This window comes from Salvelinus namaycush, chromosome 30 (genome assembly GCF_016432855.1).
Source record: "Salvelinus namaycush isolate Seneca chromosome 30, SaNama_1.0, whole genome shotgun sequence".
Lineage (NCBI taxonomy): Eukaryota > Metazoa > Chordata > Actinopteri > Salmoniformes > Salmonidae > Salvelinus > Salvelinus namaycush.
Window position 1 is genome coordinate 23,066,070 of NC_052336.1, and position 144,179 is coordinate 23,210,248.

Consider the following 144,179-nt stretch of genomic DNA (forward strand, 5'->3'; position numbering starts at 1 on the left):
TATTGTTTTAATTACATTTCCAGGCTTTTATCATACACTGTTTATGGTGGTGATTTGTCCACTGTATGACATTGTTTGTAGAGCCAAAACTGTATTATTTGAGGGCTTCCTTGGTTTAGTGTGGTGGGGAGTTGCTACAGTATGTTTACTGTCGTCTAAACCTATGACTATGTCAAGATTTATCTCCAGCAAGTCAGACCTAACCAATACCCACCAAGATTTACTGACCACGCATGATGTTTACCTACATTTAGCTGGTTGGTTGTTAATTTGGTAGCATACACACAGAGCCGTCTGTGCTCCACCACCATAACAACCCCCCTCCATCCACACAACAATAGTGTGTGTGTGAGTTACACAGTCCATCTAACCCATTAGAGGTCAGGTTCCATCCGGTGCTGCAGTTGGATAGGCTAATGTACACCTCAGAGGAGGCTGGTGGGAGGAGCTATAGGAGGACGGGCTCAATATAATGGAATAAATGGAACGGATTCAAACATGTGTTTGATGTGTCTGATTTATTCCATGCCAGTCCTCCTACAGCTCCCCACACCAGCCTCCTCTGGTACGCCTTTTCCCGCCGCTGCTGTACTTGGTCAAGATGCATATACATCTTCTTCCACATGATTTTATTAACTCTAATATCTACACCGCCTATTACCACAGCTGCCTCTCATTCAAAGGCACACAGAGCCTGCTCTCTAATCTGAAGTGACAAACCATACACTTCGCTCACACATCACGCTGTAGCCTCGGGCAAGGGAGCCTGCTCCTTTGAAAATGTTGGAATCAAGTTATTTCTATGGAAGTATTAAAGTAATACCTCAGTTTAAGCTATTATTTCAGAGTTTTTTTTCCCTTCACCTGGAGGGCTCAGGGAGTGGTAGAAACGAGGAGAGGGAAAAACAGAGAAAGAGATGTACAGCATTGCGCTACGTTTTGACAACACCTTTGATGAGTTGATGAGTCAATATGTGTGAAGCTTATTGAGTGCAGACAAAGACAAAAAGCTCATATTTGATGGTTATGTGTGTGTTTTCTATGTAAATGCTTGTTTTTGTGCGGTTGCTTGTCTATGTTTTAACGTGTGTGTGTGTGTGCATGCGCGTGTCTGTCTGAGTGTGTGTGATCGTTGTCAGTGTTTATTTTTGAGAGTGAAGAGGAGAAGCCCCAGAGGACTGTGTGATCCAAACCCTGTCTGATGATGCCACGACGTGCTAGAGCAGCTCTCAGTCACACCACCACTGACATTAACATCATATCACTCAAACCACATTCCACATTACTTCTCAAATTCCTATTCCTATTACCAGGACTCCTGCATCATCACCATCACCATCACACCACACAAATCAGTACTGACATCACTTTTTAACTGAGAGCTGTTGTTCCTCTCTCCCCATCTGTCATTCCTCCATCAGTCAGCACATGCATTCGTCTTTGATGTATCCAAACTGCTGTTCCCACTCTGACCAGTGAGTGGTGCTAGAAGCCTTGCACCACTGGAACTCTGGCTAGCGTCAGGACATTGTGACCTTTGACATGCATTAATTTATCACCTCTGTCTACGGAGCACCATTTGAGTGCACGGCCATGGGCGGCCGTACATTATTTGGCTGTGTTCTCACTTCCCACATATCATATATGTGGGGCACGGGAGGACAACAAGGGGGGGAGGAGAGGCTATATTATTTTGTGGCAAATTGATGCGATCCATCTGACCATGTGACTCCTGCAACACACTCCCTAAGTGACCACCGAAGGGCTAGAATTGCATTGTGGGTCTTTAGGCAATAAGGGACGATCTATGTCCTCTATTTTGCTGGGGAGAACAAACAAAACGTCAGCCCGTGTTCATATATTTCACACTCCTTTTCCCTAAAATATATCCTCGCCGTAGAAACATTTCTATGGCTCGCACGCAGCTGCTTTTGGAATCATTTTCTAGAGAGCCTCTGGCTTATGTGTGGTCTCTGATCCGATTTCCCACCTCTCCACTGTGATTTCTCATTCCATGGTTGCCTTAACGAATCTCTCAGCACTGTTTTTACTTGGAGAAAATACCGGAACACTTTCACTGCAAAATGAATACGTACAAGAACATGAGCAGAAGCGTACAGCTTGCATGATTTTGTAATTGCTACATTTTACTTAATCACCGCACCATGATTGTATGCAAAAGAATGCCATAAAAAAACAGTTTCATACAGCGATGTTCAATTTGGACATTATATAACCCATCCATGACAACGGACACAATCTGGGTACAATTCTTAACCCTCTTGCTGGTATATTGGTTACCATTTCACATAGGGAGCCATGGAACCCCATGAATGCCAAAATAGCCGACGCTTCACTCTTATTGTGTTATGCTAATGGTTACATTACATTATAGAGGTCCTCATTGGAAATGGCTAGGATGGTTATAAGAGCTTTATCTCCGAGCGGTTAAAGGGTCCTCCTCATTCCCCAGTCTGCCACTATTTGTAATGGAGACACATTTAGAATGAGAGGAGAGGAGTGCCTGGCCATGAAGGAGACAGGGACAATAATGCTGGCATGAGGATCACTGTGTGTGTTGTTTGTTTGAATGAATAGGTATTGTGGTCTCATGTCTGTCTATGACTGGATATACACAGTGGTTTATCTCAAGATTAAAATGTTTGACCTTCCAAAGATAGTAGGAGTATTGAACTGCAGAAACTCACTCACAGTACATGCTCTCATATACACACATGCACACACAGAACCCACCAAAATGTGTATTATATCTACTATTTAAAACAATTTAATGTTTTGTGCATGTTTAGTAATATGTCAATATTCACATACCATGCATTTTATGTCCCTCCTATCTACCTCACCCTGATTCATATCTGAAGTTTTCAAACAAAAAGACATTACCCTTCGATTGCTCACCATAGAACAATTTTCCTTTAGCCAGTGAAATTAATTACTTATTGATTTATGACTAGTTGAATAAAATTAAGTGAATAAATGAATAAGTGAATAAATGGCAGTATTTGTGCCTCAGGTAGTTATCCACATTTGTGGACGTCATGCTTTGCAGCTTCCATTTGTCATATGTCATTGATTACTAGGGAAAGAGTCCGTGGCTATGGCTAATGTTTAACTTATCGGTTTAGTAGGTTTGAATTAAACTGATTAGTAGCAAATTACAGACAGTTGCCAACAGGTGAGAAATTTCCCTGGAATATGAGGGGAATTGATCAGAAACACTGATTGTGTTCATGTATTAAGCATTTTACTTTCAGAACTACTTTAGGAACTACCTACCTATCCGGTAAGAAAATACAGCGCCTCTGAAGCAACAGTAGGCTATTCTCTCTCTCTGCTGCTGTCTAGCAGTATATTTGGATGCTTACAGAAGAAGAGGAAAGAGAGGAAGCCAATGTAAAGATTATGGTGCAGCGAATAGATTAGATTTGTTTGACCAACTAAGTAGTGTGTGGCTGTGGAAAGTTGTGTGCTAATTGAAATCTTCCTAAGGATCTTCTTAAATAGATATCATTAGCACTCGGGAAAGGATTGGCCAGCTAATAAACATTTTATTTATAGCAAATTATTGCCTAATGTATCAAATTAACAACATGCAGCAACCAAGATTTATACATGACGTTAGAAACCTGTATTACATTTACTTAAGGTATTCAGCTGAGCACATGTTCATATAAAACACTTTTTTTTATAGATTGCGGTTTATGATAGAATATGTAAGATTAACCGCTCTCTGTGTGTTTTTGTTTCACTGATTTATGGTTGCTATAAAGTTTGTTTATTAGACTTGTGCAAATAATTAAATTGTGGAGTTTTAAGTGCCGTATTCACCTAATGTAAGAAAAGAATGTGTGGAAATACTAGCCCGTAAAGCTGGAATTATCTCTGAAGTCAAGAAGTCAAAATATTTACCTCTATAAATCTGCCTTTAACATCTCACTGATTATGGTCAGCAGACACCCCAACGATGCGCCTTTATTTTGTGCTCACAGCAGGAGATAAATGTTATTTTTCAATCACTGTTTTTCATCGCTGCTAATTTCCTTTGCCCTTTTAAAAGGAAGGGATTGGGACACAGAGGAAAACTTCAGAGGTTGAACTGCATCACCCAGCACCATTATCAACAGTCTGAATGTACTGGGCCTAACACTCAACTACCCAACTAGGTCAGGAAAAGGGATTGAACATCAGATTGATTTCTGGAACATTAGGAATCAATTTACATTCCTTTGTGTGAGATAATTGGACACTTCAGCATCTGTTTTGCCTACAAGGGCATTAGTTAGACCTGCCTCCTAAAACTATGTGCCAAAACTGTTGTGATCTCACATAAGCACTGTTTCATTGATTATTAGTGTGGGGTGTTTCCTGGTATGTATTGCAATGATAAGAACATGAACCAGCAGTGGATGGTAAGACCTCCCTATCTGGTAACATCCACACTATCTCAGTATGTCACTGTATTAGGAAAATATACATCTTTTGGTTGGTCATTTAAAATAAAACCGAGCAATTCCTGAGGAGTGTGTGTACATCCAAACATCCATACCGTGCACCTCTTTCCCCGCTCTTCACCACAGACAACAGCACCAGAAAAGGACAAATGTCTTCCCTCTGAGAAATCCAATAGAAATTCAGATGCATTTAAGAAGTAGGGAATCCAAACTTTCCCCCGTGTAGTTTGTGTTAGCTTTGGGGAAGTGTCTGAACAGGGGGACAGGCCTAGGGAGAGAGGGAGACACGTCGCTTTGTTCTGCGACAAACAGTCTGTTCTCTATGCACACACTCTGTGTTCTGGGAAGGTAGTGAAAAGTAGATGTAGATACTATATGAGAAACAACAATTGTGTTACTTCCTGGCTCATCCCAACATGTAATTTCATGGTGTTTAATCTCATGTACTGAAATAAACTCAGCAAAAAAAAGAAACGTCAGGACCCTGTCTTTCAAAGATAAATCGTAAAAATCCAAATAACTTCACGGCTATTCATTGTAAAGGGTTTGAACACTGTTTCCCATGCTTGGTCAATGAACAACTGCCAGAGTTACACCAGGAACGTACAATCCCTCCATCAGTGCTCAGACTGTCCGCAATAGGCTGTGAGAGGCTGGACTGAGGGCTTGTAGGCCTGTTGTAAGGCAGGTCCTCACCAGACATCATCGGCAACAATGTCGCTTATGGGCACAAACCCACCGTCGCTGGACCAAACAGGACTGGCTAAAAGTGCTCTTCACTGACGAGTTGTGGTTTTGTCTCACCAGGGTGATGGTCGGATTTGCGTTTATCGTCAAAGGAATGAGTGTTACACTGAGGCCTGTATTCTGGAGCGGGATCGATTTGGAGGTGGAGGGTCCGTCATGGTCTGGGGAAGTGTGTCACAGCATCATCGGACTGCGCTTGTTGTCATTGCAGGCAATCTCAACACTGTGCGTTACAGGGAAGACATCCTCCTCCCTCATGTGGTACCCTTCCTTCAGGCTCATCCTGACATGATCCTCCAGCATGACAATGCCACCAGCCATACTGCTCGTTCTGTGCATGATTTCCTGCAAGACAGGAATGTCAGTGTTCTGCCATGGCCATCGAAGAGCCCGGATCTCAATCCCATGGAGCACGTCTGGGACCTGTTGGATCAGAGGGTGAGGGCTAGGACCATTCCCCCCAGAAATGTCTGTGAACTTGCAGGTGCCTTGTTCAGTTTATGTCTCAGTTGTTGAATCTTGTTATGTTCATACAAATATTTACACGTTAAGTTTGCTGAAAATAAACTCAGTTGACAGTGAGAGGACATTTCTTTTTTTGCTGAGTTTGTAGTCTGTTGACTCATGCACATGTGTGTAGAGGTTAAAACACACTATTTAACCAGACAATGTTAACATGTAGTGTGACACACAACCACAGTTCAATAGAGCAGAGCGATCTACGACAGATTTTTTCACTTTTGGTGGTAATATCAAAAGCCACATGCAGTCGTGTGTGTATATGTGCTTTTAACGTTTTGTGTGTGTGTGTGTGTGCGTGCGTGCGTGTGTGCGTGCGTGCGTGCGTGCGTGCGTGCGTGCGTGCGTGCGTGTGTGTGTAAACCCAGCCAAACAACAAAACACCTGAGCTACGGCCTAATAGGATAATTAATTCAGTGCAGAAACTAGCCAACACATGGAGCGATGGGGGTGTTAGTGTGTATATGGGGGTGGGTGGGGGTTAATACAACATGATAAATATTTGATTTCTGTTGTGGCTTGTCCCATCATTCCAAATGGGAAATGGCTGTAATGGGATTGGGAAGAGATTTTCCTCTGGTAGGCCTGGACAGTATGCACTAGAGACAAGGCCCAGCGACCGACCGCGTTCGTGGCTTGGGGAAAAGAGAGTCAAAATACCCTTACAAATCACAGCAGGGCACCATGTTTCACCAATGGCTCCATCACCATCTGAAAGGACCCGGGAAAGCCATGATAAAGCTGACGGGGGCTTTGTTGTTTTAAAACACTGAACACTGTAGCCTACTGTCTGCTTTTCTTAGTGTTTGTATGAGTACCAATATATACTGTACATTTTATTTTGTATTACTTTAAGACTCCGAGACAGAAAGCATTTTGAATCTTGCATACACTATTTGAAACATTAGACCTATTCTTTGTATATGATTTTGATTTTATAGATGGGGTCATTGAAACTGACACATTGTCAATGTTCACTAGTAGTTCTACATGTGTCCCAGTCCAGAAGTAACACTTTGCTACAGGCACCACAGCTCTGCTCTCTCTTAACAGGCTTTGCTCTTTTCCGGTCAAGATGCACAGCAGTTTGTCTGTCTCAGGGCTTGCAGAAACAGATGTTTACCCTGAAAAAATTCTAACCTAATACTGCAGGGAGCTGCACTGAGATATATTTATAGACAAGTGTGCCACACAATCAAGAAGCATTTGTCCTCAAGTGGGGGGAAATATGGTTTCAGCTGTATTCGGTGGCACCGCGTGAAAGTAGTGATTGATTATATCCAGAGAGAACACTTTGTACTAATTTCATCATTGCTGAAAAATGACAGGGGCACTTCTGTAACAAACACACACTCAGTGTCGTTTCTTTTTTCCCCTCTCTGTCTTCACTTTTTTTGTGAAATTGTCAGAGAAAATTAATGCAATTAACTTGGCCCAGGGCAAAAAGCAGAGTTTCAAGTCTGTCATGCTGCAATGCTGTTATCTGCTGATGAAGAAAATACAATCCTGTTTCCCCTATGATTTTTTTTTCTCTTCACACAACATATTTCTCTGCTGTGGATGTCTCGAGGAGGCAGTAATGTCATTGTATCCGTTCCCATTTGAGCTGGAAAGGAGATGGCCGCGTACGTCAGCCTCCTGAAATCACTGTTAATGTGTCCTAATGACTAAGGAAAGACTGCTGCTCACGTTCCACGTTGATATTGACATACAGCGCATCATTCGCTTTGCGTCTCCTCTTTCAAATAAACAAACCGAGTGCACGCACCTCACCTAACGAGAACGCCTCATCTGCAAACACACACTTCACACACTGCCCTTCTCATTCACCGTGTAGCCTACACGCTGGTCTGCTCAATAACAACCAGCTGTGTGTCGGTATGCAACCAGTGCCACGCTCCTCCAACAACACCTTGTGCATAGAGTACACTTTCTATCTACTGTTTCTCTATTAGACTTCAGGTCAAGTATTCAGAGACAGAACAGCTACAATATGAAATCAGGTTGTGCATAACGGTCTTGAGCTAATGAAGAAAGGTCATTTGGAATTGTATAGTATGTAAAGCATTTAGACATTGGAGGGTCAACTTATTTACATTTCTTTGATATGTGTTCTTACTAAAACAACCATACGTCTTGTACTTTATGTTGTTGTACTTATAGTATTTTATATATGAGTGCTGTGACGCATGCTAAGTGGACAAGTGGACAGGGACAGACGTTGGTGTGGTTTTATGGGGACCTGAAAGAGAGATGTTGCTCTCAGTGTTCAGAATGCACTAAGACATGGCGGCGTGACCCCATTGCCTGTGTTTATGACTGGTAAACACAACCCTAAGAGTCCATTAGTCTGGATAAAGTCCCCTCCAGCCGCTCCGCTTTTAACTCATAGAATTAGGTAGAGGGACACGATGAAGGGGACCACAGCGGTGACCTGACCCTTATGTGAGCCCTGTATGAACTTGTGACCGACCTTGAGCTCTGGGAGTAAAGCCACTAGTACCTCTGATCGCTGCCTGGCCCAATGGGGATAGAGTTGGGTGTATTTGAGGGTTGAATGAAGGAAGCCCCTCATGGACTCTGAAGTAGCTGTATGTCGTTACACCGTAAGATGTACAAAATGTAGGCCACAGCCTAACCATGGGCCTTCATTTTGATTAGCGTTTAATTAAAGCCGGTGCGAAACTATTATCCTCTTAAGTTTTACTGCAGGACTAAAGGCCTGTGGTCATCACTGGGTAGAAATAGGCCGAAGAAGTAGAAGAAGAAGTCGTCGTCAGCGGTGGGAATACTGAAGTTGCCTCGTGTGACAGTAACTCAGGAGTACGGTGAGGGGATTGTGTGTTCCATCCAGACATGGCTACTGATGTCAGTGATTTAAGGAATCCAATAATGGTGTGAGAGAGCGTGTGCTTGTGTCCAGCGTTGGAGTGTAGAGAAATTCAATATATATTTCATATCTCATATCAACACGCAGCACACATATCAGAAACTATAGGTGGGGGTCAAGGTCACAGCTTTATGTTTCAAGGCGAGTGACAAGTTTGAAAGAATGATACAATTATATATTACAGCTGAGTATGATTGTGTGTCGCAGGCTCAGAACTCAGGAAACACTGAGAGCTGCGTATGGTGAGGAAGCTGTGTGGTGTGTGTGTGTGTGTGTGTGTGTGTGTGTGTGTGTGTGTGTGTGTGTGTGTGTGTGTGTGTGTGTGTGTGTGTGTGTGTGTGTGTGTGTGTGTGTGTGTGTGTGTGTGTGTGTGTGTGTGAAAGAAAGACAGAAGGGTGCAGCTCTGAATGTCATCCAGAAAATAATATAAATTAATTGGGTGTAGCAAATCAGTCTGGAATATCTGCACTGTCTGTAATTAGGTTTGGGATTATTATTGCTGATTTGAAATAAATAAAAAACGTTTTTATTTTTTATTTCAATCTTTATCTTTTCTAGTAATGTTTAATTTGTCATGAGAAAGGTGGTCTTTCTAAAGGGCGACTAAAGCTCACATTTAATTGTGGTGAACGGATAGGCGGCTGAGCATTATGGGAACTTCATTGAGAATACATTTGCTCTTGTTCATTTTAGGTCTGTCATGAAATAGGACAACATTCACCCGCACCATTTTTTTTACTCGCACAGAACAGAACAGCGTTTTAGTATGTCAGAGGTGTGTGTCTGTGTGTTTTATTTTGTGCATAATAAACATTTGTACATGTACATCTGAGGGTGTGTGTGGGTGATTGGATAAGAGAGGGGACCTTACCTGGGGCTACAGGTCTAAGGATGTGACACGAGGCTGTGCTCACCTGTAGCAGTGGAGCAGCAGAGTGGCATATGCTGATCTGACTGGCATGATCCCTGCAGTTAATGCTCCCCCTCCCCACCCCCATCGCTCTCCCTCATGGACCACTCGTCAACAGGATAATTAGAGCACAGGGCCAGAGAGGGAGATTGGGGAGGTGATGATGGGATGTGTGAAGAACCTCAATCAGGTGTCAGAGAACCGTGTGGCCTTATATTATGGCACAATAGTGTAACATCAGTATATTCACCCTTTGCTCTCCTATGCTGAGAGGTGTCAGTTTCTAAAATACTGTCACGCTTGAGCATTCTGTGACAAAACTTGAAAATAATTGACACCTATTTGTATGGATTAGGACCAAGCATAACTTCTTAATTTAAGCAGTAGATTTGCATGGTCCATGACTTTGAGAACAGGCAGACTAGTAATTTGATAGGCCGTTGAATTGCAGATTCGTAGTGGAACTTCCTCAATGTTCCCACAGATGGTGCTGTTAACCACAACTGAAGCAGCTCACCCTTGTCAGAACATGCTCCTCATACTTGACTTGAATCCATCCTCCATTTAGATTCGTTCTTAGTTTATGCCTGATTCTTGTACAAAAACGGCCTCACACCGATGTTTTCTTTACTCATTTAAAAAGCATAAATAAAAAACTGCTCCACAAAGCATGACAAATCGAATTTATGAATCTCCTCAGGCTTCGTTTGCTCATGACCCTTTGAACTGAGAATCCGGATTGACGTGTCGTCACTTGTGCAAGTGGTATAAATAAAGCAGGCACAATGCATGTTTTTGTTTCTTATTTGTCAAGCCCAATGCTCGTCTGCCCGCACGCACACACAGAAACAAAGCTACTACATTCTCCCCTCCTCCGTTCTACTGATCAAACCAGAAGCGGAAAAAAACATGTATTATTACTCTGTCTCAAATGAACGCACAGTAAAACACTTTATTACATTTGTTACTCTATTTGACGTGATATTTGTTGACGCCCAAGACGTTTCCGCATGATAGACTTTCAGATTGGATAAAAATCACCCGGGAAGCTTCTACCCAAAAGGAGTAGAACTCTGTTCTTCACTTGTGGAGCCTTGTGTGTTTCTCTCTCTCGCTCTCTTTGTCGCTCTCGCTCTCTCTCTACCCTGTGAAACCGTGTTAGTGGAGCCTAATTTGGCATCCTTGCTCCAATGTAAACAGTGGCGGAGTTGGCAGGCAGGTGACACTTTAGGGACTTTAATCAGTGATCACATGGTAAGAGAGGCCTTCAATGTGCAGCGCAGGAAAAAAATTGCCTTCTGGGAGAGGCAAAAAAGTAAATAAAAGAACCTTCAGATGTAGCACTTGAAAGCAATGGTAAACATTTGACATCCTGCATTTGGGCTGTCAATAATAAAAGGTTTCTCCTTGATGTTGAGGTGCAGATTATAAATGGTTAAAGTCGTGTCGCTTGCTCCATCCCAGTGCAGGCCTCTCCTTGTCAGTCATCCGTTACCCTTACCCCTGTAGCTTCCCATCTAATGGCACTTTGTTGTGGCAGCAGCTCATAAACTGACGAACTCCAACAAAAATAAAAGTCACTGTCTCCGAAATAGAGAAAAACATTTATATTTTTATAGAGTGAGAAACAGTACCATGCTCTTCGCAGACCCTATTTCCCACTAAAGGCATGGATCCTTTAGTAAGGCCATATGATCAGTGATGGGTCCTTGTTTATTTCCCTCGCCTGTATACCAGTGCAACTCCTCTTTAACAATGAGAGATGGGACATGGGAGTGACCATAATCACAAACAACAGGGAGTGAACAACCAGGACCAAATTCCATAATTACAAGGTCAGAAATAACCACAAAGGTTGATGGAACGTTAACAGTATTCATGCACAGCATCCCTTTCTATCTCGTCTGTAACTTTGCCGCCAAACAAGAAGTGCTTTTTAATGCACTGAGTTGAGCACTGTAACCATTACGTTAGGCTGGCGTGTGGATAAGAGGCGTTTGCATATTCATAAGAGCACAGAGAGAACCGATAAGCTGAGCCGATCCCCTCACATTGAGAGTGATGGAGAGGGAGGGAGTGAGGGATGGAGGGAGGGAAGGAGAGAGGAAATGATAACCCGAGCTTGCCTTTATGCATTAATTGGGAGAATTAGAGAGAGGGCTGGATAGAGGAAGGCCCCTAAGCAGCATGCCACAGAAATGTCACACATGCCAGTAAATAATTTGGACTGATTTGGCTGAACCGCAACCTGGGTAGCTCAAGAAGTTTGGAGAAGAACTCTGAACAACATTGAACTTTTCTCCACCACTGACAATCCGTTAGTTGTGTAGGGTAAAGAGGGCTAAGACACTGTCAGCTATTCATGTGTAAGCAGCGTCGGTAAACATTTGGGATGTGAGTTTTGATAGAAGAATTTTGACGGTCAGGATTACAATCTTGACATACTGTAAGACTTCTATTGATGGAGATTTGACAGATCAATGCAACTCAGATTTTTTGCAGGATAGTTAGCGATATTTCTTTAAAAAAATGTATCAGCAAACAAGAAAACAATGTCTTCATTCTTTTAAAGCGGGCAACTCGGAATGTCCCCTATAGATACAAACAAACTAAAAGACTCTCTATCACACACACACACACACACACACACACACACACACACACACACACACACACACACACACGGGGGGGGGGGGGGGGGGGGGGGGTTCAGTGCGTAACCTGATGGTGGACATTGCCCAGCCAAGGCCCTGGTCCTAGGCCTCTGTATTGACATCCAATTTGTTTCTCCATTTTTAGTCCTCTCTCTCTCTATCTGCTCCTGATCAGTGAAGATTGATGTCTCTGTTTGTGTCCCCGGCTCTGGCTTTATCACGGCCTCATGAGCTGGGTGCACAAGCGATAGTAGACGCCTTTTGGAGTTTTGTCCCCAGGCGCCTGACACGGGAGAGGTGATGGGATTTCACAAGCCCTTCGATTATATGCCATAATATATGGAGGAATTAACATGGGAACATAATTCAATTGGTTATATTATATGTTTTGGAGTAGGTTTTGGGTGGTAAGGACCTGATGGGGTTGGTAGCTTATAGAGAGAGGTATGTCTTTTTGACCTGCTTTACTGTAGGTAACCATGGTCTCCATTGGAGTGCCAGTATTTCATGTCTGCCTGGCCCAGAATACTCTCTGTTTGCCCTCTTTGAGAGAGAGAGAGAGAGAGAGAGAGAGAGAGAGAGAGAGAGAGAGAGAGAGAGAGAGAGAGAGAGAGAGAGAGAGAGAGAGAGAGAGAGAGAGAGAGAGAGAGAGAGAGAGAGAGAGAGAGAGAGAGAGAGAGAGAGAGAGAGAGAGAGAGAGAGAGAGAGAGAGAGAGAGAGAGAGAGAGAGAGAGAGAGAGAGAGAGAGAGAGAGAGAGAGAGAGAGAGAGAGAGAGAGATGTGCCTATGCACGAGAGTTTGTGGATGTGCAGAATGTCTGTTTCGTGTGTGTGTGTGTGTGTGTGTGTGCGTGCGTGCGTGTGTGTATATCTGCGAGATGCCATTGTTTAGCCCCTGGAGGTTTCATTAAGGCCTTGTGTCCAGAGGTAAGAAGTCATTCATCTCTCCTGTTGTGATGTGGCAGCCTCGCCTTCGCTTTGTCCCTGCACTCTCTTCCTCTTACTTTTTCCCCCTCTCTCCATCTCTCTCCTCCTCTCTCTCCCTCTCCCAGCCGCCACTCTGAGGGGGAATAAAAGCAGGGATCAGACAGGCCATTCTGGCCCGTTTGATGTCCTCCAGACTGGCTTGTCTAATGAAGCCAACGTCTTCCGTGAGATCAGCTTCCATGTTTCGCACGCTCATTAATTAGAGCTGTCAAAAGTTTCTCTTTTTTTTTGTTCCTTCAAGCGCTTGAATGGGGTACCGTTAATTAAAAATATATCAGATCAGGGCCCATGAGTGCTAATCGTGATACATTAACCCTTGGTTTCTGACAGCGGGGATGTATCCCCGTCCACAGCAATACGAGCCCTTTTGTCCAAAAGTTAACATCGTCTTGAAGTTCTAAGGCTGCGAAAAGCCTTTTGATTTAATTGCGTCTTAGTATTACACATTTTCTGAAAAGACTGTGGTTTTGACAAGAACTTCAAGTATTTCAGTGTTTTAAGTGCTGGATTTCCAGTGACAGACCAAAAGCGGTGAATGAAAGCAGAGTCAGCGTCTAGAGAATTCAGTTAATAAACCTCTCCACTTGCATGTCATGGAGTACAGTATGTGTGCATCTCATAGCAGGGGGAAAGTCCTGCACTGCAATACACTGTACATGAATCCATATATTGCACTTTGTGAAAGAAGGAGCAAGACGGGAGAAGCCAAAAAAAGATGAGATTATGTTTTTAGATGAATATCCCTGTGCATTGGATAGACTAAGTACAAACCGTGAAGCTGACAAGATGGATCGATTGTGTTGATGATATTGCTGTAAAATTATTTACAAGAGAAGAGGTGAGAACAGAACTTTGTATTGTGGAGGAAATGTGGAGTTAAAAGAGAATCCCATGGCCTCGTGTGTGTGTGTGTGTGTGTGTGTGTGTGTGTGTGTGTGTGTGTGTGTGTGTGTGTGTGTGTGTGTGTGTGTGTGTGTGTGTGTGTGTGTGTGTGTGTGTGTGTGTGTGTGTGTGTGTGTGTGTGTGTGTGCACGGCCCATCGACGCTCGTCACTGTTGATATTGATGAATGGTTATAAATCTACCCCTCCACCCCTCCCTCTGTCTCCCTCTCTTCCCCTCTCTCCTCCAGCTCCGCCGTGTGTCCTGTCGTGGCTGTTGTGAGATCATTTGAATAATTTGGAGTTAATCATTTGTGCGGCAGGGCTGATGATGGCGGGGTGAGGGGCTGGCGGGGTGAGGGCAGGGCCGGCTTGTTCCACAGCCTTCTCTGGCGTATCGCAGGAGGCAGGAGACAAATGGGGCCAACCGGACAGGATCCCCACACAGGCCTCCGATGCAGAACTCCAATTAATTTTGTGCAGTGTTTCAGAATTGATTGTGGTCATTTCTATTTGAAATGTTTCATCCGTTTCAAGGGCTACCCCTTCATCCTCCTCCCCCTCGGATGTGTGTGTGTGTGTGATGTGTAACACAGCCCAGTATGTTTTTGTCCATGTGTATTACCATGTTAGCGAACATGGTATGATGTTAAGGGACAACAATGCAATGCTTTCAGCAAGGACAGATTTGTTAACAGAGATCCACTCCATATATGATGTATGTGAAATGTAAACCACCAAGGATATTAGAACAAAGTAATTCCAACTAAAAACAACACAACCTGCTTTAGAGTGTGCACACTGAGCCCACTATGACTATGTGCCTGCTAAAGGCTTGTGTCACTTTAAGAAAACCTGTCAGCCTCCGAATGAATAAAATTAATGAATTTGATTATGGCTTTGTCTAATAGCTTGTGTATCACAATTTCCCTTTTTGAATCATTACTGTAAAGCCTCACAGCCCAGGGGCAGTGTTTTAATGTTTTTGTGTTACTAACAAAAGAGAAAAAATAATTGTTTTGCCAAGATTTAATAACAAGCAATAAAAACCAACCAACCAGACTTTACCTCCACATTCAGTTTTATCTCTGTGCTATTATTATATATATTTTTTTGTCTTTTCTTTTAGATTACCAGTGAAGATATTGAACATTTTATAGATAAATATTTCAGTTTGCTTATGAAAGGGGCTAATGTTGTCACATGAATAGGAAATTATATTTCCTTCATGCTTCGTTATGATTTCTCGCTTTTGTATGACAGCCAGGCGATAGAATATTTACAGGATTTTTCACAAGACGTTTAGCGGCTACATCTTTTCTGAAGGGCACCTGCTTTTTAAAATGCGTCGTCCCGTTTTAACTGGGATACCTGTCTCTGCTCCGCACAATCACAGCCCAGCCTAGTACCATGCTGCCCACGTTATAGGAAGTGACATCCGTACTGGAACACACTCCAGGCTCTCTCGCTCTCTCTTGCGCGCTCTCTCTGTCTGTCTGTCTGTCTGTCTGTCTGTCTGTCTGTCTGTCTGTCTGTCTGTCTGTCTGTCTGTCTGTCTGTCTGTCTGTCTGTCTGTCCGTCCGTCCGTCCGTCCGTCCGTCCGTCCGTCCGTCCGTCCGTCCGTCCGTCCGTCCGTCCGTCCGTCCGTCCGTCCGTCCGTCCGTCTCTCTGTCTGTCTGCTTTTTGTTGATATTGAAAGGTTTGCACGAAGGTGAGTGCTGAGGACTCCATGTTTTTCTGTATTGACTCGAGGACCAGACTGCAGGAATGGCATTGTTTGGCAGAGCCCGTACAACAATAATTACAGACAGAATACAGAGACTTGGATGGGATTAAGGGAAGGAGAAAAGGAGGGCAATTCTTCTGACTGTATGTACAGTATGCTACTCTGTGCCAGAGTCTTGGTGCTGCCCTGTGGTTGGAGGGCCAGTGTCAGCTCAGTGTAGAGTAAAGTACAGTATGTGTGTTCTCTCTTTGGAATGCCATGCAGACTCAGAGCGTCCTGGTGAAGGCAGGCCACGCACAGATGAATTCACTTCTCCTTGGACATCTCTCTACTTCAGCCCAGCTGGACGTGCTCAAATCATTTTGTTTCACGGCTGAAGCGCCTTCCCCCTTATTTCACTTTTTTCCTGTGGACAGGCACACTTCGAAGCGTTGTATTTCTCAGCAGGAGCATTTTTGAAACATCAGCATGCTTTATTTATTCTCTCTGCCTTCGACCTGGCTCTCTCCCTGTGATTGCTACGGGCCTCAAGATGGGACCTGGACGTGCCTCTACCACCCCCATCAATATGTCAGGGTCAGTGTGTGCCTGTGGTGTGTGTCCAGCTTTTGCCATTATTTTTTTGGTAATCTTGGACGTCAACACAGCCTTTTCATAAGTGGGATACAGATTGCAGACTTGCGAAACAGCTTGAAATCTACTGCTTAGTTGCCAGCAGATAGCCTAGTCATGTACCATGTTGGTAGGGAGGAGAGAGTTTGTTGTATTCCTGTCCTGATTATAAGAGGAAATCATTTGTACCGACAGTTTAATGGAAAACCCCAAAAAATGACCATTGGTGCATTACATTGGGACACTGGCCCATGCCCTGCACTTTACATTAGACTGAAGGATTTGGGCATGGCGAGTGTGTATATGTGTGTGTCTGCTTTTATCTGTTCTACCTCCGTATACGCATTTGCGTGGGTGACACACATCCACCCACACTACGCCATGTGACATCTCTCTGTCTGATTATGAAGTCACTTTACAGGCATAAATATTAATGGAACTCCATTTTATTCAGGATGTCTGCCTTTCAGGGTAATGAGACTGCACTTTACTGTTGAAATATGTGTGTGTGTGTGTGTGTGTGTGTGTGTGTGTGTGTGTGTGTGTGTGTGTGTGTGTGTGTGTGTGTGTGTGTGTGTGTGTGTGTGTGTGTGTGTGTGTGTGTGTGTGTGTGTGTGTGTGTGTTCTGTGTTTTCTGTTTCTACCGCATTAGCACAAAGGGCACTCTGGTTACCAATTTTATTTTCTTATCAAATTGATACACCACATTGATTGCATTCGAATGAGAAAACTATCACAAGTCTGAAAAGTCAAACAAATACTGCTTCAGACTCATCACTCTGAAGTGTAAATATTTATCAGAAGCTTGGAGAGTTTCGTTGACACGAGCTCCTAGATCCATTGACTTTTGTCCCAAGAGTGGTGAGAAGCGCTACAGACCAGTGGAGCACACACAGAGAGAGGAGGAGAAAGAGAGAGAGAAAGAGGAAGTGAGAGGGGTAGAGATCGCTTAGAGACAATTACAAACAAAGGTGGGGATCATTGACAACAGCCGACTCTGAGACGGGGAGGCCTCTCAATATCTGCAGGCCTGTGTGATGAATGAACAGAGCAGAGCAACGGAACAGAACAATGCTGAGAGAACAAACCACTCCACAGCAGCAGCTCAGTCTGGTCTGGGGGGACGGGGGTCTGGACTGTCTTGTCTGTCTGGGGAGGTGGGCTGCCCTGTGGCTCTGTCTCTGAGAAAATGGGATGTGGATTAGTAAAACTTCAAGCTTTATTTTTCCATCACAACTAATCCAACTGAACAGTACAAGAATGTGGTTTTAGTGTGCCTATCGCACATGTTAAATTACACTATCATTTGTTCTATGTCCTACACTCATAGACCTTTTTTCTATCTAGAACCTAAAATGGTTCTTGGGTGTCCCCATAGGAGAACGCTTTGAAGAACCCTTTTTGGTTCCAGGTAGAACCCATTTGGGTTCCATGTAGAACCCTTTTCACAGAGGGGTCTACCTGGAACCATAAATGGTTATCCTATGGGGACAGCCGAAGAACCCCTTTTGGAACCCTTTTTTTTTTCTCGAAGCGTATATCCATCACTACAATATAGTTTTGCATGGGCTTCACAAAGTCACAAAACCTTACCTACTTTCTGATCCAGTTAGACAGATACAGAAATCTCTGGCCCCACAACCTTTGTTTCCTGGCTCTAGGACTAGATGAGGTCAAAGCGAGCCTTTCACCTGACCCCAGTGGATAACACAATAATGCTTACTCTGAGGCTTCAGCCCCAAAGTGCAGGAGCGTGGTTTGGTTTGGGCAGACAGACAGACTGTTGAAAGAGTGGGAAATTATGTAAATGAGTTGGCAGTGCCACAGTGGGGGGTGCCGATCACAGAGACATTTTTAATACGAGAGGAGCGGATCGAGACCCATGCCTTGACAGATGGATGAGCCAGATATCGCTCTCTCATCACAGCTCATCTCACATGAGGACAACATGGCTGGGTCAGGGCCTGACTCTGCAGAATTAATGTATCTAGATACTGACTGATTATTTCACTCACAATCTCCTTTAAATGGGCAATTTGCTGTTGAAACAATAACAACACATCCCTCTGTTTCGGTAAAAAGGGATGGGGCAGGATAAATGTAACCACTCTGAAATTAACGGACAGAGCTCTAGATGCAAGGACTGACCATCCATGACATCAAAAGGTAGATAGCTGATGTTATGAAAGAGCTGCAAAATCTGGACCCCTACAAATCAGCCGGGCTAGACAATCTGGACCCTCTATTTCTAAAATGATCTGCCGAAATTGTTGCAACCCCTGGCCCTCGCTTCATACTCGTCGCAAAACCCACTGGCTCCAGGTCATCTACAAGTCTCTGCTAGGTAAAGCCCCGCCTTATCTCAGCTCACTGGTCACCATAGCAGCACCCACCTGTAGTACGCACTCCAGCAGGTATATCTCATTGGTCACCCCCAAAACCAATTCCTCCTTTGGCTGCCTTTCCTTCCAGTTCTCTGCTGCCAATGACTGGAACGAACTGCAAAAATCACTGAAGCTAGAGACTCATGTCTCCCTCACTAGCTTTGAGCATCAGTTGTCAGAGCAGCTCACAGATCACTGCACCTGTACATAGCCCATCTGTAAATAGCCCATCCAACTACCTCGTCCACATACTGTATTTATTTATTTATCTTGCTCCTTTGCACCCCAGTATCTCTACTTGCACATTCATCTTCTGCACATCTACCATTCCAGTGTTTAATTGCTATATTGTAATTACTTCGCCACCTTGGCCTATTTATTGCCTTACCTCCCTTATCCTACCTCATTTGCACACACTGTATATAGACTTTTTCTACTGTATGTTTGTTTATTTCATGTGTAACTCTGTGTTGTTGTATGTGTTGAACTGCTTTGCTTTATCTTGGCCAGGTCGCAGTTGTAAATGAGAACTTGTTCTCATCTAGCCTACCTGGTTAAATAAAGGTGAAATAAAAATAAATAAAAAAAGGATCGTTTTAACCATGTTTTGAGGCTCACTCTTTCAACTCTTACAAACGTTGGAGTCAAACAAGCTTCTGATTTTGGTTCTGATGGGGTACAACAGTTGAACTAAGCTCATGAGGCATTTAGAAGTTATATACTTCAAGAATCCATGGGTACACATAATTCATTCAAGTCCAAAAGTGGATGTTGAATTTGCAGATTGCCCCTTTAACGCTTACACTCATTCTTGATCTCAAATTCCGTAACCACACCATGACTGACTCTGGTGGCAGTTGTTGTTGTTGTTGCGATGAACCATTGTTTTCTAACCACTATATTCATCCACGACTATGTATAGTTCAGTCTTGTTGTTGTAATATTCTATTTAGCTATTTGTGACCCCAGCCACCCGCTATCCCCTGGATAAACCTGTCTCTTCCGTAGGTCGGCATCCCCTCTGAAGAACATCTGTGAAACATCTCCGTTCATTCATTATCACCGTCCAGGGATAACACACCAACACACACACATCCTGCTCCCAACAGTGCCCCCCCCCCCCCCCCCACACACACACAGACACACACAGAGAGACCAATGGGGAGTCTGTGAGAGAAGCCATTCGCAGAGCCGTAACGACCCTGACACCACCCTGCTGCTGATGACCGCTGCTAAACTCCAATCGATTTGTTTCTTTCTGTCGGCATACCAACACACTGGTTTTAGTGTGAGGGTGCAAGGAGCCGTTGGAGGGAGTGGCACAACAGAATGGGATCTAGTTATTTGGAAAGCCCTGGGTTATCAAACTCATTAATCTACATGTCATGGGCCCAGGATGAATAATTGTGTGTAGAATTTATCTGCCAATGTGATAGCTACTTCTCAGCTCCCTCATGCTTGTATCTCCGCATTGTGCCCAAAACCTTTAATGCTTTGTCTTTCCTTTTGCCCGTTTTGCAGGGGAATGGAACTGATATATGCTCTTCCTCTTTCAAAAAGACGGTTTATCCTTAATGTGACAGTGTGGTTGCTAGTGAAGAAAAAGACTAAGTCATCCCACTAGCCCCATGACACATGTAAACTGACAATTAACACGAAGCACTGTTAGGTATATTCTGTGTAACTGAATATTTGATATATCTGTAGTGTATCGTGTACAGTGTCCATCTTGTGGACTGATTTTCCTTTGTTGTGTTGTAGTATTTTTTTTACTTCTACAAAGGCTTTGTAGATTCGATGGAGAGCATTTGCAGTAATGGCTGCCTTTCAAGGCCAGGTGTGTCTGCCGTTCTAATGAATGACGAGTGAGGTACGATTCTACATGATTAGCATGGCGGAACGTGCAGCTGTCATCCACACGCCGACGTTTCCCAAACGAACCCACCCCGCGCTACACTCGAAGCCGTTTGTAAGCAACCGTGTCTCTTTGATACCGCAGCATTGTTATCCGACGGCAGATTTTAGAAGATAAAAAGGGGACGGGGAACATGAAAATACAAATAACAAAGTTGTTGACAATGCAAGAGAAACAAGGTAAGCATAACAAACACCGTTCAGGTCTTTGGTGTTCTGTACTCCAACATATACCTCTTAAGCTCCCTCTCTGTGTCTCTCTCTTCAGATGTGTGGGGAAAAAAGCTTGTCTTCTGTGAGACACTCCTCTGCCAATCATGTTGGACATGCTAGTATGTACTGGTCAATCATTGCCATTACAGTACCTGTAGCATAGTCCAGTGATGTGAGGTCGGTGGCTTGGTAAGCGCTGGCTATTATCAAAGCCAGATTTACAAAAATAAATCAAATAAACGTTTGTGAAGCCCAAGTTCACCATAGATGGCTCCACCAACCAGTGACATACACTCTGAACCGAAATGTACAAACTATTTTCATCAAATGTAAATACCAATGTAGACGAGATATACAAGCGATAGCCTCCGATGGAGACACATTTTAATTTTATTCTACAAAATGACACACTGATCAAAGTTCAGCAGTAGACCGATGTAGCATCCACAGTTACAACTGATAGGTGACACTAAAATATCAATATATTGACACATTTCATCTGAATAATTCGCAAGCAAACCTCATAGCCTTTCACAATGGATTAACAATTGTTCCAATGTGCAGTGCGCGCAAACAATATTATTACACACTCATACACTACCGTAATTTTGGGGTCACTTAGAAATGTCCTTGTTTTTGAAAGAAAGGCATATTTTTTGTCTAATAACATAGACATTGTTAATGTTGTAAATGACGATTGTAGCTGGAAACAGCTGATTTTTAATGGAATATCTACATATGTAACGGAAGTCGTCGTCCTCCTCTAACGAGGAGTAAGAAACGTCGGACCAAGATGCAGCGTGGTGAGTATTCATATTTAATAGAATACTTTCACAAACAAAATAACGAATAAACGAACGAAGATGAAACAGTCCCGTAAAGTGACAACACAAACACAGGAGCACAGTAACAGGAACAATCACCCACAACCCACAATACAAAAACAGGCTACCTAAATATGGTTCCCAATCAGAGACAACGACTAACACCTGCCTCTGATTGAGAACCATATCAGGCCAACACATAGAAATAGACAAACTAGACATTCAACATAGAATGCCCACTCAGATCACACCCTGACCAAACAAAACATAGAAACATACAAAGCAAACTATGGTCAGGGCGTGACAACATAGGCGTACAGAGGCTCATTATCAGCAACCATACCTCCTGTGTTCCAATGGCACGTTGTGTTAGCTAATCCAAGTTGATAATTTTAAAAGGCTAATTGATCATTAGAAAACCCTTTTGCAATTATGTTAGCACAGCTGAAAACAGTTGTTCTAATTAAAGAAGCAATAAAACTGGCCTTCTTTAGACTAGTTGAGTATCTGGAGCATCCGCATTTGTGGGTTTGATTACAGGCTCAAAATGGCCAGAAACAAAGACCTTTCATCTCAAACTCGTCAGTCTATTCTTGTTCTGAGAAAAGAAGGCTATTCCATGTGAGAAATTGCCAAGAAACTGAAGATGTCATACAACGCTGTGTGCTACTCCCTTCACAGAACAGCGCAAACTGGCTCTAACCAGAATAGAAAGAGAAGTGGGAGGCCCCGGTGCACAACTGAGCAAGAGGACAAGTACATTAGAATGTCTAGTTTGAGAAACAGACGCCTCACAAGTCCTCAACTGGCAGCTTCATTAAATGGTACCTGCAAAACACCAGTCTCAACGTCAACAGTGAGAGGTGACTCCGGGATGCTGGCCTTCTAGGCAGAGTTCAGACTGGCCAATAAAAATAAAATATTAAGATGGGCAAAAGAACACAGATACTGGACAGAGGAACTCTGCCTAGAAGATCAGCATCCCGGAGTCGCTTCTTCATTGTTGACGTTGAGACTGGTGTTTTGCGGGTAGCATTTAATGAAGCTCCCAGCTCCTGTCTTAGTCTCGAAAAGTGCCTCTTTTGGTTTTAGTGAAGGTAGTTGATGCAAACTAGCCACTAGTGAAATGCACTCATTAAAAATAACCTCTGTGATCACCATCTTGCTAGCTACTATTTTGTTCAAGCGGTTAAGTTAGTATCGTAGGCAGTGACATAGTTCCTCTATGCCAAAAGAGTCCATCATTGAAACCAGACCCTAGCTACCGTTGCCTAGGGTCAAGTTTACAAGACTAACCCTGCCAACCCTGACTGCTCATCACTGGCAGAGTCTATTGGTCCTGAAACTCAGTCTGTATGGGACAAGAACATTGCTTGAGACAGTGTCCCTGGACCAATCCCACAACTGGCCGTGAATACGCTGTTTCAAATCTAAGATGTGTAATTTATTTTATACTGACCAAGTTTTAGTACTACCGTATGATTAAAAAGTTCATCCTATTTTGCCCAATGTCACATTCATCATTTTTGAACACTTACCGGTAATATATCTAGAAATAGAAAATAAGCAAGAGCCAATGGGAGGAATCCAGGTCAACCTTCAGATGCTTCCATCCCCCTCTGTCCACCACCGACACCTAGAGAGAGAGAGAGTGAGTCAGTGGTGTATTTTTAAAAGCCTTCTCCCCTGACCTGCAGGTGCCCAGTCAAGTGTTTGCTTAAATGGACAAGCCATAGTTTTAGAATGTGCTTTGTGTAGCAGATTTTCAAACACACTATTACATTTTAAGGGACACACGCACAGTCCCACACACACTTCCAGAGGCAGCATAGGGCATTCATGTCAGCCCAAGGTTTCTGGCAAGGTGCTCTGGGTAATTCTCATTCACCTTGACTGGCCCCTGTGTGATCTGAGGAATTCATGAGACACAAGTACTGAAGTTTTGGAGGTCAAAAACCTAGTCACGACTGCTCCCTCCCTGTTTGTTAGGATTCCAATATAGTGGCAAATTGAGAACAGCACGCTATTGTGACTAAAGGTATTTGTGGAGACTGTCTATATGCAAATGATAAGAGGATATGAAAATAATGACCCGGCAGGGGAAAACGCTGGTTGTTTTGCTGTTTTGCATGAGGTAAAGTAGTAAACTTTCCCCACGATATGATCGCCGCATTGTGGATTTTGTGTGTGTGTGTGTGTGTATGTATGTATGTAAAGCCTAAGGCTTTGGGAGGGTGCAGAAGAGACTCATCAGTGTGAGAGGGGCATCAACGCGTGGGGGTGTGGGGATAGGCATGGGGAAATGGACGCTGTGTTAAGTGATACGGATGGAGCAGACAATGGGAACTGATGTGGGATTTAAATCAAGTCCTCTGGATTGCGAGTGGGACTGATGAGAGAAGAAATGGCTCCCCAGCATGGGCCCTGATACTCCGATGCCCCCCCCCCCCCCTCCATTGTCTGCAGACCGGGCTGGACATTCTGTGAGATGACCGCCGTGGTCAGCATGATTTTGTAATGACCACAGCAGTCCGCTTGACTTTGTAATGACTACAGCGAGTTGAAAGTCATTTTCTGTCTGCGTGATCAAAGTCTGTTAGCCTCAGAATCCTTTTGTTTTCTTGATGTTTTATTAAACAGAGTAGTAAACCTCACTGGTTTATAGAGCTCATTTGAGGCCTGAGTACATCTCTGCATGATTCACATACACACCGGACACATTTGTCAATTAAATGTCTATTCCACGTTGGTTCAGTGTAATTTCATTGAAATGACGTTGAAACAACGTCTACTCAACCAGTGGGTAGCCCCACATTTTGTTTGTTTTCATAGCTTGTAATGAAAGACTAACGGTTCATGAGAAGCATGATGGAATCCATCTGAGACTTCTCTGTGCATATCCCACTATCTCTCTGAGAGAACACACTGAGAACTATCCAGTTCATTAATGTATGTTCCTGAGGAGCCAGTCCTCCCCTGGTCTCGGTCTCCCCTCTGCAGTAAAAGAGGCAGATTGATGTCTGGTTCGGGCCCCCGCCGTCGAGGCACACCCGGGCCAGAGATAGTAGGGGCCTGTGGGGACCGTGGGAGCCAGTCCAACAAACAGGCCCCCCTGAGCTCCATGGTGTGTCAGTGCCGTTTATGATGTGTTCATAATGAAACGGGCAGTGTGGGGCGTGCTGGGCTGCCAGCGTGCTGACCACTGTGGGACCCTGTGCAGGAAGATAAATGAGGCGGCCAGATGTAATATCTCTGGACCAGGGGGACTCGTCTGATGCGGGAAGATTGTCAGGAATGATTATTAATGTATGATATATGTGCTGCAGTAATATCCAGGTACTTGTGAGCAACATATAGGCACATTGTACTGTTCCGCCTTAACAAACACAAACGCACAGCACATCAGACAACCCTCATATACAGAGAGATGCAAGCACTATTGTTTTTATCCCTTTGTTTGCTCTGTTCGGTAGTGAGGTTGTCTAAATATAGGCCTGTATGGTTGTAGGCTTGTTATTGTAGCTCCTGCTGAACTTGTGGATGATGACACGCACGCACGGCACGCACGCACACACCCACACACTGGAGGTAGGTGTGTTAGCTAGTGACTCGGTGGCTGTGTCAGCTCTGAGCTCTTTTTGTTAGTGACAGGGGGTCTCATGAGGGTTGGATGGATCTAGGCTTGCTAGAATCCACCTTGACTGTATTAAAGGGGAATTACATGACACTGACTCCACATGAGAGCTTTATCTACTGGCTGCTGCCTCTCAAGCAGGCAGCCTCTTTCCTGGATCCCTTGTCACCTCCGGGCACCCCAGGGGTCAGGCTCACTCTGCTGTCACTCTGAGAGGCCTGTCCAAGTCAGGCAGGGAGATAACACTGAGCCGATTACATGTGGTGGGGGACAGACAGGCAGACAGGCAGAAAGAGGAGAGGAGGCTGGCACAGGAAAGTGCCCTGGTAGAGCTATGAGCCTCATCCCACACGACATGCATGCATAGAACCATTTTGTATAATTTACTCGTAATCTCACACGTGCACGCACACACAAACACACACACACACAGCACTCACTCAACTCACCAGAGTGTTTACTGTTTCACCTCCCAGTAGCTAGCAGATGGTGATGCTATGGGCAATCACACTGTTTTATGAGAGAAGAGAGACAAAATGCCTCTCTTTCATCACTGGCCTTCAGTTAGTGTGACAACTACCTCAGTCTCACGACCAACTCAACGCCAGGGGAAAATCCAGAGAGGGCTCACTGTCGCTGAGTGAGAGCAGTGTAGACAAGTGACCGTGGCGTGAATCCTGGTTGACCACACTATAAAATACCACAGAGATTGTACTGTGAATGCCTGTCTAGCTGAAGTGTTTTGTTGTGCTGTGTCTCTATGGGACCTCTTTGCGAATGATTGTGAGACAGCAGAGTACAGACCTATTGTCCGCAGTGTGTGAATCCTGTACTGTCAAAACGGCAGTAGAGGTCACAATGCAAATATACATTGCTGATATTGTATGTGGTTATCAGTGAGAGAAGAGAGAAGTGGGGAGAGGATATGAGCGACAGATGATGAAAGAGGTCCTATGGGCCTGGTTTAGCATCTGGCACAGGTTTAATGCGGCAGACAGACAATGAGCCACAGAAAAAGTAGTTACCTGCTTGAAGCCTGCCCGGAAACACAAAGCTGGAAAACATCCCAGATCTTAGAGACATCCAAATAGGATCAGATGGTACAAGACTGTAATAGTGTTTTCCCCGTTACCACTCCCGTATTTGGATTACTGATTTATTATAGTTTTTAATGTTGTGTTGGTGAATATGGAGGTGAATTGGACGGTCATCCTGGTCATTAGTCTGACCAGCTTATACATCTGTAATATCTGAAGCAGTGGTCACCTACCTTTTCTGAGTCGAGATCACTTTCTGAGCCGAGATCTACCACTCAGATGTTTTTTTTTTACATGACATAATCCTATGCAGCATTAAGCTAATAAAAACAGTATTGTAGCAATGAAGTTTTTGCAGTAGGCTATAGGCCCGATACAGTATCGCCGCATATTGGCTTTGCTTGAATTGCCCTGCCAATGCTTTGTTTTTCAGACCATTTAAAAATGACCACACATTTTTTTTGAGGTAGGCTACATGATCACACCGGTAATAGACAAGTTGTTGCTGCATTACTTGTGAGGTACAGCTGAGTGAGCATACAATGAAATAATTATCATTTTATTTGAACTTTACTGGGCCGATGGTGCCTGCATCTGAAGGTCAGCCTCAGCGGAGAGAGGGAGCAGCAGACTGAGGGTCTTTCCTCCACTGACACCAAAAAGGGACACCGTCTTCCAGCTGATGGCGAAACTTGAGTCGCACCGCATTATTTCTGCCTCATGCACAAATTCATGGTGTTACTCCTATGAACAGAAAGAGTTGAATATTCCTCGATATTAGTCTGTTTTTTATCGCTTTGGTACTATTTTCACAAGTATGTGGAAAAATGTTGTACAAAAGTACACTCTTAGTACAAAACTCAAAACATATTATCAAAAAGGCAGTTTTTTCATAACTTTAAGCACATTTTCAATTGACTAACACACAATCACACAGTAACTTTTTCACCGAATATAATCACTGTTTCATCTAGAAATACCTTTCATTGCCTTTCACAATGCAATTCTCACAATACATTTCATGTGATTTTCTTCTCATTTGTTTAAATACATTTGACCATAACCATTTGGCTCCCGATTGGCACAGTGGTCTAAGGCACTGCATCTCAGTGCAAGAGGCGTCACTATAGTCCCGGTACGAATCCAGGCTGTATCACATCCAGCCGTGATTGGAAGTCCCATAGGGAGGCGCACAATTTGGCCCAGCGTCGTCCGGGTCTGGCCGGGGTAGGCCGTCAGAATTTGTTCTTAATTGACTTACCTAGTTAAATAAAGGTTACATTGAAAAAATTTGCGCTTAATGGTTAATCACTTAACCGTTTGGTAAACCTATAGATTATAAACTGGTGTCTCTACTATATATGGATTTTGAGAACCACAGAAAAAAAATGTGTGTTTGTAAAGTATAAACATAACCATACATAATGACTTCTCGTTATTGCTAATTAATTTCACATAGTGGTAACAACAATTGGTCACCATATAAAAGGGTGTATGTGAACACATCTTTCAACATGGAGCAGGATAGACAGCAAGGGAGAGGAAGAAATCAAAGAGCTTGTGGACAAGGGGCCTGTCAGACAGCTGGGTATGGGCCCCGTCAAAGAGGTGGGCATGGGCCCCTTCAACGAGGTCAAAGGGGTGGGCATGGGCCCCTTCAACGAGGTCAAAGAGCTGGGCATGGGCCCCGTCAAAGAGGTGGACATCAGAGAGAGAGAGGCAGACAGCAGAGAACTGTTGTGTCTAATGAAGTCCGGGCCATTGTCGTTGACCATGTGGTAAACATGTTTTACCATGGCAGAAGCTGCCAGATTAGTTTCCCCAATCTAAAAATATCAACTGTTAATTCGATCATGAGAACATTTCGCCAAGAAAACCGGCAAGTCTGCAGGATATGTATTACGCTTTACCATTACATTTACAGTAAATTACATATTGTAATGCATGTAAATTCACAAAACATATTACAGTATTCTTACAGTATGATCTATTATATCAGTATATCTGTTCTACCCTCAGAATGGACAGAAGACCCCATAGTGGTGGCCGTGGCCGTGTGCTGGCCGACCAACAGGAGTGGGCAGTGGTGGAAATGGGGAGGGCCAGGATGACATACAGCTGTCCGAAATAAAGCAGGCCATTGAGGAGAACGATGACACCTTTGCCAAGGTGGCTTCCATCAGCCTACCAACAATCACCTGCCTTTTGAAGAGGCACCAGGTATCTATGAAACACATCTATGAAACACAACTCAACCAATATCACATGCCCTATTCACAATCCACAGACCCCCAGCCGATCACCAACAGAGCTACAATATACACTATAAAGTGCCTTGCAAAAGTATTCATCCCCCTTGGCGTTTTTCCTATTTTGTTGCATTACAACCTGTAATTTTAAATGTTTTTTTTATTTGGATTTCATGTAATGGACATATACAAAATAGTCCAAATTGGTGAAGTGAAATGAAAACAATAATTTGTTTCAAAAAATTCTCTAAAATATAAAACGGAAAAGTGGTGCGTGCATATGTATTCACCTCCTTTGCTATGAAGCCCCTAAATAAGATCTGGTGCAATCAATTACCTTCAGAAGTCACATAATTAGTTAGATTGCACACAGGTGGACTTTATTTAAGTGTCACATGGTCTCAGTATATATACACCTGTTCTTAAAGTGTCCCAGAGTCTGCAACACCACTAAGCAAGGGGCACCACCAAGCAAGTGGCACCATGAAGACCAAGGAGCTTTCCAAACAGGTCAGGGACAAAGTTGTGGAGAAGTACAGATCAGGGTTGGTTAGAAAATAATATCCAAAACTTCCCACGGAGAACCAATTAAATCCATTATAAAAAAATGTAAAGAATATGGCACCACAACAAACCTGCCAAGAGAGGGCTGTCCTCCAAAACTCACGGCCCAGGCTAGGAGGGCATTAATCAGAGAGGCAACAAAGAGACCAAAGATAACCCTAAAGGAGCTGCAAAGCTCCACAGTGGAGATTGGAGTATCTGTCCATAGGACCACTTTTAGCTGTACAGTCCACAGAGATGGGCTTTACGGTAGAGTAGCCAGAGAAATGCCATTGCTTAAAGAAAAAAATAAGCAAACACATTTGGTGTTCGCCAAAAGGCATGTGGGAGAATCCCCAACATATGGAAGAAGATATTCTGGTCAGATGAGACTAAAATTGAGCTTTTTAACTATTAAGGAAAACGTAATGTCTGGCGCAAACCCAACATCTCTCATCACCACAAGATCATCATCCCCACAGTGAAGCATGATGGTGGCAGCATCATGCTGTGGGGATGTTTTTCATCTGCAGGGACTGGGAAACTGGTCAGAATTGAAGGAATGATGGATGGCACTAAATACAGGGAGATTCTTGAGGGAAACCTGTTTCAGTTTTCCAGAGATTTGAGATTGGGACGGAGGTTCACCTTCCATCAGGACAATGACTCTAAGCATACTGCTAAAGCAACACAATTTAAATGTCTTGAAATGAACTAGTCAAAGCACAGACCTCAATCCAATTGAGAATTTGTGGTATGACTTAAAGATTGCTGTACACCAGCGGAACCCATTCAACTTGAAGGAGCTGAAGCAGTTTTGCCTTGAAGAATGGGCAAAATTTCCAGTGGCGAGATGTGCCATGCTTATAGAGACATACCTCAAGATACTTGCAGCTGTAATTCTTGCAAAAGGTGGCTCTACAAAGTATTTACTTTGGGGGGGTGAATAGTTATGCACGCTCAGGTTTTCAGTTTTTTGTGTTATTTCTTGTTTGTTTCACAATAAAACATATTTTGCATCTTCAAAGCGTGTTGCATCTTCAAAGCATGTTGTGTAAATCAAATGATACAAACTCCCCGAAAATCTATTTTATTTCCAGATTGTAAGGCAACAAAATAAGAAAAATGCGAAGGGGGTTGAATACTTTCGCAAACCACTGTGCCTGTTGCCTTTTGAGAGAAACACCAACCTGGTGAAACAACTGCGGGCCGTGTATGTTCAGGTACAGCACTATATACTGTATTACTGTTACTATTTGATGCACATGCTGCTTCACAATATCATACTGGAAGTATAGTGTAAAAATAACTAATGGTGATGGTGAAAGGAAATACTTTTGAAGTTTGTGGAAATGTGAAATTCATGTAAGAGAATATAACACATTCGATCTTGTAAAATATATTACAAAAAAAAACAAACATGAGTTTTCTATTTTTTATTTCGTTCCATCATCTTTGAAATGCAAGAGAAAGGCCATACATTGATATAGGATTCTATGTGTAATTTAGATCTTGTCCACAAGATGGCAGCTGTGTGTGTGCAAAGTTTCAGACTGATCCAGTGAAGAATTAGATCTCTACACAATATTTTGTCTGCCCGGAGTTTGTACAAATGTGCCGAATTGGTCAATTTATACATTTTCAAGTACGTACTATAGAGAACATACAAAAATGCTATGGTAATAAAACATTTAAGTTTACACACTCCCAGGAAGGTCATACATGATGGATCATTAGCTTCCCTACAGAAAAGACACTGACCTTCACACATTTAGATGGCCGGGCGGGGTGGGTGTGGAGTCAGAGACAGCAGTGGTGTCAAACTGTAGAACCCAGTTCCTACAGCTTTAAGCACCAGCTGTCAGAGCAGCTCACAGATCACTGCACCTGTACATAGCCCATCTGTAAACAGCCCATCCAACTACCTCATACTGTATTTATTTATTTATCTTGCTCCTTTGCACCCCAGTATCTCTACTTGCACAATAATCTTCTGCACATCTACCATTTCAGTGTCTAATTGATTGCTATATTGTAATTACTTCGCCCTCGTGGCCTATTTATTGCCGTACCTCCCCTATCTTACCTCATTTGCACTCACTGTATATAGATTTTTCTTTTCTCTACTGTTTTATTGACCATGTTTGTTTATTCCATGTGTAAGTCTGTGCTGTTGTATGTGTCGAACTGCTGTGCTTTATCTTGACCAGGTCGCAGTTGTAAATGAGAACTAGCCTACCTGGTTAAATAAAGGTGAAATACATTTGAATATATAAAATAAAAAAATTCAAACAATACACCACATTTTATTTCTGGGACCCTCAGGTTGACAAATCAGAGCAATATTACTTGAAGCTGCTGTGAACCATCACAAGTATCTCTTTGTTGATGAAGCGGGCTTTAACCTGGTCAATACTCGGCGCAGTGGGCGGAACCTCATTGGACAACGGGTGGCCTTACAAGTGCCTAGACATCTCCGTGTGCATAGCTATCTCTGAAGATGGTGTAATAGGACATAGGCCATTACTTGGATCCTACGACGCGGCACACCTCATTGTGTTTCTCAATGAAATTGAGCAGGCCTGTCAAAGTGAAGGTGTCACCAATGTCAGGTGTCACCTAGGACCATACGTCAGGACTACCGGGCATGATGACTCCTTGCTGTCCCCAGTCCTCCTGGCCTTGCTGCTGTCCCAGTTTCAACTGTTCTGCCTGCGGTTATGGAACCCCTACCTGTCCCAGACCTGCTGTTTTCAACTCTTAATTATCGGCTATGAAAAGCCAACTGACATTTATTCCTGATTATTATTTGACCATGCTTGTCATTTATGAACATTTTGAACATCTTGGCCATGTTCTGTTATAATCTCCACCCGGCACAGCCAGAAGAGGACTGGCCACCCCTCATAGCCTGGTTCCTCTCTAGGTTTCTTCCTAGGTTTTGGCCTTTCTAGGGAGTTTTTCCTAGCCACCGTGCTTCTACACCTGCATTGCTTGCTGTTTGGGGTTTTAGGCTGGGTTTCTGTACAGCACTTCGAGATATTAGCTGATGTACGAAGGGCTATATAAAATAAACTTGATATAGTGATATGTCATGGTTTTCGTGCCCATCCCCAATTCGTGACCCTATACCTGCCCCCATACTCTCCTTTCCTCAACCCTTTAGAGGATTTTTTTTTCAGCATGGAGGTGGAAGGTGTACGATCGCCATCCCAATGAGTGTGCCACCCTCCTTCTGGCCATGGATGAGGCATGCGACAATGTCAATGCAGACCAATGTCAAGCTTGGATTCGCCATCCCAAAGGTTTTTCCCGCTGTGCATGAACAATGAGGACATTCACTGTGATGTTTGAGAATTTACGGCCAAATGCCCAAGACAGGCTCGATGCAAATGAATGCAGGCTAAACGTTGTTTTATTTTCATTGATTTAATTTGTTTAATTTAATTTCAGACAGTACACCTATGTTGAAATTATATCTGAAAAATAAAAAATGTAAGTGATTACACATTGGATAGATATTATTTAAATTATAGATTTTCTGTCAATTCTGTTGGGTAATGTAAGTGTATTGCCAAATGTGAAAACTGTGTAATCTACTGCAATTTACAGTACTATAACATATTACTTTCAGCACTTCTATGGGTGATTTTAAACACGTATCTTGCATTGTTTGCTATTGGATTCGCTGGGAGTTAAAACAACTACATTGAAAAGATATCATTATGTTGTGTTTGGTGATTAAACCAATGTTTTCATTATATTTCACAATAAGCTTATATTTTAAATCAATGGTTGTGTGGTGAAAGATGTTTTACAATCCAAATGAATGCACAAGGACAGGTTTTGAATGAAAAACTGGCTACGTTACAAGCGTGACCAGTTTGGAGTTTTGTACTAGGAGTTGTGAAAATGTACTGCATACTTGTGAAAATAGTACCAAAGCCATAAAAAAACCTGTGAAAAAGACACAAGCCGCTAATAATAACAATGCACGCCTATCAATACACTTTCCTACTCGTTCATTACAGCTGCAGTGGTGGTTATAGCGCGAGTGGAAGTATGAAGAATTCTCATTTTATGGTATACATTTTTTCTAAAAGGTGTTGACAGTGCTGAGTAAGAACAGACCATTTTTTTCAATTTTCTCCTAAAATGACATACCCATATCTAACTGCCTGTAACTTAGGACCTGAAGCAGGGATATGCATATTCTTAATACCATTTGAAAGGAAACACTTTGAAGTTTGTGGAAATGTGAAATTAATGTAAGAGAATATAACACATTAGATCTGGTAAAAGACAATACTATTATTTATTTTGTTCCATCATCTTTGAAATGCAAGAGAAAGGCCATACATTGAGAGGATTCTATGTGTAATTTAAATCTTGTCCACAAGATGACAGAAGTGTGTGTGTGTGTGCAAAGTTGCAGACTGATCCAGTGAAGAATTACACAATATTTTGTCTGCCAGGAGTTTGCACAAATGTGCCGAATTGGTCAATTTATACATTTTCAAGTACGTACTATAGAGAACATACAAAAATGCTATGGTAATAAAACATTTAAGTTTACACACTCCCAGGAAGGTCATACATGATGGATCATTAGCTTCCGTACAGAAAAGACACTAACCGTCACACATCTAGATGGCCGGGCGGGATGGGTGTGGAGTCAGAGACAGCAGTGGTGTCAAACTGTAGAACCCAGTTCCTACATTTGAATATAAAAAATATATATTTTTTCAAACAAAACTACACTAGATTATATTTCTGGGACCCTCAGGTTGACAAATCAGAGCAAGATTACTGAATGTAAGTACATGATTTACCTTCAGAGGTGAATGTATCAAACCAGTTACCGTGATAAAAGTGATTTGTTGTTGTGCACTATCCTCAAACAATAGCATGGATTTTTTTTGCTGTAATAACTACTGTAAATTGGACACTGCAGTTAGACTAACAAGAATTTAAGCTTTCTGCTCATATAAGATATGACTATGTCCCGGAAGGTTGGCTGTTGTTTACACCGTCATTCTATTCACATTATCGCATATTGAGCAACAACTGTCTCGGTTTAGGGACACCTATCCGGTAGAGGTTAATATGGAGTTGGTTCCCCCTTTGCTGCTATAACAGACTCCACTCTTCTGGGAAGGTTTTCCACTAGACGTTGGAACAGTGCTGGGGACTTAGTGAGGTCGGGCACTGATGTTTGGCGATTAGGCCTGGCTCGCAGTCTGCATTCAAATTCATCCCAAAGGCGTTCGATGGGGTTGAGATCAGAGCTCTGTGCAGGCCAGTCAAGTTCTTCCACACCGATCTTGACAAACCATTTCTGTATGGACCTCCTTTGTGCACAGGGGCATTGTGATGCTGAAACAGGAAGGGCCTTCCCCAAACTGTTGCCACAAAGTTGGAAGCACAGAATTGTTTAGAATGTCATTGTATGCTGTAGCATTAATATTTCCCTTCACTGGAACTAAGGGGCCTGGCCTGAACCATGAAAAACAGCCCCAGACCATTATTCCTCCTCCACCTAATTTTACAGTTGGCACTATGCATTGGGGCAGGTAGCGTTCTCCTGGCATCGGCCAAAAGTGTGATTCATCACTCCAGAGAATGCGTTTCCACTGCTCCAGAGTCCAATGGTGGTGAGCTTTACACCACTCTAGCCAACTCTTGGCATTGCGCATGGTGATCTTAGGCTTGTGTGTGGCTATTCAGTCATGGAAACTCATTTCATGAAGTTCCCGACGAACAGTTATTGTGCTGACGTTGCTTCCAGAGGCAGTTTGGAACTCAGCAGTGATTGTTGCAACCAAGGACAGATGATTTTTACGCACTACGCGCTTCTGCACTCGGCCGTCCCGTTCTGTGATCTTGTGTGGCCTACCACTTTGAGGCTGAGCCGTTGTTGCTCCTAGAGGTTTCCACTTCACAATAACAGCACTTACCGTTTGGTTGAAATTTGAGGAACTGACTTGTTGGAAAGGTGGCATCCTATGACGGTGCCACGTTAAAAGTCACTGAGCTCTTCAGTAAGGCCATTCTACTGCCAAAATGTGTCTGTGGAGATTGCATGGCTGGTTGCTCGATTTTATACACCTGTGGCTGAAATAGCCAAACCCAGTCACTGTAAAGAAGAATTTGTTCTTTACCGATTTGCCTAGTTAAATAAAGGTTAAATAAAATGTAAATAATAATTGTAAAAATCCGCTAATTTGAAGGGGTATCCATATACTTTTGTATATATAGTGTATGTCACATCCAGCATTGATATCAATTATTGATGCTGATTCTTAGTGTCTGAGTCGGCTATGAACAGTGGACGGCTATGAACAGTGGACGGCTATGAACAGTGGACGGCTATGAACAGTGGTCGGCTATGAACAGTGGACGGCTATGATCAGTGGACGGCTATTTACATTTACATTTAAGTCATTTAGCAGACGCTCTTATCCAGAGCGACTTACATGATCAGTGGACGGCTATGATCAGTGGACGGCTATGAACAGTGGACGGCTATGAACAGGTGAACAAAGATGTGTTTTCTGTAGACCTTCCCAAAGTAAATATAATAAAAAGTTTCTCCTGCTGTCTCAACTTTTTTATCATTTTTTCTTGTTTCCTCACCGCTCTTCCTTTTCTCCTCTTAGAAAGATGTGACTCTGATTGCTATGCATTGTTTAGTTTCTTTCTTTAATGCTGTGTGCCACTCCGGCTCCACAGATGAACAATAGCAGGGCCCCTGCCGGGATCAATACCAGATTGCTGATAGCGCCCCGTCCATTCGCTCTCCAGATTACATGATAAATGGGCCAATCCATACGTTGTGACACTCCTTGGGCTTGTAGGGCCTGGGCCCCAGGCAGTCTGCGGCAGGATCCTAGGCTCTGACAGTATCAGACGCTGGGACCAAGAGCAAAACAATGACTCCTGCACCATTACAGAAAAACAACAACAAAATATAGAAAGCCCAAATTGGCAATTTACTGTAGCCACTGTACTCTGGAGGGTTTCAATCTGATGGCTGGCCTCAACCTAATGGGTGTTTAACATGTTTTACTGTGTTAAATGTGCACATCTGAGTAACAGCTAGAAAGGTCTTTTTGATTCTATACTGTGCATGCTTCAATAGCAAGTACTGTTAATGGGTGTCATTTGTTTGCTATGCAATACAAAAACGAAATACCCATTTAGCACTAGATTCATTTTTTTTATAGCGTTGTAATTTATGATATGTCTGCGCTCCCTATATATATATATTATAAACAAAGTAAAGACTTCATAAAAGTCAAGGTCCTTTTACAAAGCAGGAAAAACACTAATTTGCTCATTGACACGTTGTCCTTTATAAGTGAAGGACAGTGGAGAGACTAATGACCCCACATATGGCGCGTCGCCCATTTTAAAGAGAAACACACAGCTCCTGGCCATTGTGTGTGTGTAAGGCAGACTCTTAACCCCCTCACTGCCACCTAACTACCTTACACACACTGTAGCCCAGATAAAGCCAGTGCTATGTTACTGTGATGTTACTATTGATTCTACTAGCGGGTCGAACAGGTGTCATTCAGTGTCTCCTCTGATCTCTCCATCTGATTTGGTCTGGACCAGACAGACAGAGACAGACCGACAGATAGGTGATTTATAGAGAAAGAGATTGAGGTTCCATAACAATCTGAATAATTCACTCATGTCATCTGCTCTGGAATGTTCTGTCCTGCCGATGCTTTTCCTGTAGTGTGTTTGGCTGTAACCAAACCAGGGCCTGCAGGCCTTTGACTTACCTGATTCCCATCACATGAGTGGAAGGCAGTTATTGCTCGCTAATGATCCTGTCGACTTCATTACACTTGTCTTCTACAATGCAGCCTTCTCCACTTAATGTCTGTTCTGTAATGCACACTGTATATGCTTGTCAGTATTAGTTGGTGTTAGTTGAATCTCTCTGTCCCGGATCAATAGAAGCACCCTTGACAGGCGTGACTAGTATTTGTGGAGATCATTTTTAATTTTAAGTGTTTCAAAGCATGTTTAAAACCTCTTAAGGATCTGACCTTTTTTTTCTATTTTTGCCTAAAATGACATACCCAAATCTAACTTCCTGTAGCTCAGGACCTGAAGCAAGGATTTGCATACCATTTGAAAAGCAACACTTTGAAGTTTGTGGAAATGTGAAATTAATGTAGGAGAATATAACACATTATATCTGGTAAAAAACCAAAAAAACATCATATTTGAAATGCAAGAGAAAGGCCATAATGTATTATTCCAGCCCAGGCGCAATTTAGATTTTGCCACTAGATGGCAGCAGTATATGTGCAAAGTTTTAGACTGATCCAATGAACCATTGCATATCTGTTCAAAATGTTGTATCATGACTGCCCAAACGTGCCTAGTTGGTTTATTAATAAATTTTCAAGTTCATAACTGTGCACTCTCCTCAAACAATAGCATGGTATTATTTCACTGTAATAGCTACTGTAAATTGGACAGTGCAGTTAGATTAACAATAATTTAACCTTTCAGCCCATATCAGCTATGTCTATGTTCTGGGATTTTTTTGGGTTAATTACAACCTCATGCTAATCACATTAGCCTACATTAGCTCAACCGTCCTGCGGGGCAGGAAGGGGGGGGCACCGATCCCGTAGAGATTTTGAAGGTATGTAGAGCACTTGCTCTCTGCTTTCATCCCAGTGACATAGATACATAGTACAGTCACCCTACTCTGCAGGGAGTGGACACGTAAGCAGACTAAATACTCTCAAATCTGTCTCCTCGATGCAAATGTGCGATTTAAAAACACTCATGCAGATAAATACAACACACACACACACAACTAATCCAATCACTCTCACAGCAGGCGTATGCTCCGTCATCTGTATCATAAATGTACGTAGTTCACATCCTGTCCAAACTTTTATCATACATTCCACAACATCCCCTCTCCAGACGAGGCAGCAACAGGAACATCCAGAGGGTCCATCTGCCTATCTTCTGTTCAAACCGGGGATGTGGTGTTTTAAATGTCATGTTGTTTTTCCCTCTTTTCTATTCCTCCCGCCTCCCTCTCTACCGCGCTGCTAGCCCGGAGACAGTGGAGGGGGAGAGAGGAGAGAGCCCGGGCCCTACCTGGTGGGTCCCTGGTGTGTCCCAGGTGCCTGTGCAAGCGGCTGAGAGCTCATGTCTCCTGTCAGGAGCGTCTATGGAAAGACAGGGACGGCGTGACCGATGGGGCCCCGGGACCATCCACAGAGGTCAGGACTGTGAGCAGAGAGACGGGCATCATGGCAGTGATGGGGCTATGACAGCCCTGTCAGCCACGTCAAACGCTGCCACACTGTCCTGTCAGACCCACACTCCTGCTGCCTCTAGGCAGCCTCCACACACAGACAGAGAGACAGAAAAAAGCACAGTTTCTCAATAGCCCGCAAACTTCAATTGGGTTTGCCTGTCTGTCTGCCACACCTTGTGATTCTATTGCACTCTTATTAGAAGCCTGCTTTTGGATGCTGGAATATAAACAGCAGGACAAGCTTTTAATTAAATAGAATTATAAGATGCCATCGGGGATGTACTCCGGAATGAGGTGCCAAGTGAAGTTTTTTCCTGATTTTGAAAGTTATCTGTTTGGTGACCACCATGTGTAGAATAGCAGACCCAGAGTGGAGGGAGGTGATAGGTGGGAATGAGGAGGACCCACGGTTGTAGAAAAATAGTACTTGATTTATTGTAGATGCAGGATTTCAGCAAACATGACGAGGCTTGAAAAACAGTTGTCCACAGCAGCAAGATTCAGGATACAAAAATATGTAAAAAGGAAGCTCATCCCCTCAATAGGGTTCCTACTGCAGCTAAGACTAGGGCCTAAATGCTAAACAGCATAACTAGAGATTACCGCTTTTCCAACTCTTCCCCCTTACTAGGACTAAGGATAGTCAACCAGGACAGCTGACATCAACTGCCTGTACATACAGGATGCAACGAACAAACTGGTAATGATAACTTGATTTGACGAGTCCAAACAAAAGATCACTCTAGTGGTCCTCCTTTTCTCACCTCCTGGTTGTACCCCAGGCAACACCGACATGACCTGTGTTCATTTCGTCAACAATAACTATGATAGAAAATACTTGCCCCTCCCCCAAAAAAATCCTGACTAAAACGAGGACATTAATGAGGCGAGATGCCCTTGAAAAATACAGAACTATGACAGATTACTTTTCATTTGAGTCAAAAAAAAAAAAGTGAGGATACGAGAATTCCACGTGAGATTAATGGACATTTAATTTGACATGAAGCTCCTTTTTATCTGTTTTGTCTAGAATATAATAATTCATGCAATCCTCTCTTTGGCAGAATTGACGTCTTCCAGTTGAACGATCTGATTGAGCTGGTCTGTGTGGCTCTCCTACACAGCTCCCAGACGGACTCTTCAGTCACTCGTCAATCTTTTGAACTGATGCGGAGCCAGGACTCTTCACTTGTAACTAACCTAAACTAGAAACAATAATGTTTACTTTCTCCCTTACTTTCATGTAGGGTATTTTTGCTTTTTTTTCATCAGAAGCTCTATTTTCCCATGTGCGCTGTTTTACATTCATCTGTGTTGCGGTCCGCAAATTCGAGTTGGGGTTGATTTTTTCCCAATGGGAAAACCTAATGCTATTTGTTGAATATTAGGAGGACAGTAAAACTTCAGGCATTTCTGGGAAAACTCAAATTCTCCTGGTTCCAAGGAAACCACTGTTATTTACCCGGTTAATGAAAAATTAGAGCTGTAAATTGTTTAACCCGTAGCCAAGGCTTTATAGCGTATCGTTATTTATCGCATTGGTTACAATCTGCCACAATGTCAATGCTGCCAGCCCAAGGTATGCGAGGGAATAGTAGGCCTAGTCGGACAAGGCTATCTGAAGGTGCACATGATGGAAGTTAGAGGTAGCATAAAAGTGATTTTTTGGGGGGGGGGGGGTGAAATAATGAATGAACTATTATGTGACTAAAATGGCTGTGACTAAAAGGCTCTGTAAGGGCATTCCGACATCTGCAGTGGCCATACAGCGTTGACTGCACTGCGGCCTCCACAGAAGTCAGAGCATTCATTCTTCTTGTGCTTCGGGGAGCTGTCATACGCAGCCGATAAATTGGTCTTTGCCACACCGCTCGTAGTGGTTCAAGGCTAATCTCTATAGCCGTCCAGCTAATTACAAGCAACTGGCTAAATGAAAAGACAAGACCTTTCCTCTTCTGTGTTGGAGTACGTTTACGGTGCTTGACATAGGAGCTCAGCCAAGATAGCAAGCAAAAAGGCTGCACCGTTTTCCCACCTTCACCTCCATCACGGAACTCCTCATTGCCGCCCGAGCCAACATTTAAGCTATTGTTTAAATGTGTATTTCACACTATGTTGAGGTTAAAATTCTGAGTATAATGATTGTATGGTTGTCATCCCCAATACATGTTCATGTTATCATCATCAATCAACTGCATTACAGTTAACTACCTTGACTACCACCACCGATTTCTGTAGGCTAGCTAAGCTACCAGCTTATACGAATGGGAGTTACCAGTCACACAAACAGACAGAATATATCCACATCGGATTTTAGTAACCACATTGTGGGCTTGTTACAATACATCAATCATGACGGATTTGACAAATATCCACTTCGTTAGTTCAGATTTGTTGAATCCAGCATCCTTCTGTACCCCACGGTCTGCATTTCATTAACCTCTTTACCGCATCTATCCCTGTTACCTTCCTGATCTCTCTCCAGGATTTCAAACTCATTTGCGTGTCTTTCAAATCCCTACACGAGGTATCATGAAGATGTTAATTTGTGAACTTGTTCTAATAGCCTTTCGTCAAAGTTCTTCATGTTTGTTGTCAAGGAAGTGAGTTTGTGTTAATACCGCATGTACTGCCCCCACCTACCGTTAACCAGTCATGTCATTGCGAAGCTATACGGAGTCCTCCACATTGTTAAAACAATTTTGAAGGCGCACGGCGATGCTTAGCTAGCCTACAGAAATCGGTGGTGGTAGTCAAGGTAGTTAACTGTAATGCAGTTGATTGATGATGATAACATGAACATGTATTGGGGATGACAACAACAAGAGCACGATTTGGCCTCGGCAAGCCTCCGGAGGCTCCGCAATTGCCTCACACCCTCCGTATGGAGCCTCCGGACCACATTTTCAGATCAAGCATAAATTGGCTTTAAGGGAGTGGAAGTTATGTGCAGAATGGAAGTTAAGTTCGACGTTTGTATGAACTATTTATTAAAACAAAAGAAAATACTTAAATGACTGTGACTAAAATTGTCCAGAGATTTTAGTCGACTGATAACTAAGACGGATGTAATTACTAAAATGGGACTAAGACTAGAAACGAAATCTTACATAGGTGACAAAATTAACACTGCCTGGGTGTGAAGGGTGTGTGAGTACGAGCCACTGGTCTCTTCCTCCCGTGTGAAGGGCTCGACCCTGTGGATGGGGAGAGGGAGAGGGAGCGTGCTTCTTTAGATCAGTGGCAACGGGGGTGTACGGCTTTTGATCTCACTGCTCTTCAATAAAAGCTTTAATGTAGCACTCGTCGAGGAATCCTCACCTGAGTCATACACGCACTCACACCCGCATGTACTTGCGTACACACACACACACACACACACACACACACACACACACACACACGCACACACTCGTACATACACACAGGCACACACACAGGAAACCCTTCATATCCTCGCCCCCCTACTTTTTACACAACCTGTAGAGAGAGAGAGAGGAAGAGAGCGAGGATGAGTGACTCAGGCCACTAACTGGACTAATCCTGCAGCTTTAATTAAAACTCTCTAATGATCTGAGAGAGAGAGAGAGAGGGAGAGAAAAAGAAAAGTCATTTTCCTTCTGCCCTTTCTTTTTACTCCATCTCTTCCCCCGCTCCCCCGCTCCACCTCTCCTCCCCTTTCCTCCTCCAGACACACTTTTTCAAAGACATTTGCTGAACGATTTACATTGCTCCGGAGGGCCCTGAATTTGCAATGCAATAACCAGAAGCATATGAAAGAGTAGCATGTACAGACACTTTTAAGATCCTTTTATAATCCTGATGAGAAGATGAAGAAAAAAGAAATGGAGAAAGAAGAAGTAGAAGAAAAAGCCCACATTCCCTGCTGCTGGTAAATTAAATACAGTATCTTGGGGGCGAGTGTGATGAGGTCGGGTTGAGGGTGGGGGTTGTAGTGGGGGTGTAGTAAGGGTGTAACAGCGGCAGTTTTTGGTTTAGCTGGTGTCAAGAACCGGGGCTAGGCAATCCAATCCCAGCAGCTATGTCTTATCTGTGGCTTTATGGGAGAGACAACAATCTGGCAGATTAGTCAGAGCACAAAGCCACATGCCGCCCGGAGGAGAAAGCAGAGGACGCTCCCCGTCCAGGAGTCTCCCGTCTCGCCACACATTCACTCCCACTACCTCCTAATCCCTCACCACACCACACAAATACCTGGGTGGGAATATTAGGCCTACCCATCACCATACCCATATATACAGTACATATTAATACCGACCCCACGAGACCCACAACTAAGACATTACACTCTGAATGTGAACTCTGCATTTGGATATGCTGTGTTCTTCGAGGAAGGGAATAAATATGATCCATCATTAATGATACCAGAACCGCTGAACGATGCAACTACAAAGTCAATTTGCAATTCCAAAAATGCAGGTAAAATCAGGAAGGAGAGAGCACCATGAGGATTCAGATTTGCCCAGGGTTATTTAAAGGGATGGGGCCTCTGGCTCATTTTGAGAGGGGCTTTAAGGTCGATCAGCACTGTCACCCAAAGTATAAGCACAGAGGAGCTCCTCTATGAACATTCTTAATATTCTGCCCAGAGATGAGGCCCGATTTGCTCCCTGATTAAAAGCATTGAGTCCCAGGACTGTTATAGATTACACCTGCTCAGCTATTCCTCACTGGGCCTCTTCCTCCTTCACACAGATTGGTTTGCTGTTCTGCATGGCTCTGCATGGCAGTAGAGAAGTGGATAGGCACAGAGTAATCTCTACTCATGATGCCACTTTCCAACACATCTGAGGACAAGTCAACATCCCCATCTCTCTGAAGCATACAACCCCATTATTTTCTATAACGTTACTTGAGAACGACAATTTTAGAAGTAATCAAGACGGAGTGTCTCTGGTGACTTTTAGTGTGGGAATTTGAGTCAAAACTTTGCCTTCAGTAAACTTGAGATCAGAAACTTCAGAATGGCTCTTTGTTTAATGACCCGCTCAGTAATTTGATGTATCTCTTCTTCTCTTCTCTCCTTGGTAATTACTTACAGTCTATAAACTTTGACACGTTCTTCGCTATTGCACGTTAACGTTTTTAGATAGACTCTCGTTTCAAGGTGTTTTTTTAATGTGCCTTGTTTCATCCTAATCTGTATTGTTCCACACTCCTGCGCTAATGATTTCTCTGCACCACATTTGTAATCAAATTCATTTGTTTCCTGGCTAACACACTCAGACCACACTCAGACCTCTCTGCACATAGTCTCAACCAGTATGAAGTCAATTCTGTTCACGTCACACACTGAAGGGGATAGTTGACCAGCCACTTGATGGCCATAGAGTGTGTGTGTGTGTGTGTGTGTGTGTGTGTGTGTGTGTGTGTGTGTGTGTGTGTGTGTGTGTGTGTGTGTGTGTGTGTGTGTGTGTGTGTGTGTGTGTGTGTACGTTAGAGCGTGTGCCTGTACGTGCACGAACACATGCTCCCTAAGCCCATAACAGCCTGTGGTCCAGACCTGGCTGACAGGTGACATTTTGTGTTGCAGTATTAGACAGATGTGGCATTAGTGTGGATTACAGGGTTACCCAGAGTGCAGCTTGTGGCCTGGAACAGGGAGAATGAGGTAGTATTAGAGGAAGATACAGGTAGAGAAGAGAGCCTATATAATCCTGCTGGCTAATCGATAGTGGAGACAGACGCTGATGATGGCTGTCGATCAATCGTACTGGGCTGTGTGTGTGGCGACGGGCCAAAGCAGCCCTGCTCCAGCCACAGCCGACAGCCCCAGCGCCTGTCTGTCTCTATTGGCGCCAGCCGCACTGATACTGACCCTGGGTCCTCACCACCATCTGAGACCCTCCTGTCCATCAGTCCCTCTCCCAGGGGGAGGGCCCTGTGGTGGGGGTGGGCTGCTGGACCATGGAACAGAAGGGAAAGGCACAATAGGTCTAGGACAAGGCTGTAAGAAAATGCTTCTTAGAGTGGACACACCGAAAACAACACAGATAAAAACATTTAGTATGCCACTTGTAACATTAGGGTTCATGGTGCGCTTGTTGGGGTAGGACACAACACAACCACCAGGGTAATACAGGTGAAAATCACCATGAGTGCCCTCCACTAATTTCTTCCCTTATATTAGAGTCACACAGTGTGGTTTAATAAATCGGGTATAGAATCCTTCTAGAGAGAGGAAGTATCTATTTCAGGAAGTAGAGACAAACACAGTAAAGTTGTGCCTGTCGTCATCTCCAGAGAAGCAGGCCTTATCATCCAGGCATGATGAGAAAACACAGCTCATATTCATCTTAGTAAAGTTGTAATAAATTATTTCAACGGCATTATCATCAATTGTATGCAGGTGGGCCGGCATCATACAGTGTATTGCAGGAATAGAGAGAGCGCGAGAGAGAGAGCGCGCGCGAGAGAGAGAGAGAGCGTATGAGAGAGAGACAGAAAGATATGGAGATGTTTGTTTAAGGGTCTGCCTCTAGGAGGAGTTGCTGAGCAGCCATGTGAACGTTACAATGTTAGCAGATGGAGGGATAGAGAGATGGGATGGAGAGGGGGATGTACGTGGAGAGAGAGAGGGGGTTAGTCTGAGTGAGCTGGTCCCTGAAGCGGAGGAGGGTGATGCTCGGGGGTCACACAGAGGCAAATTGACTGATCAATGCAGGAGGGCTGTCTGCCGTCCCCAGAGTCCATGCTATACCTCCAACTCTAATGAACACAGGACCTTTCTTCAAGGAAACACAGGCCTCTACAATAAGTGCTGGGCCAGTCTATCAGCCTAGGGTCCCAGCTACTATACCCCACAAAACTCTGGGCTATAGTGAATACAGCCTCTAAGAAGCTGAAAGTCACCCAGTGTAATGGCTCATATATGGTGTAATGGGAAACCGCTGGCCTAATGGTAGTATGAATTTGTGGTCAGTGTTTTATCAATCTAATGGTTAATAAACATTGGGCCGCCATTGCCTTTATATTACGACGGCTACAGTATCAGTATCCAATATGTTATACTTAGCTCTTCAGAAATCAGCGGCTAACGATATCGGTCGTTGTCACTAAAACATCACAATAAGGTGCAGAGCATTCAATTTGCCTGCTGGGAGGCAAGGGGATCATCCGAGTTATACAGCAAGTAACGGCATGCTTATCATGATCAGTAAACATCAACTGATCATGTCATTTCAGATATGTGAGGGTAGCCTTTGAGTGATATAAAATAAAAGTGAACTATACCTGACAGGTACGAGTGGTTTCAGTAAATCTCCCATCCTTTGTGGGCTCTGCATGTCAAGCAGCTGAAAGCCACGTTTACCGATGTCTTGTTAACGGATGACGTTACTTTGCAAGCTACCGGTAGAAACTTTGTAGAGTTGGCTAAACATAGTGGTAAGTAGACCTAATGTACTTTTCTCTCCAACCAATGTAAGCCTACCTAGCGAAGTAAGCTAGCATCATCCCCCTTTCAACATTGTTTGTGTTATATTACAATTTCTGCTGACAGACAGGCTACATTGATAGGCTACATTGACAGGCTACATTGATAAGCTACATTTAAAAAGCATTCTGACAGTACTGACAAACATGTTTTAAAATGAGACACCCATCCTCGCAATGAGAGAACACGTTGATGGCATTTTTGATATCAGATCATTGTGATACGATATAATGAAATGCATTTGAAAAGCGATATTATACAGGTGCATACGTTCTTTCAACCCACATACCTGATGGCTACCCCTCCTGCTAAAGTGTTTTAAAAGCCTAGATGAGTAGACATTGGGTTGGCTTTGGTTTGTAAAGCAGATCGTGTGAGAGAGGTTGGAGGAGTCCTTCATTGCACTGTATATATAATCTGCTAATGGGCTTTCCCTATCTTGCTCTCGTACCACTCACCAGGTACGGTGCATCTGCAGAACACCACCATAGAGACAGGTCAGAGACTACAGCTACACAGCCTCATGACACTACCTACCTACGTACAAATGCAAACACATGTACAGTACCTATTCCAAGATCACTCCTGTCCATGCTTTAGAGTATGAGAGAGAGAGAGAGAGAGAGAGAGAGAGAGAGAGAGAGAGAGAGAGAGAGAGAGAGAGAGAGAGAGAGAGAGAGAGAGAGAGAGAGAGAGAGAGAGAGAGAGAGAGAGAGAGAGAGAGAGAGAGAGAGAGAGAGAGGCTTGTTCCTACACTGTTCTGGACTGCTAGGCGAAAGTGAGGAAGGATTGGGCATGTCTTTTTTTTATCACATATCTTTTGAAAAGTGTGGGAAACGGGGATAGGCAGGGGGAAATCATCTTCATATCAGCCAAAGAATAATGCATTTCATAAATATTTATACCATCTTTTATTTCATATTCATCTGTTGGAGGGGAGGCAGTAGCGAGCTGCTCTCGATAGGGCCTCGTTGTACAGCTCGTAAGTTCACAGCCTCAATATCTGCAGGACATTACATTTATATGGGGGAGAACCACAGGCCAATACAGCCTCGCTATTCCTTTTAGACTAGAAATCAGCATCCTGCTTGTAACAGTACACTGTATCCAGTTTACAGAGGTTTTAGATTATGTTGTACATGTATTATATACTCCTATTTTAGGGATGCATTATTATTTCACACATCTTTGTACGATATCGAATGTATTTACATGGAGCTATAAGGATGCTACTTTCAATTAAACCGTTTTGTCAAGAAAACAATACCAACACTGCCAAGTGCGATTTGAACCATGTAGGGACACCGTGATCATACTCTCAATTCCCCTTTGGTCTTAAAAAGAAAACAGACACAAAAGTTCCACAGCCAATACAAGACCACAGTGAGTGTCAGAAAACACCCAATTGTAGTGTGTGCAATCAAACTGAGAAAGTGTAATTGCGTTTTAACACCAGAGAACAATAACGCTTCCCTCTCCATTTTTGACACGCCACCAAAAACACATTACGAGTGGAGGATACTGTACCTCCATATCATTTCGGCTTTTGCAATATAGCAGGAGAAGTGTTCTTTCTTTGGCAGAGAGGGGAGGCAAGAGGAAGTGGCTGCACGTAGCATGTCTTCATTAAAGTGTCATTCCCCATTATTTTGCTCCTATCTCAATTAGCACTAGCTTTAATAAAGGGCCTCTCTCTCTCTCTCTCTCTCTCTCTCTCTCTCTCTCTCTCTCTCTCTCTCTCTCTCTCTCTCTCTCTCTCTCTCTCTCTCTCCTGATGTCTGGCTGGTGGTAGAGAGGGGAGAGAGAGGGAAAGAGAGACAGAGGAAGCACATCTGTGCAGTTTTTACAGGAGCGGCTGGTCCTCTCTCCCCCTCTGAGAGCAATTAGGAGGAGCCGGCGGTGGCTAGAACAGAGCCGCTATGCGTCGTATCCAAGGCTCCATATCCCCCTATTATCACCCCTGAATCTGAGAGAGAGCTACACTCAGCTCCCCGCTGCAACGCAACACCACCACAGGTCACAGAAGATCCCTCTCCCCAGTCCGCACACGGCACAGTACGGTTGTCCCTCTCACCGAGAGAGACAGAGGGAGAGGGGAGGAGAGAGGGATGGCTTTATACGGAGCTGTAACCCGGATAAATATAATAGCAGGAGATCACAGAGTTATATTTCAACCCGGGGGTCTCTTGGTATTCCCATTCACCCATCCGCCTTTCCCTCGACCGCTTCCATGGGCTTCCAGGGTCTTCCAGGATCTCAGAGCTGCCATTTTATATTTAGGCCCCATGGCTGGGCCTGAGAACAGTAATTGAGCGCATACATTTGCACTGTGACACCCTGTGACAGGCCCTCTGTGGAGGTGGTGTCAGCCTGGCTAGTCATCGGCTGATCTCTCAAATCGTACTCTAATTGGGGGATATTAAACAAGCCATCCCACTTAGCCTTTGGGAGGGTGATCCATTTTCACTGCTCCTCATATTCACAACGTCAAGGCTTACTCAACCTCACACACCAGACACACATAGCACACACTCCCCCACACCCGCTGACACTGTGGACACACACACCATGCACACACACACGGACAAAAAAACACATATATGTGTTATTGATGTTATTGATGTTGGTTTTCATCCACAAAAGAGCCATAATGTCAAGTGTTTTGATTCATTCAACATTCCATTATTAATGCACAACCCTAAAGCAAATGTGCGAGATGTTTGTTGTTTAGAGGCAGTGTTACCGCATGACTGGATGCTCAGCATGTCTGTCTCATGGGAACCCTGTTGATATTGAAGAAATATCAACAGTGGACATGTGAAGGTCTCTCCTCACTTACAGTATGTACAGTCATGGCACAGTAGTATGACGGTTTTGACATGGTTAACCTTCTATCATTTGGGATTTTTTTGTTATTTTTTTTATTCTATACCTTTTAATAAACAATACGTTACTTTTCAGCTTCAGAAATTGTATTTATGATACTGTTATTGATAAATTGGAAGATATGTAGTAATGCTTATTATTACAGCGTATTAACTTTTATTTTTATTTTCTGACACAAATATAGTTCATCTTAGGAGTCTTTAAAACAAAGAGTTCTTAGGGAGGGAAATTGAATTATACTCTATTGTATTGCTGTATGTGAAACTGTGTGAGCTGGGTAAGGACAATCAGTCCAGTCAGTGTGTGTGGCTATGTGTTGTCGGTAAAATAGCATTCCAGAACAGTGTAGGAACAAGGTTCTCTCTCTCTCTCTCTCTCTCTCTCTCTCTCTCTCTCTCTCTCTCTCTCTCTCTCTCTCTCTCTCTCTCTCTCTCTCTCTCTCTCCACAGAGCCCTTGAGAGGTCGATTCAATTTTCCAGGGCAGCAGTACATTAGCATAGGCTAAAACCATGACCGTAGGGTACACATTTTAATGATGAAACTGTTGTTTTTCCAAATCAAGGGCATTAGTTATGTTTTTGACAAAAGACAGCTGTGATCAGTTGGCCTATTTTACTTTGAGTGCTGTGGGACAGTGTTTATAAAAAAAAGGGTGATTTATAGGCACGACCGCTCGCGCAAATTCTCCCCCTCTCCTCACGTATATTTATTAATATATTATACGCCAGGCATAGGAATGCATGTATTGAGGAGCATAATTGCTGTGAGGAAACATTCCTCGGAGGAGCTTGGCACATATTAAAAGCAAAAACTTGTGATAATATTCCTAATAAATCCTGCGCAGGCCTCAGACTCCTGACGTTAACAGCAACACAGCACTTCGTCTTCGTTGGGCTCCACGATTTAAGATTGGTCACAAACAATCTGAGCTGCGCCGGATTGCTAAGGCAGACACAGCGGCGTGCACCGCTCCACTCATAAATCTCCTCTTCCTCATATGCAAATGATGCTCCTTTTTAATTGATAATTTCTGGATTAGCCCGGCTCTGTTGTGGACCCAAGTGTTCTAATGAGAGCGAGGGGGAGACCTATAGCATTCGGCTCCGAATGAAGGATCACATTTGCAAGTGGGGTAATTATTTAAGAAAGACAGGGGCTTGTCTGTATGTTTCTGTAAGCATCCACGGGAGCATGCAGCTGTACTCAAGGTAAACGTGTGAACGTTTCTAACTGTTTATCAATATGTTTATATGTAAACGTGTGCAGCCAGCGCAGTATATATAAATACACAAAATAGGAACGTGTGTGAGAGGGGGGAGAGAGAGAGAGCAATTGCTCCTGATTGGCTTCATGTGATTTGTGTTTGTAGCCTAGCGGGTTATATTGTGTGTGTGTGTGTCTGTGTGCTTGAAAGTGCTTGCGTGCATGTGTATGTCTTTTTTTTTTGGTGCGTGGGTGTGTATGTGGGTGTGTGTAGTAGAGAGGAAGAGAGAGTGCGTCTGTTCCCTTGTCCTCCTCTCTCAATGTGGGTCACAGCTGAGGACCTCCAGGAGGACAATAGAACAGTGTCAGACACACACCGTGATGAATGGTGGAGGACTGAGCCCATCCTCTACACCATTACACCGCTCCAGCCCCAGCACCTGACGTCACCAAGGCGTTATTTAGAATTTTATTTTATTTCTTGCAAATAATGGACTGGGATGGAGAGGATATAAAAAATGAATGGAGAACTTTGGAAGCCCCATACATTATTAAGGCTCGTTAATTCTTAATAACCGATGTCAAAAAATCTCCATCTCGTGTACAGCTAATTCTCATCCAACCACTTCAGTGTTCACGTCTTCAGCCGTCACAATGGCCCTTTCTTTCGCAGCGCGTTTGAAGAGAAGGGATCGAGCTTGTTCGTTCTCGCTTGTTCAAGGTGAAATATGAGGGGTATCAGTACCTTTCTTTCAGACGAACTGACGTTCGTAGCGTTCAGTCACTGTTCTGAAGGATGTGGGGGTGTGTCGCGTCGGGTTTATGCCCGCCTGTGTGAATTGTGTGAAACCCAGCAATGGTGTTTATGTTCATACTGTATCTGTTAAGATAAGATTAGGTCTGATTTAGCCCTCTGAGAGCCTCTACAATGATTAATATCTACATACTACATATCTACATACATACAGCACCTCAATTGAATGTGTGGCATAGCATTGGTTTGAGGTTAAATCTGATCCAAAAACAATAGTATTCCTGATTTGTTATACAGTATTTCACAAATAATCAAGGAATGCGATTGTTCTCACATACATACCATGTGTTTAGCATGTGATAATAGGGGAAACATGAATATAGCAACATTCGAAAGAAGTATTTATGTTTTGTGAAAAACGCAATCTGGTCGAAGATACAGCCCAGCAAAATATGTTGTATCTTGGTGAGAATATTCATTTCAAATCACGTTTACACGAATTACAGATGAACACAGTGACGTATATAGTAGTGAACATATAGAACATCACGGTGCTGTGATGATTATGGTTCCACACCAGTAGGGGGAAGAGTGTCCAAAGAAACAACCGTCAGCACAATAACAAATTGAAAAGTGTTAGGCTTCTTCTCAAACAGACCAAATCTACATTACAGATAAGCATGTATCATTTTGATGAGCAAAGTCCGTTTTTTCGGTTGTTTCAAGTAAACTTGGATTGTGTCAATTAAGGCCAGGAAATCAGGAAGAAGAAAACATTGATCTCAGAATAAACCCTCCCGCTGTTCACCACGTCCTTTGGTCATTACAGCAGAGTATATAACCACACATACTGTACTGTGTGTTCAACTGCGTCTGTGTGGTTGCAGCAGTATTGTATTAATAATGTTCAGACAAACAATTCACGTCGTCAAATCATTACTTTGAGTAGTACCTGTGATCATCTCACACACCTGTGCTACACGCCACACAGAAACGTGTACATCACACGTGCTCATGCACACACAAATAGACACACACACACACACACATAGACACGCGCACACACGCACACACGCACGCACACGCACGCACACACACACACACACACACACACACACACACACACACACACACACACACACACACACACACACACACACACACACACACACACACACACACACTGCAATGCCACCGGTTTAATGGTCTCGTGAAATCGGACTGTTTTAATTTATCTTATTCAGGCCTCCAGTTTGAAACTCTTCCTTCCCCATTTAACAATCTGTACATGGAGCAAAGCGGCGTCACAGCCCAAACTGACATGATTTTGTTTTAAGGGTTCAACAACTCGCTTGTTGTACAGCGCAGTAATTAGCACAGCACGCTCGTGTTAATTAGCCCTGAGTGTTATCATTTTATTAATCGCTACTAGGGAGAGGGAGAAAAGACGATACAGTTTCTATAGGATCACTCGGTGGTCTCTAGTCTCTGACCGTCAACACAACCATCAGCACACACCACGAGCCTCATGGCAAATGGCTACACCATTCATTAAGACCTTTTATGCAAATTATGTTTGTTTTATAAACAAATTAACAGCCCAGATTTCCCGAAAACAGGTGCCGTGGTGTGACTGCGCACTAAATGATGTGATACTGAAGGAATTAATTAGAGCCCAAGCAGTAATTAGATGCAATAATTTGTGTGATTAGCGGGCTGTTTAAGATGGAACACACACACACCCACCCACACACACTCACACACTCACTCACCATGCACGCGATCCCTCGAAGACGATCGCACGCACGCACACGCACACACACACACTAACCCATACACCGTGAATGCACGGCTGTGGTGTGCTTGTTGTCCCTCTTCACTCACTGAAAAGATCTCCCATCAACATATTTAGAACATTTTTCATTAAAAAACGCTGACATGGCTGAAGCTAATTACAAAAATGAGCGGTGGGGGGGGGGCTTGTGCCTCTTTCCCCCTCCCCTCTCCTTCTCTCTTCCTAAGTTAAAGAGCCTCCTACCCTCAAAGCAAAGGGGATGTTTACACACACAGCACTTCTATATTTGGAAGAGGCTATGAAAAAAAGCTAGCAATTTTTAAGCGTGACATATTATCAAAATCATAAAGTGCCTAATACATTTCTGCAGATTCAGTATATTTGGTTCTCGTTCTCATTCTGTAAATGGGGCTGCTCTGTACTTCTGTGGTCAGGTAGAATCCATGCACCTTACAAATGGGAACATTTTTATGAAAGCCAGATAGAGAAAAGAGAGGCAAATATGTTAAAGCTGTGGCTAAAACTAATATTACAGGAATTAATTGCTATTTCTTGTGGTGACATAACATCATCAAACATTTGAACCAAAATGTATAGAAGCATATACTGTACATGTACACCCACAAGCACAAGCACTTGCACAGTTCTGTATTTGCATGTGTTGAATGTTGCCGTTGATAATTCCCATACTGTAACCTGAGATCGTACCTTCTCTCATGTAGCCTAAAGGGCCTGTACAATCATGATTGGTAGTACAGCATACGAATCCCTCAAATCAGAGGAAACTAGTCCCTAATACCACTTTAATCAGGGCCTTTGCATGATACTTGAGTTTACAGGGGGTAAGAGGGCAAATGATTTCATACCTCAGCATACCTGCATAGTAAAAGTCCAAAGTAGAGATGGACTTTTTATGGTCTGTCGATGGGATTTTCCCATCAGCACCCTCCTCCCTCTTCTCTTTCTCCCGACTTCCATATGTCTCCTGTGACAGAACGGATTACTGGGAACAGGTTGCATATCGCTGCTTATTTGAGAGGTCTTGGAGTTTCACATGGCACTCAATAAGTTAACATCACCCCGAACAGACCCCTTCTCCCCCTACGAGCCCTCGTCTCTTCTCCTCTCCGTTCCAGCGTATTGTTCAACACAGCTCTTCTGTCTGAGAGGTTGAAATTCATCTCTGTCTCATACGCAAATCCACAGAGACATCCATTGTCCAGGCCAGCGATTACAGAAACAGATTCTTCCATGCATAGCTTATTTTTGTTATTGGATTTATAGTAGCGACATGAGAAGGAGTTTTGAAAAGTTGTCCGTTTTGGTGTAACATATGATGACAGTGATGACAGCTGAGACAAGGGAGGGAGCAGGAGGCTTGGAGGTAGGTCTACGTGAGCGAGTCTAAAGGTGACATGCGTGGCCTTATCCATGTACAAACAAAGGGGATCTATTATATCGACAAGATAGCCGAGTTACTGCTCTAACAATGGAAATACATATCCTCGCTGATTGAAGGCAGGCGAGATCAGGTGGGACCATTCTAGCCAATGAGAAGGGAAGATATGCGTGTGAACAACAGGCACAACTAAATGTACCTATATCTGTACATTTGTAACAGCCTGAACATTACAAAATGTATATTTGATCAAATAAACCTCACGTAATTCAACACTCTCTCATAGACCTCCATACAAAAACGGACTTATCTCACACAGACAGATTTTGGGCGGAGTAAATCCTCTCGCTTCACCTGTTCCCCTCTGGTACAGCTCATTTGCAACACTGCAACTCTCCTCACTGTTCAAAACAATTGTTCCTCAAGGCATTTCGGAAATAAAAAGACATTTGAATAACTGACAACTCCAAGCAAGATGGAGATATGGATGTGTGATATCTGGACCCCTGACATCATTTCTAGGTCTAGGAGCCATAGGACCCTTTGTACCGCTCCATTAACCCTCATGTAAGTTAATGATAAGAACTAGCCACCATGTAGAGATGGTACAATGAAGAACAGATCGTTCTGAACCCTCTCCCTCCTCATGAAAAGTAGCGCAGAAATACCGGGACCATAATTGTAGAATAACAAGAGAAACCTCAGGGATGTAATTTGTCATCCGGCACATTAAAAAGGAGAGCAGAGTGGGGAACAACATGTATTGCTCTTCAATTTAATGACCGCCCATCCTCCCCTCCCCTGATTACTAAAACTTTGATATCTACCTCCTTTAATAATGAGAGAAAATGGTCTAGGCTGAGAACGTATGGCGTTTAAAAAAGCATTAGCAAAGGGATAAATATTGTTGTTGGAAACAAGCTGGTAGCAAATAAACAAGTGCGTGATGAAGTGTGTGATTTGTGGGCAGAAGCTCTGCACATCCCTTTCAAAACCAATTTGAGTGGGAACGTTGAAACTTTGAAACAGAGTTAGAATTTGGTTTTGGATAGTGAAACTATGAATTTGAAAATATTCCCTTCAGAAATGTTCAACAAGCAAGAAGCTGGTTTGAACATGAAGATGGTAGAATTATGATGGGATTCGTCCAGATGAATTAGACCAGAGCCTCTACAGAGAACTGAGGGAGACCACACCACATCAATTATTACCAAACATAATTCCAGCTGTTAGCTCTCATTCCTGAATACCTCAAATTAAAATTTGAAGTTGAAATGAATGCTGCTAAAAGAGAAATCACAGAGGGTAAAGACCAGTGAGCCATTTCTCTGACTGGGGGGGAGGGGGGGGGGGGGGGTTCTGTGTCTGAGGAGTTTTGACACATTTATGTGTGAAGTTGGTATGAAGCGAATCTATTACCATACAGCTTATCCATGGTGAGCATTACCGCACCGCAGAGAGAATTAGCATTCAATGAATAAAATGTAAAGGAAATGGAATAATAAAGGATTATGTGTATTATACTTCCCTCCTATTTTTACTAATCTTCACCGGGGTCAGTGTTTTATCGAAATTGATTTCCTTTCTCAGGGATCCTGTGGTATCATAACACCGTACAGTATTCGTTGGTTCGTGGCTTTGTCTCCATGCAGCTACTGTGTTTGGATGGTAATCTCTGTGCTGGTGAAAGGTGTGGGGATTACAATGTGATTCATTCATATTAGACCACAAAACACAACAGGGGTGAATAGGCGTATGTAGTCATACACACTGGAATGTGCAGAGCACCCAGGATGGTTCTATCCACAGATGGACACCGCAAATGATGGATAGATCCACAGTGGGTAGACAGTAAGGGTTGCTCATCAGCTGTTGCATCTTGGCGTAGTTTCACTGCTCGTAAACGTCTCAGCACAACAGATAGAGAGATGCTGCTGTCATATTGGCCATGTGTCTATGAGTATTGAATAAAGCATGTCATGACATTCTCCTCAGCGGCAGACAGAAAACTCCCCAATTAAAACCCCAGGGTAATCACACAGTGGTATGATATGTTATATTTAATCTTCAGCTGTTTGAATATATTATGTGAAACCTTAGCTTTTGTTTGACGGTTATTCTTAACTCTAAGGACTTAGCAACAAAAGTAAAGTTCAAAGCACATGCTGGAGGGTTCATAGCTAATGGCCGCCACTCGCTTGTTTGGCGGTTGGTTTGTATTTGTTTTCCATTTTGCACAGCGACCTCTCGCACAGAGCTGGCTTTTCCTCTGGTGAAGGGTTACTCTGCTGCCTTCATTTCCCCCTGATTATCTTGAGGCCTGTCATCTTTCTACAGCTACCCCCCCCCCCCCCCCCACACCACCCTCCCAGTTCTCTTCCTAATAGATGTGAAACACTCCAGTCAATAATATTGTACTTGTCTTCCCATACACCCGTCTCTCTCTGTGTGATCGGCTTGACTGTAAAAGAGTCAGGAGGGAGGTTCACATCTGAAAGTTCAGCCAAATGTTATCAACCACGGGGATGTTTCTCCTCCCCTCCTCCCCATCCCCCCTCTCACCCCTTCTAAAACCTGCAGCCAATAACAGCCAAGCGTCACTGATAACATCAACAGCTGTCAAAGGCCCAGGCAACTGTGGTTGTCTCATGAACCCAAACACTTGTATTCCCTCATTCCTTTGATTGTTATCCTTCACTCCCTCCACCACCCCTCCGAGCCTCCCTCTCCTCCCTCTCCTCCCTCTCCTCCCCATCACTCACTTCAGTTTGATTCGCCTGTCAGATGGCCTCTGCCAAGATCTCTGCAAGGGGGGTTGGGGTAATGGAGCAAGGAGGGAAGGGGGCGATTTATAAACTGAGAGAGCGCCTCTTCAAAAGTTTGGCATGCTTTCAAAGGGAGAGGCGAGGCCTGCAGAGAGCATGTCACCACGGCCTCTTCAGTGATTTCTTCTTCTCCTTTCATTTTGTTTTACAGACCACTAGGGGACGAGGTAGGGCTTTTAATTGTTATTATTTATGTTATTATTTTTTAAATGTATTATCTTACTGCCCTTATCTGCAGTGCTCCACCACCACCACTACCGTCACGGCCTGCCCAGGATGCTCTAGCGCCCCTGAGAGACAGTGGCACCCTGGGCATGAGGGCACCAGTATCCTGCCAGGGATAATCCACTTCCTGGGGCTTTGAATCGCATCACAGGCAGCTGTCACGCTGCTGCTCCCCATCCATCATTTAGTCAATGAGAAATACTGATTAGAAAACACAAACAAAACTCAGGCCTTTGTTCTCCATTTGATGGGAAACATGACAGCGTTGCTGGGAGACACCAGCTCAGCAGTCCGGCGCAACACAAATCTTTAAGACAAATGCTGAGGGGTGTTTAATCATATGCAATGTTGATATCTCTAGGTTGAAGATGAGAAGGAGGTGGTTCCAATGCTGTTCTCTTCTGATGAGCATGGAATGGTTGTGACTGCCAATCATTTGAAACATCAAATTACTATTCATGATCTGTGTGTGTGCTGAAGAGACAGGAAACTCTTAATCATAGACAGGAAGGAACACAGAGAGAACTGCAATGTCTCTCTCGTCAGAACGGAGAAAGAGAGAGAGAGAAAGGGAGGAAGGGAGGGGGAGAGAGAGAGAGAGTTAGTTTGCAGATTGCCCCTTGCTCGTTATTTGGATTTATGTGTGAGACACATTAACAGTAGAATGGCATGCAGAACTCGTACACTTCCCCAACATGTGGCCCTATGTGTGTGTGTGTGTGTGTGTGTGTGTGTGTGTGTGTGTGTGTGTGTGTGTGTGTGTGTGTGTGTGTGTGTGTGTGTGTGTGTGTGTGTGTGTGTGTGTGTGTGTGTGTGTGTGTGTGTGTGTGTGTGTGTGTGTGTGTGTGAAAGATACAACATATATAGGGGGCTGTCTTTGTCGATGGGCAAGGATGGCATACTGGCCCTCTCTCCTATAACTCCAATAACAGTGACAAAAAAGGGAACATTTACTTTTCACTAAATCATAAACATAAAATATTGAGGAATACAATTACAAGTTATTCTTGTCTCAAAATGAAATTACATCAGTAAACTTCACACGGAAAGGCATTTGGGTTTTGCGTGTCAAAAAAGACACACGTTAAATAGCACTATAAGCCTTTAATTTGACACGTCAAATAACAAAATCCTATTATAGAATATTGTGTGCGCTGAATTTGCATGCGCAAGCCAAGTGCCACCACTCCGGTCAGAAGCACTGTCAAAGCTGTAAAAAAGAATAATCTCCAAACAAGCACACAAACCAGCCACAATGTGTTTACAATACAACATCGATAATAAGGCATTATTTGTTCGACCAAATGGGAAAATGTCTGTGTGAGCATTTGAAATAAGATCAGGATCAAATGAGCAGGATAAAAAATGTCCCTGACATGCAACCATCCCAGAGGCAGGGGAGAAAGAATGGTGATCCTGCTGCTGCCTGCCTGCCTGCCTGCCAGACAGCCAGCCTGCCTGCCTGCCAGACAGCCACACCCCAAGCAGTTGCACCTGACTCATCCTAGCTAGTCAAAATACAGATTAATATTCAAGGATTTTGTCAACATTGATGACAGTTTGGAAACTGGAGGTAGGCTGTCTCCCTACTACGTTAACTTCGGTTTGCAGTATGACAAAGTCACTCACAAATATCTTTGATACAGATGTTATTTGCAACTTCTGGGGTAGCTAGCTAAACAATGACCAGAAACTGCAATCATTTTCAATATTCTTAGCAATGATTTAGGAAGCCATGTGACAAAGTATTAGCTAGGCAGCCACTTGCTTTTCTCCTATTGAAATTGAACTTTGGTTCATGAAAATAACTACCGGTAGATAGCTAGCTAGATAACAAAGTAATTAAGCTAGCCAGTTACCTAGCCCTGTTGCCCCGAGCTAATGTTATAAGCAGCTAGCTAGCTTAATCTGGCTTGTGTGTGTGGCTTGACCGGACCTGGTCCGACCATCAACAAACCAAATACAAAAACTTATAAATTAGGGGTATTTTAGATGTTGACAATTATCTAGGTACTTAGCTAGCTGACAATAGCTGAACAGATATCGTTTTGCTATGTTTTTTGGGGAGAACATTGCATCCATAAGCTAGTTTCCTTTTCGTCTAACCAGCACTGTTCCAGAGCTTGTGTGTCAGCCTCATGCGGCAGGTGTGCGAGACAACACTTTCCCATCATCATAACATACGTATCGGTGAATAGCTGTGACATATGAAATAACAGTGATAGTGTAATCAGTGTGGAATAACTACGTTAAAAAAGAATGAATGTTAAATAGTGTTATTTGACGTGTATCTTTTTTGACACACAAAGACTCAAACAGAGTTCCATAGAAAAGCAAAACATTTCATTTTATTCCATCTATACATAGAAATCTGAAATTCCCTCACACCCAGAGTGTTTTTCCCTCACACCCAGAGTGTTTTATTACAATCAGTACCCATGTCTGCTTGCACTGGGAAAAATGTGCAAGAAATAATTAAATAAAGAGGTTCGAGGGTCTGGATTGAAGTGTTCCTGTAAGAATTCCAGTGGTGTAAGCAATTTATTTCTTAACACATAGTTCATATTGTTTAAGGCACACTATATATCTGCCAGCGATGACAGGAAATATGGCTTTAATACAGCATCACACACAACGAGGGACAGAAGATATATTTCTAGCGATCTTTTCCCGAAAAGAGAGTTGGCCCTTTTATCATCTCTCAAAGAGGAAACGGCAAAAGCTAACCGGTAACCACACCATAATGCAATGATTCACCCATTCAGTGTTCACTTGTTTCCTTCTGATTATTCTGCTTGAAAAAAAAAGATTTACTGAGTGGTTCATTTTGCAGCTCAATGTGTAAAAAACATGCAACTGAAATGGGAACCATTAACGGTCCTAAATATCAAAACAACATGTTAAAGGTAGTATATTTGGCAAAGTCAAATGTTGACTAGAGTTGACTAGAGATTTAAATCTTCGTGCATACTGTACATGTTCTACCTATTTAATAGGTCTACCAAATGTGATTAATCTCCCAGACTAGATAACAATCTATCACGAGGGCAGAATTAGTGAAAACAATACACACTATCATTGTTATTTATTTAAAAGATGGGTGAGACATTCAAAGTATGCTGCCAGTGAAGGAAGTGAATCAGGGTTAACTGAAGACTAATTACAAAGCTAAATCCAGCCATATATGCTATTCACGGTAAAAACATTAAAATAATATTTAGCCTTTTTGCATAGGATGAAGGATAGTATACACATTGGGTAGTCAAATACAAAATTCAATGCAGAAGCCAAAATTCCAGCCAGAAGGAGCACTTACTGACAACACTAAAACTAACCAAGAGAACTGATTGGGAAAGGGTGACATGACAACAGATATGTAACCACTCTGGCCACGTGCCAACCTGTGATTACAACCTAATTCTATTGTAGAACACATCTTTAGAATGTTTTACGAAAGTGTGATTAGCTACTGGCTAATGTTATGCTCATGCCATTTTGTATTTGGGTTAGACATGTTAGACGTGTCGAGGCATGATCAAGTGGAGATGTGCAATGTAATGGAAGGGCTAGCTACAATATAGGGTAGCACACCCATTCAGATGGGAATCCCAGTAGGTGGATCTCTCTCTCTGTGGGACTACCAGCTAGGGTCAGTATTATCTCCATATTCCTCTGAATCATGCTGGAACATCTGAGCCAGCCAGGCCTCTCTTGAGGCAGTGGTTGGGGAGCTAGAGCCCAAAGCATTGATTTCATGTGCTGTGTGCTAATGAGCTAGCCATCTACCTATTCAACTGAACCGGTTAAGTGAGGTTTAAGGCTGGTCAGTTTCTCTCAGGAGAGCAATGGTGCCTATACATCCAATTACAAATATAATAGTATAGTTTGGATATTATAAGTAATCAAGAAGATAACAAATCACATTAACATTTGATGCAATTGAGGTGGGCTAGCATGCTAAGAAATTATGCTAACCCATACTTTGTATTTGTCAGTTTTGTTTGTTTATTTGTTTTATTTTATTTGCATGGCGAGGCAAGATCTCCCAAATGGCCGATGCTAACGTTAGCGGGCTACAGGTCAAAGTAAACTGAAATCGTAGACTGCTCCCAGTCCACCATACATTTTCCAGACACAAAAACGATTAAGCAACACAGATGTAGTAGAAATGAACTGTCCCTCTAAAGCATCAGAGAAAGAGACTAAACCATGTCTGCTGTGCTGTTTGGTCCATCTGTGTTTTTAAATAAAGTTCAACTTGGACAGTTTTTTCTTCTCTCCTTTTTAAAAGTCTCTGGTTCAGTGGTATGAAAGCCTACAGGGTGAGAGGGGGATGGCAGAATAAACACTCAGTAATTAAGAGCACAAAATATCCGCTATCATTGCATTTTTTTCCCCGCCAAGGACTTCAGAGGAGGCAAGGCTTTTTGCCTTCAATTTTCCCACACGTCAGCCACTCTGCCATGGCACTGTGCTGTGCAGCTGAGAGTCACTCATCTGCACAGCCCTGAATGTACCTACTGCAGCCCTGGGCCTCTTTAATGTCAATTAACAAGGCCACAGATACCCAGCCACAAAGCAGCTAGCTCTGAGCTGACAGAGAGGAACTGAACTGCAGCTCCTGCACTGCCCAGAGGGAGGAGGGACACATCCGGAATCTCCCCTGTCCCCTCTCCCCCTGTACCTCCGTTTCCCCCGCCACACGCCTCCCCCTGCAACCCCCCCCCCCCCTCTTACTCCTCCTCCCCCTTTCATGTCCAAATGGAAATGATGAGGAGGAGACCTGTTTTAAATTTTCCATGAACACAAAATTGAATTAGGTGTACCTAGATAATTCAAATGAACATTCATGTGTTTTATTTTTCATTGACGCAAGAGGATGGATTCTCACAGTGTTCATTTGAGTGAGGACGCATTTAAATGATTTATAATTTGCGCATTGTTAAGTCTTAGTTGGAAATGTCACAACATATTGTGCTTTGTCAGTAGAATCCATTGCAGTGTGAATGTACTGTATGTTACTCTCACTTTATATTGTAAGGTTCAGAGACCTGCAAAACACCACAGAGCTGTAAAGAACACTTTATAGGTTGAGTACATTGCAACAATTTGATATGCCACTGATGCATATACAATACATACAGTACAATACAATACCCAGATAAAACCCAGCAGTGAAGTATTGTGCATCCCAGCCTTATAAAACCCAGCAGTGACGTACTGTGCATCCCAGCCTTATAAAACCCAGTAGTGACGTACTGTGCATCCCAGCCTTATAAAACCCAGTAGTGTTGGACTGTGCATCCCAGTCTTATACAACCCAGCAGTGTTGGACTGCATCCCAGCCTTATAAAACCCAGTAGTGACGTACTGTGCATCCCAGCCTTATAAAACCCAGCAGTGACGTACTGTGCATCCCAGCCTTATATAACCCAGTAGTGTTGGCCTGTGCATCCCAGTCTTATACAACCCAGTAGTGTTGGACTGTGCATCCCAGCCTTATAAAACCCAGTAGTGACGTACTGTGCATCCCAGCCTTATAAAACCCAGCAGTGACGTACTGTGCATCCCAGCCTTATAAAACCCAGCAGTGACGTACTGTGCATCCCAGCCTTATAAACCCCAGCAGTGACGTACTGTGCATCCCAGCCTTATAAAACCCAGTAGTGTTGGACTGTGCATCCCAGCCTTATAAATCCCAGTAGTGACGTACTGTGCATCCCAGCCTTATAAAACCCAGTAGTGTTGGACTGTGCATCCCAATCTTATAAAACCCAGCAGTGACGTACTGTGCATCCCAGCCTTATAAAACCCAGCAGTGACGTTCTGTGCATCCCAGCCTTATAAAACCCAGTAGTGACGTACTGTGGATCCCAGCCTTATAAAACCCAGTAGTGACGTACTGTGCATCCCAGCCTTATAAAACCCAGCAGTGACGTACTGTGGATCCCAGCCTTATAAAACCCAGTAGTGACGTACTGTGCATCCCAGCCTTATAAAACCCAGCAGTGACGTACTGTGCATCCCAGCCTTATAAATCCCAGTAGTGACGTACTGTGCATCCCAGCCTTATAAAACCCAGCAGTGACGTACTGTGCATCCCAGCCTTATAAAACCCAGTAGTGTTGGACTGTTCATCCCAGCCTTATAAAACCCAGTAGTGACGTACTGTGCATCCCAGCCTTATAAAACCCAGTAGTGTTGGACTGTGCATCCCAGCCTTATAAAACCCAGCAGTGACGTACTGTGCATCCCAGCCTTATAAAACCCAGTAGTGACGTACTGTGCATCCCAGCCTTATAAAACCCAGTAGTGACGTACTGTGCATCCCAGCCTTATAAAACCCAGCAGTGACGTACTGTGCATCCCAGCCTTATAAAACCCAGTAGTGTTGGACTGTGCATCCCAGCCTTATAAAACCCAGCAGTGACGTACTGTGCATCCCAGCCTTATAAAACCCAGCAGTGACGTTCTGTGCATCCCAGCCTTATAAAACCCAGTAGTGTTGGACTGTGCACCCCAGCCTTATAAAACCCAGCAGTGACGTACTGTGCATCCCAGCCTTATAAAACCCAGTAGTGTTGGACTGTTCATCCCAGCCTTATAAAACCCAGTAGTGACGTACTGTGCATCCCAGCCTTATAAAACCCAGTAGTGACGTACTGTGCATCCCAGCCTTATAAAACCCAGCAGTGACGTACTGTGCATCCCAGCCTTATAAAACCCAGCAGTGACGTACTGTGCATCCCAGCCTTATAAAACCCAGTAATGTTGTACTGTTCATCCCAGCCTTATAAAACCCAGTAGTGACGTACTGTGCATCCCAGCCTTATAAAACCCAGCAGTGACGTACTGTGCATCCCAGCCTTATAAAACCCAGTAATGTTGTACTGTTCATCCCAGCCTTATAAAACCCAGCAGTGACGTACTGTGCATCCCAGCCTTATAAAACCCAGTAATGTTGTACTGTTCATCCCAGCCTTATAAAACCCAGTAATGTTGTACTGTTCATCCCAGCCTTATAAAACCCAGTAATGTTGTACTGTTCATCCCAGCCTTATAAAACCCAGTTGTCACGTTCCTGACCTGTTTTCCCTTGTTTTTGTATTTATTTAGTATGGTCAGGGCGTGAGTTGGGTGGGTTGTCGATGTGTGATTTTTATGTTGGGATTTTGTGTGTTCGGCCTGGTATGATTCTCAATCAGAGGCAGCTGTCAATCGTTGTCCCTGATTGAGAATCATACTTAGGCAGCCGGGGTTTCACGTGTGTTTTGTGGGTGTTTGTTTTCCGTGTCAGTAGTTGTGCCACACGGGACTGTCACGGTAGTTATTTTGTTATTTTGTATCGCATATTGTTTTGTTATATATTAAATCACTATGGAAACTAACCACTCTGCGTATTGGTCCGATCCTTCTCGCCTCTCCTCGTCCGAGGAGGAGGAAGAAAATGACTTTCGTTACACCAGTAGTGACGTACTGTGCATCCCAGCCTTATACAACCCAGTATTGTTGTACTGTGCATCCCAGCCTTATAAAACCCAGTAGTGTTGGACTGTGCATCCCAGCCTTATAAAACCCAGTAGTGTTGGACTGTGCATCCCAGCCTTATACAACCCAGTAGTGTTGGACTGTGCATCCCAACCTTATACAACCCAGTAGTGTTGGACTGTGCATCCCAACCTTATACAACCCAGTAGTGTTGGACTGTGCATCCCAGCCTCAGTGTTGGACTGTGTTTTGTGTAGAGCTGGAGAGGAGGGTGAGCTTCCCTGGGATGCAGAGGCAGTGCAGTGGTGGTGGGTGTAAAACGCTTTGATTGTTTTAATAACGAGGCGGACGTGTAATTAGCTTGCTGCAGGTTTCCAGGCCCAGCTCATTTGTGTCAGGCGGGGAGTAATTGTGTTGTAAAATATCGGCCCAGTGAGTGATAGCGGGAGCAAGCCGCTGGATGATTTGTGGGGCTGGGGCCTGCTGTATGCATTACTAAACAATCCTGATGCATTTATATAAAGAATCAAGTTGGAGAACAGCTTCAGCTAGACACTGGGGTAAAAGGCAGAATTGCAGTGACAGTGTGTGTATGTGTCTTATACTCTCACGTGAATGTGTATGTGTTTGTGTACAGTATATGCCAGTCTGTGTTAAGGTGCACGTTAGAACATAGTCTGTGTGTGTGTGTGTGTTGCATGATACCCTAGCTCTGTTCGAATATCCATACTAACATACTGTATACTACATACTTTATGAGTATATACTACATACTATATACTATTAGTTCATTTTAGTATACTGTAAACGAATGGTCATTTTTCAGTTGAGTGTACTAGCGCTTTTCCTGTCTAACAGAAGTTGATGCTGTTGATATGCAACCTCTTGCTAGCTTGTTAGCAAAGCTAACAAATTACTAGCTAGACATCTTACGACTTCATTGACAATGTCCATTGAGAACGCACAAGCACAACACCACTTAGCTTAGCTAAGAATGACGTGAATAATCAAGTCATTAAACGTTGGGTAGTTAGTTAGATAGCATATAGATAATATACTGGCAAGTTTGATGTATTGTATGAAGTAGCCAACTAACATTAGGACGGTAGCTAGCTAACATACAAGTACTGCTGTAATGATGCTTTCCAGTTCATAAGGCTAGCATAGCTAAAAAAAGGCATTACTTTATTACAATGCTCAACATTTGTCATAATTAGTTTAAGCAATTAATATTTATCTGCTCTCGTCAGACTTTGGCTGCATATTTTCCCCATTTTAATTCATAATGTTGTGAAGCCATGCTCATTTTCTGAAGAATTGCATTATAGGCCCCAAAAGTACGGAAAGAGTGTCCACTGCTTATATACTTTGTATATTGCCAAATGTAGTACGACATCCGCAAACTTTTGGCATACTAACTATATCCATGCTATGACCAATAAGCATACTACATAGTCAATTTATATAACAAATAGTATGGTTAGTGCTGTTAGTATGAGTATTCGAACACAGCTCTTGTCTGTCTGTGATATGTACACTACTGGTCAGAATGCACTTCAAAAAGTGATTATTATGCAACAGGACAGTTAACACTGGCTGCCTGCTAGGCTTTACTGAGCCGTACAATCTTCTCTCTTTGAGGAGAGCCCACGCACTTCACCAATGTTTGCACAGATCAAGCATGCAGATATTTGTGCAGTCTTGAATGAATTGGAACATTTCCTGGCTGGCGCTCGCATTGCCTTGTTGTTTTCCTTACACAACATAACTTTGGACATGTGTGCATTCCAATCATTCCTTATTTTCTGTACATCGTGTTGTCGTTTCTACTGTGGGCACATACAGTATATATCTACGCATGTATGTATGAGCATAATGTATTTACAGTTTTATTCACATGTTTTCAAGTACTGGTGACAAATATTGCATTCCGATTATTTCATAGATTGCAATGGACACCTGCTGTATGATGTGTGTAAAATACTATTTTGAAGGTTGTACTGATGAGCTAATAATCACATCACAGGTGAGCTCACTATTGAATGAAGTAATTGAGTAAAACACTTTCTAGAAATCGAAAGTAATCCGACGATGGGTAGTTTGTGCGCGCCGCCATGTTTGTTTTTTCACATCAACCAAAGATAATAAGAGGAGACAAGATGAGTTTGGTCTGTTTATAGTATGCATTTTGATGGGGGTGTGTCCTCACTTCCCTTCATTCACTTCCGGAAGTTTAACTGAAAGATGAGTGAACCATTCCTTCACCTCATTATAACATCTTTGGTCTGACAGAATGCATTATATAATGTCAACAAGCATGGCGCCACACATAGCTGGCAAATAGCTTAGCATTCATAAATAGCACTTGCTATTAGCTAATTCATATTGTAGTTTCTGTCAGCCGAGAGTTATAAAAATATGGCCGCTTGTGTTACGTTAATCTTTCCTCAGCGCTAGGACAAATGTAGCCTACATTTTCAGGTTTGGATGATAGTGTTATGCTGTAGCTACTTCTGTGAATGTCGCATCCAAAAATTAACTGGCCACATTCTGGACATAACTTTGTAAGGACTGTGTTTGTGCAAAATGTTTCTTTGAAAAAACTATGTGGTCAGCTCAAATGCTGATTGTTGCATTAATCTAAACTGGACGTTCTAAATCAGCATACTAATCACACAAGTTTGAGTGTACGCTGCAGGGACCACTGTAGAATGATCACACCCTGATCACACCCGTGTGTTAATGCATGTTGAAAGGTTAAACAAATCAAAATATATTTTATATTTGAGACTGTTCAAATAGCCACCCTTTGCCTTGATGACAGCTTTGCACACTCTTGGCATTCTCTCAACCAGCTTCATGTGGTAGTCACCTGGAATGCATTTCAATTAACAGGTGTGCCTTCTTAAAAGATAGCAGAAGATACAGAATACATGTACATATACAGCTAGCAGAAGATACAGTAAACAGAATATAGCCCTAGTTGGTAAAATACCAAGTCCATATTATGGCAAGAACAGCTCAAATAAGCAAAGAGAAACGACAGTCCATCATTACTTTAAAACATGAAGGTCAGTTAATACGGAACATTTCAAGAACTTTGAACGTTTCTTCAAGCGTAGTCGCAAAAACCATCAAGCGAAATGATGAAACTGACTCTCATGCGGACCGCCACAGGAATGGAAGACCCAGAGTTACCTCTGCTGCAGAGGATAAGTTCATTAGAGTTACCAGCCTCAGAAATTGCAGCCCAAATAAATAATTAACAGAGTTCAAGTAACAGACACATCTCAACATCAACTGTTCAGAGGAGACTGTGTGAATCAGGCCATTATGGTCGAAACCACTACTAAAGGACATCAATAATAAGAAGAGACTTGCTTGGGCCAAGAAACAAGAGCAATGGACATTAGACCGGTGGAAATGTGTCCTTTGGTCTGGAGTCCAAATTGGTTCCAACCGCCATGTCTTTGTGAGATATGGTGTGGGTGAACGGATGATCTCTGCATGTATATATCCCATCGTAAAGAATGGAGGAGGAGGTGTTATGGTGTGGGGGTGCTTTGCTGGTGACACTGTCTGTGATTTATTTAGAATTCAAGGCACACTTAACCAGAATGGGTACCACAGCATTCTGCAGCAATACGCCATCCCATCTTAGTGGGACTATCATTTGTTTTTCAACATGACAATGAACCAACACACCTCCAAGCTGTGTAACATCTATTTTACCAAGAAGGAGAGTGATGGAGTGCTGAATCAGATGACCTGGCCTCCACAATCCCCCGACCTCAACCAAATTGAGATGATTTGGGATGAGTCGGACCGCAGAGTGAAGGAAAAGCAGCTAACAAGTGCTCAGCATTTGTGGGAACTCCTTCAAAACTGTTGGAAAAGCATTCCAGGTGAAGCTGGTTGAGAGAATGCCGAGAGTGTGTAAAGCTGTCATCAAGGCAAAGGGTGGCTATTTGAAGAATCTCAAATATAACATATATTTTGATTTGTTTAACACTTTTCTGGTTACTACATGATTCCATATGTGTTATTTAATAGTTGTGATGTCTTCACTATTATTCTACAATGTAGAAAATAGTAAAAATAAAGAAAAACCCTTGAATGAGTAAGTGTTCTAAACTTTGACCGGTAGTGTACAGTATGTGTTTTTGCATGGGGTGTAGCACAAGTGTGTGTTTATTGCTGCAGGATACAGATCCAGTGTCTCTCTGTGTGTGTGTGTGTGTGTGTGTGTGTGTGTGTGTGTGTGTGTGTGTGTGTGTGTGTGTGTTCATGTCTGATTTCCGAGGCTATGTAAGAACAGGCACTCCAGGCAAGCCTTAGGCAGCCCTGAGGGGCTTGGAGACACCAGGGTGAGTCTCACCTGCTCTACACAGGGAGAGGAAACACAGAAACCATAGAAAGACTACATTACGGTGGGTTCTGATCAATGTCAGTGAGATAACACAGAAACACAGACACACCTTTACTCTCTCTATATCTCTTTCTCTTTCAAAAGTTGAAAAGGTAGAGTCAGCTGCTGAATGAATCAAAGTAAGGCGAGAACAGAAATGTACCTATTAGCACTGCATAAAGGTTGATTATAAGATATTGTAGGTTCACTCTGATTACACGATTAAGTTGCCGGCATGTATTTTCCTCCTTTTGACACTGTTTTAAGCACAGACACTCATTATCACAGCCGGGGAGTATTTGCTTGATTTTCTTGCTTTTATGTCTGGAGGTGTCATTAGCGCTGTCTGAAACACAGCCGGTTGGTTCCCTGATCCACTCCAACACAGTCTGTCTGCCAGGAGATGAATCCACACCATACACCGGGGGCTCGGGCTCTATGGGAACGTGCGGGAGGGCCAGAGAGAATGTGTGCATGTGTTTGTGCGCATGCACACATGTCCTTTTAAGTAATATTTTATCACTTATCTCCATGTGCATGTGGAAGACAGATTGTAAGATAATATTTTTTAGCTATCGGTGTATTATGCACCAAAAATGTACATGGTTAATGCCTCACTGTGCCCAAAAACAATGTGTCCTAAAGAAAACACTGTCTGATTTCAATATTTGCAATTATAGCCCCACTTTCACTTATATAGCCAGCCCTACAGTTTTATACTGAAACAAAAATATAAACACAATATGTAAAGTGTTGGAGACATTTTTTATGAGCTTAAATGTTCCATACACACAAAAATATAATTTCTCTCAAATTACGAGTATAACTCTGTTACTGAGCATTTCTCCTTTGCCAAGATAATCTGAGAAGTATTTCTGTCTCTAATAAAGTCCTTTTGTGGGGAAAAACTCATTCTGATTGGCTGGGCCTGACTCCCCAGTGGGTGGACCTGTCTCTAAAGTCATGTGAAATCTATAGATTAGGGCCTAATGAATTTATTTCAACTGACTGATTTCCTTATATGAACTGTAACTCAGTACAATCTTTGAAATTGTTGTTTTTATATTTTTGTTCAGTATAATACAAACTACCTGATCAATAATTCTCTCAAGCTTTCTCTCATTCTCTTTTACTCTTTCCTATTTTCTCTGTCTCCCCTCTCTCTCACACCCCAACCCCCCTCTCTGCAGTACAGTATGTCTAACAGAGTGGGAAGAGTTGTCAGAGGATCCTAAATGACTACGGTATTTTACAGGCACATCAGATGGAGAAGGCTGTCAGACACACTCCTGCTCTCTTGTCTCCAGCACACTCTCCATGAAAGATGCAAATGGCTTCTCTAGTATTTCCCCCTTGCCCTTACTCTCTCTGTCCGCTCTTTACCGCCATTATAGCTACAGCAAATGATCAGAACCATGGCTCTTTTAACCTTATCCATCACCCTGAGATGTTTCCTCTCCGCCGGCAGTCCAATGTGCCAGCCCAGATTAAGGACTTCTCTTTGGATGGGGCCTAATTCACAGGGAAACACAGGGTGCAATGAACTATTAAAAGAGGGCTGTGAATTCTTAATCCCCATCACAGGTAGAGGTAGTGGTTTTGACCCATCACTCCTCTCTCTCTCTCTCTCTCTCTCTCTCTCTCTCTCTCTCTCTCTCTCTCTCTCTCTCTCTCTCTCTCTCTCTCTCTCTCTCGCCCTCCCTCCTTCCTCCCCTCCTCAGTGCCACCCTTGTCTCACACACACTTTGGTAGGTTACTTAAATCAGGAAATGCTCTTTTCCCCAAAGTATAGGAGAGGCCAGGCGGGAGCGGCGGCGCATATGTCACATCGTATCTGGTGACAGGGCCAGTGAGAGATACAGTATTGCTGCTGCCGCGGTGCTGGAGGAACGCTCAGCCATGCTTATCTGCGCTACGCGGGTCGGGCATTACTTGTCTGCAAGGCCCGGATCACTTTGGACAGTATCATTAAATGCCATGTCATTACCTGTTATGGAGTGATGCTCTCACTCCCAGTGCCTCCTGGGATGGGGGAGATCAGGGAGGGGGCTGATGGGTCGATGGGGGAGGGGGGTGAACATGTGTATGTGTTTGTGGGTTGGGAAGATGGTGGTGATAGTTGGAGGGGGGGGGTCAAAGAGAGGAATCCTCGGATGGACGGGTTGAGAGATGGAATTGGCATTACATTCTCAATGCGGGCAGGATTGACTTTGACTGGAGCGAGAGGGCTGTTAGCTTATCTTTAAGGCTGTATTTGTCACAGGCTCAGGGCAACTTGCCGACATGCCTGCGCAGGGAAGTCGAACCGGTGGTTGAACGATATGGATAGGTGAAGGCTCCCGGTGGGACGTGCTGCCGGGCAGGCGCGCAGAGAGAGGAGAGGCCTAAATTGAAGGTTTATTTATCCAATTCGCTGTCAAGGTCGGCTTGTCGGAGAGCTGTCCTGTGTGTGTTCACAAAATGCCAAAATCTAGACGAATTGTTAAAAAAAGGATAAGGCCCTGGAATCAATGACCTTTGTGCGTCAGGCATCAACATGCCAGAGTCTCTTAAGGCCATCCTTACTGGCCATTATTGTTGCCTTTTAAAACAAGAGAGTGGAGAGGAACTGTCTACTGAGAGTCATCCACTATAGACACACACAGACAACACACACACAGACATCCACACACATCACAAGTTACTCTACCCTTTCTCAGGTTCTTTACGTCTCCTAACCTTAAAGCCTAGCACGGTGGAAGACATTATTTCTGAATGTGTCTGGCAGGTTGTTAAAATCCATTGTAAAAACCAAGCAGAATAATGTTACCGTGCATTTCATTACTCCCCTTTATAGAACAGTTAAATATCTTCAGAATTCCTCTTGAAATAAATATTCATGGATGGATGCTAAACTATCTCAACCCTGAGGTGATGTTTGCCAAATGGGTTTTAGCTCTCAATATGAAATAATTCTGACAGCAGTCAAATGAAAGCAAGACAATTTGAAACAGAGATCTCTAAGCATTCGTAACATCTAATATTTTGTTCACCCTTTTGTCCCTAACGGCCACCCCTCCGCTTGCTACTGTATGTACATGTATTATTACTGCCTATACTAGAAACCAGTCGTTCATTGTTTTCATTGCCAAAGCTTACAGTGTGTCTGTCATATGGCACCACAGTTCGGTCTGTTATTTAGTTTTCTAATCAGTTTGCATGATTGACCTGACACCAGCTTGATGCAAAGCTTAATTCCTTTTCCGTAAAGCGGCCCGTGCTACAGTGCTATCCTTTGGAGGGACCCCCTCATCAAAGTTTTGAAAGGCCCCTGTCAGCAGGAAAAGAACATGACCTTTAAATTGTATCAGCATGTTTGCTGGTGCATACGGGGAGTAGAAAAGGTTCAGTGGCCTGCTGGAAAAAAAGCGGCCTTCTCAAAGCGTACACGTAATTCACTTAGAGGGCTTTGAAAGAGCAGTTTGTTGACACTCGACAGTGGGGGCTTTAATGCTACTTTCAAGCCCCACATTTTTTTGTTGTTCCTTATTTACCAGCATGGCATCTTAATTCAAGAGCTTATTTCACGTTAATTTGTTCATGTAAAATTAGATTTACAAACATTAAGATTAAGGCATAGGATTCTGTCATGCAGTATCAACAATTTATCCACTGCAAACAGTTATTTTTGTCTGTGTCTATCCTCCCTATCTGCGAACAGAACGTTTGACGCGGTTTAGCACAGGGAATTGTCATTGTCATTGATTTCTTTGTCAATAGTTTTGAGGTCACTGTAGTATATAAGCATAGTTTAATGAGGTGCTCTGAGATGCACAATGATCCTGGTTATTATACAGCTCAAACTAAGGAAGTGTACTCTTCATGCTGGCGTGATCACTCTGTTAACGTTAAAGCAAGACAATAAGAAATAGCGATAACAAAGAAAGATGAAAGCATGGACAGCGAGCCACTTATCATATGAAAAGGGCTCTTCAGATAATAACAAACTTAAAGAAGATATCTGCAGATGGCATTTGAATAGTTAAACGCAATAAAATACTAGTATAATCTTTGGGGATGTTTTATGCAATAATCCCCACTGAGTATGTGCCGGGACAGGATGTTAAACAGTTCCACTCACGTTGGTTCTATTTGCATTGCGCTGATTCTTTAGAGTGCAATGCCCTGCAGTGCGTTTGTTTCTCTCCACCGTGGAATATCACGGCTTGCATTTTTAATCAGACACCGAACTGAACCTGCAGCACAATAGATTGTTCTGTTTGCTATTTTACTTTTCCTGTACACAGTGGGAACGTGATGCAGATGTTGATCACAGGAACGCTTTGGGAGATGCACGACTCAAGGAAGACACAATTCGTTATTTTTTTAAAAACATGCTGGGCACTGCATATTTCAGATAGGGCCTGCCCCGGGATATTCATCCTAAAGAACGCCGATAGCCCCTACCGTCCAAACTCTGTTACAGTGAGAGAAAACGCAATGTACATTTTTATCACAGCATACTTGGGGGAAATACGCAGCTCAAGAAAATATGTATTTCGAAAGACATTCTTTAAAAAAAGAAGAAGATGCCAGCACTGCACTTTTTTGAAATCACACTTGGCAATGTGTACCACTAAGAACAAAGAAACCAGCTCTATCATTGCTTAATCTCTTATTCTCTGGGGATGTGTAGCCTATTCTATGGTAAAATGTGTGGTCAGTTGTTTTCTCCATGAAATGACACAGAGCCTTGTGGTTGTTAGGTTAGGGAATCGGTGCATGGCACACTGTGGGAGGAGTTGCTGTATGTGGGGCCGCAGACGAGAGACACAAACAGTCTGTGGACAAGGCGTGGGCGGTGACTGATGACCAGCATCACATGTGAATCAAGTCTCCATAAGACTCAATAAAGAGTGAAGGGGGCTCTGGAGAACATGACACCTGAACCCACACTACTCATATAATGTGCTCAGCACAGCCATTATGAACTCAAAATGCACAGGTAGGGGATTTACATCATTCCCATGTTTAAACCAATAACGTTCTAAAAACTAACCTGTGGGTATATCATATAAGAAGATGTATTTTGGTACTAGGCCAGCATTCAATCAATTCCAGAAAGTGGATTCTGGAAAACATTAGACATTAGACAAATGCAGCCTCAGGATGTATGGTTTCCAGTTTACATAGAGTCCAGTGAAGTTCTTTCAGGGCCGACGAGGCTTGGGGGTAATTCTCTTGGAAGATAATGAGGTCGGCATTTGATTGTAAGGAATTCTAGGTCAGGTGAACAAAATGACTTGAGTTCCTGTATGCTGTTGTGATTACACCATGAGTCGTTAATCATAAGGCATACACCTCCTCCCTTCTTCTTACCAGAGAGATGTTTGTTTGTCGGCACGATGCCTGAAGAAACCAGGTGGCTGTACCGACTCTGACAACATATCCCGAGTGAGCCATGTTTCCGTGAAACAGAGAATGTTACAATCTCTGATGTCTCTCTGGAAGACAACTCGTGCCTTAATTTCGTCCACCTTATTATCTAGAGATCGGACATTGGCGAGTAATATGCTCGGGAGCGGTGGATGGTGTGCTGGCCTTCTGAGTCTGACCAGTAGGCCTCTCTGTCTGCCTCTCCTGTGGCGACCACGTTGTTTTGGGTCGGCCTCTGGGATAAGATCCCATGTCCAGGGTGGAGGTCCGAACAAAGGGTCCACTTCGGAAAAGACGTACTGCTGGTTGTAATGTTGATAAGTTGTCATTGTTTTTATATCCAATAGTTCTTCCCGGCTGTAAGAAATAATACTTAAATGAATACATAAAAAACAAATAACTGCGTAGTTTCCTAAGGACCTGAAGCGAGGCCACCATCTCTGTCGGCGCCATCTTGTTTTAATTGCAGTATAACTGAAGTTCAACCTCTGATCACAGCAGTTATTCTGCAATTACTGTGTCCAAAATACCACAGTCACTGCACTTTTACTGCAGTTTCAAATCTGCAATCTTTTTTTGTAAGAGTTTGTGTACAGTGAATTTCAATCAAGGATGAAGGCAATAGGTTACTTAAGACAGAAACGATAGGAGGGAGATTGATCGGGGAGGATGGGTGGATGCATAATGCAAAGGTCTAGCAACCAAACGTTACGTGTCCGAATCACATGATGGACAACTTTTCTAAATAGCATTTGATCTAATTATCAACTTTGCAACTACTTGCTACTTTTTAACTACTTAGCTATCATGTTCCCTAACCCTCATACCTAACCTTTACGACTAACCTTAACCCCTAACTCTAAACTTAACACCTAGCCTAGATAACGTTAGCCAAGTAGCTAACCTAGCTAACGTTAGCCACAACAGAAAATTGTCTACTAAACACAAATGCATTATGAATACAATCATATGGTGGACATGAAAAATGGTGTACTGGACACGAATGCGGTATGTAGAAAATTGTGTAGTAGACGTAAAATATAATGACTTTTTCACATTCCTGTTACACATTTCTAAGAAGTAAATTGTGTCTAATTCACAATAGTCTGTGATAGTGTGTTGACAAGTAAGCCTTGTCCGAGCCAGAACGTCCCAAAGCAAGCTGACAGTTAATCATGTCAATCTTTATTGAGGGTCAGGCAAATGGTATTCTGGTGAACACATTACTAACAGTCACACTTTTGCGTTTTATTTGCCACATTTCAAAATGTCTATATTTCTCTGTGTACTACTTCCGGGAAGTAACTTTGTAGGCCTGTTTAACAACTCAACCACCAACACACTATAGTGTTTGTAGACAGCTGAATTCTGACAAGAACAATGTATGTTGTTTGCTGACAGTTTTGGGCTGTGGGTTATAATGGTGGAATGGGGTTGCTGTTGCAGTGGTGAATGCTCAGGTTTTTAAGCACTTGCCCAGTCTAATCACCATTTGACAGATCCACTGTAAATCAAAGGTCCAGTGTCAGTGGGTGCCAGCGAGTCTTTGATCTTATTCCAAGGCCTTGAAACAACTTGCTTATTTTCTGCTCAGTTTTTGCTCCCTGCTAAAGTAAAACATTTCGAGATGAATGTTCTGACAGGTCATTGTGTGTCAAACTGCCACTCTGTAATGGGTACATCTTTTAGCTGGAGAGTTGATGGCTGGAGAAAAGGCTGAAAGACAGTGGGAGAGAGAGAAGAAAACAGAGAGCACACTGTACCAGAGAAAGAGAGGGAGAAATAGAGAGGGGGGGGAGCAAGAGGGAGAGCAAACAAAATAAACCAGCAAGATTCTTCTCTTCCCAGCTAACGGCACATCTTCTCTACGACCAAACACTTGTCACGTTGAAGGAAAGTTATATACATATTTAATGATATTGGGTACAACTGGTGCTTTGAAAATCTGCTGCACTATAAAAAAAAATATATTTGTTAGCTAAGGCCCACTAATGCATCAGAAACGCTAGCAGCGTGTCCTGGGGAAAGCGTTATAATTGCGTTGTTCTAATATCGTTCCTTCCCTAATGTCCTACTGCTATTCAAGCCAAGCAAATTTTTTCCCTATTTAATATATTCTGTTATTGCATCATATCTCATACGGATCTTGTCAAATACATTCGCCTCTGTATGACAGTCCAAATAATTATATATATTCTGAATTTCTCTTTGTGGGCTTGGTTAATCAACCCTTGAAAGACTTATTACTTTGTTTACACAAATTCCTTGCCCTTCTCTCAGGTTCTTCCTACCAGTTTTCACCTCTCATTTTCAAACGTAATAAGGAACCATGCATTTTCTAGCACACTGAGGATTCTGATGCAAACTAACACCTTCAGACATGACTATGAAGAAAATAAAGTGTGTGTGCTCTGGTTAATAATGTAAACCATCTTCCTTATCAAGATTTAATTGGACTAGAAACTACAGTCAACAGAGCACCACCAGAATTGAACAAACTAAACAAAGACAAACTTAGGTTTAAATTCTGAGTTTATGACCCTTTCATTTATAGAAATGACTTGTGCCTGTAATGTGATTGAAAGGAGATTAGTATTTAAATGTGTGGCCTAGGGCCCTCAGTGCCCGCCAATCACTTCAAATCTCTTTAATGCTTTTTTTCTGCCACTGAAAGAGAACTCAAAGCTGCCATATGCCATGCGCCGCACGGCTCAAGAAGAAAACTGGGAAAGACTGTTACAGCCGATACATGCATTATTTATCTAGTGATTTAAACTACTTCAGGACTGTTATTAAAACAAAGACGTTCACTTCAGATAAATTATATTAATGTAACATTCATACTCAAACATATTTGAAACTATGAGAGAGACAGAGAGAGAGAGAGAGATAGATGCATGTAAGCACAAGAGTTTGTGGATGCACAGAATGTCTGTTTCATGTGTGTGTGTGTGTATATCTGAGAGAATTTAGGTGATAATTGAATTAATTTGGCCATGTGAGCACAGGCTGGAGTGTTGTAGTGCTGTGCTACCTACTGAGAACCCCACTTTGTGAATAACAGACCTCTGGCCCCCAAAGGTTATGGAGGTCAGCCCCATTCCAAAGCAGACAAGACGTTTACCCCCCCAACCCCACCCCACCCCCACGATCCAGGCCTAACACAAATCATGTCTGGGGCGGGCAGGGGGTTTGAGTAATCCTCAAGTGTTACCCTCAAGGTAAGATGGAGAATTTGGCCAGGCCCAGTGAGTCTTGCTGCCCATAAAGAATGAATGGCTTTAGCGCTGCACCAAGACAGAAAAATCAATGCTTCATATGAGGAGGCTGCAGGGGTTAGGCTCCCATGTTCATGTCAACAAGGCTATTGGTTTTCTTAATACTCCAAAGTTGGCGTTTCCCTGCTGCAGGAGGGCTGGTGTGGTGACTTGTGTGGTCAAAGCTTACAAAAGCGATTGTGCCTCCAACCCTACTGCCTGGCTGGGGAGGCCCAGACAGGATTAATTATCAACCGCTCTACTTTGTAAGGTAGAACTGTAGCACCACCAAACTGCTGCTAAAGGGAAGCCACCAGAACTTGGCAGAGGGGGTTGTTACATGTACTGTAGAAATAATGTAGAATAACATTGCCGTTATCCATGTATGCTGTTCTGAATGTATGCATATTGATAATGGATATATTGTATAAACACACAGAGGATCACAAATGATTAATCAGAAAATGTACACTACCGGTCAAAAGTTTTAGAACACCTACTCATTCAAGGGTTTTTCTTCATTTTTACTATTTTCTACATTGTAGAAAAGTTGTGAAGACATCAAAACTATGAAATAACAGAAATGTAAGATGGCGCCGGAGAAGAAGGCAGACGTTTTACGTGGCCCCAGCCGATTGTGTTTTTTTTTTTTTTTTCTTTGTTTGTAACTTATTTATGTTACTTATTTTGTACATAATGTTGCCGCTACCATCTCTTATGACCGAAAATAACTTCTAGACATCAGGACTGTGATTACTCACCACGGACTAGCGGAATCCTTTTTTTTCTTTCACGTCTCTGATGAGCCCGACACAAATGATATACAGCTTCCTCGGGAACAGGCCCAGATCCCCGTGATCTGCGTGAAGAGGAGGCGGAGAAAGAGGGGCCAAAGGGCGGGCTGCCATCTGAGAATTCGTAGGCGATCGAATAACCCCCCACTTCCCTCCATTCTGCTAGCAAACGTGCAATATTTGGAGAATAAAATCGTCGAGTTACGCGGAAGATTAAACTACCAACGGGACATTAAAAACTGTAACATCTTATGCTTCACGGAGTCGTGGCTGAACGACGACAATATCAACATACAGCTGGCTGGTTATACGATGTACCGGCAGGATAGAACAGCGGCGTCTGGTAAGACAAGGGGCAGCAGTCTATGCATTTTTGTAAACAACAGCTGGTGCACGATATCTAAGGATGTCTCTAGCTATTGCTCGCCTGAGGTAGAGTAACTCATGATAAGCCGTGGACCACACTACCTACCGAGAGAGTTTTCATCTGTATTCTTTGTAGCTGTTAACATACCACCACAGTCAGAGGCTGGCACAAAGGCATCATTGAATGAGCTGTATTCATGAGCAAACAAGAAAACGTTCACCCAGGCGGCGCTCCTAGTAGCCGGGGACTTTAATGCAGGGAAACTTAAATCCGTTCTAACAAATTTCTATCAGCATGTTAAATGTGCAACCAGAAGAAAAATAACTCTGGACCACCTATACTCCACACACAGAGATGCATACAAAGCTCTCCCTCGCCCTCCATTTGGCAAATCTGACCATAATTCTATCCTCCTGATTCCTGTTTATAAGCAAAAATTGAAGCAGGAAGCTCCAGTGACTAGATCAATAAAAAAGTGGTCAGATGAAGCAGATGCTAAGCTACAGGACTGTTTTGCTAGCACAGACTGGAATATGTTCCGGGATACCTCCGATTGCAATGAGGAGTACACCACATCAGTCATTGGTTTCATCGATAAGTGCATTGATGACGTCGTCCCCACAGTGACCGTACGTACATACCCCAACCAGAAGCCATGGATTGCAGGCAGCATCTGCACTGAGCTAAAGGCTAGAGCTGCCGCTTTCAAGGAGCGGGACTCTAACCCGGAAGCTTATAAGAAATCCCGTTATGCCCACTGACAAACCATCAAACAGGCAAAGCGTCAATACAGGACTAAGATCGAATCGTAGTACACCGGCTCTGAAGCTCGTTGGATGTGTCAGGGCTTGCAAACCATTACAGACTACAAATGGAAGCACAGCCGAGAGCTGGCCAGTGACACAAGCATACCAGACAAGCTAAACTACTTCTATGCTGGGGCAAATAACACTGAAACATGCATGAGAGCACCAGCTGATCTGGGAAGACTGTGTGATTACACTCTCAGCAGCCAATGTGAGTAAGACCTTTAAACAGGTCAACATTCACAAGGCCACAGGTCAGATGGATTACCAGGACGTGTACTGCGAGCATGCGCTGACCAACTGGCAAGTGTCTTCACTGACTTTTTCAAACTTCCCCTGTCCGAGTTTGTAATACCAACATGTTTTAAGCAGACCACCAAAGTGCCTGTGCCCAAGAACACTAAGGTAACCTGCCTAAATGACTACAGACCCGAAGCACTAACATCTGTAGCCATGAAGTGCTTTGAAAGGCTGGCTCACATCAACACCATCATCCCAGAAACCCAAGACCAACTTCAATTTGCATACCGCCCCAGCAGATTCAGAGATGATGCAGTCTCTATTGCACTCCACACTGTCCTTTCCCAACTGGACAAAAGGAACACCTATGTGAGAATGCTATTTATTGACTACAGCTCAGTGTCCAACACCATAGTGCCATCAAAGCTCATGACTACGCTAAGGACCCTGGGACTTAACACCTCCTTCTGCAACTGTATCCTGGACTTCCTGACGTGACGCCCCCAGGTGGTAAGGGTAGGTAACAACACTTCTGCCACGCGGAGAAAAAAAAAGTGTTAAACAAATCAAAATATATGTTATATTTGAGATTCTACAAAGTAGCCACCCTTTGCTTTGATGACAGCTTTGCACACTCTTGGCATTATCTCAACCAGCTTCACCTGGAATGCTTTTCCAACAGTCTTGAAGGAGTTCCAAAAAATGCTGAGCACTTGTTGGCTGCTTTTCCTTCACTCTGCGGTCCGACTCATCACAAACCATCTCAATTGTGTTGAGGTCAGGGGATTGTGGAGGCCAGGTCATCTGATGTAGCACTCCATCACTCTCCTTCTTGGTAAAATAGCCCTTACACAGCCTGGAGGTGTGTTGATTCATTGTCCTTTTGAAAAACAAATGATATTCCCACTAAGCCCAAACCAGATGGGATGGCGTATCGCTGCAGAATGCTGTGGTAGCCATGCTGGTTAACTGTGCCTTGAATTTAAAAAAATCACAGGCAGTGTCACCACCAATGCACCCCCACACCATAAAACCTCCTCCTCCATGCTTTACGGTGGGGAAAACACATGTGGAGATCATCCGTTCACCCGCATTGCTTCTTACAAAGACATGGCGGTTGGAACCAAAAATCTCCAATTTGGACTCCAGACCAAAGGACAAATTTACACTGGTCTAATGTCCATTTCTAGTGTTTCTTGGCCCAAGCAAGTCTCTTCTTATTATTGGTGTCCTTTAGTAGTGGTTTCTTCGCAGCGATTTGACAATGAAGGCCTTATTCACACAGTCTCCTCTGAACAGTTGATGTTGAGATGTGTCTGTAACTTGAACTCTGTGAAGCTGGTAACTCTAATGAATTTATCCCCTTCCTTTCCTGTGTTCATGAGGGCATAGTTTCATCATAGCGCTGGTTTTTGCAACTGCACTTGAAGAAACTTTCAAAGTTCTTGAAATGTTCTGTATTGACTGACCTTCATGTCTTTAAGTAATGATGGACTGTCGTTTCTCTTTGCTTATTTGAGCTGTTCTTGCCATAATTTGGACTTGGTCATTTACCAAATATGGCTATCTTCCCCCTACCTTGTCACAGCACCACTGATTGGCTCAAACGCATTAAGAAGGAAAGAAATTCCACAAATTAACTTTTAAGAAGGCACACCTGTTAATTGAAATGCTTTCCAGGTGACTACCTCATGAAGCTGGTTGAGAGAATGCCAAAAGTGTGCAAAGCTGCCATCAAGGCAAAGTGTGGCTATGTGAAGAATCTTAAATATAACATATATTTTTCTTTGTTTAACACTTTTTTGCTTACTACATGATTCTATATGTGTTATTTAATAGTTTTGATGTCTTCACTATTGTTCTACAATGTAGAAAATAGTAAAAAATAAAGTAAAACCCTTGAATGAGTAGGTCTGTCCAATCTTTTGACCGGTACTATATTTTTTGCAGTTTTTCCATTTTTTTTTCCATTTTTTTTTTTTTTTTTTACATTACATGTATGTTTCCATTTTACAAGTTGATGGGACAAGTTTCCTGTCTCAAGAACATGTGAAACAATATTAATGTGGTATTTAAAACACTGATGCTTTTATCCAAGACGGATCATACCATCACATATATGATCACATACATTTCTAATTTTCCCTTCCATTGAACATGCAAAAGCATTTATTATCTGCTGCACTCGCTTTAATTGAAATACATGGAACAGAATTGAACAGGATGTACACTCTTGGAGAAAAAAAGTGCTATCTAGAACGTTAAAGGGTTCTTTGGCTGTCCCCACAGAAGAACCCTTTTGGTTCCAGGTAGAACCCTTTAAGGCAGGGGTGGGAAACTCCAGTCCTTGAGGGACTGGTTGGTGTCACACTTGTTCTCCATCCCTAGCTAACACAACTGATTATCAAATTGCATTTGAAACTGAAAATCATGATTAGGTGATTATTGGAGTCAGGTGTGTTATCTGGAGCTGGGGCAAAACTATGACACCAATCAGGCCCTCGAGGACTGGAATTTCCCACAGGTTTCTACATGGATCCCAAAAAGGTTCTACCTGCAACCAAAAGCGGTTCTACCTGGAACCAAAAATGGTTCTCCTATGGGGACACCCGAAGAACCCTTTCGGAACCCTTTTTTTCTAAGAGTGTATAATGCAAAGTGTTTTATTTGATATCCGTAGGAATTATGCACAACTTTAATCAGAAGTGCTTTGTTCAAACCCATCAAATGTTATTAATAATTGACTGGCAACCGTTTTTATAATTGAACACACAGAACACTGTTCAATAAAACTTACCAGTTAGTAGTCAGCCATGACTCAGTTCTAAACCATGAGAAATGGTACCAGATAGCTAATTCTATTAGCTTTCTCTGTGTCTTTGATGCTCTTGTCTCTGATATATTCTCTAATAAGTGAAAGAGGAAACCAGCCAGGTAATTGCAGCTTCAGTACCCTGCACCCACACACACACACACACACACACACACACACACACACACACACACACACACACACACACACACACACACACACACACACACACACACACACACACACACACACACACACACACACACCAGGACAACAACCTCTCCCTCAATGTCAGCAAGACAAAGGAGCTGATCGTAGAACACCGGAAATGGAGGGCTGAGCACGCCCCCATCCACATCTTTGGGGCTGTAGTGGAGCGTGTCGAGAGCTTCAAGCACCTCGGTCTCCACATCACTAAGGAATTAACATGATCCACACACACCAACACAGTCGTGAAGAAGGCAAGTCAAAGCTTCTTCCCCCTCAGGTGGCTGAAAAGATTTGGCATGGGCCATCAGATCCTCAAAAAGTTATACAGCTGCACCATTGAGAGCATCTTGACTGGCTGCATCACCGCTTGGTTTGGCAACTGCTTGGCATCCGACCACAAGGCACTACAGAGGGTAGAGCGTACGGTCCAGTACATCACTGTGGCCGAGCTCCCTGCCATCCAGGACCTCTATACCAGGCGGTGTCAGAGAAAGGCCCTAACATTTGTCAAAGACTCTAGCCACCCAAGTCATAAAATGTTCTCTCTGTTACCGCACGACAAGCGGTACCGATGCACCAAGTCTGGAACCAACAGGACCCTGAACAGCTTTTTTTCACTGCATACAGTGCATTCGGAAAGTATTCAGACGCTTTGATTTTTTCCACATTTTGCTATGTTACAGCCTTATTCTAAAACGTATCAAAACAATTCAAATACTCATCAATCTACACACAATACTCCATAATGATAAAGTGAAAACAGGTTATTAGAAATGTTTGCAAATGTATAATTAAAAAAAAACTGAAATACGTTATTTACATAAGTATTCAGACCCTTTTCTTTGAGAGTTTCCAATGATCATATTTGAGATGTTTCTACAACTTGATTGGAGTCCACCTGTAGTAAATTCAATTGATTGGACATGATTTGGAAAGGCACACACCTGTCTATGTAAGGTCCCACAGTCCCACACCCAAAAATCCAAGCCATGATGTCAAAGGAATTGTCTGTAGAGCTCCGAGACAGGATTGTGTCGAGGCTCAGATCTGGGGATGGGTACCAAAATAATTGTGCAGCACATTGAACCACCAAGACTCATCCTAGAGCTGCCTGCCCGGCTAAAGTGAGTAATCGGGGGAGAAGGGAGGTGACCAAGGGAGGTGACAAGGAACCTGATGGTCACTCTGACAGAGCTCCAAAATCAAATCAAATCAAATTGTATTTCTCACAAGCGCCTAATACAACAGGTACCTTACAGTGAAATGCTTACTTAAGAGCCCTTAACCAACAATGCAGTTTTAAGAATATATGTATTTTTTTAATATTACAAAATAAATTCATAATAAACAAAATATTAAAAATATTAAAATGAGCAAACAAAAATAAAAAATAAAAATTATAAAAATAAACTGAAGTAAAAAATGTATAAATAAAAATGTAAGTAAAAAATAAGAAGAACATTTTTGAAAAATAACAAATAATTAAAGAACAACAATAAAATAACAGTCATAAGGCTATAGACAGGGGGTACCGGTATCGAGTTAATGTGCAGGGGCACTGGTTAGTCGAGGTAATTGAGGTAATATGTACATGTAACTAGAGGTTATATGCGCTCCGGTGCTCCGACACTCCGGTGCCGCTTGTCGTGTGGTATAAAGAGAACAGCCTATGATTAGGGTGGCTGGAGTCTGTACATTTTTAGGGCCTTCCTCTGAACCTGCCTGGTATAGAGGTCCTGGATGGCAAGAAGCTTGGCTCCAGTGATGTACTGGGCCATACGCACTACACTCTGTGGTGCCTTGCGGTTGGAGGCCGAGCAGTTGCCATACCAGGCGATGATGCAACTAGTCAGGGTGCTCTCGATGGTGCAGATGTAGAACTTTTTGAGGATCTGAGGACCCATTACAAGTCTTTTCAGTCTCCTGAAGGGGAATATGCATTTTAGTGCCCTCTTCACGACTGTGCTGGTGTGTTTGGACCATGATAGTTTGTTGGTGATGTAGACACCAAGGAACTTGAAGCTCTCAACCTGCTCCCCTACAGCCCCGTCAATGAGAATGGGGGCATGCTCAGTCCTCCTTCTTTCTGTAGTCCACAATCATCTCCTTTGTCTTGATCACGTTGAGGGAGAGGTTGTTATTCTGGCACCACACTGCCAGGTCTCTTACCTCCTGCCTATAGGCTGTCACATCGTTGTCGGTGATCAGGCCAACCTCTGTTGTGTCGTTGGCAAAATTAATGATGGTGTTGGCGTTGCAGTCATGGGTGAACAGGGAGTACAGGAAGGGACTGAGCATGCATGCCTGAGTGGCCCCTGTGTTGAGGATCAGCGTTGCAGATGTGTTGTTACCTACCCTTACCACCTGGTGGTGGCCCGTCAGGAAGTCCAGGATCCAGTTGCAGAGGGAGGTGTTAAGTCCCAGGGTCCTTAGCGTAGTCATGAGCTTTGATGGCACTATGGTGTTGGACACTGAGCTGTAGTCAATGAATAGCATTCTCACATAGGTGTTCCTTTGGCCAGGTGGGAAAGGGCCGTGTGGAGTGCAATAGAGATTGCATCATCTGTGGATCTGTTGGGGCGGTATGCAAATTAGAGTGGGTTTAGGGTTTCTGGGATAATGGTGTTGATGTGAGCCATTACCAACCTTTCAAAGCACTTCTTGGCAACATATGTGAGTGCTACGGGTCGGTAGTCTTTTCTGCAGGTTATCTTAGTGTTCTTGGGCACAGAGACTATGGTGGTCTGCTTGAAACATGTTGGAATTACAGATTCGGTCAGGGACAGGTTGAAAATGTCAGTGTAGACATCCGTCTGGCCCCGCGGCCTTGTAAATGTTGACCTGTTTAAAGGTCTTACTCACATCGGCTACGGAGAGCGTGATCACACAGTTGTCCAGAACAGCTGATGCTCTCATGCATGCCTCAGTGTTGCTTGCCACGAAGTGAGCATAGAAGTTATTTAGCTCATCTGGTAGGCTCGTGTCACTGGGCAGCTCACGGCTGTGCTTCCCTTTGTCGTCTGTAATAGTTTGCATGCCCTGCCACATCCGACGAGTGTCGGAGCAAGTGTAGTAAGATTCAATCTTATTCCTGTATTGACATTTTTGCAGGTAGAAAGTCAAGGGGTCTGAATACTTTCTGAATGCACTGTAGGCTGCTTTAACTATTTATTATATATCCTGTTGCTTAGTCACTTTAAACCTACCTATATGTACATATATATCCAATTACCTCATATCCCTGCACATTGACTCAGTACTGGCACCACGTGTATATAGCCTTGTTATCATTACTCATTGTGTATTTTTACAACGTGTGGGTCTAATCCTGAATGCTGATTGGTTAAAATCTAATTCTAGCTGGTGTCTATTCCACAAGTTATCACCGGCTAAATCTATGACGTTAAAATGCCTGTTTACGCTGTTACATCTGACTGCGCAATCCACTGTCTCATCAGCCCAGCCAGGCAATTTATAAACTTGATCTACATTATAAAAATCATCTCGACATTATCTCACATTTGTTTTAGACTAACATTTAGTTTTCAACACCGGATATTTGTATAAACCTTGCTGTCTGTCGCTCCGACATTTAACATAATTTCAATATTCAAATTCGATCTCCAGCTGTCCCATAGTAATGAATGTGTCGGGTGTCAGGATGAGACAGACAGGCAGACAGCTTTTCTCAGCCAGTTGAAATCATGAATCAGCATCATTTTTATGGATATATACAAAGAACTATCAATAGAAAACAGGTCAAACGAAATGATGTGCAGGTAGTTTGAAGTCTTTCCTGCTTCAGTTTGAAGTGATTGTGTTTGCTGTGTTGTTGGCTAACTGTGTCCTGACGAGAGGGCACGTGTTCTATGCCAGGTGAATTCGTGCGTCAATAGATCATTGTTGTGGATGTTTCCAAATAAATGTCACTAGAAAACAGCTTAAACAAATGCAAATGCAGCTACTTCGTTGTTGTGTTCTGGCTGCACTGTTTGACGTGACTGTAAGTTAGCCGTAGTTGTTGGCTAGCTAGCAAGCAAGGGATGAGAACGTTGCCAGCCAATATGGCAATGGAACATTTAGAACGAACAACTATGTCATGTCCGTAGATACAGAAGAAAAAGACTGAACGACTGGGTCACGTCTCTGGCAACCGAACCGATAAAACGAACGACCAGCCGGCTCGGGTAGCAACCCTAGATTTGTGTCGGGACTATATCTTGTGGAAGGATGAAATAGTATGAATAAATTAATCAAAATAACGTTTTTAATGAAAATATGTCAATCATTATTTGAATATGTTGGTAACCCATAGTATAAAGACGGTGTTTGGACCAGCTTCTCTGGCATTATCACTTCATTATTCCTTGTGTTATTATTTCTTATTCTTCTCTCTGCGTTGTTGTGAAGTAAACTTAAGTAAGTAAACTTTCACTCCTAGTCTATGCCTGTTGTTTACAAAGCATATGACAAATAACATATTATCTTAATTTATTTGACAAACACACCGTTCCTATTTTCCAGTTGTTTACTAATTTGTCACAAATTTAAGCTTTTGTTACCCTTAAGTACCTCTCTCAGAGCTTTTCCCCAGATCCCCCCTCTCTGCAGGCCCGACACCACCCACATACAACCCGGCCGGCGCAGTCGTTAGCCACACAGTGCTAAAGGCGGTAAAGCTAGAGGGAGGGGTTGGTCGGCAAGGGGGGAGTGAGCATTGCTCACCCGGAGCAATCGTATGAAAACGCAGTGCAGATGTAATTTGTTTTCAATGGCTGTTTCAAAAGAATAATTGTGGTGACACTGGCCAATCGATATTATGGATTTTTGTTTCCGAGTGCAGTGTGTGTGTGGTGCTAAGAGTAGTCAGGAAATACAACACTGCAGCCAGAATACAATAAAAATGGATTGAGGGTCTGTGGGTATTTGTAGGGCTGGTAGCCATCACTGGGCCACGGACATCATTGGTGGGATTACTAAACGTGTCCTCTGGGCTGCCTGCCCTGCTCGCTGTGAATGTGTGGCTGCATTTAGTCCTGTTCCTCTCCCCTGCTACTCTTTCAGGAAGAAAAACATTGACTACACTTGAATAAACTCACTTAAGATGAAATGCAGAAAAGGGAGAAAACACTGAGCCCCCTAAGCTCAGGGGAAACAGTATGGGGACTTGAGGAGAGGGATCAACCGTGGGACTGCCTGGTCTATCGTTTCTAGCTACACAGGCTTGTTCTGCAGGCTGGCGTGCGTGCGTTCATGTGCCTGTGTGCGAGGGATGGATGGATGTTTTTGTTTGTGTGATATACTGTGGTGTGTTGGAGAGTGCAGTAGGATACAATAAGGATGGAATCACCATCTACAGTGGGGCAACGTCAATAGTAAATACAAACTTGGTATATGGTATTGTCATGCACATGCTTTGATATGCAAATTAGCAATGATATAAACAAAAAAACAACAATTTGTATGATTTTGAGTCTATTCTCCAGCTGAAATTAATTTGAAGTATAATTCGGTGTTGTTGATCCCCTTACTTGAACATCATGTTATGTCTCCTATTGAATTCTGTTGCATGATGTATCATTGAATGTTGTGAGTATCCCAGCTCATGGAAGGGAGACAGCTTCCATTTATTGATGCTTGTTGTACTAAAGAATAGCCCTGGCTTTAAAAGAAACCTGGGCCTGCCCGCTACCCTGTTCTGTGTTATCTATCTAACCTCTCTCCTCCTCTTAGTAAGGCACCTGCATGCTTCCTTTCCTCAAACCACCTATTCATTTAGCATGCAAGGCCAGATTCGTCCACAGCTGCCTGATGTTTTATACAAACCTTGTCCTCTTTATAGATCTGTGTCTGTCTTTTAATGAACAGATGAAACTAATGAACGTGAATTATCCATTTAATTAAAATAATTAAAGTCAAATAGATAAACCCAAGCATTCAAGCATAAAAGTATTATTTGTAGAATAAATACATACATGTTTGTTTTTAACCAAATACCGGTAGGCCACCTTTTGAATTAATGATGAATATCGGCCTCAGCTTAATTTATCTGCAAGATTTCGAGTGCAGTCTGTCAAAAAGCCATTGAATGTATATTTACTTTCAACACTTATAATATATAATACAGGTTTACATGAGCCACTATTATCCAAATGTTCTTTGTAATTCACCATGCTTATTGGACAGGTTTGGGAATAATGTAATACTTTCTTTGCTTTCCTACCATACTGTATATTTATGTATTTATATGCTGAACTAATAAGGTGTTTTCCCTTGGTAGTTAGCTGTGTTGGTAGCATCAGATGGGGGTGATTTGTCTCTCTCCTCCCCCCAGCAGGGTCCTCAGGCCCTTCCCTAAATGGTCTCTCTGTGTAGCCAGATAATGGCCAGTTTGCGCATTTGCCACATCGGGCACTAGTATTTTCCTGGCATCTGGGAAATGTAGTCAGGGGGACTTCTAATTTATCAGAGTGTGAGGTAGAGTGGTGGGGGGGGGTCATTGAAGTGAGACAAGCTGTGGTGTTGGAGGTGTGTGGGGTGGGGGATTGCTTGGCAGTGGGGGGTGTTTAATACTGGAGAACATCATTCCTCTCTAAGCCCCCACTTGAGTTTGCATGTGTGCAATATCTCTCTCTCTCTCTCTCTCTCTCTCTCTCTCTCTCTCTCTCTCTCTCTCTCTCTCTCTCTCTCTCTCTCTCTCTCTCTCTCTCTCTTTCTTTCTCTCTCTCTCTGCAATATTCCCCTGCTGCTGGCCACCAGATACTCAGGCCTGATTTATAAGCATGGCCCCAGTTCCTGTCCTCTGCCTGACTGCCTCCACAATGGAGAAATGTCCCCTTTTTTTAAAACAACATGGAGAATCTAGAGAATGGGTGGTACATTATAGCATGACTTCCTAATACAGTGTCGTGTCTTCTGTTTTCAGACTCCCTGTCTACCTCTCCACCTCTCTCAATCCCCTTTGGACCTCTCTCAATCTCCTTTGGATTCCTTTATGTTCTCAGTGTAGAGATCAATGTAGGGGTGACAGGTGGCCTAGTGGTTAGAGCGTTGGACCAGTAACCGAAAGGTTGCTAGATCAAATCCCTGAGCTGACAAGGTAAAAATCTGTCATTCTGCCCCTGAACAAGGCAGTTAACCCACTGTTCCTAGGCTGTCATTGTAAATAAGAATTTAGTTATATAAAGGTAAAATAAATCTAGTTGTTTGATCTAACTATGCCTTGTTGGATTAACATGAAATATAGGCTAGTACATTCATTATAATTAAAATTTTTCTGTACTTCTTTTAAGTGTCTGTATCCCCTTAATCCATCTTAACCCAATGCACAATGTTGAAGTTGGAGATGCTCTGAAGGGGTACTTCTCATATGAGTAAACATACTGTAGGTATGTGTGTGCCAAAGTATGAAAGAAGAATTTTAGACAGCTATCATCAGTGGTGGACAGCAGAGGGTTAATGTTCCCCTCATAATATAGAGACAAGTGCCTGGGTGTATTAGCCACTTCCCTATGAGTGGCTTCTGGCATATCATCAAATGCACAGGACCAGCAAATCTAGATGACCTTGATATTAGTCCTGTGATTGGTATGTTCCCCTTAACGTTGACATTAAAAAATAATCATTGTGGCTCCTAGAGCAAAATGATTACAGGACGGATGGCCCGATACACCTCTGCCCAAGGAGGATCTGCTAAGGCTACATAGTAACATAGACATTGAATTCTAGCATCAGGAAGATAACTTTTGTACTGCAGAAAGAGTGAAAATAAATCTTGACGATCTTAGAATATTTCCCCAACACGGCAGAGGTGTTTGATTCAGTTTTATAGTATGCTTGCACTGTGGTCCAGTGTTTTTTTGTGCCCTGCTTGGTGGTGAGCGGTGTGGAAGATTCCATCCACCCCACTGTCGCCCATGCTGCTCTGTGGCTTTGCAGAAACCTTTGTCTAATTGCAAGTGGGATGAAATGATTCTAGTGTGGTTGACAGGTGAGAAGCAGCTGGTGCGTGACCAGAGAGAGATTTCTCTAGTGGCCTGGTGAGGGCCATTCCTGCTTAGATACATCCCCTTCTCCAGGGACCCCCATACACACACAAGCTGACATATGATATAGTTAGACACCAACACTGTCACACTCACATATTAAGACAGACAAACAGTCACTTCCATACCAAGGTGAAGCCCCAGCTCCTGGGTACTGAGATCATGTCGAAAATGCGGATGTCTTTCCTGCTTCTACATTTAACTCCTTTATGAAAGGAAAAAGGAGCCATGATTGTAACGCTTGTTCTCCTCCTCTTCGTCCGAAGAGGAGGAGTAGGGATCAGACCAGGGTTTAGAAAACATAATGAATTTATTAAACGACGAAGACGAACACGAAACAACACTTGGAATAATTACAAAATAACAAAACGAACGAAGACAGACCTGAACTAGAGAACTTACAAAATAAGACGAAGAACGCACGAACAGGTATAGACTATAAACAAAAAACGCTACAGTCCCGTGTGGTACGAACATACATACAGACACGGAAGACAACCACCCACAAACAAACAGTGTGAACACCCTACCTTTATATGGTTCCCAATCAGAGGAAAACGTCAAACACCTGTCTCTGATTGAGAACCATATAAGGCTAATTACCAACGGCCTAAACATAGAAACACAAAACATAGAATGCCCACCCCAACTCACGCCCTGACCAACTAAACACATACAAAAATAACAGACAACAGGTCAGGAACGTGACAATGATCAGCCCCAGCAAGCCCCTCCACCCTGCCTGCTCTCAGGGCAGTTCTTTGTAGTAAAACGCTGGCACATATAGTATTGATTTTCATTTAGATAACTTAATGTTCACAGACAATCCGCACCCCCCAACACGGGCCAAACTTAGATCTACGAGCTTGCCTCCCTGTAATCTACCGCCATTTCTCTTCTCTCGTTTTTTTGGATTCATTTTTCCTAAACTTAACTGATTCGGAATGGGGAGATATAAATGAAAAGTGCAGGCTGCATCGATCAATCACACGCCGCGCAAACATCCCCACTGGCCTTTCCCAACATCCTATTACCACCGGGTAGTTGGCCAGTCAAACGGGGATAAAAATTACACCGAAAACATCATAAGTTAGGCTTGATTTGTCGAGCAAGAAGCCTGACAATTCAGTGAGACTTATATACCCAGGCCAGCACTGAAAATCAGGCTTGTTATGGCTCAGGACTTCTATAAAGATTGTTCATTTCATATAAAACAGCTACCTGTGCTGAGAGCTGTGAGAGGAAGAGTGATGTACAGTAGGGTATAAATACAGAGGAAAATCTATTTGTCAGACCCTGCCTGGCTGGCTGTGTTGGAAGCTGAAGCTGGCCAGGGCCTTAGTTGTGTTACAGGCAGCGGGGGGCCGGGGTGGAGGTTGAGGTGACGGCCATCATCTCTCTGCGTCAGATAAGATGAGATAAGTCGCTGATGTGTGACCGTTGGCATCGCGGCGGACCCTGCCCACCACCAGGGCGGTAATGAGGGGGATGGAGCGGGGACTCGTCTCGACACGCCACGACGCACTCACAGCCACAGTGTTAAGTGGTGGCGATGCTCTCGCTTGGCCCTCCCAGCCCCCGATTGGAATTAATGCTCTACTGACTAGTTACTGCAGAGAGATATATATGGTGTTTTTCTGCTTTATTGTCCTACTTTTTTTTAAACAGGCACGCAAGCGAGCATGTGGACACATGCTCAAACGTGTAGTTATACATTTTTGATTTACAATATGACGTTGTTTATTTGATGTAGTATTCAAAAACATGTTTGGTCATGAATGCATGCACTTTCTCTTAAATTAAATTATGCAACACAAAAGAATCACCCACCGAACCAACAATATCATGCCAATACCAGTGTTGTAGTGTGATGGAGAATAACTGTTATGAACCATTCACAGACATAGTATCTGAGACAGTAGAGATTGAGATGGGAAAAAATCCTCCCTCAGCCTAGTTCCTTTGAGTTGTGCTCCATTTTGCTACGACACTTATAAGGGCAACACTTTATAAGTGCAATAACTGGTCAGTGCTTGCCAGATAGTGAGACAATATTTACCCCCAGTTTTTAACTGTTTACAAATGCACTTACAAATGCTTATAAGATGAACCCTTATGTATCATTATGCAACCTTATTTTCAATGGTTGCACAGTTGAACAATAGTTATTTTCTCACTTTTGTGTGTGATGCATTGTGGCTCTTTTCCCAGTAACAGTCAAGGTTGGTTTTCATGATGTGTCTTTACCCACGTTTGAAACCATGATGTCCAGGCCGAACCTACATCCCAGACATGATTCAATCATATCATTCCTAACACATTACCCCTTACCAGACTATATCAACACACGTACCACTTCTCTGTGATTGTCCATGTATGGTGAACTCTCTGGTGTGAAATGATACGTCTAATACCTTATGGTGGTGAAACAGTGGAGGAGGTGTACTCTAAAAATCGATCTTCATACCCACCACTCATTGTCTGAACCTGTTTAACAGAAATACTGAATCTTCTCTCATGTCATGTGTAATGAGTACCCAACTACTGCCTATAAGTGTATCTAAGCTCTGAGTGAGCTCTCAAATCTTCTCGAAATTGTTTTTTAATTTTTTATTTAACCTTTATTTAACTAGGCAAGTCAGTTAAGAACAAATTCTTATTTACAATGACAGCCTAGGAACGCCTTGTTTAGGGGCAGAACGACAGATTTGTACCTTCAGCTTGGGGATTCGATCTTGCAACCTTTCGGTTACTGGCCCAACGGTCTAACCACTAGGCTACCTGCCGTCCCTTTACCAACATTTGCAGTATAATTGCTAAAAGGATAGCTTATTTTAAAGTGGTAGAACTATGAACAATTATAAATGAGTCATAAACATTTATAACTGCTGAAAGAATACCTTATTTTAAAGTGGCAGACCTATAAAAATGTATAGAATAGTTATTAGCATTTAGAAATGCTAAAAGTGCAAGACCTATGAACATGTACTTCTTATGGCTGCAATCCCGTTAACGGGATCGATATGACAACAGCCAGTGAAAGTACAGGACGCCAAATTCAAACAACAGAAATCTCATGATTAAATTCCTCAAGCATACAAGTATTTCACACCATTTTAAAGATACAGTTCTTGTTAATCCCACCACAGTGTCCGATTTCAAAAAGGCTTTACAGCGAAAGCACCACAAACGATTATGTTAGGTCACCGCAAAATCACAGAAAAACACAGCAATTTTTCCAGCCAAAGACAGGAGTCACAAAAAGCAGAAATAGAGATAAAATTAATCACTAACCTTTGATGATCTTCATCAGATGACACTCATAGGACTTCATGTTACACAATACATATATGTTTTGTTCGATAAAGTTCATATTTATATCCTAAAACCTCAGTTTACATTGGCGCCATGTTCAGAAATGCCTTTGCTGATCTTCGTTGGAATGCACTCCCAGGACTCCCACTTCCACAAGAAATGTTCGTTTTGTTCGGTAATGTCCATCATTTATGTCCAAATAGCTATTTTTGTTAGCGTGTTTGGTAAACAAATCCAAAGTCAGGAAGCGCGTTCACTAAAAGCAGACGAAATATCAAAAAGTTCCGTAACAGTCAGTAGAAACATGTCAAACGATGTATTGAATCAATCGCAGTGTTGATTGCAGTGTTCAGCTGTATATAGTCAGCTAACTAGTTGGTTGTTTTGTCTTGTTTCTACCAAGCTGTTTGCTATAGCTAGCTAGCTTAAGCTAACAAGCAGCTTGGTAGAAACAAGATAAAACAACCAACTAGTCAGGCAAGAAATGCTGTGTGTAGCGGTAAATTAGGGCTGAGCTCACAAAGCGTCAACCTCAGCTGTCATTTTCACTAGCTAGCCATACAGACAACCAGCTAACTAGCCACTGAAATGAAGGCTAGGGTAATTTGTTTTTATGTGTTGGGTTTAGGTTATGGTTTGTCATATTTGCTAGGTGCAGATAGTCATAGACTATACATTGCCTCGTTTTCCTATTATTTGACAGCTTAGATGTCGTGTTAGGGTAGTTGGATATTTGTTTACATAGCCAGCTAACAAGTTGCTTGTTTTGTCCTGTTTCTGCCGATGCAATTCATTTGGAAGCTGTCCCAGCGTCGTAACTAATCAGCTAACATTGGCAAGCTCTGTAGTTATTCTGTCAGGCAAGAAGCAAGAGTTGATTGGAGGAGAGAGAGAGAGAGAGAGAGAGAGAGAGAGAGAGTGAAAATGAGAGAGAGAGAGAGTGAACGTGAGTTAAGTGATGTGGAGAGTCAGGGCTCAGCAGCAAAAAGCAGGGAGGAAGAGGAGTTAGAGATGATTAGAGGGCTAGAGGTGTGGAGCAAGTAAGGAGGGAGGAGTGGAGCGAGAGGAGAGTGGAGGGAGAGAGGAAGAGGAGGGAGCGTGGATCATGAAGAGGGAGAGGAGGATGGAGAGGACGAAGTAGAGGGAGAGTGCGAAGCAGAGGGAGAGGAGGAAGCAGAGGGAGAGGAATAGGGAGGGGAAGAGGGAGAGCACACCCAAGTGTGTCTACCCCAAGTCCCACCATTCACCCTTGTACCACACAGCCTGGGCACAAAGTGACAGTGGCAGAGGTTTTGGAGTTGTTTTTAAAAGTCGTAGGAACTTACATCTGTTCCAGAACTGGGTGGGGTTAACCATCTTGAACAACTGAAGAGCTATTACAATGTTGGACGCACATGCAGAAAATGTTGGAAGTATGTGTTTAGGGGGATGCTCAACACATGCGTACATTGTCTGGGGGACCCTGCAAAGGCCCCTTCCCAGAAACCGCAGGCGCTGTTCCCTGAAGGCATTGAAAATGCAGCTTGTGCATTCACTTTGTGATATGGCTACAGTGGCAGGAAGAGGGGAGCCAAGAGTGTGGCACCATGGTGTGTGGACCGAGTTGTAACTCATTTGAATGCCGGTGAAGTTTGAAGGGCGCAAGAGAGGGTGTGTGGTGTGCATCCGTAGTGGATGCAGGGAAAAGAGTGGGGGATGTTCCAGAAGTTCCATGACATGTTTTAGGATAAATGCAATCACTAAAGTGACGATGTGAAATACAGAATGAATTTGTCCTGAACATATTTTATTGTCTCTGAACAGTTGTTATTTTGTTTCTTCTCTCTTTATCTGTCTCTATCTAATACTTGTTGCATTTACTGAATCGTTGTAAGCTACTATTTCCACATTTTGTGTCAGGCCTGGTCTGTACTAAATCTTATTGAGAGAGGCTACTATTTCTTATTGGAAATCAAAAGTAATCTGATTGGATCCTATAGGTTTTTGATCTTGTAGGATTTTCTCACCCCAGTCAGAATCCTACTTGAACTTTTTTCTTAATTGAAGCCAATAAATTATAGTTTTGTCATTAGTTCTAGTACAGTATAACAACATTAATTACAAAATTTTCATTGATCAGAAACAACAGTTCTATAATAATTGTTGCTTTATTCACCTGTAAGAAAGCTTGTCCCTTTAAGAGTGACTGATGATGTCACAGCCAGTGCAAGCTCGCAGTGTTAATTAACTTTCAAATCATCAAATCAAATCAAATGTATTTATATAGCCCTTCTTACATTAGCTGACATCTCAAAGTGCTGTACAGAAACCCAGCCTAAAACCCCAAACAGCAAGCAATGCAGGTGTAGAAGCACAGTGGCTAGGAAAAACTCCCTAGAAAGGCCAAAACCTAGGAAGAAACCTAGAGAGGAACCAGGCTATGAGGGGTGTCCAGTCCTCTTCTGGCTGTGCCGGGTGGAGATTATAACAGAGCATGGCCAAGATGTTCAAATGTTCATAAATGACCAGCATGGTCAAATAATAGTAATCACAGTGGTTGTCGAGAGTGCAACAGGTCAGCACGGCCAGGTGGACTGGGGACAGCAATGAGTCATCATGCCAGGTAGTCCTGAGGCATGGTCCTAGGGCTCAGGTCCTCCGAGAGAGAGAAAGAAAGAAAGAAAGAAAGAGAGAAAGAGAGAATTAGAGAGAGCATACTTAAATTCACACAGGACACCGGATAAGACAGGAGAAATACTCCAGATATAACAAACTAACCCTAGCCACCCGACACATAAACAATTGCAGCATAAATACTGGGGGCTGAGACAGGAGGGGTCAGGAGACACTGTGGCCTCATCCGATGATACCCCTGGACAGGGCCAAACAGGCAGGATATAACCCCACCCACTTTGCCAAAGCACAGCCCCCACACCACTAGAAGGATATCTTCAACCACCAACTTACCATCCTGAGACAAGGCCGAGTATAGCCCACAATGATCTCCGCCACGGCACAACCCAAGGGGGGGCGCCAACCCAGACAGGAGGACCACGTCAGTGACTCAACCCACTCAAGTGACGCACCCCTCCTAGGGACGGCATGGAAGAGCACCAGTAGGCCAGTGACTCAGCCTCTGTAATAGGGTTAGAGGCAGAGAATCCCAGTGGAGAGAGGGGAACCGGCCAGGCAGAGACATCAAGGGTGGTTCGTTGCTCCAGTGCCTTTCCGTTCACCTTCACACTCCTGGGCCAGACTACACTCAATCATAGGACCTACTGAAGAGATGAGTCTTCAATAAAGACTTAAAGGTTGAGACCGAGTCTGCGTCTCTCACATGGGTAGGCAGACCATTCCATAAAAATGGAGCTCTATAGGAGAAAGCCCTGCCTCAGGCTGTTTGCTTAGAAATTCTAGGGACAATTAGGAGGCCTGCATCTTGTGACTGTAGCGTACGTGTAGGTATGTACGGCAGGACCAAATCGTAAAGATAGGTAGGAGCAAGCCCATGTAATGCTTTGTAGGTTAGCAGTAAAACCTTGAAATCAGCCCTTGCCTTAACAGGAAGCCAGTGTAGGGAGGCTAGCACTGGAGTAATATGATCAAATTTTTTGGTTCTAGTCAGGATTCTACAGCCGTATTTAGCACTAACTGAAGTTTATTTATTTGCTTTATCCGGGTAGCCGGAAAGTAGATCATTGCAGTAGTCTAACCTAGAAGTGACAAAAGCATGGATTAATTTTTCTGCATCATTTTTGGACAGAAAATGTCAGATTTTTGCAATGTTACGTAGATGGAAAAAAAGCTGTCCTTGAAACAGTCTTGATATGTTCGTCAAAAGAGAGATCAGGGTCCAGAGTAACGGCGAGGTACTTAACTCTCAAGCGACCTGTGGCTGTGCAGAGCATTTCTGGTTTCTAACATGATTATCCTTCACTGTGCGTGAATGCAGGAACTGTGAGTACAGTTTCCTTATGTTTCCTGACAAAGCTGTCAATGTTTTAGTCATATTTTTGTCATTGTACACCATTTTATGCACTCATTTTTATGCTAGCTAAGAAACAAACTATTGTTTACCACTTTTTGCCTATGAGCTGACCAGCTAGCTAGCTAAGTTGTAGCCATTTCTATCTCATTTGGAGTCACTGTATTGTTATAGCAGATGAGAAATGTTTATCTTGTTTGTTATTGCTAAATATATGTGCTTTATTATAGACAAATCAAACCTGTTTTAATGATTTTTAGTTTTTACCCAATTAAGTAGAATACTTTTGGAAATGAATGTTGAAGTTCCATTTATATTCCTTAAACATAATTTGAAAATGATGCTGTCGCTGCTTCCCATTGACAATAACTTTTGATAAATAACCCAATGTCAAAACACAGTTTTGAAGTGTCCAAATCAATAACCAGTATGATATATTGAAAACATAAACATAAAATGTACTACCTACACATGCATCTGCCACAATAGTAATCAGATTATATTAATCACTAATCTGAAGTAAAAAGGATGTGTAAATACCCTCAATTCGATGTGGTCAAAATGTGTGGTTGTAGTAACAAATGTAGTAATATTTTCCACATACAGGAAATTAGCACAATATAAAATAATCTAATATGTAAAGATAAATTAACATTTCAATTTAGGCTGATAGTGTTTGTTACCCACTCACAAATTCTTGTCACAATCATATATTTCTCACTAGTTTAATCATTAACAGAATATAACCAGGCACACCCATAGTGACAGTAACCCATTAATTCGCCCTGCCTACTTATTGTAACCTGTCAAGCCATAGTATTAATATTATTCTATTCATTGTTATTTCAGACCACAGTGTATGGATGTAGTGTGATTTGTTTCCTTCGCTGTTACGGCAGCCTCCCAAAATTTTAGATAAATACAGCTTGATTGGACAATCTCACAGATAAATATGAACCTTTATGTTAAACTGCAATCAAGATTAAAGACCAGTAAACTGAGAAACAATCTCCCGTCTCTCTCTAAAGGCCCCCACAGACTGTACGATTTTAGCCGTCTTATGCCTCAATTTTGCCATCCCAGACAAAATGCCCACGTTGTGGGAAATTTCTTAGGTCATAAATGATGGTGGTCATAGCTTCCGACAAATTTCTGTCAGTTCTAGACTTTTTGAGCCTTTATTGTGTAGTGTGTGGCTGGTGTTGCGAGCCAATCCTGTTTACTGATCAATAGGAACAATGGCTACATGCATTTATAAAACATTTTTTATGTGACTATAGAATTCACACACCGTATAATGAGAACTTGGTGCAAGTAATGGGCTGTGTCTAGTTACCAATAACATAAACACACCTCGAACGTCGAAATCACAACGCTTGTATTGAGTAATGCCAATGATTATGTGGAGACACATATCACATTCGAGCTATGAGGCTTATATTCAGCTTTTCCATGTTGTGATGTGCCTCTTCAGTTTGAGAGTTGAGCTTTTCATTACGAGGAGAACACTGTCCCAGAGGTAGGAGGAGCAGTGTCTGTAAATCATCAACGTAGCAACAGCTTGTTGTTCTTTCAACGCCATGCTTGATGCGCCCAGTTGACGTAACCTACGTCTCAGTCACAGGAGGTTGGTGACACCTTAATTGGGAAAAACGGGCCCAGGGTAATGATTGGAGCAGAATAGGTGGGATGGTATCAAATACATCAGACACATGGTTTCCAGGTGTTTGATGCAATTCCATTTGCTCCGTTCCAGACATTATTATGAGTCTTTATCAACATCCTCCTGTGGTCGCAGTTGATGTAGACTACGTCGCAGTTGACATAGTCAGCTGACGTAGCCTCGTAAGCCAATCGCAGAATGTGATGAAAGAACTGAAGCAAATCGTACAATCTGGCCAGGTTAAAATCAACATTTTAATTTGTTCACATAGTAAAAGACTGAATCGGACCTAGAGTGTGGGAAGATCTTAACCAGAGCACAATCTCCATCTCCACAATCTCCATTGCCTACTCACACCAGTGATAATTTCCTGAGGTTCTCAACTTCTTCAACAGACAACTACTATATGGGAGTGATTCAAGTATGATTTGCAGTATGACCAATAGAAAAATCCTATCAGATTTTGGAGCCAGTCCTAGTGGACTCCTATAGAATTTTAGGATAGGTTCCAAAACCAGAAGGGATTTTCTATTAGATTTTTTTTATTGGAATCCTATAGCATGTTTTACTAGGGGACTAAGAATGCTCAAAACTTTGTGCTGATTGTCCTTTTTCCAATATTCAAAATTGAGTGCTGCTATTATGTTTGTCTTTATTCAACTTCATTCAAATACTTTCAAATTAATAATAAAATGTCCACATGCTTGACAAACGAAATCATTGAATTGACTTCATAGCAGGGTTTGGAACCGGTTCAGGGAACAGAACAGAAAATCGCAAAAGAACGTAATTTTTCATGGAACTGAACCATAACCGAGAAGAAAATAACATTATTTTACGCTCCGGGGCATTTTTTTCCAGTCCCATATAAAACACCCCTATGCAAAGCCCTCACTTTGCCACTCAGAAACTTATTCCAGTGTCTTTGCCAGTGTCTGTGAGTGTGTATACTACCTTCCCCCCTCCCTCGGAAGAATAGTCTACTGTAGCTACTGACGTTACAAGCATGATTCAGAACTTAGGGAGAGATTTTTTATTCGAGAAGAATGAATGAACTTTTTCAATGCTAGCTACGAATAACGTAAACTCACGTAAACTCATACATCGCCTTGGTCCGTACAATTGCCCTTATTTTAGCGCCCCAAAAATGTAATACTTCCAGATCAACTGTAATGTCAATACCATTGTAAAGCACAATTTCTCCCCTTTCCAACAAAATCGATTACATGACCTAAACACTGCCCGTTTCTGCATAATTCAAGCAGGCAATGAGCCATGTTGGGTCTTTTTAAAAATGGCGGGTGGGGAAGCGAAACTAATGCGTGCTAGTGAGAAGGACAGATGTCGTGTGGGAAAATTGCTTTTTTCACTCGATCTGTCCAACTTATCACCTTATCGCCTCTAAAATGTAAATAAAACACTATAAAGAGTTTATATAATGTGTCATTACATACCTATTTGAAGGTTTGTGTCGAATTTGAATCGGGTTTTTAGGGCGGTGCTAAAGTGATCTTAGAAGTAAACAGCGGCTTTGAGAATGATGATCGCATGCAATGATGACGAAAAAAATTACTAGGTATCCCCCCTTACCCCCGTCACTGTTCATTTCTTGTTTTTAAACGATGAGAGAAGTGCTACACCTGGTGGAGAGAGATTGTAAGACAGAAATAGTTGCTTTATGCAACTACGTTACGACATGACACGTCAAGATGTAACGGAGGGTCCATTTTTTTCAACTTTTCTCCAATACTATAGAGCCATTACCATGTCGATCAACGCTTGAATAGAAACCTAGTTCACACTCCCGATTTTGAAGTCAACACAGTCGCTACAGTCCCATTCGTTTTCTTTGTAGCCTCGTTTGAATGTCGCGGTTACGCACATTTGTACAGAATGGGGTGAGTTTACGTTACTATAGTTATTAAGTTTCACATTCGATTTATTAACTACAAAAAGGTAAGACATGTTTTTATTTACATTTTGGTGCCGCTCTGCACGCACAAGCTTGTTAGCAAGCTAGCTAGCTCTGGTCTAGCTCTCAAGCTCTAGGTGGCATTATGTGTAATATAATGGAACTGAGAGTCATGATCAAAGGCCAGCTTTGGTCCAACGTTAGTGAAGCCAACTCTCTGAAGTTCAGACATTCAAATTTCCTTCATAGAAGCCGCTCCTCCGTAGGTATAATTCTGTGAGCCTAATTCAGATAATGCATGTCATAACAACAAGATGCCCAGAGCACTCTCCTCACCCACAAAATTTCTGTTGCATCTCGCTCCCTACTCTAGACTTGTCTGTCCAATGCATGTACAAACTCTGAGATTTAAAAAGGAACGATATAAAACATTCCTAATTTTTGGTTCGAACCTGTTCAGAACTTTATTTTGCAGGTCTGTTCAGAACAAAATGATTGGAAAATAATTTTGGTTCCAACCTCTGCTTTATAGTGGTAGCCATGTAATAGACGACAGCATGCCACAAAAACAGAACAGCTATTATGGCCTTCCCCAAGTTTGTTCTCCTTTGTTTATTTCAAATGAATACCAACATTTCCTGTTCGCTTTTCCATTTTTTCTCAATCAGGTTGAGATAGGAGACGTGCCTGATGTGGACGGTCCACAAGGAACGGACTTCATGTCTGCTAGAGTAACATCAAATTCAACCCCTCAAAAGAGATTCACCCCCTGAGTTTGCAGCTGACTAGTCCTCATCGGACAGCGGCAGGCACAAAGCCTTTAACCTCTGGCGTGAACGTTGCCTTGGCACCCTCATGGACACTGCATCAAGTAATGCTGGTATTTTGCTGACATGATGTACTAGCTATTTATGGAGAACTTGCAAGTTTTCAGTTGGGCCTACATACATATTTTCAAATAGTCCCTCTACAACTGCAGGGGAGGGTGCACGCAGAAGTTAAACAAAGCAACATTTTCCTGTGAGTATATGTATCTGTAGTCCTGCGTTTTCAGTTTATTTTGTTGATATACCGTGACCTGTTGGTTACACTCGAGACCTATCAACTTCAATTTTCAGGACAGAAAAATGTAATTGTCCCCCATGATGAAATTGGGTAGGGGACTATGGATCTGTCTCCGTCCGTCTGTTGATTGTTAGTACGTACGTCACACGTAATATTTCGGACACCAATGGCCTGATTTTGACCAAACTTTAATGAATGATCCGTCTTTCCATGGAGATCCAGCATTGGTTGGCCCAAGGGGGGTGCTGCATCATTTGTGCAGGATGACATGTTTACTGTTGCATTTTTGTCAAATGTATCATTTTTTTCAATCAGGATGAGAAACAGGAAGAAGGCCAAATGGACACAACAGAGCATACATTGATGGAAAATAGTATGGTCTTTGCTGAGGCTGCCAGTGATCCTGCTGATTCCAGTTTTGTGTCTTTCACCAGCCCCGCCGTCTCCAGCAAGGGATCAACCTCTGACAGTGTGCCAGAAGAAACTGGAGGATGGAGCGAAAGGAAATGGATTGCGAATGAGTCTAAACTCATGGAGCTTTTCCAAACATGTCACCAATGTGGAGCTGTCTTGACTGATAGAAGATGAACCACTTTGGGCAGCAAAATCGAAGTAACATGGAGTTGTTACAGTAGACACAGCATGCATGCGGAATGGCAAAAAATAACTTTCTTATGCTGTACATGGATCCATTCTTTTCACTGGTTCGACATACATGGAATGTGCTGATTGGGCCACACTGCTGAACCTTCAGATGCCCAAGACAACAGCCTTCTACAGTTAACATACTTGCTTCCAGTTATTGAGCATGCATACCACGACTAGCAGATTACAGTCTTTCCGAGGCTGATTGTAAATGTGTGGTGATGGACAGTCCTTGGTTCAGGTAAGAATGTGGAAATGTTCAGCCAATGAATTTTACTAGGTGGGCTACATAACAGGCAGTACTAATCATCAATTGTTTTTATCCCCTAAGGCAGTGTTACTCACTATTGTTTTGTAAGGGGGCCACTTTGGGTTGAGACAATCATTCAGAGGGCCGCACAGATCTTTAATTTGTTGTACTTTTACTTCCAATATTAGCAGAGCAATAGAGCACACACAATTGGCCCAGTGTCGTCCGAGTTTGGCCGGGGTAGGCCTTCATTGTAAATAAGAATTTGTTCTTAACTGAATTGCCTAGTTAAATAAAGAATAAAATAACCATTAAAAAATAAATTTTTAGCTGAATTCATTCTAAATGTATAGTATGTTGTTGCAATCCTTGTGAGGCAATCCAGGTTTTGTTCATTGTTGAAAATGTTGCTTCACATGAATAAGTGCTGACAAAAAATGGTCACCTTTTGCACACACTGCTTCAGAAGTGGATACTCTGTGTCTGACAAAGGCTCCAGAAATGGGTAACACCTGTTCTTAGTTCACCTTGCAATGTGTAATTTGCCTGCAGCTCCACTATCTCTCTATTCCAGCACGGTCAGGACAGAGGGCTGTGATGACTGGGGTCAGAGATGACACTGGCACATGAAAGGGGATCTCAGTGAATTTGAAAAACTCCTTGTACTCCATGATATCCTTGAATCTTGACTCAAACTCCAACTTCAACTCTTCCAACACATGCACACATGCATCATAGCTAAAATGTTGCAGTATGTCTGGGTTGGATGTGGTGACTGCTCTGAGTTTTGGGAAACTGTCTGTTCGGTATGAACAGTGTGGTGATTTTATTTTGAAGTGCTGGGACCACACCCAGCATTTTGCCCGGAGTTTTAGCTTTCCATTGGAGCTGGAGATTCACCGTGTTCAGGTGGCAGGTGATGTCAGTTTAAAAAAACAGTTTATTATCCACTGTGGATCTTCCAGCTCTGGCTCCTCTCTCCCCTTGCTTACAACAAATTCACAGATTTGAGGGAGGAGAGAGAGAAATCTTTCCAAAACTCTGCCACGAGACAGCCATCTTACCTCATTGTGAAATATCAAGTCGCCATATTCTGTCTAGTATACCTCCAGCAACTCGTAGAATTGCCGGTGATTCAATGCCCTCGCAATAATAATGTTCACCACATGCACGACTTGCTGCATCACATTCTGTAAGTCAGTCTTTGAGTTTAGCCACAAGTGCTTCTTGATGAACGACACAATGAAACGTAACAAAGGGAATATCCTCTCTCTTTCTCATCAGGCCTTTGAGTCCCTTCTCCTTCCCTCACATGTTTGGGGCGCTGTCAGCGCAAACAGATTCCAGATTTGACCAGTCAGTATTATTATCAGCAAAAACATGTAACAAGGGCTTTCAGAATATCCTCTCCTCATGTTTGTCCCTGAAGGGGCAGTAAACATAAAAGTTCCTCTCTGAACGACTCGTTTTGCGTGAAGCGCACCCAAACACATAATTGGGCAATGTCAGTTACATCAGTGCCTTCGTCAAGCGCAATACTAAAACACTGCACCATGGATATGTTAGTAATCAGTTGCTTACCGATATCCTCACTGATGTCTTCTATGTGTCTTGTTATGGTAGAGTCTGTGATTTGCAGTCCCTTTATTTGCTTTAAAATAGCTACCTTGTTTGTGAAATCAGCAAACAATATTTTGGCTGAGGCCAAAAAACACTATTTGACAATCTCCGTGTCTGTGAAGGCCGCCTTGTTTCTCGTGAGTCTCATATGTTGCCTCTGTCGTTATTTCTGACAACAGTGCTAGTTCTGTCCATAATTTGTTGTTGTCCTTTGCGCTGTCCTTTGAGTTGCGCTATTTTGTTATTTCTGAGGTTGCTTTGTGGCGGATATGTTTTGTCAAAGTGGGCATGGTGTGACTGGAAATGTCACTCTAAATTTGCTGATTTAAAACAATTGACTGCCTTCTAGCAAATAAGACAAAGTGAGCTAGTCCCATCATGCAGTACAAAAAACCACTTGTCTGTCCGTTTCTCTTGGAACTTTCTGTGTTCTTCTTGAATTGACCACACCTCTTAGCCACCAGAGCCGCGTTTGCCAGGTTAGCTACGTTAGCTAGCTGCATTTCCCCGCCGCCATCTTCCTGATTTTCCTGGTTCTCCGGTGGTTGTTCGTTCATAGCTGTCACGTTGTTCTCCAGCTCTCCCCCTTCATTTTCATTGTCAATAGATTTACGTTTCTTTTTTGCAATAAATCGATCCATGTCGACCAGACTGCAAAATTAGCTAGTAGCAAACTGATATGTGTAGGTGGCTGTAGCTGAGCAGGTATGTTCTATTTCGGCCTTTCTGTTAAACAGCTGCGCTATACTGCCATCTATCTGCCGTCCAGGGAACAATAGATATATTCAATGAAGTGATTCAGGCCTGCATTAAACACATTGAATCGAAGTTGTATCATTGTTATGTATTATGAATGGAAAATAGGTAAATCACCGCAAATTAAGGGATGCGGCCCGTGGGCCACACAATGAGTACCACTGCCCTAAGGTTACAGAGGCCACACGGTCTCCTGCAATGGAACCAGTAGGTTTCCAGAGGGGACTCGAACATCTTATTGATAAGGGAATAGATGTAAAGGTGGTCACAACAGACAGATCGTTCTCCATTTGAAAGATAATGAGAGAGTCCTATCCGGACATTGAACATCCAATTTGAGACCAGGCATACATGTAAAGGTCAGTAGACTGTAAAGACATCCACAGATGACACAATCTCTATTGCAATCCACACTGCTCAGCGTTCAACACCATAGTGCCTTTCAAGCTCATCACTAAGCTAAAGACCCTGGGATTAAAGACCTCCCTCTGCAACTGGATCCTGAACTTCCTGACGGACCGCCCCCAGGTGGTGAGGGTAGGCAACAACACATTTCCCACACTGACCCTCAACACGGGGGCCCCTCAGGGGTAAGTGCTTAGTCCTCCTGTACTCACTGTTCATCCACGACTGAGTGGCCTCACACGACTCCAACACCATTATTAAGATTGCAGACGACACGACAGTGGTAGGCCTGATCACCCACAACAATGAGATGGCCTAAAGGAAGTTGATCGTGGACTACAGGAAACAGAGGTCAGAGCACATCCGCATCGACGGGCTGTAGTGGAGCAGGTCAAGTTCCTCGGTGTCCATATCACTAAGGAATTATCATGGCCCAACAATTATCATGGCCCGACAACGCCGCCTTCCCCCTCAGAAGGCTGAAAAGTTTAGACATGGGCCCTCAACTCCTCAAAAAGTTCTACAGTTGCACCATTGAGAGCAGCTTGACTGGCTACATCACAGTTTGGTAGGGCAACTGCTTGGCATCTGACCGCAAGGCGCTACATCACTGTGACCGAGCTCCCTGCCATCCAGGACCTCTATACCAGGCGGTGTCAGAGAAAGGCCCTAAAAATTGACAAACGGTACCGATGCACCAAGTCTGGAACCAACAGGACCCTGAACAGCTTCTACCCCCAAGTCATAAGACTGTTAAATAGTTAATCCAGGTAGCTATTGGTTAACTATCTGCATTGACCCTTTTTTGCACTAACTCTTTTGACTCATCACATATGCTGCTGCTACTGTTTATTATCTATCCTGTTGCCTATTCACTTTATCCCCATCTACAGTATATGTACATATCTACCTCAATGTTGGGCTCCCGCATAGTGCAGCGGTCTAATCAAATCAAGTTTATTTTATATAGCCCTTCGTACATCAGCTAATATCTCGAAGTGCTGTACAGAAACCCAGCCTAAAACCCCAAACAGCAAGCAATGCAGGTGTAGAAGCACGGTGGCTAGGAAAAACTCCCTAGAAAGGCCAAAACCTAAGAAGAAACCTAGAGAGGAACCAGGCTATGAGGGGTGGCCAGTCCTCTTCTGGCTGTGCCGGGTGGAGATTATAACAGAACATGGCCAAGATGTTCAAAATGTTCATAAGTGACAAGCATGGTCAAATAATAATCAGGAATAAATGTCAGTTGGCTTTTCATAGCCGATCATTAAGAGTTGAAAACAGCAGGTCTGGGACAGGTAGGGGTTCCATACCGGAGGCAGAACAGTTGAAACTGGAATAGCAGCAAGGCCAGGTGGACTGGGGACAGCAAGGAGTCATCATGCCCGGTAGTCCTGACGTATGGTCCTAGGGCTCAGGTTCTCCGAGAGAGAGAAAGAAAGAGAGAAGGAGAGAATTAGAGAGAGCATACTTAAATTCACACAGGACACTGGGTAAGACAGGAGAAGTACTCCAGATATAACCAACTGACCCTAGCCCCCCGACACATAAACTACTGCAGCATAAATACTGGAGGCTGAGACAGGAGGGGTCAGGAGACACTGTGGCCCCATCCGATGATACCCCCGGACAGGGCCAAACTAAGGCACTGCATCTCAGTGCCAGAGGCATCACTACAGTCCCTGGTTCGATTCCAGGCTGTATCACAACCGGCCGTGATTGGGAATCCCATAAGGAGGCGCACAATTGGCCCAGCATTGTCTGGGTTTGGCCAGGATAGCCCGTCATTGTAAACAATACTTTGTTCTGAACTGACTTGCCTAGTTAAATAAAGGTTAAATAAATACCTAAATAAGTACCCCTGCACCTCAATTACCTCGTACTCCTGCACATCGACTCAGTACTGGTACCCAGTATATATAGCCAAGTTATCATTAATCATTGTGTATTTATTCCTTGTGTTATTTTTTTCTATTGTTTAATTTTTTTTCCACTGCATTGTTGGGAAGGGCCAATAAGTAAGCATTTCACTGTTAGTCAACACCTGTTGTTTATGAAGCATGTGACAAATAATGTATTTAAATTTTATTTGACCTTATACTGTGGGTGAAGAGTATCTGCAATCATCTCTGGTGGAGTTGTAGCTTATGTGGAGGAGTTAGAGGTAAATACATAAATCAATAGTGTAACTGTAGAAAAACAACCCCACTCATGTCTCACTCCCCTCAGCTGGTCTCAGACCACTTTGAAGTGTTTGTGACAGTATTACCCATCCCCCACTGGTGCCAAGAGGTCTAGGGCCATAAATCTGCCCTGTCTATCAGGAGCCAACAATCTTCTCACCCTAACAGCCACATCTCCATTTCCCAGAACGGTGTGCAGATATCAACAATGCTTGTCTGTTGAACTCATGCCTGTTTGTGATCAAATGTCATTTTCAGGAGTTGAAGTGCAGGTTCAGGTCAATGCTCCGTCACAAATAAATAAAATAACATGTGTGGGGTCTATCGCTGGGAAGTGGACGGTGCGGAACACCACTGTTACCATGGAGCGCTAACAGAGGACCAGCAGAGGAAGAAGAGGTAACTGCAGGAAGATTCACCAACCTACAAAGCCCTGTACTCTCTGGTCATGGACAAACGTCTGCCGAATGATCTCGATCAGATGGCACTGTTCAAGCACACAGGTGTGTTCCCCGTTGCATTTGGAAGTATATCACATGAAACACACACAGAACCTGTCCTTTTCACAGATGAGAAATGCTTTCTTAGAATCCTATTATTATTGTGCTCTGATTTGTGCGTAGTTGTTCACAAGCAAATGACTTGGTACATAATATCTGTTTGGCGCCTGCCATGCCTGTGTTAATCAGTGCTCCATCTAAGATTGTCTCTCTTCTTTTTTGTTATGTTTTACCAGGAACACTTGAGGTATTTCACAGTTCTATGTTGAAATACTGTCAAAAGCGTCTCCACTTCAAAGACTACAGCTTGAAAGCCCGTACCCAGTTGACAGTTTTGGACCACAATGAGAATCAGAACCGGAATAGAGAACAAGCCTCAACCATTGCTGGTAACTACTGAAACTATGACATCAATGTTCTGATTTACACTTTAGCACTTTGCATTACCATCCCAATATGACAAAGCAATCATTGGGCCTGTCCAGACAGATCTATTCTAACAGAAGGACAGGTAATTGCCCCTGCTGGATAGTTTGGTTGACTTGGTGAAAGTGGGGGGTTTCTTTGGGGTATGGTGCACCCTTTCAGTTGTTTCAGAGGCACCTGGGGGGCTGACTAACTTAACTACATTTATCTGATCATTTGGATGTAGCCTTTTGGATGAGTGCAAAGTAGGAAACCAAGAAGTGTCCTTGTCTTTATATTGTTTATGTTCTCTTTTCATATTTCCGTCACTCCAAGATACAACATTGTTTACCCTAAACAGTCAACGTTGGATTGCCCGGCCAATATACCAGCCAACCAGGAATGACCTGATTGAGCGCGTCCTCATGGACAAATTAGTGAAAAAGCGGGAGCCAAAATCCTGTGGAAGCGGCTGTCGTCTGGCTGCCAACAGCCCCCATCCCAAACCCCAGCAAGGAGGAGGTTACTGCAGCACACACATCAAGACTCAAGGACATTGGGGGCTTTTCTGACCCCCCCCCAACCTAATATGAATACACTCCATTGTAATATAATTTGTTTGCATCTTATCCTTAACATTCTGCATATATAGCATTTTATACAAATCCATCTAATGTAGGCAACTACTGCAAATAAAAGCACTGCCATACCTACTTCATACTGTCTATTTTAAATTTCGTTGATGTGAATTTTGAGAATGCCTTGTCTATACTGTGTATTGTCTGTTGTTTTATTTAACCAGGCAAATCAGTTAAGAACAAATTCTTATTTACAATGACGGCCTATCCTGGCTCATCGATTGTCATGTCATTTACATAGGTATACACTGTGATTTGTTGGGTGTTACCAATTTACCTTCAGTATTAAAATGTTACTGATACAATTCTTTGATCTGACTGCTTTATTTCTTAAATTACTTATGGCAGATAGAAACAAAACAGGTAGTACTGGTTCAAAGAATGGCATTTATTACTGTGATTTGACAGAATTGTAACAAAATAGAAGGTACTGGTTTATTAGAGTGCTTTGACTAAATTGGTTGATTAGGCAATGTCTGGCTGTGAAGCTAAGTCATCGTAGTTTAATTACAATAGGCACATCACATCATCTGCCTCCTTGAAACAACACATGAAGGCAAGACTCTTCTGTTTCTGAACCTGAGTCTCTCACTTTGCCCATTCAAGCACCAGTCGTTATGAAATCAACCTGTGTTGACTAAAAACACAGTGTTATTCATGATTAGCTAGATACAAATAATCTAATCATAAGAAAAAGTTTGATTTGATCAGAGTGGATTATAAAACTGCAAACGTTATCAATACTTTGTCCTTTACACTTTATTACTGCGTGCTGGAACAAGAACAATAGTATCACTTATTCGATGGACAGCTGTCCATCCGGTCCAGCAGGTCTGGGCTGCTTCTTCCAATTTATTTTCTGGACATGGAAGAATGTTTCGATAACACCACGATTGATGAGCGCAGAAAAGTCCTTGTGACTTGTTACACAGTCGCTTGGTGCGCTGCTTTCTTCGCAGGGGATACAGTTGAAGTCGGAAGTTTACATACACCTTAGCCAAATACATTTAAACTCAGTTTTTCACAATTCCTGACATTTAGTAAAAATTCCCTGTCTTAGGTCAGTTAGGATCACCACTTTTTTTTAAGAATGTGAAATGTCAGAATAATAGTAGAGAGAATGATTTATTTCAGCTTTTATTTCTTTCATCACATTCCCACTGGGTCAGAAGTTTACATACACTCAATTAGTATTTGGTAGCATTGCCTTTAAATTGTTTAACTTGGGTCAAATGTTTTGGTAGCCTTCCACAAGAGTCCCACAATAAGTTGGGTGAATTTTGGCCCATTCCTCCTGACAGAGCTGGTGTAACTGAGTCAGGTTTGTAGGCCTCCTTGCTCGCACACGCTTTTTCAGTTCTGCCCACAAATGTTCTATAGGATGTGGTCAGGGCTTTGTGATGGCCACTCCAATACCTTGACTTTGTTGTCCTTAAACCATTTTGCCACAACTTTGGAAGTATGCTTGGGGTCATTGTTCATTTGGAAGACCCATTTGCGACCAAGCTTTAACTTCCTGACTGATGTCTTGAGATGTTGCTTCAATTTATCCACATAATTTCCCTGCCTCATGATGCCATCTATTTTGTGAAGTGCACCAGTCTCTCCTGCAGCAAAGCACCCCCACAACATGATGCTGCCAGCCCCGTGCTTCACGGTTGGGATGGTGTTCTTCGGCTTGCAAGCCTCCCCTGTTTTCCTCCAAACATAACGATGGTCATTATGGCCAAACAGTTCTATTTTTGTTTCATCAGACCAGAGGACATTTCTCCATAAAGTACGATCTTTGTCCCCATGTGCAGTTGCAAACTGTAGTCTGGCTTTTTTACGTCGGTTTTGAAGTAGTGGCTTCTTCCTTGCTGAGCGGCCTTTCAGGTTATGTCGATAAGACTCGTTTTACTGTGGATATAGATACTTTTGTACCTGTTTCCTCCAGCATCTTCACAAGGTCCTTTGCTGTTGTTCTGGGATTGATTTGAACTTTTCGCACCAAAGTACATTCATCTCTAGGAGACAGAAAATGTCTCCTTCCTGAGCGGTATGATGGCTGCGTGGTCCCATGGTGTTTAAACTTGCGTACTATTGTTTGTACAGATGAACGTGGTACCTTCAGGCGTTTCTTCAATTTCTCCCAAGGATGAACCAGACGTGGAGGTCTATAATTTTGTTTCTGAGGTCTTGGCTGATTTCTTTAGATTTTCCCATGATGTCAAGCAAAGAGGCACTGAGTTTGAAGGTAGGCCTTGAAATACATCCACAGGTACATCTCCAATTGAGTCAAATGATGTCAATTAGCCTATCAGAAGCTTCTAAAGCCATGACATAATTTTCTGGAATTTTCCAAGCTGTTTAAAGGCACAGTCAACTTAGTGTATGTAAACTTCTGACCCACTGGAATTGTGATACAGTGAATTATAAGTTAAATAATCTGTCTGTAAACAATTGTTGGAAAATTACTTGTGTCATGCACAAAGTAGATGTCCGAACCGACTTGCCAAAATTATAGTTTGTTAACTATTTGTGGAGTTGTGGAATTTGTGAGTTTTAATAACTCCAGCCTAAGTGTATGTAAACTTCTGACTTCAACTGTATAAAGCCCCCCCCCCCCCCCCCCAATCGATGGCAGTAACAAGTCCCACTCTGTGCAGCACACACACTCATCGTCGATTGCTATGGTTTGGCATTCCCTTCAGTTGCACCAACAATCCCCCTCAAATCTGTCTCTCACCACCGCTCCAGTTAGCTTGTTTACTGGCTCCGCTGCTGATTCAGCCTCCCTCCGTGCTTGCTCAGCATCCAGCAGCACAAGTTCCTCCTCAGTAAATTCAAGCTCAAATAAATATGGCTCTGAATAAAATGGTATTTTTCTACCTCAAGGTCTGATATGATTTGTGAAGTGTTATGATTTGCCAATAAGAAAGCAAGCTAGCTAGTTACGTTAACAACTAGAGTAAGCAACAACTGGCTGCCTCCTGGGAGTTTGGTTGACAAAACCACACCAAGTCTTGCGGGAAGAGAGCGCAGGCAGAACCCAAAGTAGTTTGTAAATGAGAATGTTGATGGAATCTCATTTCTTACGATTATCAGTCAAATTAACACATTTATAAAATACAGATTATTATGTATAGTTTTGTAAGACAATTAATGACCAACCACCCAGCTTTGGAGTAGTTTGAAGGTCTACTTCCCTGATTTTGACAGGAACTGGCTAGTACATACCCATTGACTTCCAGCAATTGCGCTAAGCGAACAATATGCTACCTTCAACTTCCTTCAAACTGCATGCAGAAACATAATAATAGTATCCATGAGTTTGTCTGACTCTGGGTAAGTAGGAAATTACCCAAAATCACCAAATCCCGAAGTATGCCTTTACCATAAAGATTTGAAACTCAGGGCATTGTTAAAGACTGAGTGTCCCAGGATGCCAGACATTGAATTTCAGATCCTGCGTTTAAAGGAAGAGACTTAATTGGAAGTCAAAGGGGCATTTTTGAAGGGTTACAAAGGTTGAATCTTCGAAAATGTTACACGTTTGTTACCCAGAGACGGTCATGACCCGGCAATTGAAATATGAATATACTGTATATATATTTTTTTACCTTAGTCACAATGTTCTTGCAGCGGTAGAAACTAAGAGCCTTGTTAGATCAATTCTGAAGAGTATATCGGTCACATTATTTTACATTATTTTAGACTTAAAACTGTCTGTGTGCCTGTCTGTCTGTATGTCTGTTTGTGAATGTATATGTCTGTCTGTGTATGACTGTATATGTCTGTCTGTCTCTGTCTGTCTGTCTGTCTGCCTGCTTGCCTGCATGTCTGTCCATATGTCTGTCTGTCTCTCTTTCTGTCTGTCTATGAGTGTATTTGTAACGGTCCTGACCTGTTTTATGTTGTTTTTGTATGTGTTTTTGGTCAGGGCGTGTGTTTTGGGTGGGCAGTCTATGTTTTGTATTTCTAGGTTGGTTTTTGTGTTCGGCCTGGTATGATTCTCAATTAGAGACAGGTGTGTATCGTTTGTCTCTAATTGAGAGTCATACTAAGGCAGCCAGGGTTTCACTGGGGTTTTGTGGGTGTTTGTTCCTGTGTCCTCACATGGACGGTTGAAGGTTAGTCACATTTGTTGTTTTGTAGTTTTGTAGTGTCTTGTTTGCTGTTGTCATTAAAAGATGGCTTATTTCCCTCAATCCGCATCTTGGTCCTATCCATGCTCCTCCTCGTTTGAGGAGGAGAACAACATTGACTGCCTTTACAGAAACACCCACCACAACAGGACCAAGCGGATTGAGGAGAGAGAAAAGGAACTACAGCAATGGGGAAAAGAGGAATGGACTTGGGAGGAGATCCTGGACGGTAGAGGACCTTGGGCTCAGCCAGGGGAATATCGCCGTCCCAAGGAGGAGTTGGAAGCAGCGAAGGCTGAGAGGCGCTGGTATGAGGAGGCAGCGCGACGACGCGGTTGGGAGCCCGTGAGTCAGACCCAAAAATTTCTTGGGGGGGGGCACACGAGGAGTGTGGCAAAGCCGGGTAGGATACCCGAGCCAACTCCCCGTGCTTACCGTGGAGGTAGAAGGCGTCGTACTGGTAAGACACCGTGTTATGCGGTAAAGCGCACGGTGTCCCCAGTACGCGTGCTTAGCCCAGTGCGGGCTATTCCACCTTGCCGCACTGGGAGGGCTAGGTTGGGCATCGAGCCGGATGTCATGAAGCCGGCCCAACGTATCTGGCCTCCAGTACGTCTCCTCGGGCCGGCGTACATGGCACCAGCCTTACAGGTGGTGTCCCCGGTTCGCCTGCATAGCCCAGTGCGGGCTATTCCACCTCGCCGCACTGGCAGGGCTACGGGGATCATTCAACCTGGTAGGGTTGGGGAGGCTCGGTGCTCAAGAGCACGTGTCCTCCTTCACGGTCCGGTAGACCCGGTGCCACCTCCATGTACCAGTCCTCCGGTGGCAGCCCCCCGTACCAGGCTGTCTCTCCGGGTTCTCTCTCCTGCTGTTTCCTCCTCTCCAGCGCAGCCAGTGCCTAGACCACGCACCAGGCTGTCTCTCCTTCTCCTCCCTACAGAGCCGTCCTGCCATGACCAGCCAGAGCCGTCCTGCCATGACCAGCCAGAGCCGTCCTGCCATGACCAGCCAGAGCCGTCCTGCCATGACCAGCCAGAGCCGTCCTGCTAGGACCTGCAAGAGCCGTCCAGCCAGGACCTGCAAGAGCCGTCCAGCCAGGACCTGCCAGAGCCCCTCAGCCGGGACCTGCCAGAGCCCCTCAGCCGGGACCTGCCAGAGCCCCTCAGCCGGGATCTGCCAGAGCCCCTCAGCCGGGATCTGCCAGAGCCCCTCAGCCGGGATCTGCCAGAGCCCCTCAGCCGGGATCTGCCAGAGCCCCTCAGCCGGGATCTGCCAGAGCCCCTCAGCCGGGATCTGCCAGAGCCCCTCAGCCGGGATCTGCCAGAGCCCCTCAGCCGGGATCTGCCAGAGCCCCTCAGCCGGGATCTGCCAGAGCCCCTCAGCCGGGATCTGCCAGAGTCCCTCAGCCGGGACCTGCCCCTTGTCCCGGTGCTGCCCCTTGTCCCGGTGCTGCCCCTTGTCCCGGTGCTGCCCCTTGTCCCGGTGCTGCCCCTTGTCCCGGTGCTGCCCCTTGTCCCGGTGCTGCCCCTTGTCCCGTTGCTGCCCCTTGTCCCGTTGCTGCCCCTTGTCCCGTTGCTGCCCCTTGTCCCGTTGCTGCCCCTTGTCCCGTTGCTGCCCCTTGTCCCGTTGCTGCCCCTTGTCCCGGTTCTGCCCCTTGTCCTGGTGCTGGCCGTTTATTTAGGGGATGTTAGTTTTAGGGTGGTCATTGGGAGGGGAAGACAGAAACGGGGAGTGACTATGGTGGTGTGGGGACAGCGTCCAGAGCCGGAGCCACCACCGTGGTCAACTGCCCACCCAGACCCTCCCCTGGACTTTGTGCTGGTGCGCCCGGCGTTCGCACCTTGAGGGGGGGGTTCTGTAACGGTCCTGACCTGTTTTATGTTGTTTTTGTATGTGTTTTTGGTCAGGGCGTGTGTTTTGGGTGGGCAGTCTATGTTTTGTATTTCTAGGTTGGTTTTTGTGTTCGGCCTGGTATGATTCTCAATTAGAGACAGGTGTGTATCGTTTGTCTCTAATTGAGAGTCATACTAAGGCAGCCAGGGTTTCACTGGGGTTTTGTGGGTGTTTGTTCCTGTGTCCTCACATGGACGGTTGAAGGTTAGTCACATTTGTTGTTTTGTAGTTTTGTAGTGTCTTGTTTGCTGTTGTCATTAAAAGATGGCTTATTTCCCTCAATCCGCATCTTGGTCCTATCCATGCTCCTCCTCGTTTGAGGAGGAGAACAACATTGACTGCCTTTACAGTATTTGTCTGTCTGTCTGTCCTACTCTGTCTGTCTGTCTGTCTGCCTGCTTGACTGCATGTCTGTCTGTCTGCCTGCCCATATGTCTGTCTATGAGTGTATATGTCTGTCTGCCTGCCTGACTGTCTATGAGTGTATATGTCTGTCTGTATGTTTGTCTGAGTTCCTCAATACTTTGCAGATAGAATTGTATGTCTGTCTGTATGTGTAATCCTAACCCTGACTCCTAACCCAAACCTCTATATAGATAGCCCCTGTGACACTCATCTTTCTCCATTGAATGCAATGCATTGACAAAAACGTCAACCTTGTGAGACTCATCTTTTCCCATTGAGTGCAATGCATTGACAAAAACGTCAACCTTGTGAGACTCATCTTTTCCCATTGAGTGCAATGCATTGACAAAACGTAATACATTGTGATGTTTTCCTTCTTTCAAAAACATGACAGGATGACGTTTTCCTATGATATCATGTTGCTTCACGTTCCTCAATCCTCTGTTTGGCATTTGGAGGCATTCCCTGGTAATCAAATACTTTGTTTATGGAACGCATCACCCCGAAATTGGGGTTTGTCCCTTGACCTGGCAACCTTGGCCCTAGTAGGCTAGAGACACTGTAACAACATAGGAATGAGAGCTATAGGCAATTCAGTAGAAACAGTTGCTACTGCATTATTTCATATTTCAATTAAGCATTGTTTCTAGAAAACAAATACCACTTGCTTCCAGTTGATTTATTCAGCTAACAGTAGCTAACAATTACTTACCAGATGATGTTGTCTGTGCACTGGTAAGACATCATCTTCTTCTTCCCTCCACTTTTCTCACATTACATTTTTCCTTTCAGCAGACGTTTCTTCTGCTGGCAGTTTATCAATTTCAATGTAGTTTTTTTATTCTGTTTGACATTGCCAATTAGGTTCCTAACCAAACAATCCATTACCTCTGATGCATGCAAAGGGGCAGGTTCGAAAATGGCTAGTGTTTTGAATGGAGTTAGCACACTTTTTGAGTAGAATTGGCACACTCCACCCTGTGTACAACGTTGCAGATTGATTTCACTGCTACCTACTGTATCTTACATGCGTGACTCGTATATGGATGACCCCCCCCCCCCGCCTGCAGTGACGTTACATTCACAACTGTAACTATATGAGGTCCAGACGGAGTGACTACAAAGTGATACAACGATAAGGTAAGTTAATGTTAAGTGCCTAGCTACATTGTTGAAATATGTACAGTAGCAGTCAAAAGTTTGGACACACCTACTCACTCAAGGTTTTTTTGTGTGTTTTTTTTCCTACATTGTAGAATAATAGTGAAGACATCAAAACTATGAAATAACTCATATGGAATCATGTAGTAACCAAAAAAGTGTTAAACAAATCAATCTTCAAAGTAGCCACCCTTTGCCTTGATGACAGCTTTGCACACTCTTGGCATTCTCTCACCCAGCTTCACCTGGAATGCTTTTCTAACAATCTTGAAGGATTTCCCACATATGCTGAGCACTTGTTGGCTGCTTTTCCTTCACTCTGTGGTCCAACTCATTCAAAACCATCTCAATTGGCTTGAGGTCAGGTGATTGTGGAGGCTAGGTCATCTGATGCAGCACTCCATCACTCTCCTTCTTGGTCAAATAGCCCTTACACAGCCTGGAGGTGTCCTGTTGAAAACAAGTGATAGTCCCACTAAGTGCAAACCAGATGGGATGGCGCATCGCCGCAGAATGCTGTGGTAGCCATGCTGGTTAAGCAACAATCACTGCTGTTATAGGTTTTCAGCCCCAGCTAGGAAAGTTTAGCTAGCTACCTGGAACTTGCCATTTTTACTGTCCACTATCTTTTCAACCTAGCACAGTCAACCCATCATGGAAGCTAGGGGACAAGAGTATGGATGCGTGACAGTGCAAAGGAAGAGGACAAGGAGGGAATGCAAGTAGTTAACAAACCACTAGCCTTGCTAACATTAACAGTACATCTAAGCAAAGATTAGAGAACTAGCTAGCTAACTATACTTAGCTAGTGTTTGTCAATGTTGTAACTAGATAGCTACCTAGTTAACATTAGCGATCACAAGCTCTATATATAACTAGCTAGCCAAGCTTGTTATAGCAGAAATACTTTTGTCACTTCTTAAATATGGAACCCATTGGCTCTGAGGTGGCACTACAGTTAATAAAAAGTTAATAAAAACATACAAACATACAAAGCATTAAAGATACACTATGCAGAAATCACTCCAGCATTTCATGGTTGCTAAAATTCTAATAGTTCGCCATATCCAAAAATATTGTATTCGTAGCTGTTTGAAGCTGGTATACGAAACCGAAAAGTAAAAGACTCAAAAACAAAACTTAAGAATGGAAAGCATAATTTTTTTTAAACTTAGAACCAATCTACCTCTTATTAGACTTATTAGACTTCAATGACAATTAAATATCTGTAACATATTTCTTTTTGAATTTGGTCTTCAACCAAAAAGTCATATATTGCAGCTTTAACCAAATTTGGTTATGGAATTTCTCTCCATATAAGGAACAAATATGCCACTTGAAAATATGCCACTTCATGTTGTTGCATCCCAAGTAAAAAAGATTAAGCTGATGAACCAGGAATTGGTTAGATGGAAGAATAAAGCACAGGTCCTCCAGGCTCGAATGGAAGAACTGGGGACTGATAGAGCATTTCTGGAGTAGCAACTGGGCGAGATGACTGCCGAAAAAGAAGGTAGGTGACATTATTCCAAATTAGGATGTCTGTTTAATTGCATATGTTATTTTATTGTTTATGGAGTCTCCACAAATATGCATTTGTAAAAAACACTTAAATGTCTTCTGTCAGTATATAGAACACCAACAAGACAAAAATATCTTGAAGTCTATTGCACAATCTCCCACTGACGATACGGCCACATTCAGCAAGTCATCATGAGTCCAGGATAAGCAACAAAACACTATGAGTCGTCCACATTGCTTTTGCATGCGAGGAGCAGTAGGACATATTGAAACATTGTAGCAGTGGTGATGACAAGGAAATGCTACTGAACAACAATGGCGCCGGAGAAGAAGGCTGACGTTTTAAGTGTCCCCAACCGATTGTGTTTTTTGTTGTTTATTTTCATTGTTTGTAACTTATTTTAAACTTATTTTGTACATAATGTTGCCGCTACCCTCTCTTATGACGAAAATAACTTCTGGACATCAGGACTGCGATTCATCAACACGGACTGACAGAGTCCTTTTTTCCCTTTAACTTCTTGTGGCTGCGGGTGCAGTATTGAGTAGCTTGGATGAAGGTGCACAGAGGTGCCCAGAGTAAACGGCCTGCTCCTCAGTCATAGTTGCTAATATATGCATATTATTATTAGTATTGGATGGAAAACACTCTGAAGTTTCTAAAACTGTTTGGATTATGTCTGTGAGTATAACAGAACTCATATGGCAGGCAAAAACCTGAGAAAAAATCCAAACAGGAAGTGGAAATTATTAGGCTGGTCGATTTTCAACCAAGATCCTATTGAAATCACAGCGAGATATGGATAAATATGCACTTCCTGCGGCTTCCACTAGATGTCAACAGTCTGTAGAACCTTGTCTGATGCCTCTACTGTGAAGGGGACCCGAATGAGAGGGGAATTAGTCAGGTCTGCCATGACCTGACCATGCTTTCACCATGCGCGTTCACATAAGAGGGAGCTCTGTTCCATCGCTCATCTGAAGTCAATGTAATTCTCCGGTTGGAACGTTATTCAAGATTTATGTTAACACCATTCTAAAGATTGATTCAATACATCGTTTGACATGTTTCTACTGACTGTTACTGAACTTTTGGACATTTCGTCAGCTTTTAGGGAACGCGCTTCGTGACTTTGGAATTGTTTACAAAACGCGCGAACAAAAGTAGCTAATTGGACATAAATAACGGACATTATCGAACAAATCAAGCATTTATTGTGGACCTGGGATTCCTGGGAGTGCATTCTGATGAAGATCATCAAAGGTAAGGGAATATGTATCATGTAATTTCTGGTTTCTGTTGACTCCAACATGGCGGCTAATTTGACTATTGTGCTGAGCGCCGTCTCAGATTATTGCATGGTTTGCTTTTTCCGTAAAGTTTTTTTGAAATCTGACACAGCGGTTGCATTAAGGAGAGGTATATCTATAATTCCATGTGTATAACTTGTATTATCATATACATTTATGATAAGTATTTCTGTTGAATCGATGTGGCTATGCAAAATCACTGGATGTTTTTGGAACTAGTGAACGTAACACGCCAATGTAAACTCAGATTCTTTGATATAAATATGAACTTTTTTCAAACAAAACATGCATGTATTGTGTAACATGAAGTCCTATGAGTGTCATCTGATGAAGATCATCGAAGGTTAGTGATTAATTTTATCTCTATTTGTGCTTTTTGTGACTCTTTTCTTTGGCTGGAAAAATGACTGTGTTTGTCTGTGATTTGGCGGTGACCTAACATAATGGTGTTTGTGGTGCTTGTGGTGCTTTGTGGTGCTTTCGCTGAAAATCCTATTTGAAATCGGACACTTTGGTGTGATTAACAACAAGATTACCTTTAAAATGGTATATAACACTTGTATGTTTGAGGAATTTTAATTATGAGATTTCTGTTGTTTGAATTTGGCGCCCTGCACTTTCACTGGCGGTTGTCATATCGATCCCGTTACCGGGATTGCAGCCATAAGAACGAGTCTGACGAGCCTGACGTGAATGATATACAGCTTTCTCGGGAACAGGCCCAGATCCCTGTGATTTGCGTGAAGAGGCGGCAGAGAAAAAGGGGACAGAGGGCGGGCTGTATTCTGAGAATTTGTTGGCGATCGAAAAAAACCCACTTCCTTCCACTCTGCTAGCAAACATGCAATCTTTGGAGAATAAAATCGATGACCTACGCGGAAGATTAAAATACCAACAGGACATTCAAAACTGTAATAGCTTATACCTCACAGAGTCGTGGCTGAACGACGACACTATCAACATACAGCTGGCTGGTTATACGCTGTACTGGCAGGATAGAACAGCGGCGTCTGGTAAAACAAGGGGCAGCGGACTATGTATTTTTGTAAATAACAGCTGGTGCACGATATCTATGGAAGTCTCAAGCTATTGCTCGCCTGAGGTAGAGTATCTCATGATAAGCTGTAGACCACATTATCTACAGTTGAAGTTTACATACACGTTAGCAAAATACATTTAAACTCAGTTTTTACAATTCCTGACATTTAATCCAAGAAAAAGTTCCTTGTCTTAGGCAAATTAGGATCACTACTTTATTTTAAGAATGTGAAATGTCAGAATAATAGTAGAGAGCATAATTTATTTCAGCTTTTATTTCCTTCATCACATTCCCAGTGGGTCAGAAGCTCAATTAGTATTTGGTAGCATTGCATTTAAATTGTTTATCTTGGGTCAACCATTTCGGGTAGCCTTCCACAAGCTTCCCACAAAGAGTTGGGTGAATTTTGGCCCCTTCCTCCTGACAGAGCTGGTGTAACTGAGTCGGGTTTGTAGGCCTCCTTGCTCGCACACGTGTTTTCAGTTCTGCCCACAAATGTTCTATAGGATTGAGGTCAGGGCTTTGTGATGGCCACTCCAATACCTTGACTTTGTTGTCCTTAAACCATTTTGCCACAACTTTGGAAGTATGCTTGGGGTCATTGTTCATTTGGAAGACCCATTTGCGACCAAGCTTTAACTTCCTGACTGATGTCTTGAGATGTTGCTTCAATTTATCCACATAATTTCCCTGCCTCATGATGCCATCTATTTTGTGAAGTGCACCAGTCCCTCCTGCAGCATAGCACCCCCACAACATGATGCTGCCAGCCCTGTGCTTCACGGTTGGGATGGTGTTCTTTGGCTTGCAAGCCTCCCCTATTTTCCTCCAAACATAACGATGGTCATTATGACCAAACAGTTCTATTTTTGTTTAATCAGACCAGAGGACATTTCTCCAAAAAGTACGATCTTTGACCCCATGAACAGTTGCAAACCGTAGACTGGCTTTTTTATGTCGGTTTTGGAGCAGTGGCTTCTTCCTTGCTGAGCGGCCTTTCAGGTTATGTCGATATAGGACTTGTTTTACCCTGGATATAGATACTTTTGTACCTGTTTCCTCCAGCATTTCACAAGGTCCTTTGCTGTTGTTCTGGGATTGATTGGGACTTTTCGCACCAAAGTACGTTCATCTCTAGGAGACAGAACATGTCTCCTTCCTGAGCGGTATGACGGCTGCGTGGTCCCATGGTGTTTATACTTGCGTACTATTGTTCGTACAGATGAACGTGGTATCTTCAGGCATATTGAAATTGCTACCAAGGATGAACCAGACTTGTGGAGGTCTACAATTGTTTTCTGAGGTCTTGGCGGATTTCTTTTGATTTTCCCATGATGTCAAGCGAAGAGGCACTGAGTTAGTAGGTAAGCCTTGAAATACATCCACAGGTACATCTCCAATTGACTCAAATTATGTCAATTGTTCTCTCTGATGTCAACTGTTCTCTCTGATACCGCACGGCAAGCGGTACTGGAGCGCCAAGTCTAGGTCCAAGAGGCTTCTAAACAGCTTGTACCACCAAGCCATAAGACTCCTGAACATCTAATCAAATGGTTACCCAGACTATTAGCGTTGACCCCCCCCCCCCCCCCTCTTTTACACTGCTTTTACTCTCTGTTGTTAACATGTATGCATAGTCACTTTAATAACTCTACCTACATGTACATATTACCTCAAATAACCGCTTCCCCCGCTCATTGACTCTGTACCGGTACCCCCCTGTATATAGTCTCGCTATTGTTATTTTACTGCTGCTTTTTCATTACTTTTTACTTTTTTTCTTATTCTTATCCGTATTTTTTAAAACTGCATTGTTGTTTAGGGACTCGTAAGTAAGCATTTCACTGTAAGTTCTACACCTGTTGTATTCGGTGCGTGTGACTCAATAACATTTGATTTGATTCTAAATGTTTCCTGTAATTTAAATATACTTTTCTTTCTAAAATATAATCTAGTGACTGACACCATGGAGAATGAAGAGAGTCCCCAGCTGACAGCCCAGCCCAACAAGGAGACAGTCCTTGGTTCCTATCATCAAGAACCATGTGAAGTATGGTAGTCAGTGATGAATGGAGAGCATATGCCATTCTCTCACAGTAGAGCTACAGGCATGTGAAGGTCAACCACAGTCAGAATTATATAGACCCGCGTACAGGTCTACACACTCAGAATATCAAGAGGGCGTGGCAGACTTACAGAAAGGAAGGGTGGTGTCTGCATGGAAACTGATCAGAGAAGACCCTAAAGACTCAACTCTGCTCAACTCTGGACATGCTTGTTGGGCTGGAGACACAAACATGGAGTCCGTGGTAGACTTTTTTCAAGGATGTAAGGAATGTGTGTTGGTCGAATTAAACTACCTTGGTGCTGCAATGTCTCTCTCTCACTCACTCGCTCCTTGGGCAACTTCCCGAATTGCACTGGCAGCCTTTAGGCATTAGACCAAAAATGTTTGATAGACAATGTTGTGATTTTTGTTAATTAAAAATATTGATTTAAACATTATGCCTCTGATTAAGCAAATTGATTGTTTGTTTGTTTCCCTCTTAATTCATTTCCCCAGGTGCTCCAGATTCAGAAGTTAATTTCAGTCATCCCAACAACAGTTGCCCATTTGGATGTGTTGAGTGACTGTTGCATATTAACTTAATTAAGCAGATTTTCACTTTATGTAGATAATACAATGCATCTACAGAGATTTACTGGAGTGTTAGTGAATTCACTTAACATACTCATTGGTTGATACATATTTGAATTTGACGTATACAGTAAATGTGACATTTCTGTTTTTTATTCTTAATGCATTTTCTAACATTTCTACAAACCTGTTTTTGCTTTTTAATTATGGGGTATTGTGTGTAGAATGATGAGGGAAATAAACATTTAATACATTTTAGAATAAGGCTATAACTTAACAAAATGAGGAAAAGTCAAGGGGTCTGAATACTTTCCTGAATGCACAGTGTAGTCTGTAGACCATCAATTAAACTCAACTTGTGTTTTAATTTTATTTGGATACACTCTTAGAAAAAAGGGTTCCAAAAGGGTTCCAGGTAGAACCCTTTTTGGTTCCAGGTAGAACTATTTTGTGTTCCATGTAGAACCCTCTGTGGAAATGGTTCTACATGGAACTCAAAAGGGTTAAACTTGGAACCAAAACGGGTTCCTCAAAGGGTTTTCCTATTGGGACAGCCGAAGAACCCTTTTAGGTTCTAGAGAGCACCTTTTTTTATAAGAGTGTAGTCCCAAAGCATATGTGTAGATAGTTACTGGAATGACAACAAATATGCTGTTAATGTAACTGATATGCAGTTGATGTGCTGCTGATAGTCTCTTGATTGTTTGTTGATCATCTATAGATGGGCTTTGCATTTGTGCAAGTGAGGGGATATACTGTTGAAATAGTACTGCCAGGCTACAGATATGCTGTTGAAATGCTACTGATAGTCTACTGATGATTTGTTGAGCATCTATAGACGGACTACTGACTACCTTGTTGAAAAGGATGAAATATACTGTTGAGATGCTACTGAAAGGCTAAAGACATACTGTTGAAATGCTGCTGATAGTCTACAGATATATTTATTCATGAGTTAAATGTTTATAACAGCATACAATCTCTCCATAAACATGCATTACATAGTAAGACCAAAATGTAATTTAATAGGAAGGTACATTGGGGAAACCATTTTAATTGCAGTGATTCAAATCTGTAGCCTATCATTAGTATGGTGAGTAGCCTAGCTAATTCAAATTTAATTTTTCTCCCCTATTTAACATTTAAAGTCAGAATATAAATTGACAACAGATTAACTATTTAGAATACAACATAGGGACAGATGGTCCCCTTCTGTGTCTTCATCTGTTTCTTTCTTGTGAAGTCAAAAATGTGATTTTCCTATGTTTTATATATATTTCTACACCATGAGGTTGGAATAAATCTGTGAAATTGTGAAAAGGATGATAACACCATTTTAGTGTAAGAGCAGTTTGAAAAGATCACATTAAATGTTTGCCTGTTTTGGTGGTATGGAGTATTGGTGACATCACCAGGCGGTGTATGGTTAATAGACTAATAAAAAAGAGAGTTTCAAACCTCTCTGCCAATAACAGCTAGTTTTCAGTTTTCCCCTCCCCACTCAGACTACTCCCAGACAAAACTAGCAAAATTCTTTCCTGAGAAATTGCTCTAGGTAAGAAGCTATTTTGGATTATTTTGGGCCATTTGAATTGAAAACAATCACAGTAAGGTACTTAATTGTGACCCAGAAAATATTTGATATTGAGATAAAAACGTCTGCATTGGGCCTTTAAGCATTTTTCCATCGTGGACTCTGATACCTTTTGGAAATGTGGGAGAGAAGAGGAATGTATACATCAATACCATACTTCTACTATCACCCTTATCATGATTTCTAAAATGTAGGCTTTTTCCTAGCTAGCTTATGTTATCCACTGCTGGCTAATAATAATAACAACAACAACAATAATAATTACAATAATAGTGCTTACTTGCTAACACAAATACCACAGATGAAAGGGGTTAGCTAGCTAGTTATCATCTAGCTAGTTATCATAATATTAGCTAGCTAATGTTAGCCAGTAGTCTTGACATTTTAAAGGAATCACTGATGTTAGTGTGCTGACAAAGGATGTTACCTAGCTAAATTACTAGCTACCTAGCTAGAGACTGCTATGGTAGCGTGTTAATCCAAAAAGCTAAACAAATTGCATGGAAACTCTGTCATGATGATGTGAGCTAGGTACCTAAAACATTTTCTATCTAGTGAGGCTAACTAGCTAGCAAAATGTACGTAACTAGTTAGTTAGCAAGGCAGCTAGCTACCTTGCGTGCTAAATTGTTCAACAGTATTTCTGTATTCAAGAAGACATTTTAGGTTTCATCAGAGCGAGAGGGTGGGTTCACTCCACTCCAAATCTGTCCATGTTAAGCAGATCATAAATTATTAAGCAAGTGAGGAGTTTTTGCATAAGAGAGCGTGAAATTTAGTCAAGGTATGAAGTTTCATAATGCTTAGGTTGTTACAAGTGTACTGATATAAGTGTGATGCATGTGACATCCTGGCAACATTGAGAAAAAACACTTTATATCGGAGTTGTCCCTGTTGAAATTCAAGACATCTATACATATTAATGAGGCTAGCATAGCATCTCACTCTCCAATGAAAACAGGCGGTTGACGTCAACAGTACTCATCAAATATTCAGAAAAGTATTCAAATAACAATGTATCCACCAATCCAAAGAGAGAAATAGGTGGGAGCTGACAGCTTTCCGTTCCGCTCTGTGGACAACAAATCCCATTGTTAGGCCTGGGACACAAGCATTTCGTCATTATATCCAGTATCTTTGGTTTCACCCTATGCTAGCTAGCTAACATTTCGTTGATTGGTAGACAGAGGTGCTAGCAAATGTTAGCTAGCTAGCTAGCTACTTATACAGAAGAAAAATATAAATGCAACAATTTCATTTATTTTAATTACAGTTCATATGAGGAAATCAGTCAATTCAAATAAATTGATTAGGCCCTAATCTATGGATCACATTACAGGGAATACAGATATGCATCTGTTAGTCACAGACACCTTAAAAATAATGGGCCTCAGGATCTCGTCACAGTATTTTTGTGCATTAAAATCCAATCAAATTTTAGTGGTCACATACACATGGTTAGCAGATGTTATTGTGAGTGTAGCGAAATGCTTATGCTTGTAGAGCCGACAGTGCAGCAGTATCTAACAGTTAATATCTAACAATTCCACAACAAAACCTAATATCTAACAAATTCCACAACCAAACCTAATTCACACAATCTAGTAAAGGAATGGGATAATAATATATTAGTATAATATATATGGATGAGCAGTTAAAGAGCGCCGAAGATGCAATAGATAGTAAAGAATATATAATGAAGGATACAGTATACATTATATACATATAGGATAAGTAATGCAAGATATGTAAACATTCTTAAAGTGATATTATTAAAGTGACTAGTGTTCCATTTATTAAAATGTGTAACGATTGTCCTCCTCCTCTTCGGAAGAAGAGGAGGAATAGGGATTGGACTAAAGCGCAGCATATGTTGAATCCATAATTACGTTTATTAAAGAAAAGACGAAACACGAAGAACACTTGAAAAGATTACAAAATAACAAAACGAACGTAGACAGACCTGAACTATGAGAACTTACATAACACGAAGAACGCACGAACAGGTACAGACTACAACAAACGAACGAACAAACGAAACAGTCCCGTGTGGTGCACAGACACAAACACGGAAGACAATCACCCACAAACAAACAGTGTGAACAGCCTACCTTTATATGGTTCTCAATCAGAGGAAACGTAAAACACCTGTCCCTGATTGAGAACCATATAAGGCTAAATACCACTGACCTAAACATAGAAACACAAAACATAGAATGCCCACCCCAACTCACGCCCTGACCAACTAAACACATACAAAAACAAGAGAAAACAGGTCAGGAACGTGACAAAATGCCCAATGATATCAAGTCTGTAGGTAGGCAGCCGCCTCCCTGTGCTAGTGGTGGCTGTTGGACAATCTGATGGCCTTGAGATAGAAGCTGTTTTTCAATCTCTCTGTCCCAGCTTTGATGCACCTGTACTGACCTTGCCTTCTGGATGGAAACGGGGTGAACAGGCAGTGGCTCGGGTGGTTATTGTCCTTGATTATCTTTTTTGCCTTCCTGTGACATCGGGTGTTGTAGGTGTGCTGGAGGGCAGGTAGTTAGCCCGCGGTGATACGTTGTGCACACCACCCTCTGGAGAGCCTTGCGGTTGTGGGCGGTGCAGTTGCCGTACCAGGCGGTGATACAGCCCGACAAGATGCTCTCAATTGTGCACCACATTTTTTCAGCCTCCTGAGGTTGAAGAGGTGCTGTTGCTCCTTCTGCACCACACTAACTGTGTGTGTGGACCATTTCAGTTTGTCAGTGACATGAACACAGAGGAACTTAAAACTTTCCTCCTTCTCCACTGCCAACTCTAGGACCAAAAGGCTTCTCAACAGTTGTTACCCCCAAGCCATAAGACTCCTGAACAGGAAATCAAATGGGTACCTGGACTATTTGCATTGTGTTATCCCCCCCAGCCCCTATTTTACGCCGCTGCTACTCTCTGTTTATCATACACTTGAAGTCGGAAGTTTACAGACACCTCAGCCAAATACATTTAAACTAAGTTTTTCACAATTCCTGACATTTAATCGTAATAAAAATTCCCTGTCTTAGGTCAGTTAGGATCACCACTTTATTTTAAGAATGTGAAATGTCAGAATAATAGTAGAGAGATTGATTTATTTCAGCTTTTATTTCTTTCATCACATTCCCACTGGGTCAGAAGTTTACATACACTCAATTAGTATTTGGTAGCATTGCCTTTAAATTGTTTATCTTGGGTCAAACATATCGGGTAGCCTTCCTCAAGAGTCCCACAATAAGTTGGGTGAATTTTGGCCCCTTCCTCCTGACAGAGCTGGTGTAACTGAGTTAGGTTTGTAGGCCTCCTTGCTCGCACACGCTTTTTCAGTTCTGCCCACACATTTTCAATGGGATTGAGGTCAGGGCTTTGTGATGGCCACTCCAATACCTTGAGTTTGTTGTCCTTAAGCCATTTTTCCACAACTTTGGAAGTATGCTTGGGGTCATTGTCCATTTGGAAGACCCATTTGCGACCAAGCTTTAACTTCTTGACTGATGTCTTGAGATGTTGCTTCAACATATCCACATAATTTTCCTGCCTCAAGATGCCATCTATTTTGTGAAGTGCACCAGTCTCTCATGCAGCAAAGCACCCCCACAACATGATGCTGCCACCCCCGTGCTTCACGGTTGGGATGGAGTTCTTCGGCTTGCAAGCCTCCCCTATTTTCCTCCAAACATAACGATGGTCATTATGGCCAAACAGTTCTATTTTTGTTTCATCAGACCAGAGAACATTTCTCCAAAAAGTACGATCTTTGTCCCCATGTGCAGTTGCAAACCGTAGTCTGTCTTATTTATGGCGGTTTTGGAGCAGTGGCTTCTTCCTTGCTGAGCGGCCTTTCAGGTTATGTCGTTATAGAACTCGTTTTACTCTGGATATAAGTTCCTTTGCTGTTGTTCTGGGATTGATTTGCACTTCTCGCACCAAAGTACATTCATCTCTAGGAAACAGAACGCGTCACTTTCCTGAGTGGTATGACAGCTGCGTGGTCCCATGGTGTTTATACTTGCGTACTATTGTTTGTACAGATGAACGTGGTACCTTCAGGCATTTGGAAATTGTATGAACCAGACTTGTGGTCTACAATTTTTTCTTGACTGGTTTCTTTTGATTTTCCCATGATGTCAAGCAAAGAGGCACTGAGTTTGAAGGTAGGCCTTGAAATACATCCACAGGTACACCTCCAATTGACTCCAATGATGCCAATTAACCTATCAGAAGCTTCTAAAGCCATGACATCATTTTCTGGAATTTTCTGGAATTGTGATACAGTGAATTATATGTGAAAAAAATCTATCTGTAAACAATTGTTGGAAAAACTGCTCGTGTCATGCACAAAGTAGATGTCCTAACCGACTTTCCAAAACTATAGTTTGTTAACAAGAAATTTGTGGAGTGGTTGACAAACAAGTTTTAATGAATCCAACCTAAGTGTATGTAAACTTTCGACTTCAACTGTACATGTACATACTACCTCAATCAGCCCGACTAACTGGTGCCTGTATATAGACTCGCTACTGTTATAGCCTCGCTACTGTATAAAGCCTCGCTACTGTTATTTGTCACTGTCTTTTTTACTGTTGTTTTTATTTCTTTACTTATCTATTGTTCACCTAATACTTTTTTTTTACTTAAAAATTGCGCTGTTGGTTAGATCCTGTAAGTAAGCATTTCACTGTTTCACTGTTGTATTCGGCGCACGTGACAAATAAACTTTAATTTGATTTGCTTTCCCGTCGATGTGGATAGGGGGGTGGTCTCTTTGCTTTCCTGAAGTCCACGATCATCTCTTTTGTTTTGCTGACATTGAGTGAGAGGTTGTTTTCCTGACATAACACTCCGAGTGCCATCACCTCCTCCCTGTAGGCTGTCTTGTCGTTGTTGGTAATCAAGCCTACCACTGTTGTGTCGTCTGCAAACTTGATGATTGAGTTGGATACGTGCATGGCCACGCAGTCGTGGGTGAACAGGGAGTACAGCAGGGGGCTGAGAACACACCGTTGTGGGGCCCCAGTGTTGAGGATCAGAGGAGTGGAGATGTTGTTTCCTACCTTCACCACCTGGGGGCAGCCCATCGGGAAGTCCAGTACCCAGTTGCACAGTGCAGGGTCTCAAGCTTAATGATGAGTTTGGAGGGTACTATGGTGTTGAATGCTGAGCTGTAGTCAATGAACAGAATTCTTACATAGGTATTATTCTTGTCCAGATGGGATAGGGCAGTGTGCAATGTGATGGCGATTGCATTGTCTGTGGACCTATTGGGGCGGTAAACAAATTGAAGTGGGTCTAGGGTGACAGGTTGCCATCAATACATTTCCATCAATAAATCGGGGCACTCTGTTCACAACATTGACATCAGCAAACCACTCGCCCACATAACGCCACACATGTGGTCTGCGGTTGTGAGGCCGGTTGGACGTACTGCCAAAATCTCTAAAACAACATTGAAGGCGGCTTATGGTTTTATAAATGAACAAATGGCAACAGCTCTGGTGGTCATTCCTGCAGTCAGCATGCCAATTGCACACTCCCTAAAAACATCTTTGGCATTGTGTTGTGTGACAAGACTGCACATTTTAGAGGGGCCTATTATTGTCCCCAGCACAAGGTGCATCTGTGTAATGATCATGCTGTTAATCTGCTACTTAATATGCCACACCAGTCAGGTGGATGGATTATCTTGGCAAAGGAGACATTCTCACTAACCGGGATTTAAACACATTTGTGCACAACATTTAGAGAAACCTTTTATTTCAGCTCGTGAAACATGGGTCCAACACTTTACATGTTGTGTTTATGTTTTATTTCAGTGTAGCTAGCTGAGCAATGTGAGAAATCATCCAGCAGAACTTCTGGATCCAAAAGTGAAACAAATTGCAGAGAGAATTTACATTCTCCTCTGTTAACAATTTGACCTTGTCAACAACGTTTCTTTCGCACAATCTCTTCTGTCTGGCCTTTGCACACTTCTCCTAGCTACCTCCATCCTGATTCTTCACGACACACTCTCACATGATGTCAGTGTCAACACACATTTCTGGTTATTCCACAAAACAAGTAAGCTGTTGGTTGTCGTTATGTGACGATCATAAAATAGATTTTGAATTCAATCACTTTTGTTATCTGTACGTCTGTACAACTAAAAAGTATATGCATTTTGTTTTTATAGTTTCTTTTTTGTACTAATTTGGATATCAGATTACCTTTGAAATGGTGGTAATTTGTGACCTGCATAATCTCTCAGCACTAGACTCAAGTCTGCCATCTCAGATAAGTTCATGACTCCCACCAATGCTAACCTGCAGAGATGCAGGGAAAAGGCCCCAGTTCTCCACCCATTTGACCAGAGGGCATTCATAGGATTCAGTATAATCCTAATAGCACTATCCCCCTGGACACAGACGTAAATTCAATTTCTATTCCACATTTGTTCAACGTCATTTCCTTGAAATGATGTGGAAACAATGTTGATTCAACCAGTGTGTGATCAGTGGGATGTTTGCAGCGATGTGTGACTCGACTGTAATGCTGTAATGGTCAATAGTGACCTGGGAACAAAGACTCCACTGTAACAAGGTTGGCAATCATCCTAATCACAACTAGTCTGCCAGGGAGGCCACAAGTCCTTGGCATTAGTGTGTTTCTTGTCTGGGTAGCTGTCTGCCTTCCCAGCAGCAGCATCCAATACTTAACTCAGTGCCTCCCTTTCCTTTTTTTTCTCTTCAGATGTCCCCTCAGGAGGAGGAGACACAGCGATGAGACATGTCTTCTTAAGACACTTCCAACTGTGCAGAGGCCACCATGCTGACCACAGCCAGTACATTCACTGCCGTCACCTTGTGTCACATCACTCCTCAAATGATTCACATTGAGGGACATTAACCCGGTCAAAAAGGGGAGAGAAAAGTCACCGGACGCAGTATAGGGCCGCTGACGCGATGGGCCCTGGCACTTTGACGTGGAGGAAAAGCTTGTTTTGTTCACCTCGAGTCACCACGAGGACAGGGCATCTCAAATAGAGATAGAGGGGTTCCTTCAAGATGGGGCTTGACGGACAGGCGATCTGAACGTGTCCTTCTGGGAGCTGCGGGCGTAACCCTACCCCACGCTGGGAGGTGTACCTTTAGATCTGAGGCCCAGAGTGATGAATGTTTTGATATGCACAGAGTCAAATGAGATCATGTGTGGATGTGGAATTAAAATTAACAAGGAGCTGTAAGTTCAGAGGAGTGGAGAGGGGAAAAAGAGAGGCTTCAAGTGAAACTGGATTATATTAATTAACTAAGGCTAGTCTCTTATGGGCTGTTTGCCACTGTGTTCTGTCTTCACTATGATGAAGGGGAGGTATTCCAGTGCTTTGGATGGGGTAGAATGAATAGTGCTTAGGGCTTGGAGGGAGTGAGACACTAGAGTTTTAACATACAGCTGGGGTGCAATGGTAAGGGTATGTGTGTGTACGTGCGTGTGTGTGTCAGTATGTCTGTGTCTGTGTGGGGGTGTAGGTCGGCAGTGGAGTGTCCCAGGGGGGCCATTACCAGGCTCTCTGCTGCCTGGTGACATCCATTTGGATGGGCGCGCCTCGGGCTGGGCTAACCCTCACAGATCCACTCTCTCCTGTAGTCAATAAAAGCCCATCCCAAATGCAGGGGGATCAGCCTACAAGGGACGGCTTTATTCAGAGGGGAATTTGGAACCTAACACTACGATCAGGGTGTAAATTAAGACAAATAATAGCTATAATCCCACATTGTCGGTTCTCAAGTTCTCAAGACTATCTCTGTCTACTGTTTGTGGATCAGCTCCGTCTGGTTTTTTTTCTCCACACTGAGATTTGGTGTACTGTATGATGTGTCACCCTTCTCTCTCTGTGCATATCCCAAACACGTTCCATGTAGCGATGATAGACCCTGAATGCTCCATGGCTCATTTAAGGTAATTCTGGGAGAATGGGACCTGAATAAGCTTTTATCTCGCTTGTAGGGGGTCTGTGCAGTGGAGCCATGTTGTCATGTCCACGCACACACACCTTCTTCATTTACATACCCAGATGGGTTTTCACACCCTGGTTCAGGGGATGACACGTAACTGAATATGTTTTTGGCAGGAAGAGTTTGAGAGGGGACCGACGTTGAAAGCACTTCTCCAAGAGACAAGGGGAAAAAGTTTGGAATAGGTTTCTTAGCTAATTTGAGTACAGTAGCTATCCTCACTGTACTAGCCCACGTCAAAACCCAAATATATTTTTGCTTCTGTGTGATATTAGTAATAATGACTCACAACGTATACCACCATTATCTCAATTACATAAATGAAGGTTTCTATAAAACTAGGCCTATGCAAACTGCCAGTTAAAGGGCGACTGCACTACCTGATTTGGCCTTGTTTTTCACCAATGCTCATTAAAGGAAAATTTGCATTTTGGTATTTGTTTAGTCCATTGTTCGTGTAGTCCCAACATATTTTGAATATCAGCGATCACGTTTTCTAGATGTATACAGTAACTTTCAAAACACAGAAATACAGCCGGTATGATGCATTTTCCATCATATGATGCTGCATTTTGCATTAGGAAATGCTAGCAGTCTTTAGGAAGTGCTAGCGGTTATGACAGAATGGAAATGAGAGTTGTGTTGAAGGTATGGTTTGATGTGGGTGTTTCCTGGGTGTGTCTTTACCATTCAATCACACAAAACAAGGGCTGTAGTGAGTACAGCGAGGTAAGCTAAGCCAGCTTTGCTATGGAGAGAACAAAGTGTTGAAGTTGAGAACTTCTCCCCTACTGACTGACTCGCCATCACAAGATGGTCAACTAATTCAGTTCTATGTGTAGGTTAAAGCCTGCACGAACAAGAGGAATACCTATGTAAGAATGCTGTTCATTGACTACAGCTCAGCCTTCAACAACACAGTACCCTCCAAGTTCATCATTCATCTCGGGGCCCTGGGTCTGTACCCTGCTAGGTCCTGGACTTCCTGACTGGTCGCCCCCAGGTGGTGAAGGTAGGCAACAACACCTCCACTTCGCTGATCCTCAACACATAGGCCCCACAAGACTGCGTGGCCACACACGCCTCCAAATTTTATACAAGCACCTTTGAGCATCCTGTCGGTCTGTATCACCGCCTGGTACGGCAACTGCACCACCTGTAACCGCAGGGCTCTCCAGAGGGTGGTGCAGTCAGCCCAATACATCACCGGGGGCACACTGCTTGACGTTCAGGACATTTACACCCGGTGTCACAGGAAGGCCAAGAAGATCATCAAGGACCTCAGCCACCCGAGCCACTGCCTGTTCACCCTGCTATCATGCAGAAAGCGAGTTCAGTACAGATGCATCAAAGCTGGGAGCGAGAGACTGAACAGCTTCTATCTCAAAGCCATCTAACTGTTAAATAGCCATCACTGGCAGGGCTGTGACGGTCATGACATTTTGGCAGCCGGTGATTGTCAAGTGAATTTCTTCCGGTCTCAAAGTAATTGATCGTGAATTAACATAAACACATTTAGCATCTCCTGGATCCACGCATAGCCTACAAAAAACTGATGCAGACCTTTGGAATATCTACGTTTTAAAAAGTCTAATAAATCCATGTAATATAGCCTACACCATCACAATACATTCATTGTTTATTTTAGACAGGTCTAAAGAAACATGATATGAAGAAAATGTAGTCTATGTGATTAAATAAAAAATGTTCCTCATCAATCTACACACAATATCCCATCATGACAAAGCCAAAACAGGTTTTGGTTTTTGCTCTGACATGCACTAACAACTGGGGGACCTTATATAGACAGGTGTGTGCCTTTCCAAATCATGTCCAATCAATTGAATTTACCACAGGTGGACTCCAATCAATTTGCAAAAACATCTCAAGGATGATCAATGGAAACAGGATGCACCTGAGCTCAATTTTGAGCCTCATAGCAAAGGGTCTGAATACTTATGTAAATAAGGTGTTTCTGTTTTTATTTTTTTTTATAAATGTGCAAACATTTCTAAAAACCTGTTTTCACTTTGTCATTCTGGGGTATTGTGTGTAGATTGATGAGGAAAAAAAGGACATCAAGGACAACAACCACCGAGCCACGGCCTTTTCACCCAGCTACCATCCAGAAGGCAAGGTCAGTACAGGTGCATCATAGCTGGGGCCGAGAAACTGAAAAACAGCTTCTATCTGAAGGCCATCAGACTGCTAAATAGCCATCACTAGCCAGCTACCACCCGGTTACTCAACCCTGCACCTTAGAGGCTGCTGCCCTATATACTTAGACACTAATAATGGAACACTAGTCACTTTAATAATGTTTACATACTGCTTTACTCATTTCATATCTATATACTGTATTCTATTCTCTGTATTTTAGACAATGCCACTCCGACATTGCTTGTCCTAATATTTATATATTACTTAATTCCATTATTCTACTTTTAGATTTGTGTGTATTGTTAGATATTACTGCACTGTTTGAGCTACGAACAAGCATTTCGCTACACCTGCAATAACATCTGCTAAACGCGTATGCAACCAATAAAATGTGATTTGAGTTTGATTTACCTAGCTAGCATAGCTTGGTGATAGCTGCAGCTGGCTGTCCTATCTAGCTGATATTTCTCTGTCAAATCAGTTATGGGAAGATAGCAAGAGCCAGTGTCTACACCTTGCTACGAAAGTAGCTTGCAACTTAGATTTAACGTTTCATCATGTAATCTGAATACATGTTACAGTGGAAACGGTATCAACTGAGAGTTGAATGCCCGGTCTTGAGTCAGCTCAGCTGTCCTACAACACAATATTCTATATATGCTAGTTTTGTCTCGTCTCTTCTTATGTCCGCTGTTAGATCTTTCCTGGGACACAAATCCCAGAACTAATATCCCTACAGGTGTAGGATACATGTGGACATTGCACAAACATTACCCAGCTTGAGTGTAGATACATCAACAACAAACAATTATGGATGTATTTGTGTTACAAAGACAAAAACAATTTTGCTGTTAATATCCTATTGGTGTGCTTATACAGACAGTATGCCTACACTTTACCTAACAAATCAAGTCTCCAGTGGGTGATGAAGTCCCTTCCATCTATGTAATGTGTTAGAGGTAATGGACATGTGCAGTCAGGTGCCAGGAGGGATGGAATGCATGACACTCCATCCTGGATATGACAGTGTTTGCCTCATGGGTCCAGCAGTCAGAGTTCAATAACTGCAGGCAGGTGTGAGATGCAGGAGGATGGCACTTTTCTCATACTGAGCAGCCTACATAGAGTAATATGAGAAGAATGCAATTGCTGAACTTATGTAGACATTCTAAACAGTGTTTTGATGACTTTCAAGTGTAACAGTTCCATGTAGAATAAACCATCCTTCACAAAAATACTATAGAAGCAGTGTTCTGCTAGTATAACAATGTGCAAATATTACACTTGTCATTCATCGTTTATAGACCTTTTTCCAATTCACGACACACAAAAGCAGGCCAAACAACCATTTTACTGGTTGAAGTTGAAGGAAACATAATGCAGTTGATTTGCGATGATGACACAAACATATTAAACAGGACATTCATACGAGCCTTAAAATCAAATTATAATCCAAAAGTAGTGGGTGGGGTTAGCTGAAGCCCTCAATTGCTAGATAGATAGTTTGCTTAATTATTTAGCAGGGATGGTGGGGTCGTCACGTGTTACCACAGCCACACAGTAATAAACCCAGACCATTTCTACAATTGATCTTCTTAAAGTCTGATTTAAACCTAACCTTTCCCCTAACCTTAATCACACTGCTAACCTTATGCCTAACCATAACCTTAAATGAAGACCAAAAAGCACATTTGTGTGTTCATGAATTGTTACGATATAGCAATTGTTTTGTATAATCTTCCACAATATTTACTTTATGGCTGTGTCATCTAGTGGAAACCCTTAGTCAGTTCAAGCTAGTCAGTTCAAGTTGAAACATTATTGAAAGCAAGCTGGCAACATGCAATTAGGTTAGTATTGTGGAGTAACTACAATGTTGTTGATCCATCCTCAGTTTTTCTCCTATCACAGCCAATAAACTCTGTTTCCTTCCTCTCCGGCAACTGAGTTGGGAAGGACGCCTGTACCTTTAAGGTGACTGGGTGTTTTGATACACCATCCAAAGTGTAATTAGGGAATGAGGGAATGCCAAGAGTGTGCAAAGCTGTCATCAAGGCAAAGTTTGGCTATTTTGAAGAATCTCACATTTAAAATATATTTTGATGTGCTTAACACTGTTTTGGTTACTACATGATTCCATATGTGTTATTTCATAGTTTTGATGTCTTCACTATTATTCTACAATGTAGAAAACAGTAAAAATAAAGAAAAATCCTTGAATGAGTAAGTGTTTCCAAACTTTTGACTGGTACTGTACATTCAGGTGATTTCAATGGGTCTTTCTCCATTCTGCTGTTCAATTCAACTGTAACCCCTCCAAAAATCAGCTTTTTTGTAAATTTCTGCATTCCCTGAACTCATTTCAGATCATTTCCACACTAGAACTTTTCTGACTCATGTCGATGCCACAGGCCATTTCCCAAGGGATTCGTTTGGTTTTAGGGGCAGTCACTCTTTAAATGAACAGTTTTTGTTTCGTTTATGTTCTGGATTACATAGGAGCTCATTGGTCTAACATCACATTTCTGTTGAGTTCTATTGATCATTGACATGCAGGAGAAACGGTTGTCCAAGGCTTTAAACGCTGTGGCTGGTAAAGGGATCTGGAACAAGTTCTTTAGAAGCCCTGGGCTCAGACACAGGAGAGAGAGAGGGCATGCTTCTTTAGCATTCTGACTGCAACACAATTAAGACAGACCGGTAACAGATACTACCAGTTTAACCACATTACTCTTAAAACATGTTACACAAGGCAGAGACATCCCTGACAGCGAAACATTATCCTCCGAGTTAACAATGAATCACCCTCACATCCTCCTCTTGCATACCATTTACATATCTTAAGAAAGGCAAGGATCTGCCATGGGAGAACCACAGGTTAGTTAAGCATGCCACGCAGCAGGAAAGGACTAGAGCAAAGATTCCGTATTGTCCCGAACTTCAAAGTCGTTAAACTTTTGTTCTCGTTGTAGCCATGGCACAGTTGTACAAAACTGATGTAACATGTTTCTGTTATTGTTACATCTGTTTTTAGTTGAGTGTGTTGGTGTGATTTCCCCACCTCCATTATGTGTCTATTGTTCTGCTTCACCCTCTCATTTATAATCCGGTGGGGAGTTTGGAGATAAAGGACTGGGGTGTGGAGACAAAGTGAGCGGTCACATTCTGTGATGCTATCTGCTTCCCACAACGCACTGCAAGTGGATGCCTGGCATGTTCTATACATCTTTCCACTGTAGCACTCATTAAACAAATACCGTTGATATATAGCTTTCAAGAAATGAATTTTTACCTCTGTGTTCTGAATCTACTCTTTCCTGATCTCTTGGGCCCTTGAAAACACAGACAATTTTTTTTGTCTTGCAGTAGTTGTTTTTGTTTCGTTCTATTTTCCGATAGCTGATTGTGTTCTAGATTGATTGCACCGTGGCCTGTTTCTATGAAGAAGCACAAGGACTGTGGGTTATAAATGACATAGATGTGATTATAGAATACATCATTATTTGTACTACACCTTTTCTCTATGTTATTGTCAAACTGTTTCAAACCAGTGTGGTACTGCTAACAAATATTCCCACCCAAAGATTGTGTTGATATGCGTAGGAAAAGAGATGCATAAATGTACCTATATACCCACTAATGTTGTATTGCTACTTGAAGCTATGAATCTTAAACATGAGAGCATTCTAGTAATATAAAAAAACAAGGTTCTTAGTTTGCACTTCTCGGTAATGCATGTTTGTGTCTCGCATGGAGATGTCAATACGTGATATTATAGCAATTTCTCGTTATGCAGAATAAGAAATGAGTTTCATGTTCACACTCTCTTTTCATTTGTCTAAATGGGCAATTATTTGTATGGCTCTGTATTGAGAGGATTTAATTAAAGTCATAATTTCATTTCATGCAATCAATTGATATTCTAATGAAAATGTTGGGAGATTCCCCGTAAAGGGGACGTTGGTCCTAATTTGCCATTTTCAGATTGTTGCTAGAGAGTCAAAGATTGATTAGTCATATTGGAGAGCAACGAGGGACGATTCACACAGACACAAATGGCCAAATTAATTGGTGCCTTATGAAAACCCTTAAGAAAGGTGGACATGATCATACAATATACTCTTTCTCCACAATGAAACGGACGGTGAATATAATAGTTTCATTTAGCCATACTGGAGCTCTATCGCTAATTCTTACTAAACAGTCGAACCAACAAAGAGCCACAAAATGACGGTTTCCTCATTCAGGATGTAAAATCTGTTCGAAAATGTTACGATGAGAATCAAAATAACATCCAGAGCTCAGATATCCTGTGTTCCATCAACACCTTTCCTTACCGATACAGAGGTGAATCAAGTATTTCTACACAAAATGTTTACAGTAAATCAAGTAGCTTGATCCAAAGAATACTTCAAAGCGGAAAAGCTAGCTTGAGTAAGTGGGTGTTTCTTGCCTTGTGCTCCATATGCATCTGTTAAATGACTTGCTGATCTCATTAAATAAAGCTAATGTACTTGTAAAACAGTCAGCGGGGACAGTACATCATTGTAAGCTTTGGCGAGAAGAGGGGGGGAGAGAGAGAGAGAGGGAGGGAGAGGGGGAGCAGAGAGGAGTGAAATGGGGTGAGGTGGATGCTGGTCAGTGGAGATGTCTAAGGCCCATAAATCTTGGCCTCTTCCTGCCTAGTTATTGTGTATTTCTTTTGGCCAGAGATTGATTGTAGCAGGGAGAAGATGAATTTGCCCGTAGACCTTCTTTTTTTCTTTTTTTTTCTATCTCCTGATGCTTGGCCAAGGTGATAATGTTCTAGCTTTTTTTTGGTGTGTCCCAGCTCTCGCCCCCCTCCTGTTCTTTTTTACTGAGATCATTTGTTTTGGATTAGAAACAGCATGCTGAAACAGAGGGGGTGGGGGTGGGGCACACGTAGGGGTCACCGGTGAGGGGCGAGAGCAGGAGGATGTACAGGTGTGTGTCCCAAGTGATATGCAAGAACACAGCTGCCCCCCCCCGCCCCCCCCAAAAAATCCCTCCTCTTCCTCCTCCCACCACCAGTCTTCCGTCTTGTTCTCCATCCCTCATTCCTCTCTCGGAACACCGTTGGCCAGGTTTTATCCTACGGGGGAATGAGAGGGAGACTCGACACAGATGCTTCAACACTGTAGATGCAGACGCATCATAATTGTATGCTGTGCTCAGTGCTCTGTGTCTGGCCACTGTACCTCTGTACCTGTGCTAGGTCTGCTGCTCTGGAGGCCTTAGTCTGAATACTACTTAACCTGTGACATCACTACATGGCCATACAAACACTCTGGGGGGGCATTATCTGGCAAAGTAACAATGTTGATTACGTGAATAAGATTTGAATAATATCTGATTTGCAATTCCTTTCATAATTATTAATCAAAAAATGTAACATAATTATATGTATGAAATAAATGTATTTAGTTATTGAATATGATGTGAAAATAAGACATATTGAATAAGAAAAGAATTTGCATTAATTGCACATTCCTTCAAAGCCTACAAACACACTGGACCACACAACAGACACATAGACACAAACACTCAGACAAAAAAACTTTGAAAGTCATGCGAGGATCACTTTTTTCCCTTTTTTCTAGCGTTGACCTTTCTGCAACGTTGCCCCGTATTCATTGGTTGTCAGCACATGCTTTGTCCCGGGCCATCCGTCTCTGTCATCCGTCAATCCTACCCCGAATCCCATCCGTCCCATTAGCCTGGGATGAGGAGCATCCCAGCCTGCTAGCTTGCAGGATCATTAGAGCCCTGCCACTCCCTCTGCCCGGGAACCGGCCTGCGCCCAGTGAGAGGAGAGAGAGAGGAGTCCAGGTGGCCTGTTGTTATTTATAACAAAGGAAACAACACAGCAGAACCGTCTGACATCAGGCCCGTACGGACCGCACCGCCTCGCCAACCGCCAGGACGGGGATCAGGACGAGGGCTGGGGGCGGTGTCATCGCTGAAGGACAGCTAAAAGTGGACCTCCACTCCTATCCCCTCTGCTCCCGACGGTAAGAGACCAGGACTTATTGAACAGAAGTTAGGTTCAACGCCTGGGAAGATTGATTGTTTTAATTGCCAACACTTTGCTTTCTGTAACATCTGAATACTTAATGTCAGGTTTTAAAGGATTTTACATTGCCTTCCCTCTTTTCCTCCCCTCTCTATCTCTCGCTTTCTTTCTCTCTCTCTGCCTCCCTCCTTATCTCCTCTCTCTCTCTCTCTTACACACTCACTTCCTCTATCTCTCATAAAGAGGTGTGTGGGCCCACCTTAACATTCTCAGTGTTCTTTTCAGATGTTTCTTCCTGATTCTGATTTGTGAGTATTGAGTGTGGTGGGCCGACTTACGGAAGGCAGTCTATCCTGACATCTGGATTGTCTCTCTACTGTAGGCATGTGTATATCCAGCCTGTTAGTGCTTGTCTTTGTGAAATTAGTTGGTAATGGTCTAGTCCTGTCAGCTCCAAAGTTGATATAAACTGAAAAAACGGACTTAAATGGCTCTTTCTGCAGCCAGTGATATATTCCCCTTGAGAGAGGTTCTTTGTTAAGTGCCCGTTGGAAATATATGTTGCCATATTTTACACCACTCCCCTCTCTTCATCTTCCCTGTGGTATGCAAAAACTACAGTGCCTTTGGAAAGTATTCAGACCCCTTGACTTTTTACACATTTTGTTAGTTTACAGCCTTATTCTAAAATTGCTGCACAGCTATTTTCAGGTCTCTCCAGAGACGTTCTGTCGGGTTCAAGTCCGGGCTCTGGCTGGGCCACTCAAGGACGTTCAGAGACTTTTCCTGAAGCCACTCTTGCGTTCTTGGCTGTGTGCTTAGGGTCGTTGTCTTGTTGGAAGGTTGGAAGGTGAACCCTCCTCAGTAAAAGGCCCACTTGGACAGCCCGCTTGGAGTTTGCCAAAAGGCACCTAAAGACTTTCAGACCATGAGAAATAAGATTCTCTGGTCTGATGAAATCAGGTTTGAACTCTTTGCACTGAATGCCAAGTTTCATGTCTGGAGGAAACCTGGCACCATCCCTACAGTGAAGCATGGTGGTGGCAGCATCATGCTTTGGGGATGTTTTTCAGCAGCAGGGACTGGGAGACTAGTCAGGATCGAGGGAAAGATGAACGAAGCAATGTACAGAAAGATCCTTGATGAAAACCTGCTGCAGAGTGCGCAGGACCTTCGACTGGGGCAAAGGTTCACCTTCTAACAGGACAACGACCCCAAGCACACAGCCAAGACAACGCAGGAGTGGCTGGTCCCTGAATGTCCTTGAGTTGCCCAGCCAGAGCCCGGACTTGAACCTGATCTAACATTTCTGGAGAGACCTGAAAATTGCTGTGCAGCAATGTTCCCCATTCAACCTGACATAGCTTGAGAGGATCTGCAGAGAAGAATAGGAGAAACTCCTCAAATACAGATGTGCTAAGCTTGTAGCGTCATACACAAGAAGACTCGAGGCTGTAATCGCTGCCAAAGGTGCTTCAACAAAGTACTGAGTAAAGAGTCTGAATACTTATATAAATGTTTTTATTTTTTATACATAAAATCAAAATCTTGTCATTAAGGGGTATTGTGCGCAGATTCATGAGGGGAAAAAAACGATTTAATCAATTTTAGAATGAGGCTGTAAAGTAACAAAATGTGGAGAAAGTCAAGGGGTCTGAATACTTTCCGAATGCACTGTAGATGATATGGTGTTCTAAATGTTTAGCTTTTTTGATAACCCAGTGCCCCTGTCTCTTGTGTCTATGTTTAATCTCCATAAAAACTTAGCAGGACAGGATAATATGAGAAAGGTGAGAGTCGGAAGAGGAGTTTCCCGGTGATTTCATTTGAAATAAAGCAACACTGCACACACAGTGAATGTGTTTGAAGAACAAAAGAGGTGTAGATTGATTGATCTCTAAATTTGCCAAATGGGGCCACTTGAAAATACAGCTAATGACAGGAAAAGAGGACATCTGCTCCTATTCTCTGTGTGGCTAGTACTGCTGTCTTAGTGACCATATAGAGTGTTTCTTGTAGGCCTGGGGGCTAGGCTGGTAGGGAGGGCTGTATGGGGGAGTGGAGAGAGCCAGGGTAGGGT